Genomic DNA, 144,179 nt, shown 5'->3' on the forward strand with positions numbered 1-144,179 from the left:
ATAAAGAAGTAGTTTTGCTGTTTTACATGTCATCCCTGAAAAAAAAAATTTGCTTCACTTTATTGGATTAATGCTTATTTGTTCTGTCAGATATCATTTATGTTTAAAATAAAATGATTTACGCTTAATTACCTCTTTATTTTAATTATTTTCTCACTCCATTGGGTGGAAGAATGTGAAGAAATTTCCTTATAAATTTAAACTGAGATAATAAACTGATACAGAATGAAATGACTCACTGGATGGATACTCCTGTTTCAGGATTAGGATACCATCCTTGTGGATATCAGCTTCTTATTAATATTCATTGTTTTGTTCTCTGGTTCTTTAATTGGTGACTTCCATAATCAGTAACACATTTTAAAATCTGAATTAAGTGGTTGGATGTTGTAGCATCAATTCCTTTTTCAGCAATGGGTTACTTAACACTGTCAGTTCCTTCATCTTTCCTTTTTAGATCTGACTCATATTTACTGTCACTGATTGTCCTTTTGTTCCCAGTAGCTGCAATCTGTTTTCCTCCAAGTCCATTGACACTGATTCAGTTCTAGTCATTCACTTCTTCAATGTTTATGAAATAATCAAAGCAGTGCCGTGGTTTGGATATTGCAAAGGCTATGGACCCAGACAATATTCCAGAAATAGTACTGAAAATTTGTGCTCCAGAACTTGCGTGCCCCTAGCCAAGCTGTTCCAGTACAGTTGCAACTGGCATCTACCCGGCAATGTGGAAAATTGCCCAGGTATGTCCTGTGCACAAGGAACAGGACAAATTCAACCCGGCCAATTACTGGGCAATGAGTTTACTCTCGATTATCAGTAAAGTGATGGAAGAGGTCATCAACAGTTCTATCAAGTGACACTTACTTAACAATAACCTACTCACTGATGCTCAGTTTGGATTCTGCCAACATCACTCAGCTCCTGACCTCATTGCAGTATTGGTTCAAACATGGACAAAAGAGCTAAATTCCAGAGGTGAGGTGAGACTTGACATCAAGGCAGCATTTGACCAAGTGTGGCATCAAGGAGCCCTCATGAAACTGGAATCAATGGGTATCAGGGGGCAAAACCTCCATTGGTTGGAGTCATACCTCGCACAAAGGAAGATGATTGTGGTGGTTGGAATTCAATCATCTCAGCTCCAGGATATCGCTGCAGGAGTTCCTCAGGGTAGTGTCCTGGACTCACCAATCTTCAGCTGCTTCATCAATGACCTTCCTTCCATCATAAAGTCAGAAATGGGGATGTTCACTGATGATTGCACAATGTTCAATACCATTCACAATTTCTCAAATACTGAAGCAGTCCATGTCCAGTTGCAGCAAAATGTGGACAATATCCAGGCTTGGGCTGACAAATGGCAAATAGTATTTGTGCCACACAAGTGCCAGGCAAAAACCATCTCCAACAAGAAGGATCTAACCATTGCCTCTTGACATCCAATTGCATTATGTCGCTGAATCCCCCATTATCAACATCCATATAAATACTGCAGCTGCCAGAGCAGGTCAAATGCTGGGAACCCTGAAGCAAGTAACTCACCTCGTGACTCCCCACAACCTGTCCACCATCTACAAGGCACAAGCCAGGAATGTAATGGAATGCTCTCCACTTGCCTGGATGAGTGCAGCTCCAACAATACTCAAGAAGCTTGACACCATCCAGGGCAAAGCAACCTGCCTGATTGGATCCCATATCCACTCTCTCCACCACCAGTGAACAGTGACAGCAGTGTGCACCGTCTGCAAGATGCACCACAGGAACTCACCAAGGTTCCTCAGGCAGCACCTTCCAATCCCAGACCACTACCATCTAGAAGGCCAAGAGCAGCAGATACCGAGGAAAACAGCCACCAAGTCATTCGCCATTCTGACTTGGAAATATATCACCATTCCTTCACTATCACTGGGTCAAAATCCTGGAATTCCCGACTTAACAGCACCGTTGGTGTACTTAGACCTCAGGGACTACAGCAGTTCAAGAAGACAGCTCATCAGCACCTTTTGAAAGGCAACTAAGGATGGGCAATAAATGCTGGCCTCGCCTGTGATGCCCACATTCTGTGGTTGAATAAAAATAAACTAACAGAATTAGCATTTATGGTTCACGAAATACTGCAGGATCTTAAATAACTCTACCCTCCTTTTTCATTTCACAACATTTTTTTACCTACTAAGATTTCTAACATTGTTTATTCATGGTGGGTTGCATCAGAAAGAAACAATGTGGTAATGATGTTTTACAGGTCATTCAGGGCGTCTGAGGTGTTGTGACTTTTACATGATTATTGGAGGTGGGACTGTGGATTGCGATGGTAGGGATTATGACTTTCTTTCCACCACATGGCTAACCAGAATCTCTCCCGCTCTTATTGCTTGCCTTTGACGTATGTTGGAAGAATTTGCAGATTGATAATCAACCTGTTTGGCTGTGTTATGAATGTAACTACCTTGGTCTTCAAGTGCTGGGGTGGAACTTGAACCTGGAGCTTCTGGCTCAGAGGCAGAGATCCGACCCACTGTGAAGTAAAGAGTTAACATCAGAAGCACATGCTGCTGATGTAATGATGATGTGACAATACGTGAATGAATAACAGAGATCAGGAGAGAAGAGAATTTCCAACCTTGTGCAGATGTGAATATATATAGCAGCTGTCAATAAAGAGTAATTTTTTAAACAAGCTACAGTCTCAACGTGTTTACTTTGGATGAATAAACAAGCCTGAAAGAACCCCATGTAGACCTCAAGCACCCAACAAAACACAATGGGCACCAAAAGACCTCCCTTAGAAGCAATGTATAAGGTAAAAAAATCTTTCCAACTCCAAAAATAGTTCAAGAGCACACAGATGTCATTGACTTGAGTGCCTGGAGCTCATTACCTTGCTGAATCTTGCAGCAAATCTTATGAGATTTTACTTTGTAGGTTGGAATATAGCTGGTATCTCTGTTTTTTTGTTGTAAAAATTGCATTGGAGTCCTTACTGCTACGCATGAGACTGGTAACTGCCTCAAAAGGGGATCTTGACCAACTGGAAAGGGTGTATTATGAATATAGTACATGGTACAAAGAGGCAAACAGGCTGATAATGTATCTGTCCTGTTCCATTCTAGCTGTGGGGTGGTGGTGGAGCGGGGGGGGGGGGGGGGGGGGCAATTAAAATTTCCCTGGAGTGTCTATTGGTAAATACATAAGTAAAAGCACACAGAGTTCTTCAGCCTCATCCAGTGTAGTATCATCATTAAAAGAAATGAAGAATGGATGCAAGACTTGACATTTAAACATTTGGACTCTTTGATATAGAAGCAGTTTCTTTGAAGATCGTATTTAACAAACTGCAGGATGCCTTTTAATTTTTTCCAGTAGGTTTTCCACCCACAGGCAGCCTGATTGACAGGCTGGAGCCTGTTGAGCAGGGGAGCTGGAGCACGAGGTTAGAGCTGAGCTAAGGGGTCTAATGGTGGATATCAGAAAATGCTGGAAATATTCAGCAGCTCTGCTGTCCATCTGTGGAGAAAGGAACAGAGTTGAGGAGCGGAGCTTTCTGTTCTGGAGATGAAGGGCAGTGGTGGACAGGATTAACAACACATTATCTGGGGGATGGGTTCTCATCCTAATTATACGCTTAGAACCTCATTGAGTACGCATCGGCTAGTCACTCTCCAATTCACATGGCAGGACAGGCAGCGATTTGCCCACCCTGCCATTATCTGAAGGTCCTGGCACCATATTTAAATGCCACCTGAACAGATATGTTCACTCTGTGCAGCCCAGCTGTGTAATGTGCACATTCTGAGAGAGCCCTCTGGAGGAAGAAGCCATGTGCCTCAAGGTTCAGCCACTATTCCCTGGCAGCTTTCCTCAACACCATCCACAAGCGCCATAATGCCTTCTTCCCAAGGCATGGAATGAGGAGATCCAGCAACCTCACCTCGCCAGCCTGGGAGGAGGTTGCCAGGGAGGTCTACGCCATTGGGATGCACTGCAGGAAGAGGATGAATGATCTAATCATCTCTGTAAGAAGTTTAACAACACCAGGTTAAAGTCCAACAGGTTTATTTGGTAGCAAAAGCCACACAAGCTTTCGGAGCTGCAAGCCCCTTCTTCAGGTGAGTGGGAATTCTGTTCACAAACAGAGCATATAAAGACACAGACTCAATTTACATGAATAATGGTTGGAATGCGAATACTTACAACTAATCAAGTCCTTAAGAAACAAAACAATGTGAGTGGAGAGAGCATCAAGACAGGCTAAAAAGATGTGTATTGTCTCCAGACAAGACAGCCAGTGAAACTCTGTGGGGGTTATCTGAAGGGAACCCCTTCATCTGAACCCCCACAGAGTTTCACTGGCTGTCTTGTCTGGAGACAATACACATCTTTTTAGCCTGTCTTGATGCTCTCTCCACTCACATTGTTTTGTTTCTTAAGGACTTGATTAGTTGTAAGTATTCGCATTCCAACCATTATTCATGTAAATTGAGTCTGTGTCTTTATATGCTCTGTTTGTGAACAGAATTCCCACTCACCTGAAGAAGGGGCTTGCAGCTCCGAAAGCTTGTGTGGCTTTTGCTACCAAATAAACCTGTTGGACTTTAACCTGGTGTTGTTAAACTTCTTACTGTGTTTACCCCAGTCCAACGCCGGCATCTCCACATCATGACTAATCATCTCTGCCAGGGTATGTCAATCTTCTGCTTATTCCGGGGACACACTCTCATAGGGGCATCAAGCACTCAAAGGGTTACACTCTTGAGGAATTAGCGGAGGAGACATCAGCACTGAATGGCCTCACCACACTTTAACATTACCACAATCTCATCTACCATCTTACACAAACAGTATCTTCAGCCCCAACTGGAGAGAGCTCAGTACACTCAGAGCTGGAGCAAATTCTCTGTGGCCACTGCAATTATCTCCTTCAGGTGGCAATGACTGCACAATATGCAATTGATGTAGGGTGAGCTCTGGTGTGCTATCTTTCACCTAGCACATAGGTGATATGCAGATTTGGCTGATGACCTTTCCAAGGATGAGGGTTGTGGGTTCTTTGACAATGCCATACACTGACCTTTCTTGTGATGTCACTGCTTGTAAAGGCCTTTTGAATCACTGGCATGGCACTGTTTGAGAGCACATTTCCACTCCATCTGACAAAGGAGCAGCGCTCCGAAAGCTTATAGTATTTGCTACCAAATAAACCCGTTGGACTTTAACCTGGTGTTATGAGACTTCTTACTGTGTTCACCCCAGTCCAACGCGGGCATCTCCACATCATGGTGCTGAGAGGCAGGAGAAAGGTGCTCATGTCCCCTTGCCTGAACTTTGCTTCCTCTGGAACTTTGTAGTTATTAGTGTGTCACGGGCACACCTTCTGCACCATGCTGCTGAGATGGCATCCTCATGTGGAAGCTAACCATCATGACCCTCCTCAGGTTCCTGCCCTTCAGGTCCTACTCATCCGTCTCCCTCTGGCAATTGATCTCTGCTTCAAAGTGCCAGATTGTGAAGGGTGCAAGAGACCACAATAATACAGGCCATCCTCTGTGGAGAATACAGCAGAGCTCCATCTGAACAATCCAAACAATGGAAGCACATCTTCAGGATGCCAATCGGTTGCTCTATGATGGACCTTGTCACAGAGTATGCCGTATGTTATTCCCCATCTGAGACACTTTGAGGACAATGCACAGATGTCATGAGCCATCTCTTCAGCAATTATCCCTTATTACCCAGCAGCCAATCCTGTAAGCTCCATAGCCCTTTGAATATGAAAGTAACCCAGGATGTAGCAGTCATGAGAACCCTGAGGGAACCCGGCACAAACGTGCATGATCTGTTTCTGATTATTGCAGACCAGCTGACCATTGAGGGAGTGGAACCCTTTCCTGTTAATGAAGATCAGGGGTTGCTGCCAAGAAGCTCTGACAGTGGCACCTCTGCAATCAATGGCATCCTGCACTCTTGGGAAGCTGGAAATAATCACGAATCCCATGAATCTAGCAGTCTGGCTATCTTTGTGAACTTTATATAATAGTGAGCCTTACATAAATGGCATCGGTCACTTCACTTCACATTTATGTATTGAGGACTGAGGGATGCTGAGAGGGATGTACTGTGGGTTGGGAGAAATCATGTGGCTATGTGGTGGTGGTATAGCGGGGGAAGGATTCAAATTACGGTGTAAAAAAGTAGAAGCTGTTGGTTGGGCAGAGCAGAAGGTGGTTGGGGAAGTAAATGGGATCCGATCTCAGTGGGGGAGGGTGGTTCCGGTCATAAGGGAGAGTCCAATCACTGGGGCAGATGGGAAAACTGATAACTGTGGTGGGGCAGTTCATTAAAAAGTGTGTTATGCCGGAAAAAAGTATTCTTGCTCCTTCTGACCCTCAATGAAGACTCTTGTTTCAGATTTTTAAGTTCGTAACTTCATGGCTTTCCTTACGTCAGATTGTGGGCGTACTCCAAAGGTGTGCTGTGGAATTCATCTAGAAAATTCCAAGGTAAGGCTTCAAGCAGCAATTGTCCAGAAGCGCTAACTTCCCCTGGACAATTGAGCTTTCTGGGAACCATCAAAAAAGCAATTTAAATCATTTACTTTGGGTGGTTTTGCACAATTAGTTAATTTGAAAGAATTAGAAGTAAAACCCTTTCTAGCTTCATAACTATATTTTAAGCACCCAGACCAAACCCCACACGAGATATCACCCATACTATGAACCCCCCACATCATCCGGCTAATCAGTTCCCAGGGTTTTCCAACTGCACCGCTCCCCCCGCCCAACCCAAACTCACTAGTGCCTCCTGTTTTGTATGGGTGGGTGAGTTAAAATTACTTTCAGGTCAGTGATCTTTCTTTGTCAAGAATAATAGATAATGTTGTGGACAGTCTGAATGGAAAGGAAATAAGGATAAAAATACATTTGGAGGGGATATCCAGATTGAATAAATCAACAAGTTCTATTTGTATTGGTTTCAGCCGTGAGGATTGGACATTGACCGATCACCTTTTGGGAAACCATTGGGGATTTCAGTTAAAATGATGCCACAGATACAGCTGTCTGGTTCAACTTTCAACATATGTAGCTGAAACAGGCACAATGTGTGTCCATGTTATTTCTATCTATTTTTATTATTCACAGGATGTGGCGGCCGTCGCTGTCTGGGCTTGCATTTATTGCCCATTCCCAGTTGTCCTCCATTTCAGAGGAAATTTAAGAGTCAACTACATGTAGGCCAGACTGGGTAAGATGGCAGATTTCCTTCACTGAAGGACATTAGTGAACCAGATGAGTTTTTTATGGGAATAGCTTCATGGTCATTATTAGGCTTTTAATTTCGGGTTTTATTGAGTTCAAAGTTTGCCATCTGCCATGATGGGACCCAAACCCAGATCCCCAGATAGGGTCTCTGGATTGGTAGTTCAGTGACAATACCACTGCACCACCACCTCCCCTGTTCTGCAAAGAACAGGGTTCTGTGTATTAATATGCATAGCTTCCAGTCCAAGTAAATGTGTCGCACTGTGAGCTCGACTGACAATCTTACATTGGTTGTCAGTGTAATTAGCACAATGAGTTTTAAGCAGGTTTTCCAGATACATGGTAAAGGATTCCTTCACATTTGTGAAGGCCATGCAGGACTTGCATAGCAATAGCAATGCTGTGTCCATGTGTTCATTTGACATTACTGGTGTAATAGTGCAGGTCATGAAACTCCAACGTGTTTTAAGAAGTCCACCTGGATCATAGGTTTTGCAATTTGAATTTGGCTAGGGTAATCAAGAGATGTTTCACTTCAGGTATGATTCAAATGATTCACTAGGCAGCTTTTATCAAGCAAAGTTTATTTCAGAATACAATATAACATTAACTTTTACCAATTGCAAACAAGAAAAAAAACATGATATTGTATAAACCTGAACAGCTATATGAAATGTTCCAACCAAACAAACCTCCTTAAAACATACCCTTGCCATGGGCTTAACACAGTAAACAAGGATGCCCACGTGATGCTAGAACTTAGTCCTTTGGTTGGAGAATTGAAACTCTGACTTCCCAGCCTTGTAACTTCTAGCAGACCTCCAGGTAGAGATAATGCCACTGCTAGCCTCTAGCTTTTCTCCAGCGAATGACATCAAGAGACAGAATTCTCACCCCAAGAAGGCAAAAAAACCCGCTTCCAGCTAGCCAGCAGAATTTACAATACCAGGGAGAGAGAAACACAGAAATGCTGCTTTTCAATCTGAGCTCCAAACACTTTCTAAACTAAAACAGCAGCCGGCAGCCCAAAACTGAAAATAGAAGAACTCCTATCACCTGACCTGTCAATCATTCTTCCCCCTAACAATGCGAAAGGTTGTAAAATCCCGAACACTGCATGAAGCCCAGAGCAAAAATAAACAATACCCCTTTAAACCATTTAAGCAGCAATAAAAGGACTGTTAAGCAGGCAGTCAGTACCACAATGAAAAAAAAACTGCTTACCATCTGCAGAGAACATGATTTTTAAAAAAGATTTCTTAAAGGCACACTAGTGTCACACTAGTCTATTCACCAATGTTCCATTTAAGGAAACCATAGCTAATTGTGTTGCAGCACTATAGAACATAGAACATAGAACATTACAGCGCAGAACAGGCCCTTCGGCCCACGATGTTGCACCGACCAGTTAAAAAAAAAAAAAACTGTGACCCTCCAACCTAAACCAATTTCTTTTCGTCCATGAACCTATCTACGGATCTCTTAAACGCCCCCAAACTAGGCGCATTTACTACTGATGCTGGCAGGGCATTCCAATCCCTCACCACCCTCTGGGTAAAGAACCTACCCCTGACATCGGTTCTATAACTACCCCCCCTCAATTTAAAGCCATGCCCCCTCGTGCTGGATTTCTCCATCAGAGGAAAAAGGCTATCACTATCCACCCTATCTAAACCTCTAATCATCTTATATGTTTCAATAAGATCCCCTCTTAGCCGCCGCCTTTCCAGCGAAAACAATCCCAAATCCCTCAGCCTCTCCTCATAGGATCTCCCCTCCATACCAGGCAACATCCTGGTAAACCTCCTCTGCACCCTCTCCAAAGCCTCCACATCCTTCCTGTAATGTGGGGACCAGAACTGCACACAGTACTCCAAGTGCGGCCGCACCAGAGTTGTGTACAGTTGCAACATAACGCTACGACTCCTAAATTCAATCCCCCTACCAATAAACGCCAAGACACCATATGCCTTCTTAACAACCTTATCTACTTGATTCCCAACTTTCAGGGATCTATGCACACATACACCTAGATCCCTCTGCTCCTCCACACTATTCAAAGTCCTCCCGTTAGCCCTATACTCAACACATCTGTTATTCCTACCAAAGTGAATTACCTCACACTTCTCCGCATTAAACTCCATCCGCCACCTCTCGGCCCAACTTTGCAACCTGTCTAAGTCTTCCTGCAAACTACGACACCCTTCCTCACTGTCTACCACACCACCGACTTTGGTGTCATCAGCAAATTTGCTAATCCACCCAACTATACCCTCGTCCAGATCATTAATAAATATTACAAACAGCAGTGGCCCCAAAACAGATCCCTGAGGTACACCACTTGTAACCGCACTCCATGATGAATATTTACTATCAACCACCACCCTCTGTTTCCTATCCGCCAGCCAATTCCTGATCCAATTTCCTAGATCACCCCCAATCCCATACATCTGCATTTTCTGCAGAAGCCTACCATGGTGAACCTTATCAAACGCCTTACTAAAATCCATATATACCACGTCCACTGCCTTGCCCCCATCCACCTCCTTGGTCACTTTCTCAAAAAACTCAATAAGGTTAGTAAGGCACGACCTACCTGCCACAAAACCATGCTGACTATCACCTATCAATTCATTACTCTCCAAATAACTATAAATCCTATCCCTTATAATTTTTTCCAACATCTTGCCGACAACAGAAGTGAGACTCACCGGTCTATAATTCCCGGGGAAGTCTCTGTTCCCCTTCTTAAACAATGGGACAACATTCGCTAACCTCCAATCTTCTGGTACTATACCAGAGGCCAACGACGACCTGAAGATCAGAGCCAGAGGCTCTGCAATCACTTCTCTTGCCTCCCAGAGAATCATGGTGATTTAGACCTGCCACCTTTGTGTGAATCAGTATTCACTCATACAGTTGAGTTCAGTTTTACTGACACCATGCGTGCCCAAATAGATGGTATTGGAGAAATTCATAGTAGGTGAGAGAAATTTCAAATAATTAGGGATTTCAGTCACTAATAGAATACCAGCAATACTAGAATACTAGCACGATGGCACAGTGGTTACCACTGCTGCCTCACAGCGCCAGGGACCCGGGTTCAATTCCTGGCTTGGGTCACTGTCTGTGTGGAGTTTGCATGTTCTCCCTGTGACTGCTTGGGTTTCCCCGGGTGCACCTGTTTCCTCCCACAGTCTGAAAGTTGTGTTGGTTAGGTGCATTGACCCGAACAGGTGCCGGAGTGTAGCGACGAGGGGAATTTCACAGTAACTTCATTGCAGTGTTAATGTAAGCCTTACTTGTGACTCATAAATAAACTTTCAGTTTAAGTGAAATGACCTCAGATCAAAATTACAAGCTTACCAGGGGAACGGTCTAAAGACACATATGAACACAAGAAGAGATTTAACTAAGTATGAGACGTGAACAAGAATTTCTGATTTAAACATGGATTTTTAAAATGTATTTTAGCTGTATGTGAAAGAAATCTGTACACTTTAGCCAAAGAAGGTTACTGCTAAGCCTAATGGGATAATAGGCATATTGAGATGAGCCACATTCTTTAGAACAATGAAACTAAAGAATGTGCAAGTTCTTATCAGTGAAAGTCACTAGCAGTAAGGTTCTCAGAGCCCCTTTATGAATAGGGTTATTCACACAGTCCAGGTAAGGCAGGTCTTTTCAGATGTAAGAATGTACATCTGTCTGGTTCAACCATTGACGTAAGCAAGAGTTGGTGGGAACATTAACTTTGGCCTTTGTAGCGAAGTGTCAGGGGTTGCTAGGCAACAGGGGGAAGAAGCATCCGGATTCTACGGATCAATGAAATCCCATGATGTCAGAGGGTAAAATGCAATTGGCTAAAGTATATGACAATTGTTAGCAGTGATTTATTTGTACTGAAGATGACTGGTTCATAACTAACGGAAGGCAGGAAAAGTAAACTTGAGAAATGTATAACTGATCTGTCCGATGCACTGGAACTTCACAGCGATATTGGAATGCTCAAGGTCTTCTCTTGTAGTGAGGCATTGGACTGCCCAATTCTCATTCTCCCATCAATCATTGGTTAATAAAGATACGTCTTCAACCAGGACATTGGCTTTCGTGAGTCTTTGTATTGGCCGAAGTCTTTGGCAATACCTAGCCTCCAGAGAACTCCGCAGCAGATGGTCAAGATGAGAGGCCACATGACACCAGGTTATAGTCCAAAAGGTTTATTTGAAATCACAGTTTTCAGAGCGCTGCTCCTTCGTCAGTGAAGTGAAGCCACCTGATGAAGGAGCAGCACTCCGAAAGCTTGTGATTTCAAATAAATCTGTTGGACTATAACCTGGTGTCGTGTGACCTCTCATCTTGTCCACCCCAGTCCAACACCGGCAACTCCACAAATAAATAGTGTTACCATGGGAACCCCTCTCAGCCCAGATCTCATAAACATCTTTGCTGGGTTCCATGAGAAACATGTCTTTGATGGAATGACACCTAACCTCCTACCCCTTGCATATTTCTGATATGTGGATATGTTTGTTATATTTAAATCGGTAGCTGCATGTAAGAATTTTGGAATACTGACACCGAGACACACCAACAGAATTGCAGAATCTAGACTACGAACTCGCAACCTTGTAAAATAGCATGAAACCAACCTTTGAATTGTTCAGAGGAAAGATGCATTTTTCTGGTTCTTCTGTGCTGGATTGGAAAACGTACTCTTCAATATATTTTTTTATTCTTTTGTGGGATATTAGCTTTGCTGGCTGGCCAGCCTTTATGCTCATCCCTAGTTGCCCTTGGAGGGCAATTGAGAGTCAACAACATTGCTGTGACTCTGGAGGTTTTTCGGACAATCAACGATGGTTCCATAGTTATCATTAGATTCTTAATTCCGGATATTTTTACTTGAATTAAAATTCCACCATCTGCCATGGCAGGATTTGAACCCGGTCGCCTGAACATCAGCTGAGTTTCTGGATTAATAGTCTAGCGATTATACCATTAGGCCATTGCCTCCCCAAGGCTTACATTTATGAAGAGCTGGTACTTGAGCCGAATGCTGAAGAGCAATATTTGACCATTGAACCAATTGCCATTGGCACCTTCAAGAGAGTGAGAGAAAAGATAGCAAATAAAGGGAGGAAACATTAAAAAAAAGGACTGGGTTTTCCCCTTTAGCTGGTGTTTCTTGCACTTGCTCCACTGAGTTCGCCATAGCCCAGATCAATCTTTCTAGATTGGGGTTCATTAGAGCTAGCTGGCAGGCTCCAGGTGGGGTTCCTACTGTCAAGATTTCACCATTAAGAAGTCTCACAACACCAGGTTAAAGTCCAACAGGTTTATTTGGTAGCAAAATCCACTAGCTTTCTGAGTGCTGCCCTTTCGTCAGGTGAGATGGGGTAGGGACAAATAAACCCAATTCATGCAACAAGCATAGCCAATGAAATCGGGATGCTTCTTGGAGAATTTGCATGAATGTGTCTAAAAGACAAGCAGTATGGTGAAACTTCTTGGAACATGATTATAAGGAGTGGGGAGTGCAGGTTCAATATTCCCTATACTTTCTTCCCAAAAGGAAAGTCAAAAAGAAAATTATGCTGGAGCTGTTGCTTTGTGCCTCCTAGTGTGTGACAAAAGAATAGCACCTGGAAAAGGCGGAGGATCAGATCATCACTGAACTTCTCAATTGCATATTGAGAACTAAAGGATTTGTTTGTAATATATTTATACCTTTGGAGAAACAACTAAAAGTGGTAAGGACTCTATATTGATTTTAATCCTTAATTTGCATAATGGAAAAGCTGTTTGATTGACGCTCCGACATGTATTGGAAAATTATGGAAAATCATGTATTGGAAAATAATAAAAGCTCAGCATGACTACCTAAGTGAAAAAAAAAGCTGTGCTGTGTAATTGATACGTCTCCATTTCCCTTTAGTAACTACCTGAGTTTATTGATGATAGTATTAGAAAGCAGTAATGTATGTTGTTCCAGGAACTGGTTCATAAGTTCCAAATATAAATTCTTCAAGGAAAAAAAAGTTTAAGCAAAATAACCCCACTGCTTTCAACATTTATCACATAAGTAATGCCTTTAGCTTCTTAGAAATTATACATGCTTTATAAATCAAAGTATGAAATTGATTGTAAGATATATACTGCTGAAATTGTACAGTGAATTGTTAATGTGTGGTTTATAAGTTATTAATCAATTTAATGTGTGGTATAGATTCACAATAAGAAGATTCTTCCCCGAACAATATCCAATTATTGAACTAAGTCCTCAATTGTGGACCACCTGGGTCTGATTCTCACCCCCGACCAGCCTGACCCAATCCCCCCACTCAGAGGCTAGAACATAATCCTCCGACCATCATCTGATCCACCACTCACTCCACTGAACCAGACCAGACCCTCTACCCTGGAGGCCCAGCATCACTCCCAATGACCTGACTGAGCCCCAATCCTGAGCTTACCCCTCACCCCAACCTCCGACCACACTCCCGCTGAGATCCAACACCCCCGATGTAGGACCACCCGCAACCTCCCGATGTCTGACCCCTTCACTCCACCGACTCCCAATATCCAACCCTCCCAATATCCGGTCCCCACTCCCCCACCCCCCGGGGTCTGACCCCCCTCGATGTCCAAATCCCTCAACCTGCCAATATCTGACTCTCCCTCATGTCGATGTCCAACTCCTCCACCTGCCTAGGTCCAATCCCCTACAATATCTGACCTCTCCCGAGGTCCAATCCCACCTCTCCCAACGTCCAATTCCCCACCACCCAGATGACCGATCCCTCTTTCCCAGTCCCGTGATGTCCAACTACTCCAAAATCACTCGATGTCAGACCCCCACCCCGACCTGAGGTCTGACCCCCTCAACCCCCAAAACCTATCCACTTACCTTCGGCACTTACCTTCTCCCTGTCAATTTCAATAGGACTTTTAAATTTGCCTGCCTCACAGCAGCCAGTGCACTTCGATGCTGGGCCTTGGAGACAGCTGCCCTTTCTGGAACTCATTTGGCCAGAGTCAGAAGGTCAGATGAGACGGGCACGGAAGAAATTTGGCGAAGGTAAGTGGGCACGGAGTGGTAATCTGCCGCTGATTGCCACTCTGAGGAAGTTATGGCTCATTGTCTCACAATTAATTAGGATACTGGAAATATTATTATTGTTTGCTGGTCTGGGATTACCTGTAATTGGTAAAGTATAATGAACCAGATTGGCAGTCAAGGCATTTGCCAATTTTCTGAGTATCATTTCTCTGGTGACTGTAATTGTTTCAAGTTCCTCCCTTCCTTTTACCTCTTGATTTACAATTATTTCTCAGATGTTATTTATCTTCTATAGTGAAAACAGACACAAAATATCTGTTGAATACATCCACCATTACTTTATTTCCCATTATTCATGCCTGAGAATCACTCTGGGATCCAATACCAACTCGCACACTACAGGAATGGACAGACCGGATGTTGCAGCAATCCACAGGAAGGCAATACTCGTACATTGTCTTGGACAGCTGTGGATATTCGAGTGGCTCACTGAAGACACGTTTATGTTTGATACAGCGTTAAGTGCTCTTGAAAATTAATTTGGACCAAAGAAAAACATGATGGTTGAATGATACACATTCTGCCAGGGGTGTCTGGGAAACAGTGAACCCATGAAACAATATGTGACAGTTGTGTGACATTGGCTTTTTCATGTAAATTTGGCACTCTGACCAACAAACTAATTCACAGCCAATTAATTGAAAAATCTTCAATTCCACGAATTAGAAAACATCTCCTCATGAAAGGTGATGATTTGAACTTTGAAAAAAATCACAACTTTGGCAGTGCAAATTGAATCAACCATGTTTGATTTGAAGAGGTGACACAGAAAGTGACCGCAGACGCAGGGTTCAGATACAGCTGGCCCAATTAGTTCAAGGACACAGAGAAAGAGACCTCAGCAGTCTATTCAACCCTTACCTCATCACAGTCAGGTGCTTTCAAAACTGTCCCCATATTGTGGAAGTAGAAACATAGAAAAACTACAGCACAAAACAGGCCCTTTGGCCCCACAAGTTGTGCCGAACATATCCCAACCTTTTAGGCCTAACTATAACCCTCCATCCTATTAAGTCCCATGTACTCATCCAGGAGTCTCTTAAAAGACCCTATTGAGTTTGCCTCCACCACCACTGACGGCAGCCGATTCCACTCGCCCACCACCCTCTGTGTGAAAAACTTCCCCCGAACATTCCCCCTGTACCTACCCCCCAGCACCTTAAACCTGTGTCCTCTCGTAGCAGCCATTTCCACCCTGGGAAAAAGCCTCTGAGAGTCCACCCGATCTATGCCTCTCAACATCTTATATACCTGTATTAGGTCTTCTCTCATCCTACACCTCTCCAAGGAGAAAAGAACGAGCTCCCTCAGCCTATCCTCATAAGGCATGCCACTCAATCCAGGCAACATCCTTGTAAATCGCCTCTGCACCCTTTCAATCTTTTCCACATCCTTCCTGTAATGAGGCAACCAGAACTGAGCACAGTACTCCAAGTGGGGTCTGACGAAGGTCTTATATAGCTGCATCATTATTCCCAGCCTCCTAAACTCAATCCCTCGATTGATAAAGGCCAGCACACCATATGCCTTCTTAACCACCTCCTCCACTTGCGGGGCCGATTTTAGAGTCCTATGGACACGGACCCCAATTACTAAATGCCATTTATTAAATGAAAGAAAAGACAAATGCACACCAATAGGATCATAACTCTATAAGACACAAAAGCACCAAGGTAATACACATACACACAGTTCTATCTGGAAATTACCCCTTGTTCCAAACTATATTCCCGATACCTGAACTCAGTAAGACTTCCCCATTCCCGAAACAACATCCACCTTAAACAAATCTATAAGTTAAATCTAGCAACCATTCACAAGCCATGTTCAGCTGGAGGGAAAAATGTAACTCATGCTTCAATTGGAACGGCTTTCCAAAGGTGTGCAAGTCAGAGAAGAAGACTTCATTGTTTTGACACATGAAGGAGTCTCTTTCTGACTGTGAAATGTAGCACACATATATCATCATGAGTGGCAAAGCACTGGGTCATTTTAAAGGTTGCTCAATCAAGATTGTGGGTATCTCAGTGTCGATTTTTATTGATCTCAGTTTGAAAGTATCAACTGTGAGTGACAAACTCTACATTCAGTGTTTTTCACAACTTTCTCTTCCGCCTGTGACAGACACTCTTCAAGCTTTTGACGGCTCAATTATTCCCACTGTGAGATAGATCACAGTTCCAGTACACCAGAAAAATATCATCATGGACAGGTTCACTTTCTATGTAGCTAAAGGCAGGATTCTTATGGGTGTTACGCACCACACTGATGTTATCTGTGAGGGTGCCTCAAAGTGAGAAACTGGTTCATGTAGTGAATATTATCGATTTTGAAATGGTGTGAGAAGTCACGTGAAACCACTCGTGAGAATAAGCAGCCCAGTCATAGTGAACCAATTACTAAATGCCATTTATTAAATGAAAGAAAAGACAAATGCACACGAATAGGACCATAACTCTATAAGACACAAAAGCACCAAGGTAATATACATACACACAGTTTTATCTGGAAATTACCCCTTGTTCCAAACTATATTCCCGATACCTGAACTCAGTAGGACTTCCCCATTCCCTAAACAACATCCACCTTAAACAAATCTATAAGTTAAATCTGGCTTATAGTTACCAAATAATACCAGGAGGATGATCCAGTCTGGGAAGCATCTTTACCAGGTTCAGTGAAGATAGTTACAAAGGTTTCTGCATTAACTTAGCTCTAAGACTTTACAAAGGATCTCTGCTGTTAGCTGGATTGCTGTTAGAGGTTACCCTGGCCTTCCAGTAAGATGTTAAACTGGCCTGTCTACTTCTGCAGGAGTTGACAAAATATATCCTTTCTCCAAGGTGGCCTTCACGACACACGACAGCGCAGAGTCGCTGAGCAGAGACTGATAGCCAGGTTCCGCACACATGAGGATGGCCTCAACCGGGATATTGGGTTCATGTCACACTATCTGTAACCCCCACAACTTGCCTGGATGTGCAAAATCTCACTAGCTGTCCTGTCTGGAGACAACACACATCTCTTTAACCTGTGCTTAATGCTCCCTCCTCTCACATTGTCTGTGCCTTTAAGACTTGATTACCTGTAAAGACTCACATTCCAATCATTATTCATGTAAATTGAGTTTGTGTCTTTGTGCCGTGTTTGTGATCAGAACTCCCACCCACCTGACGAAGGAACAGCCTGTTCTGAAAGCTAGTGGCTTTTGCTACCAAATAAACCTGTTGGACTTTAACCTGGTGTTGTTAGACTTCTTACTGTGTTTACCCCAGTCCAACGCTGGCATTTCCACATCACAACGTCCAAGCCATTCATGCGCTTCTGACCCTGTCTAATGTGAAAGAGTTGCCAGCATCCCTCAGCATTGCTACTTTTTTAAAAATCACCGGTGCCTTCCTAAATGGACAGAGATCGTGGAGCCTCTTCAGAAGCAACTGCTTGTAGCTTTAAAATAACTTGTTTGATCTTGCTGCATTTGGACATGGACTGCTTCAGTGTCTGAAGAACTGCGAATGGTGCGAAACATTGTGCAATCATCAATGAACATCCTCACTTCTGACCTTATGGTGGAAAGAAGGTCATTGATGAAGTAGCTGAAGATGATTCAGCAGAAGACACTACCTTGAGGAATTCCTGCAGTGATGTCCTGGAGCTGTGATGATTGACCTCCAACAACCACAACCATCCTCCTTTGTGCCAGATATGAATCAAACTCGTGGAGTTTGCAGACAACTGTATTGCATGCAAAACTTGAGCAGTTATTCTGAAAGTGCTACAGAAATGTGAATTGCATCTTGCTCATGAAGTATGTCTGAGATCATTGTTAAGAGAAACACTGTTCCTGTGAAGCAGTCTGGTGGCCAGCAATGGATTGCTGTATCAAAGAATTCATTACAAACCGTGCAGCTGGTGCACTCAATGAAAAATCTGTTGAACTGTGTTCCACACCTCTACAATCGACCACATGGCCAGTAAAACCATGGCAACAACACCAAGTAATATTTTTAGACAAATCCAAGTCGCTCATACGAATCACCATTTTTTGTTCATGACCTACAGAGCAAATGGTTGGAAATCACTATGGCAAATTCCATAACCACCACTATGATCATTGACATTCTGGAAAAATTGTTTACAAAACGATGTATGTTGGAGAATTTCATGACCTTGAACTATTGTTTATTTCCAGTCAGTTCATGGAGTCCCTGGCAGGCTACAAAATTCATCACCATCTGTCATCGTGACACAACCTGCAATTGAATGTTGGCGTTGAACAATTCAACAGGGTGATAAAGGACAGTCTGAGAGCTCATATGTCAGTGGAAAACATTTGAATGATCCATTCATATTCTACTTTACACTTATCAATCCACCCTGCACTCTCTGACCGGAAAGATACCAGCTTAATGTTTGACTGCATAATATTCATATGCCACTGACCATTCTTCAGCTGTCACCACCATTCAGCAAGAATGTCAGAGCCAAGGCAGAAGAAATCACACAGTGACAAGGGAAAGCATAAGCATTCTTCAACAAGCAAACAATGCAAAGGAACCACAATATGAAGTTGAGGATGAGGTTCACAAAAAATGACCAAATCTCGACCACAAACTTACATTATCCCGATCAGATCCAAAGCAGATCAGGTGATTGCACGGTACCTACACTTGTCTGTTGGATAGCAACAAAAAGTTGAACACGAGAGACTTGCTAGTGAACAGACCAGGATATTTCAAGGACAGTGATTGAGAGGATACATTTCCATTTCTGGCGAGTGACAGTGCTGTTGATCATCTGCCCCATTAAGGTGATAATGCAGAACTACCCCCTGAAGTTTGTAGACCCCAGCATAGTCATCAGAGACCTTTGTATCACAAAGGTTATTTCTGTACTTAGAGAAATCAGACAAGCTGAACTTGACTCAATTGTTCAGGATGGTTTAATTTAAAATAAGGCGGTGGGCATTTTGCACCTGCTGCGCTGAGGGCACAAACTCCTGTGAGAATTGAAAACCAGAATCTCATCAGTGAGATCTTGTTTTCTGATTTTCCCCACCCTCCTCCTGTCCCTAATGTAACAGGAAGGTCGGGAACTTAATTTCTGTAAATTTAAATATGATTCGCGGCCTTCCCCGCTGTATCATCCCTCCACATCAGGAATTCTCGGTTTATAGCTGCTTTCCAAAAACGTGAACCAGTTACAGGTAAGTATAGCCACAGTGGAGAAAGGGATAGGGGCGGAAAGTCCTTTGATACTGCCCTCAAAACCTTGGCACTGCTCTGGCACTGCCCCAACACCCTGGCGCTGCCCCCTGGAATTGACCCCTAGCACTGCCAAGGAGTATCGATCCACTTCAGATCAGCCATGATCTTATTGAATGGCGGGGCAGGCTCGAGGGGCTAGATGGCCTACTCCTGCTCCTATTTCTTATGTTCTTATGTTCTTATCAGGGGCAGTGCCATGGGGATTGCTGGGAGAGCCCCTCAAGTGAGCTCCGTTGGGATGTTCCCCTTATCCCAGGGAATTCCTCTTATCCCTGGGATGGGAATCGCCTTTCCATGGGGGACTAGTGAGGGGGGCTGTTGTATTGTGGGGGTGGGAGGACGCCATGTGCATCATTGGTTCCTGTTTTTTTAAATCAGAGATTGAGGTGCCCTTTTAAAAGGCACCCTGATCTTGGGATTCCTGATGTTGCTGACTTTTTCCAGCCCCATCTCGCCAGTGTGATGGCATGGGCACGCCTCCTTTTTCTTTTTGCACAGAGTGCTGCACAGAGTGCGAGAAAAGCCAGCTGTACAGCCGCCAAGCTGTTTAGTAAGTTTGCAGATGACACCAAGATTGGTGGCATAGTGGACAGTGAAGAAAGTTATCTCCAACTGCAATGGGATCTTGATCAATTGGGCCAGTGGGCTGACGAATGGCAGATGGAGTTTAATTTAGACTGATGCGAGGTGATGCATTTTGGTAGATTGAACCAGGGCAGGACTTACTCAGTTAATGGTAGGGCATTGAGGAGAGTTACAGAACAAAGAGACCTAGGGGTACATGTTCATAGCTCCTTGAAAGTGGAGTCACAGGTGGACAGAGTGGTGAAGAAGGCATTCGGCGTGCTTGGTTTCATTGGTCAGAACATTGAATACAGGAGTTGGAATGTCTTGTTGAAGTTGTACAAGATATGGGTAAGGCCACACTTGGAATACTGTGTACAGTTCTGGTCATTCTATCATAGAAAGGATATTATTAAACTAGAAAGAGTGCAGAAAAGATTTACTAGGATGCTACCGGGACTTAATGGTTTGAGTTATAAGGAGGGGCTGGATAGACTGGGACTTTTTTCTCTGGAGCATGGGAGGCTGAGGGGTGATCTTATAGAGGTCTATAAAATAATGAGGGGCACAGATCAGCTAGATAGTCAATATCTTTTCCCAAAGGTAGGGGAGTCTATAACTAGAGGGCATAGGTTCATGGTGAGAAGGGAGAGATACAAAAGTGTCCAGAGGGGCAATTTTTTCATACAGAGGGTGGTGAGTGTCTGGAACAAGCTGCCAGAGATAGTAGTAGAGGCGGGTACAATTTTGTCGTTTAAAAAGCATTTAGATAGTTGCATGGATAAGATGGGTATAGAGGGATATGGGCCAAATGCGGGCAATTGGGATTAGTTTCGGGGTTTAAAAAAAAGGGCAGCATGGACAAGTTGGGCCGAAGGGCCTGTTTCCATGCTGTAAACCTCTATGATTTTGTGACTCTATGGTGGAAGGATTGAGAACCAGAGGGCACAGATTTAAGGTAATTAGCAAAAGAGGCAATGGCGACATGAGGAAAATCTTTTTCACGCAGCGAGTGGTTGGAATCGGAAACTGAGTGTTGAGATGTCGGTTCAATTGAGGCTTTTAAAAGGGAATTGGATTTTATCTGAAAAGGGAAAACTTACAAGGTCACTGGGAAAAGGCAGGGGTTGCCATTGGGTGAACTGTTCATTCAGAGGGCCAGAACAGCTGGTGTCAAATGGCCACCTTCTGTGCTGCAGCTATTCTATGATTCTATGATACAATGAGGTGACAGGGCAGGTTGAAAAAGTCATTCAAAAACATATGGGATCCTGGACTTTATAAATAGATGCATAGAATACAAAAGCAAGGACATAATGGTGAGCTTTGATGAACTCTGGTTTGGCCTCAGTGGAAGTATTGTGTTCAATTCTAGGTACCGCACTTTCGGAAGGATGTGCAGGTTTCAGAAGGTGCAGAAAAGATATTACGAGAATGGCTCCAGGGATGGGAGACTTCAGTTGTTTGGATTGATTGAAGAAGCTGGAGTTATTTTCCTAAGAGAAGGGTGAGAGGAGATTTGATAAGGGTGTTCAAAATCATGAGGGGTCCAGACAGAATAGAGTGAAAAACCACTGATTTGAGGTCATTGGCAAAGAACTAATGACAACATCAGGAAAATCTTTTTTATACAGAGTAGTTATGGAATTAATTGCCTGGTGGAGACAGATTTGATCATGATTTACAAAAGGAAATTGGAGAAGCACTTGATTAAAAAAAAGCAGAGATACAGTGAAAGGGCGGGGGATTGGGATTGACATTGACTGAGTTACTCCTGCAGAGAGCTGGCATGGATATGATGTCGAGTGGCCTCCTCCTATACTATAAATCTTTTATGATTTTAATTTATATATCAACTAGGCTTTCAGCCTCCAGGAGCAGAGAAATAAAAATTATTACAATATTATGCTGAATGCAGCAAGCCACAATAATCCTTGAGGCTCACCGAGATATTGTGCAGGACTCTTCTTGATGTTTTTTTCGGGAAACTAAAATGACAAAGGAGAATTCCTACAGAAGCTCTATGACACTTCTTGTCATGACACAGACCTCACTGTAGCTATTGTATCCCTCTATGAAAGTTTTACTGGAGTTATCAACCATTTAATAACCCTGATCACAAATCAAAACACTTGGATCTGCAGCATGGATGTTGGTGAGGTAAATTGTTGCATGATGAAAGCATCATGGTTGTTTCCTGAATTTCAGGTACATACAGTAAGAAGTCTCACAACACCAGGTTAAAGTCCAACAGGTTTATTTGGTAGCAAATACCATAAGCTTTCAGAGCACTGCTCCTTCGTCAGATGGAGTGGATATCTGCTCTCAAACAGTGCACAGACACAGAAATCAAGTTACAGAATACTAATTAGAATGCGAATCTCTACAGCCAGCCAGGTCTTAAAGGTACAATGTCCGGCATCTCCACATCATTTCAGGTATATAACAGGTATATAACATGCAGAATAGGTGAGTGGTATTGCAGACTGCATAGACATTACTTTAATTTTTAGAATTTCATTTTCATAAAATTGAAAGGGTTGTCATTTAGGATGTCAGGACCACAAGAAATTGTGGCTGAGTGAGGTCGACCTATAATTTCACCAGTGAACCAAAAACATATCGAACTGTTTAAAGAAGACCTGTTTCAGAAGGACACTGACCAAAGATGGCTACCACCTGTCTGGTATTGTAAGTTGACCACTTCTCTGGAAAATTTGTACATGGATTGCATTGCAGACCTGCTCTGACTAGTTGCATGAATTTCACACCTGAGGGTGGGAGGGGTGTGGCAAGGAGTGAGGGTGCATTGTCGTTGTCCACTTAAAAAAGGGACTGTTGAAAGAAGGGCATTAAAAATGCAAAGTATTGATTTCAATCAACTGTAATTCTGTCAAGACAATGGGAAACTGTTAGCTTGCGAGGATACACCCAACAGACTACAAAATCCCGGTGGAGCATGAAATAACTCCCTTTCATGTTGGTTTCTATTTCATGAAATGTGTCAGAAGTTTCTGAGATGATGGTTGGAATTCTCTAACCTCGCCTGAGGCTGGGATCCTTCGGTCCCACGGCAATGAATGGTAGTTTGGCAAAGTGCCAAATTGTCCATTCTCGCTGGCAGCGGTGGCGGGGCAGAGGATATTGGAGAATTTTGGCTTAAGGACTGCAAAACATGTTAATCAAATTCCTTTCTTGGAATGCACAGGCAGGAGGTTTTTTAGAACTGCCAAGCCAGACACAAAGAAAAGTAATTTTCATGGCTCTTGCTGGATTCTCTGCTGCCGTCTGTCACCAAACCCGCTGCAGGCAGACTGGGAGAATTTTGCCCAATGTATTTCCATCGGAAAGAACCTTGAAAGAACCGGAAAGAAACCCATTGATTTTTGGGAGACAAATCATGGAATTAAAAGGCAGCAAATTGTCTTCAGTAAAGTTCAGTTTTCTGTTTGAATTCTGCTCCAGGATTTTGAAGGGGTTCAGTTAACATTTCAAACGGCTGAAACGTTCAACAATCTATTCCTCAAGGACAAGGAAAAAACGCAATCGTATATTCCTGAAACTTTTATTTGGACTTGAATTTTTCTCCCTTCTAATACCTGTGTGAGTGTGTGTGTGTGTCATAGCATCTTTCATTATTTTTTCTCGGATTTTGTGTCCAATAAATTTGCTCTCTCGTTGATTAAAAAAAAACCAGGTTTGATTATCTCTTCATTAAAAGGTAAATACACTTATTGGAAAAGGCATCGAAGGGGAAAACATTTTTAAAAATCTTTGTTGAGATGAACCGAAGAGGCTGGGTAAATGGTAGCCAGTTTGTTCCTTCTCACCCAGTCAGAACAAGAGCATTATGTAAACTTCTCTTTCTCCCTGTGAGACTCAACCACTTGGTAGAATTGGGTGGTCCTTTGTCATTGCCGTTCTTGGAGAAAATTTGAATCACACAGTCATGATGCAAAAAGCATCAGTAGCTTTCTTCATATATACTGAGGAGTTGCCATGTCCTAATATAATCCTTATGTGACTCAGTATTAAATTTTGCTAGATAATGTTCCTGTGAATTTTTTTGGAAAATTAAACATATATAAATATACACCATTGTTGCAATGTGGCAAAATTCACATAATGGTACTTGGAAGTGTGCAAATGCTAGTAGGTTCACAACAGTAGTGATCTTAATGTGTACAGCTCATGCTGCTCCCTTGGGAGAAATGGGCTGCAGGTCTTCAATCAGTAATTGACATATTTCCCCAATAACCTCCAGCTGGTTAGAGAGGGAGGATACTGACAGTCAGAAAAATCTAAGTAAGATCTTCTGGTTTGGCTGCCCCAAAGTGAGTGGTGATGAATAGATACAGAAGAAACATCTTTGTGAAGCCTCATTCTAAATGCCTCCAATCTAGCTTTTCTGCATCTTCTTCCTCTTCACAGTGTAAGAATAGAGGTATCTCCATTGGGAAATTTACATGCCAGAGCAATGGAATACTTTAAGCAGAGAGAACTGAGTGAAACCAGCATCATGCGTCCTCACTGAGCATCTCAAGTACTAAAGAGGTCGATAGATATACAAAAGAACACCAAGCTCTATAGCACATAGCAGATTGTCTCCTTTCTTCAGTATCTTTCTCAAGGATACCTTATTATAGCACCCATTGCCACTTACAAAGTGGTAATAACTATGCTCTGGAACAGAGATCTGGGGAAAATAGGTTGGCACAGTTCGATGCGTCAACCAACTGCATTTATAAGAGACCCCCAATGGCTCTTAAAGAGAACTGGTGCTTTTTTGACAGGCGATCACATCCTCAATTTTTTTGTAGTGGATTTGTGGCAATAGCCTCCAAGTTTTTTTTTGTTGCAATTATCACTCCAAGGAAAATCAAATCAGTGAGTCTCATCCTCACAACAATCCAAGGTCTTGCTGCAGATTTATGCTACTTTAAATGCAAGAACAGCATAACAAAAATAATGGTTATGTAAAGAGATAGCACCAGGAAGCAAATAGATGTTTTGCAAAAGAGCTGTGATCAATGGGTCATGTAATCCCCAAGGATTTCACATCTGGCACACCTCACATTACTCCGCAACCTTCAAAATGTTCCCAAGGAAAAAGTAAATACAATGAAAATGCAATCCAAACAACTGAAACGAGCTTTAAGTGGCAAACAATGCTGGAAGGCCAAGGCTACAAATTGAATCATCAAGTACAAGCATGTAGCTCTGGAAATGGCAAATTTAATCAAATGGAAACTAATAAATATCTATGTGTGATAAATAATTTCATGTATAAAACATTCAAATTTGTAACTGAATAATATAAACCAATTACAGGATACATATTTAATGTTCATGAAAAAAATCAGCCTTAATCCTAAATTATTCTTTTTCTTATCAATGGGATTTAACATAGAACATAGAAAGCCACAGCACAAACAGGCCCTTCGGCCCACAAGTTGCGCCGATCACATCCCCACCTCTAGGCCTATCTATAGCCCTCAATCCCATTAAATCCCATGTACTCATCCAGAAGTCTCTTAAAAGACCCCAACGAGTTTGCCTCCACCACCACCGACGTCAGCCGATTCCACTCACCCACCACCCTCTGAGTGAAAAACTTACCCCTGACATCTCCTCTGTACCTACCCCCCAGCACCTTAAACCTGTGTCCTCTCGTAGCAACCATTTCAGCCCTTGGAAATAGCCTCTGAGAGTCTACCCTATCCAGACCTCTCAACATCTTGTAAACCTCTATCAGGTCACCTCTCATCCTTCGTCTCTCCAGGGAGAAGAGACCAAGCTCCCTCAACCTATCCTCATAAGGCATGCCCCCCAATCCAGGCAACATCCTTGTAAATCTCCTCTGCACCCTTTCAATGGCTTCAACATCTTTCCTGTAACGAGGTGACCAGAACTGCGCGCAGTACTCCAAGTGGGGTCTAACCAGGGTCCTATAAAGCTGCAGCATTATCTCCCGACTCCTAAACTCAATCCCTCGATTAATGAAGGCCAGTACGCCGTACGCCTTCTTGACCGCATCCTCCACCTGCGAGGCCGATTTAAGAGTCCTATGGACCCGGACCCCAAGGTCCTTCTGATCCTCTACACTGCTAAGAATGGTACCCTTCATATTATACTGCTGCTTCATCCCATTGGATCTGCCAAAATGGATCACTACACACTTATCCGGGTTGAAGTCCATCTGCCACTTCTCCGCCCAGTCTTGCATTCTATCTATGTCTCGCTGCAACTTCTGACATCCCTCCAAACTATCCACAACACCACCTACCTTGGTGTCGTCAGCAAACTTACCAACCCATCCCTCCACTTCCTCATCCAGGTCATTTATGAAAATGACAAACAGCAAGGGTCCCAGAACAGATCCCTGGGGCACTCCACTGGTCACTGACCTCCATGCAGAGAAAGACCCCTCCACAGCCACTCTCTGCCTTCTGCAGGCAAGCCAGTTCTGGATCCACAAGGCAACAGCCCCTTGGATCCCATGCCCTCTCACTTTCTCAAGAAGTCTTGCATGGGGGACCTTATCGAACGCCTTGCTGAAGTCCATATAGACCACATCCACCGCTCTTCCTTCGTCAATGTGTTTGGTCACATTTTCAAAGAACTCAACCAGGCTCGTAAGGCACGACCTGCCCTTGACAAAGCCGTGCTGACTACTTTTGATCATACTAAACTTCTCTAGATGATCATAAATCCTGTCTCTCAGGATCCTCTCCATCAACTTACCAACCACTGAGGTTAGACTCACCGGTCGGTAATTTCCCGGGCTGTCCCTGTTCCCTTTCTTGAATATAGGGACCACATCTGCAATCCTCCAATCCTCCGGAACCTCTCCCGTCTCCATCGACGATGCAAAGATCATCGCCAAAGGCTCCGCAATCTCCTCCCTCGCCTCCCACAGTAACCTGGGGTACACCCCATCCGGTCCCGGCGACTTACCAACCTTGATGCCATTCAATAGTTCCAACACATCCTCTTTCTTTATGTCCACATGCTCGATCCTTTCTGTCCACCGCAAACCAGCAGTACAACCACCCAGATCCCTTTCCACCGTGAATACCGAGGTAAAGTATTCATTAAGCACCTCCGCCATTTCTAACGGTTCCGCACAAACTTTTCCCCCTTCACCTTTTAAGGGTCCTATGCCTTCACATCTCATCCTTTTACTCTTGACATATTTGTAGAAAGCCTTGGGATTCTCCTTAATCTTACCCGCCAAGGTCTTCTCATGACCCCTTCTCGCTCTCCTAATTTCCTTCTTAAGCTCCTTCCTACATCCCGTATACTCCTCTAAATCCTTAACACCTCCTAGCTCTCTGAACCTTCTGTACGCCTCTCTTTTCTTATTCACCAGGTTCATCACAACCTTCGTGCACCACGGTTCCCGTACCCTACCAACACCCCCCTGTCTCATCGGAACGTTGTCATGCAGAGCTCCAGACAAACATTCCTTGAAAATCCTCCACTTTCCTTCGGTACTTTTCCCCAAGAATGCCTCCTTCCAATTTACCCGTCTAATTTCCTCCCTGATGACACTGTATTTCCCTTTACTCCAGAGAAACATTTTCCTAGCCTGCCTGATCCTATCTCTTTCCAATGCTATCGTGAAGGAGATAGAATTATGATCGCTATCCCCAAGATGCTCACCCACCGAGAGATCCTCCACCTGTCCAGGTTCATTAGCCAGCACCAGATCAAGTACAGCCTCTCCTCTAGTAGGCTTATCCACATACTGTGTCAGGAAACTCTCCTGGACACACCTAACAAACTCCTCTCCATCCAAACCCCTAGCCCTAGGGATATTCCAATCTATGTTTGGGAAATTAAAATCTCCCATCACGACAGATTGTCGGATCAACAGAATGTAAATTACAACAATTAGCATTATTTATTGATATGTCTTACTAATAGTTTTATAATTACATTAAGTTTCATATTGATGGAAGGTAAACCCAGTGAATTACAGGGGAAAGTCTATTTTGTAATTAGCCTAATTTGCATTTGTACATTAGTTCTAATTAGATTATTACATTTGGGCAATAATGGATGGCTTCTGGTTTTGTGTTGGGGAATTCGGGACAGGCAGGTCACCTGAAGGGCAATTGTAGATTCAATCCTTTAAACTGCTTGATATCGGTAAGGCAGTGTCCTGTCTATTTCATTGCGATGTTTAACACTCTGTGAACAAAATTACTCGTTGGGTAATATGCTGGAAACAACTGTGATCTTGACTTAAGGTGGAAAGTTTTCTGTGACAGTCAACTGAATGCTTGTAATTTTTTAATGTTATAATTTTCTCTAGGTGTGTATACAACCTAACTTTATTTTTGAATACCATATGTAAAATACATTATTATTTCCAAGTTCCAAAGCATTAATTGTCTGGCAGCCTTAATTGTGATGATCAAATCCTGTAGAATTGATTGATTGGGAAAAGTTTAAGTTACAGATATGCAGTAGTAGTTAACTTTTCACTTTTCTGTCCAATATCGTATTTAGAAATATAACTTTTTATCTGGCAGTATCTTGGTTTCAACACAAAATTTAAGTTTATCTGTAATGATCTTCCAAAACTATCATTGAAGAAGGGAAAGGGTTAATGTTTTTTTTGTACTCAATGTATTTTGTGCCTAAAAGGTTGAACTTTGTACCTGGAATGTATCATAAACATAGCCCTTCCTTATGGCCAGCCTCCCCTTTGTTTATATTGCTCCTGGTAGTAGTATAAGCCATTTGTTCATGTCTTTCATCTTTTACTTTTAGTATAAGCCATTTGTTCATGGTTCCCTCGCTTGTTTGTATCATTCTGATAAAACAGACAGTTAAATATAGATGTTAGGTGGTAAGTCTTTCTTTCTCGTAGGCTTGTGTATGATTTAAACAAAGGAAGCAAATGGTAGAGTGCGAGAATGGCCGTTTGAAGGAGGACTCCCACTGGGACAGCTGCACTCGTACTCAGTCACCTCAAAGGAAAAGCTGCGGGAAGAGCAGGGGACCAGAGGTGGCACCTTGGCTTCGACTACCAGGAGAATTGTGCTTTATGACCCAAGGATACCAGATGGTCTCTAACCATGATCCAGAGACTATCAGAAGCTGTTAAAGGAACTATAATTTATGATCAAGGACTGTTAACTGGACTTTGCTTTATGGCTTTTATTGGGAACCCTGATGTATAAATATCCACGCTTCTTGTGTTCAGAGAGAACTTTGGCTTCCGCTATCAAGGGGTCAAGTTCTCCCATAAGCTTGTGAGAATAAAGCCTGACTGTATTTTGACTCATACCAGCCTCAAGTGGTTTGACTCATACCAGCACAGTGGTTAGCACTGCTGCTTCACAGCTCCAGGGTCCCGGGTTCGATTCCCGGCTCGGGTCACTGTCTGTGTGGAGTTTGCACATTCTCCTCGTGTCTGCGTGGGTTTCCTCCGGGTGCTCCGGTTTCCTCCCACAGTCCAAAGATGTGCGGGTTAGGTTGATTGGCCAGGTTAACAAAATTGCCCCTTAGAGTCCTGGGATGCGTAGGTTAGAGGGATTAGCGGGTAAATATGTGGGGTGGGATTGTGGTCGGTGCAGACTCGATGGGCCGAATGGCCTCCTTCTGCACTGTAGGGTTTCTATGATTCTATGATTAATCAAGAGGTATATTTCCCGACTTCAATCATCAACATATTTCATTTTACCAAGAAAAGGAAAATAATAAATCATTAGGCTTCCAAAAAATGGCTTTTTAAAATGTGGGTATTGGATTAAAGAAAGATTTTTTTTGATATGTGGGATTTTTAGTTCGTTGTGGTAAAATTTTATGTGATACAGATATAAAGTTAGATTTTCAGGACTTGTGAGGGTGGTCAGTGGTAATCATGAACTTCATGTTCCGTTAAAAATTCAATTACACTTTATCGAACAAGGTGTAACTTTTTCCAGAGTTTTTACAACCAGGTCGATTGGCACATATGCCCACTGCTTTAAATATTAATTCCCTTCACCACTGACACACAATGGCAGCAGTGTGTACCATCTACAAGATGTACTGCAACAACTTACCAAGTCTTCTTCAACAGCATCTTCCAAATCTCTAATATCTACTACCTAGAAGAAAAAGGGCAGCAGATGCATAGGAATACCACGACCTGCAGGTTCTGACTTGGAATTATATTGCCATTCGTTCACTGTCGAAATCCTGGAAATTACTTCCAAACAGCATTGTGTAACTACACCACATGACTGCAGCAGTTCAGGAAAGTGGCCCACAACAACCTTCTGAAGAGCAATTAGGGATGAGCACCAAATGCTGGCCTTGCCAGGAAAAACTCATTCTGCATGAATGAATAAAATAAAATGCTGTGAAGGGGCATAGACTCAGAGAAAGCAAATCCTGGATTATTGTGTCACATGGAGGTTTTTATAACTCAGCACGAGCAGATGGATTTTCAATAAGTTAGAATTATGTTCTGTGCATACACAGCGTCCTGAAGTTGCTCATAGTGAAATGAGAATGAGAGTTTAAAACATGGTTATAAACATGGCATTGAACAGAAACGTGAAAAGTTAACTACTGATGCACATCTGTAACTTGAACTTTTCCCAATCAATCAATTCTACAGCATTTGATTGTCACTTCTGTAGCATTCAAGGTTGCCAGATTAGTAATGCTTTGGAACTAAGAATAATGCATTTTACATATGGTATTCCAGAAAAAAAGTGAGGGTGAGAGTTTCTCTCTGGTTATTCAATTTTTGATTTGATTTGATTTGATTTATTATTGTCACATGTATTAGTATACAGTGAAAAGTATTGTTTTTTGGGCGTTATACAGATAAAACATACCGTAGAGAAGGAAAGGGTGCAGAATGTAGTATTACAGTCATAGCTAGGGTGCAGAGAAAGATCAACTTAATACAGGGTAGGTCCATTCAAAGGTCTGATGGCAGCAGGGAAGAAGCTGTTCTTGAGTTGGTTGGTTTGTGACTTCAGACTTTTGTATCTTTTTTCTGACAGAAGAAGGTGGAAGAGAATATGTCTGGGGTGTGTGGGGGTCCTTGATTATACTGGCTGTTTTCCCAAGGCAGCGGGAAGTGTAGACAGAGTTAGTGGATGGAAGGCTGGTTTACGTGGTGAACTGGGCTTCGTGAGGGTGAGAGTTTCTCTCGTTATCGCAGTGAGGATGAGAGTTTCTCTCTTGTTATCACAGTGAGGGTGAGAGTTTCTCTCATGTTCTCACAGTGAGAGTTGCTCTCTCAGGGAGGGTGAGAGTTTCTCTCTGGTTATCACAGTGAGAGTTTCTCTTGTTCTGTCAGGGAGGGTGACAGTTTCTCTCTGGTGATCACAGTGAGAGTTTCTCTTGCTCTCTTAGGGAGGGTGAGAGTTTTTCTCTGGTGATCACAGTGTTTGTCCTGCTCTCTCAGGGAGGGTGAAGTTTCTCTATGGTTATCACAGTGAGAGTGGTTCTCAGGTTATCACAGTGAGGGTTTATGTGTGCTTTTCACAGTGACAGTTGCTCTCTCAGGGAGGGTGAGAGTTTCTTTCTGGTTACCACAGTGAGTTTCTCCTGCTCTCTCAGGGAGGGTGAGAGTTTCTCTCTGGTTATCACAGTGAGTTGCTCTCAGGGACGGTGAGTGTTTCTCTCTGGTTATCACAGTGAGGGTGAGAGTTTCTGGTTATCACGGTGAGAGTTTATCTTGCTCTCTCAGGGAGGGTGAGAGTTTCTGGTTCTCACTGAGCGTTGCTCTCTGGTTCTCACAGTGATTTGATTTGAGTTTGATTTGATTTGATTTATTATTGTCACGTGTATTAGTATACAGTAAAAAGTATTGTTTCTTGTGCGCAATACAGACAAGGCATACCGTTCATAGAGAAGGAAAGGAGAAAATGCAGAATATAGTGTTACAGTCATAGCTAAGGTGTAGAGAAAGATCAACTTAGTGTGAGGTAGTTCCATTCAAAGGTCTGATGGCAGCAGGGAAGAAGCTGTTCTTGAGTCGTTTGGTACGTGACTTCAAACTTTTGGATCTTTTTCCCAACGGAAGAAGGTGGGAGAGAGAATGTCCGGGGTGCATGGTGTCCTTGATTATGCTGGCTGCTTTTCCGAGGCAGCAGGAAGGGTAGACAGAGTCAATGGATGGGAGGCTGGTTTGCGTGATGGACTGGGCTTCATTTACGACTCTTTGTAGTTTCTTGCGGTCTTGGGCAGAGCAAGGTTTAATTTGATTTGATTTGATTTATTATTGTCACATGTGCTAATATACAGTGAAAAGTATTGTTTCTTGCGCGCTATACAGACAAAGCATACCATTCATAGAGAAGGAAACGAGAGAGTGCAGAATGTAATGTTATAATCATAGTGTCACAACCTTTTGTAGTTCCTTGCGGTCTTGGGCAGAGGCTGAGCCATACCAAGCTGTGATACAACCAGAAAGAATGCTTTCTATGGTGCATCTGTAAATGTTGGTGAGAGTCATCGTGGACATGCCAAATTTCCTTCGTCTTCTGAGAAGGTAGAGGCGTTGGTCGGCTTTCTTAATTATAGTGTCAGCATGGGGGGACCAGGACAGGTTGTTGGTGATCTGGATACATAAAAACTTGAAGCTCTCAACCATTTCTAATTCTACACTGAGAGTTGCTCTCTCAGGGAGGGTGAGAGTTTCTGGTTCTCACAGAGAGTGCTCTCTGGTTCTCAGAGGAGTTGCTCTCTCAGGATCTGACCAGTTGCCCTGTGTTCCTCAAACTTGATGCCGGCGTTGGACTTGGGTAAGCACAGTAAGAAGTCTCACAATACCAGGTTAAAGTCCGACAGGTTTATTTGGTAGCACAAGCCACAAGCTTTCGGAGCATTGCTCCTTCATCAGGTGAGTGGGAGTCGTGTTCACAAACAGGGCATATAAAGACACAGACTCAATTTACAAGATAATGGTTGGAATGAGAGTCTTTACAGGTAATCAAGTCTTAAAGGTACAGACAATGTGAGTGGAGAGAGGGTTAAGCATGAGATGTGTATTGTCTCCAGCCAGGACAGTCAGTGAGATTTTGCAAGCCCAGGCAAGTGTGACATGAACCCAAGATCCCGGTTGAAGCCGTCCTCATGCGTGCGGAACTTGGCTATCAGTTTCTGCGCAGCGATTTTACGTTGTCGTGTGTCGTGAAGGCCGCCTTGGAGAATGCTTACCTGAAGATCAGAGGCTGAATGCCCGTTACTGCCAACAGGAAGAGAACACTCCTGCCTGGTGATTATTGAGTGGTGTTCATTCATCCGTTGTCGTTGTGTCTGCATGGTCTCCCCAATGTACCATGCCTCGGGACATCCTTTCCTGCAGCGTATCAGGTAGACAACGTTGGCCGAGTTGCAAGAGTATTACCATGTACCTGGTGGATGGTGTTCTCACGTGAGATGATGGCATCCGTGTCAGTGATCTGGCACATCTTGCAGAGGTTGCTGTGGCAGGGTTGTGTGGTGTCGTGGTCACTGTTCTCCTGAAGGCTGGGTAGTTTGTTGCAGACAATGGTCTGTTTGAGGTTGTGCGGTTGGGTACATCCACCAGGTACACGGTACATACTCTAGCAACTTGGCCAATGTTGCCTACCTGATACGTCACAGGAAAAGATGTCCCGAGGGCATGGTACATTGGGGAGAACATGCAGACGCTACGACAATGGATGAATGAATACTGCTCAACAATCACCAGGCAGGAGTGTTCTCTTCCTGTTGGGGAACACTTCAGCAGTCACGGGCATTCGGCCTCTGATCTTCAGGTAAGCGTTCTCCAAGGCGGCCTTCACGACACACAACGCAGAATCGCTGAGCAGAAACTGATAGCCAAGTTCTGCACACATGAGGACGGCCTCAACCAGGATCTTGGGTTCATGTCACACTATCTGTAACCCCCACGACTTGCCTGTGCTTGCAAAATCTCACTAACTGTCCTGTCTGGAGACAATACACATCTCTTTTTTTTTGTACTTTTCCAATTCAATCAAATCAAATCCAATTCAGAGTCTCAACAAGTTGAGACATTTCCGATCCAGGCTGACAAGACAGGGCAAGTGACCAAATCACCCTGTCCTGGGCCTGATCTACATGAGCCAAGCTGATTGGAGGAGGGAAAGCAATACCTCCTCCAAGACCTGAGCTCATTTGCATCTTAGCCAAAAGGCCGAGATACCGCTTTTAAACATTGCTTCATATGAAACATATGAAGCTTCAATGTAACCTAATAACCTCAACGAAGTGCAGCATCCAATCCATACTACATTTGATCTTAGCCAAAAGGCCGAGAAGAACCTGTGCTTAACGCTCTCTCCACTCACATTGTCTGTATCTTTAAGACTTGATTACCTGTAGAGACTCGCATTCCAACCATTATGTTGTAAATTGAGATTGTATCTTTATATGCCCTGTTTGTGAACAGAACTCCCACTCACCTGATGAAGGAGCAGCGCTCCGAAGGCTTGTGCTACCAAGTAAACCTGTTGGACTCTAACCTGGTGTTGTGAGGCTTCTTACTGTGTTCCTCGGACTGCCTGGAGGGGTCGCGGTGAGGGTGCTGCAGCTTCCGGTTTGCTGGCGGCGGCCGTTGGGACCGGAAGTTGTTGTGTTTGAAGCGGGCGGCGGTAAAAGTGATGGAGAAGCGGGGAGAGTGAGTTCAAAGAGCAGGATTGAGGAGCGGGAGGAGGAGGCGGAGAGAGCGGAGCCGGGCCTGAGATACTCACGGAGTCGCGAACATGGTGTCCCGGGCGGAGCAGCAGCTGCTGATTGTGGTTTCCGTCCTGGAAGGTAATTCCGACCCGGAGCTCGGGGACCCCCATCCTGAGACCGGCCTCACCATCCCTGGGACCACCGTCCCTGGGATTCCCATCTCCGGGACCCCAATTCTGGGGGAGACTCATTCCCGGGAGGCCCATTAGCCCCAGGACCTCTGCCATCCCCGGAAGACCCTCCACAGCCCCCCCCCCCCCCCCCGGCATCCTTACCAGTTACAATTAACAGTTAGGGTTTGAATGTTTCTCATCAAGTGGGCTGTTTGAGCAGGGATTTTAGCTGTGCCCTGAGCGTTGCCTATTGAAACTGCAGGAGGTTATGTTACCTGTTATGTATTTTATTTTTGGGGCTGGGTGTTGAGGCGTTGCAAAGGAAAGTTAAAGCAGAATGAAATGGAGAATATTGACTGCCCCTGTTTTGCAAAGCCTGAAGTGGACTTCTGGGCAGAGTTGCAGAAGGTGTGATTGAAGGAAATTGAATCTTTCAGATAGCTTCGCTGGATTTGTCTTTGAAGCATTGCTGATTATTGCGATGTAAGTTTGAGGTTGCAAAATTGAGTGTTCATGACATGGTCAACTGATAAACTTTAAGGTGACACTTGTGTAGCACAAATCATTTACTTTCATTTGAGACAGCTTTAGGTATTCACTGACATAGTCCCTTGCAGACGATACAAACCATGTTTTAAAAAAAAAATGCTATTACTTAGATTAGCGACTTCATGTATTTGTTTCAACTTTGTGGGAGTTCTTTGCCCACAGACAGAGTTAAGCAATCCCACAACCAAAGGACCAGATTGAAGCTCTACAGTTCTGTTACATCTAGTCGTGAATGGTGGTGAACCTTTAAACAGCTAACTGGAAGTTACGGCTCCACAAACATTTTCACCCTCATTGTCTGGGGAGCCCAGCACCTGAGTGCAAAAGGCAAAACTGAAGCATTTACAACCTTTTTTCAGCCAGAGGTGCCGAGTCGATGATCCATCTCGGTCTCCTCCTGAGCTTCCCAACATCACGTATCAGTCTTCAGCCAATTTGTTTTAATCCTTGTGATATCAAGAAACGGCTGAAGGCACGAGATACTTATTGCAAAGGTTGCAAACATCCTTACACTCAGAATATAGCCTCTCGTCAAGCTGTTCCAGTACAGCTGCAGCACTGACATTTACCTGACAATGTGGAAAATTGCCCAGCTATGTTCCGTACACACAAGCAGGCCCAAATCCAACTGCTTAATTACTGCCCCTTAAATCCAATCAAATCATTGGAAAAGTGATGGAAGCTGGTACTGACAATGCTGGCAAGTAGCACTTTCCCTGCAAAAGTTGCTCGTCACTTCACAATTTGGGATTCACTGGAGCCATTCATCTCCAGACCTCATTGCAGCTTTGGTCCAAACATAGACAAAAGAGCTGAATTCAAGAGATGAAGTGAGAGTGACTGCCCTTGACAGCAAGGCAGCATTTGACTCATTATGGCATCAAGGAACCCAAACATAGCTGATTGTGGATACTGGAATCTGAAACAAAAAAGAAAATGCTGGAAAATCTCAGCAGATCTGACAGCATCTGCGGAGAGAGAATAGAGCCAACGTTTCGAGTCTGTATGACCCTTCGGCAGAGCACGTCTTTTGGACTGTGGGAGGAAACCAGAGCACCTGGAGAAAACTCACACATGGGGAGAACATGCAAACTCCGCACACACAGTGACCCAAGTCGGGAATTGAACCTGGGTCCTTGGTGCTGTGAGGCAGCAGTGCTAACCACTGTGCCACTGTGTTGCCACTTGAAGCAGTGCCTTTCAACCTGTGACCATTAGCAACTGGAAGGACAAGGGCAGCAGATCTGTAGGAACACCACCATCTACATGCTCCGCTCCAAAGTCATCCAGACTTCGAACTCTATCGCTGGTCCTTCATCTTTGGGATCAAAAGAACCTGGAACACTCTCCTGAATCTGGTCTACTGACACGAGATGGACTACAGCAAGAAGGCAGCTAATCTCAACCTTGAGGGAAATTAGGGAATACAAACATACAAATTAGGTCACTCGGGTCTACTGTTCCATTCAGTAAGATCATGGCTGTAACCTGAACTCCACATGCCTGTCTATGCTCAATAACCTTTCACCTATTTGCTTATCAACAATCTTTTTTCGTTCCTTTGCCTTAAAACTATTCAAAGACTCTGTTTCCACTGCCTTTTAAGGAAGAGTTCCAAAGCTGCCTCACTGTCTTGAGAGAAGGGTAATAAATGTTGGCCTAGCTAGCGACGCCCACCTCATGTGAACAAAAATACATAAAGTACCTCTACCCCAGTTTTGATGCCAGATACATGTCCATAACAATGGCAATCTTTCAATACTTTGCAAAAGTAGCTGATCCTCTTTAGTCTAAACAAGCGTGGATAGCACATTACAGTCCAATCTATTTCTGTCATCAAATGTCCACATACACACTGCTGCAATGATCATTGGATAGCAATTAGAAGTGGGAAACTTTGCTGCTTTCCACGTCCTGCTCCTTTTTTGTTTTAAAACAAAAGTTTATCAAATAAAATACTGCATCATCATAGTTACAAGACAGCTTTTATGGTCATGAATATCTGTTATTACAAACATACTAGCCAAACAATGTTTGAAAACACTTTTTTTAAGCTGACATTGTGATCAATTTCCTCCACCACTACTTAAATTGTTGAGATTAGCCAAGCCAAAATGAACCCAGAAATTAGCCTATGGTTAACAAAGAACAATACAGCACAGGAACAGGCCCTTCGGCCCTCCAAGCCCGCGCCACTCCCTGGTCCAAACTAGACCATTCTTTTGTATCCCTCCATTCCCACTCCGTTCATATGGCTGTCTAGATAAGTCTTAGACGTTCCCAGTGTGTCCGCCTCCACCACCTTGCCTGGCAGCGCATTCCAGGCCCCCACCACCCTCTGTGTAAAATATGTCCGTCTGATATCCGTGTTAAACCTCCCCCCCCCCCCTTCACCTTGAACCTATGACCCCTCGTGAACGTCACCACCGACCTGGGGAAAAGCTTCCCACCGTTCACCCTATCCATGCCTTTCATAATTTTATACACCTCTTTAAGTCTCCCCTCATCCTCCGTCTTTCCAGGGAGAACAACCCCAGTTTATCCAATCTCTCCTCATAACTAAGCCCCTCCATACCAGGTAACATCCTGGTAAACCTCCTCTGTACTCTCTCCAAAGCCTCCACGTCCTTCTGGTAGTGTGGCGACCAGAACTGGACGCAGTATTCCAGATGCGGCCGAACCAACGTTCTATACATCTGCAACATCAGATCCCAACTTTTATACTCTATGCCCCGTCCTATAAAGGCAAGCATGCCATATGCCTTCTTCTCCACCTGTGACGTCACTTTCAAGGATCTGTGGACTTGCACACCCAGGTCCCTCTGCGTATCTACACCCTTTATGGTTCTGCCATTTATCATATAGCTCCTCCCTACATTATTTCTACCAAAATGCATCACTTCGCATTTATCAGGATTGAACTCCATCTGCCATTTCTTTGCCCAAATTTCCAGCCTATCTATATCCTTCTGTAGCTTCTGACAATGCTCCTCACTATCTGCAAGTCCTGCCAATTTTGTGTCGTCCGCAAACTTACTGATCACCCCAGTTACACCTTCTTCCAGATCATTTATATAAATCACAAACAGCAGAGGTCCTAATACAGAGCCCTACTAGTTGTCCTGTATTGTGAAGTCCAGTAAAATACTGCAGGATGCACTTTTTCACTGAGTCTTCGCCATACTCCTCTCCCGACTGAGACCATTTTTATTCGCTTAAAACTGGTGACTGCTGAAAAAGGCATTGACAGCTGATGTGCAGAATTACAGATTCCAACATCATTGTGGAATCTAATGATGTGATAATGCAATATTTGTGATGTTACAGTGATCCTGTTAATTTAGTTAGAGTAACTTCCAACGAGTTCCCAGATTTAAAAAAAAACATTTCAACTGTTTTTTAAACAGCCAGAAGAAATGGCTTTAAAGATTCACCATTATAAATATTTTGAGCTTGCATCTATGTCATATAACTTATTAATGCTATGGTAGGGCTGGATATTTGCAATGAATTAGATAGACTTTTTCGTCTGGGAGCTGGGTTTGGGTCACTTATTAGATAAACCTCTTTACTCTGCTGTCAGTCAAAACCTACTGAGAGATGAATTTGGGCAGTGTAATCTAGTTCCTCAGTAAATATGGGAAGGCAGCTTAAAGTTGTTTCTAAATAGCACATAAAGCCTACAATAAATTGGACATGGTGTTTAATCATAGCAATCTTGCCTCTAAAGAGATTCAATCATATTGTTAATTATTCATTGAGTCTTCTGCTCCAAAAGGTTGAACATTGTTGCATCTGGTCTCTTGAGTGAATTGTAAATCTGAGAATCTTTAAACGTTGGTCTTCACTGTCTGCTTTAGGGCGACATTTTCCAAAACGTCATCGGCACAAAATTGTGGTAGAAGCTCGGTTTGATGGAGAGTTGCTGGCCACAGACCCAGTTGACCACAAAAGTCAGCCTGATTTTGTTACAGAACTTGCCTGGGAACTTGACAGAAGATCATTGTATCAGCACAGGTATAATATGAATGAAATTATTTTGGTTATGGATGTTTAGAAAAGCACATAAAAATGGAGGTTATAGAATCCCTACAGTGCTGAAGGAGTCCATTTGGCCCACCAAACCTCCACTGACACCCAGGCCCTATTCCTGTAACCCCACCCTGCTAATCCCCCGACACTAAGGGGCAATTTACCATTGCCAGTCCACCTAACCTGCACATCTTTGGAATGTGGGAGGAAACTGGAGCACCCAGAGGAAACCCACAGACACAGGGAGAAGGTACAAATTCCACACACAGTCACCCGAGGCTGGAATTGAACCCGGGTCCCTGGCGCTGAGAGGCAGCAGTGCTAACCACTGTGCCACCACACCACCCGTGTATCATTATGTATCTACAACTTTTCTCTCTTAGCAACTCGCTGTGATCGCTGAGCTTTTATGAATTTCAGGCACATTTGATAGTTTAGATGGTTTTACCTGCACTGATTAAAAATATAAATGTACTGAATGTACCTTCTTTATTTTAACTTAAACCATGAAGTTCGTCTAATATAACAGTATGTTTTCTTTGTAGGTTACAACGCACGCCCATCAAGCTATATTGTTATGCAATAGATTCTCTGTCATCAGCGAAGGAGTCTGTGGGTTATATAATTTTGGATTTGAGGTCTGTTCAAGAGGCGAAACAGGTGTGTTGGCTTGTGTTCTCTCTACATTTAAGATGTAGAAAAAATGATTCAAAGTGTGCCAAACTTTTTAAATCCTGTTGACTTTGTCATCTGGCATTTTAACATTGGTGTTTTCCTCCAAATGAGTCGTGAGGATAAACTAAATATATTGTATAAGAGGCAGAAGGATATGTTTTGTTTGTTAATAAAAAGTTGAAGTTACAATCTAGAGTTTTTTTCTCAATCAGTGATGCTTGCCTTGAAGTGTTATGACCATGCCTCAGTTCAAGCACCAAATCACAATTTCAGATCTGGAATAGTGTTTGACAATAATTAGGAAGCAAAATATCAGACATTCATTCTAGGGACTGATATAATTGCACAAAAAAGTCATCGAAAATTGATTGGTTACAGAAATTTGGAAAAGAACATAAATTATTATGGATAGTCTAGAGAAGCTGGAGTTGTCATTGAAGCAGAGAAAATTAAGAGGAGATTTAATGAAGGTGTTCAGAATTATATGGAGTGTTGATAGTGTGAACAGGAAGAAATTGTTTCTACTGTGGGTGGTGTGGTAACCCAGTGGGCACAGATTTAAGTAATCAACAAAAGGACCAGAGGGGAAATGAGAAGAATTTATTTTGTGCTGTGTGTTATAATCTAGAATGTACTATCTGAAAGAGTGGTGGATGTATTTTTCAAAAATACACTGATAAATACGTGAAAGGGTTAAATTGCAGAGCTGTGGACAAAGTGCCAGAAAGCGGGACTAATTGGATAGCTCTTTGAATGAGCTGGCACAGAGTTGTATGATTCTGTAAAAGGCAAAAATGGAACAACGAGCAAGTAATTCTATTTTCCCTAAAAGCAATTCAACCTTTTGCTACTCCTTCAGTATCTAAAAAACAGACCAAAAATGGGTAACATTAAATGGTCGTAACTGGAGTTAGCTGAAAATGAAGTAAAGATTTTCCTTTACATGTAATGGACTACAGTTGCTGCTATTTAATAGATTGTGTCTTCACCTTTCATTGTCTACCTTTGGATATGTAGAGATGAAAACAACTATAATAGCAAGCTACTGTTTTGCATTTTGACTTTATTTAAGTTGCTGACTATAATTCTTCAGATAGCTGATCCTTGGTTATTTTTGAAGCATGTATTGTAAATAAATTAGGGCTTTTGTTTTTCTGCAAGTGGCATTGGTATAAATGGTGAGATTTACTTCAGATAAGGAGGTATTCAATGAAAATGTAGAACTTAGTACATTTGCCAGCTGTACTACTTGCGAAATGAGAGATGCTTGCTTTTCTGTTTGCAAATTGTGACTAATTTGAAAATTTTACTTCAGACACCCAAATGGTATCCCTTGCTTAGCAGCAAATACACAAAAAGTAAACCTGAGATCAAGATTGCCATTGTGTTGGAGACTGATATTAAACCGCAGGTGGAAGGTTTTAAAGCCAAAGAGGCACCACCAAGAGATGGAAGAAGTAAGTGTTATTTCTTACTACATAATTTTATTTTACTGAACTTTGCTGTCCTTGTTTCAGTCAACAAACATTGTGCTAAGACTATAAACAGCAAAATCATCCATAAGAGCTCCACAGCTTTCAACACACCTTTGGTCTAATCTAGAACATAATTCTGCACAATAAGTAATTTCATTTTGTAATCCTGTTCGAGTGTGTGATAATCAGTGCATATTTTTAAAGTTGAATTTTTGTGTATATATATTTGTGGAATGGTTTCAGTTTCATTTAGATTTGAGTTGTGAGCCAAGGTCCCTCGATGTCTGGATGAGCTGTGGCTGAAAGATCAGTCTTTTGGGTTTATTAAGTATCTAATTATAGCCCCTGAGTTTCAAGAGGTGGGTTGAGGGGACTACGAGTTGAGGTATTCAAAAGCCAAGTTGAAAAGCCTAGCAACAATGGTCAGTTGAAACAGAGACAGTCAGGAGCTGAGAGGCAGTTCAATCATTGTGTGTCAGAGAGGGGAGACAGGGTTTATCAGCTTTGAGAAAAACTACAAGGCTCGTGGACAATAGTTAACTGAATAGTCAGTTATGGAACTTTACTGTGACCAATATGGTGGTGTTGCTACTGAAACCCAGATTAAACTGTCGTCATTTTTGGGTGTAAGAATTCACTGGAATTAAACCATTTGCGTGTGTGCCAGTCCCAAGCAAGAAGTTTTTGTGTCAAGCTAGTGGTAACTCTTCACTACACATTTAATTTGCACAATAAATTTACCTAAGTTATTGCTGGGTCATGGAATATTCGGAAATTGAATCATCATCTTGTATTTATTTTGAGTTTTTTCCAACCTTTTTGTCTGTTACAATATGGTTCATTTTTCTTGCTTTAACAAATATTTTGTTTGTTTTAAAAGTTTATCAGCAGACTCCTGTGAATTTGTCAGGAAATTTACCCCAGGATTTAAAAAGAAATTAAGCTGTATCACTCTGGGATCTGACTTGCCCTGTCTTCACATCAGCTGGGATCATAAGTGTTAAATCCACATTTGGATTTCTGTTTTGGAGTGTCATTTTGGCATTCCATGTAGTTTTAAATTGATATGGAATATTGGATTGCAATCCCTGGTAGCTGAATGTAGAGGTGATATTTAATACTCGCAACTATTCTGATGCAATCGGTGTTGCCAACTGCTGCTCAAGTTCCAAAATCTGGAGCTCAAGCTCAAATAGTCATATTTCTGTTTCCCTGAGGTATCACTTCTTGATTTTTGTTCTCTGCCAAATACATACTGCCACTCATCCTCAGGATGCAGCTCGGGTCTACACTCTGCTGAGAGTCTTGTCTCCCACTTTATTGTTGCTGCTGCTGCTCCTCCTGTTGCCACTCGCCTTTGAGAAATAAACTTGTCAGTTGCAATAATTTTAGTGTCCTTTTCAGGAAGAAAGGGTAGTAGTTTAAGAATGTAGCTTATCTCCACAAGACTTATTCATTGTTCAAAACCTTGTATCACATTTAATATAAACGTTTGCATGGAGATTGTCTTCACTGTGGTATGCATAAACCAGAAAGGTACTTTCAATTTTGTTCAAATACAAACCAACTCAGCTCCCCATTTATTTTTCTCACTTTCTGCTTTCCTTTCTTTTTAAATCTTCCACATTTATCAAAATATGTTGCTTTTAATCTGCACTGAATATTCAAGTGACAACTTTCTTGCAAGGAACTCACTGCATATCTTTATGAAGCAACTGTTTGCAAGGGAGGTTACCTGCATTCCTTTACATTGGAAACAAGCTATTGGTTGGCCAGGATGCAAGGCTTTTGGGATTCTAGAGGAATATGTTTCTCTGTTTATCACAGTCAAAACAAACACCATTGTCTTAGCAGAGCTGTTTGGTTATTGTTTTGGATTTTTTGCTTGTCTATATTTTCTGGGCAAGAATAAGTGAATGCTTTATTTTATCAGTCAGAAAAAGAGTATTGACGTCAATAGTCTGAAATGATTTATCCACAGCAGCTGTCCATATTAAATGGATTTAGATGCTAATCTTACAAGCCTTATTCAAATTCAATGGCTTTGGTGTTAATCTGGGAATTTTATTTTTCTATATGTAGGCTGTCGGTGTAGCAGTTTGAGTTTAGAGGTTGAAGTTTTAAAATTTATGCGTGCAAAATCATGTGAAATTTATTATTTAATTAAATAGTTATCTGGAGTATTGAAAGAATGAAATTGAAATTCCCACCAATCTATCATTTATGTCACTGAATTTGTGTGCAATGTTGTTTTGAATGGGTAGCAGAGTTTGGAGCTCTCTGTCAACCATCTCAAAAAACACTGCAGTTAGGGCAGGTATAATGTAGTACTCCAAAGATAATTTTTATCATACTTGGAAGACCTCAAGGACATGGCACAAAAGCTGATGTACTATACTTCTCAAATGCATTGATCACCTTAAAAATAACTGATCGCATCAACGTTCTCGACGTGTCTGCGTGGGTTTCCTCCAGTGCTGCGGTTTCCTCCCACAGTCCAAAGATGTGTGGGTTGGACACATTGGCCATGCTAAATTGCCCCTTCATGTCCCGGGATGCTTAGGTTCAAGAGATTAGCAGGGTAAATATGTGGGGTTATGAGGATAGAGTCTAGGTGGGAATGTTGTTGGTGCAGACTCGATGGGCTGAATGGCCTCTTTCTGCACTGTAGGGTTTCAATGATTTCTATGATTTCACTTGGGTTTTAGGGTCCCCTGCCAAGCATGTTTACGGTGGAGTGGCACATAAAATATGACAATTGGCCTGCCCACCACCTTCCTGCCCACCTCCGAGCCAGTGCCCATAAAACAGTAGGCAGGCAGCTGCCAAATTTACAGTCTCCCTTTCAATGTTGCCTTTGTACTCACCTGCTTTATGGCTTCCTTCACTTCACTCCTTTTATTTCACTGCTGGAGCTCTTGACCTATTTCGCTTTTTTGGTCTCATTGGGCCCATAATTGTATCTTTCATACTTTTATTTATGCATAAATTTGAATTTTTGCTGGCAACTAATATAGAGAGAATAAACTAATTCTTGATTTGATTTTGTTGAACTGGACAAAAGTATAAGAAGGATTTGCGTATCAAATTTATTTGTAACCTTATCTTTCATCTTGGTATTGTAGATAAAACATGATTAAATCTGTCTTTTTAGTAAAAAAGCTAAGTTCTGGAAAGTCAGCCATGACGTTAACCTCATCGACATGTTCGTATCGAAAGACCAAAACTCAGTTGCTTGTTTACTTCCACTGATTTTCTCGCCTAAAATAATGAACGCTGCGATTACCCTATTAACTGTGCTTCTGTATATATAAAATTAGTCCTGATTTTTTTTTTTTGCAAATCCTACTTTAGAAAATTTTATTCAAAAAAGTTACACCCTTCATTGCACTTGCATCCCAAAAGACATTTCCATATTCAGTTTGAATTCTACTGTCCCACCTAAGGCTAATGTTTTGATGGTGTTGCTGTTTTAACACTTTTTCTGTTGTTTAGCCACTAAAAATGCTGTAGATAAGAACATAGTTTCTTGTATATTGGATCATTATGTCTCTAAAAATGCTGGGAATGCAAAACTGAATAGTCAGTTTGTGTAGAAAGGACATGTAATGTTGTGGGTGTATTTCCTTCATTTTTAAAAATCTCGTATTTGTTTTCAGACTCAGAATTCAGTTACTTATTTAAAGTATTTTAGATGTGAAATGAATAATATGATAGTATTTGTCGAGGAGCCATTTCAAAACCTATTTTGAATAGATTCAGCATCTTAATACTGTAGATTGAAATGCTTTCTAAACTATTTTCATATTTTATAGTGATAGAAACTTCTTCATATCCTGTTCTGGACCTGAACCCAAAGACTCTGACAGCAATTCTGAATGAGGAAGAAAGCTATTATCAGATAGGGCCGGCAGAATACTGCACTGACTTCTTTATGCTTTCTGTGACCATTGCATTTGCAGCACAGTTAGAACAGGTTGGTGAAAGTACTAGTCCCAAGTTAGAAGTTGCAATGTTAATCATGTAGCCATACTTTTGAAACATGTGCTTCGTCCTGAATGATACAGAATATAAATACATGTCTTCACATTAAAGTCTTCAGAATAAGTTTAATTACATCTTCCATTGCTTCACACTTCAAGTATTTTTTGAAGCAAGACAAATTTGCCATTCTGTTTAAAGACAACCAGAAAGCTGGAGTGCAAACCTGCATGTGACTTGAGCCAGTTTCTTCTGTGTTCCCAGCTCCTTCATTTTATAAAGAGTTGGGTGACAATTCAATAAAATGTATAAATTAAACATTGCCCTAAATTATCAAACTCAAAGGAAGTTCTTGTGAAAGCTCTGTGGAACCATAAATGGGTATTAAAATTGCACTTTTCAATGATTGATATATTTGAAAGGATTGCTGGCTATATCTAATTTTTACAGTTAATATTTTGGTCCTTTAGTTACTAAATGTTTCACCAAAGGCTTATTTGTAATTTTTCTATTAATAATGTGGATATTTGTGCATTAAAAATATCTTAACAGTATGGAGTGTGACTTTGCACTTTTCCCAGTTGATTCCTAGTGCAATTAAGCTTCCGGAAGAGAGACCTGAATTTTTCTTTTACTACACTTTGCTGGGAAATGATGTCACAAATGATCCTTTCAGTGACCTGATGAACCCAAATTTTGCACCTGAACGAGCTTCAGTGAGGATTCGTTGTAGACTTGATATTCTCCGGTTATTCCTATCTTCACAGCCAAGTCTGCAGGTATTATTAGATAAATATTATATATTTCCGTTCACAAGGTGCAGTTACAATTGTTACATTTGCCCAGAATGTGGGAGGAGGGCGGTAAAGAGGTAATGCTTCTCGCACTTGACTAAAACAAAAGAAAGAACAGGATACATGTGTGTCGGTTGAAGTAATGCAAGGGAGCGGCAAGATGGCCACTTCAGAGTACATCTCCCATCCCTAAGCAGACTGATCCATTGTCCCTTCAGATGATCATCTTCACCTGATGAAGGGGCAGCACTCTGAAAGCTCGTGCTACCAAATAAACCTGTTGGACTTTAACCTGGTGTTGTGAGACTTCTTACTGTGCTTACCCCAATTCAACGCCGGCATCTCCACATCATGATCCATTGTCTCTCTGGGGATGTGTCATTGTGGATCAGTCCATTGTCGGGGGGTGTATTATGAATCAACTTCCAAGGGAAAAGGCTAACAGGGTGTATTTGCAGTTAGTCACAAGTAAAAGACAATGTTGAATAAACAAAATGATCTAGAAAGAATAGATAACTTCATAATTGTGATTTCTTGGGGGTCTTGCACAATGTATTTAACTAGTGATACTTTCTATGTTCATTAATCCTTTTTGGGTAAATTAATTTCATGTCCAGAGTTAAAAATATTGTCAAGTAAATTATTTACATTTCCATTGCATTCAGTATGCCTGGTGTCAATCTACTTATCTGAGCCTTCAGCATGTACTAAACAATCCTATCATCTGAAAGCACTGTTTTTCAGATTGGTCTTTTCTAATCCAGCTACAAGAAATTAACATATATCAGTCAAAGTTTACATTTGCACGGAAGTTATATCTATATCCACTCGCAACTGTTGATAAGGTTTACATCATGCATAGCATAAGGGTATAGTTGTCCAATTGCAAGTTATGCATGTCCACCTAATTATAATAACACCAAGCGCATATTTTTACACACTTATGAAGTTATCTTTCTAACTTGTGGTTCATCAACTCCCCTGTCCATTGTCTCTTGTTATAACAGACTCTCAAAGCTGCAGCTGCACATCCTTCAGTGGAGGTCTGCATTAATCAAGACCTGTGGTTTTCTCATAGCCTTCCCTGCGTGACTAAGTCTAGCAGCTTATGTGATTTTTAAACTTGTGTGATTATTAACCCTCTCATCCAGATAGGTATAATCTGAAGTTTTTAAATATGTGATGTCTAGTAATGCCTCTGATTGCACTTAGATTCAAGATTCACATCCATTGACATTGAACTTTGTCTTTTCTTTTGAACTTCAGATTCATTTGTGCTGTGGAGACAGATCACTGGGCACCGCAGAGATTTCATTTGCAGGATTAGTAAAAGGAGACCAAGAAATAAGTCAGCATCCTGTGGGAGTTGAAGGAGCATTTCCTTTGGTGGCACCTAACAAAGCAAAGCAAAAGGTGCCTCCTCTGCCACTGGAGTTGTGCCCTACTGTGGGGGTGTCAGTAACTCTTAGAAAAGAAGGAATACATTCTCAGGTATTTATTGTTTGTTTTGATTTGGTTTAATTTAAAATTTCTTTATTGTGCTTGTTTTCATTCAAATTTTATCTTGCTGTAAACCTATAGTGATCGCAATGATTCTTTCTTGATGAATAATTGTATGGGATCATCTGAGATTTTTTGTAATCTTTTTGAAAAATGGGAGCTCGATGTAGAAAATTGTTACCCATGCACCCATCCAACTTAATAGATCAAAAGTCTTGGAACCATTCTTTCAAGTTTCCTATTATACATTCCTATTTCTGCATTTAGGGGGAAAATTGCCTTTGGAAACTCATCACAATGTAATTCTGCCTTTCTATTCATGGTGTGATAATACTGTGCCTTTAAGAAATGTATTGCGTCATGTTTCTTGTGGAGGATCTGTTTTAGCAGTTCTATTTATCGGTGCCATTTGGTCTGTACACTGCAGTCCCTGTTACTGCAGCAGCATAATTGATCTTAATTGCTACAATGTTTGTTTTAATCTGGACTAATATTGTGGTTATTTTAGTGTTTTCCCCTGGGGTTTTTCAGAGTGGGGTTTGATTAGGTTGATTGACAGATATGGTTATTTGACTGGGTGGAGCTAGGCTTACACAGCAAAATCAAGTCAGTTGCTGCTTGGAAGTTGCAGAGAGAGGGAGCCCTTTCTCTGAAATCCAGAGACTGGGATCTGCCAGAGACTAGGAGTTGAAGATGCTCAGCCAGAGGTTTATGGAGGGAATTCCACTGAGCAAGATCTTTGGCGGGGGTGGGGGGTACTCTACCATCGTAGGTGGATGACAGGAAGGTTTATTTCTCTGACATTTTGCTGTTTTGAGGATATATTCTTCTCTGGAAATTATTGTATGGGAGTCAGAAGGCAAGTGTCTTTCTGTGTCTACCCAGAGGTGTTAAAAGGCTGGAAATCCATGTGAGTCTATCTGTTTTTGATGCTAATTGGTTCTGAGTTGGATTTTTATCAATGGGGATATTGCTTAAATTTGAACCAATGAGATAGAAACCTGTTGAGAATTAGGCTTTGTCATGTTAAAATCTTTTAATGGGTAAAAGTTACACTACTTCTTTTTGTTGTGTGCTAACTGTGTTCTGAAATAAAGTTTGTTTTAACAAAAGCTTCCTAGTGGCTCAGTCAAATCATAACTGGAGCTAAACACCTTGTGCTTGCTATTAGAGTCTAGAGTGACTTCATAATATACTTTGGAGTTTCTGATCTGGTCCTGAACATTGGAGCTACGGAAGTGCCACCACTAGCAGGAATGCATAATTACGGCATGGAAAATTTGCACCTGTAGTTTCCATTTTAAGCGTGTAAATGTGGGGATAAGAGTTTAAAATTAAAATACACCATGCAACATTAATATAGAAACTGCAGTGCACTTGCACATTCTGGTCTGATTATATTATATCTTCGAATCCTGTTTCCTTGAAAGTCTACACTGCTCTTGACTGCCATTGCAGCTCAGTGAGTACCATATAAAAGGGTTAGTCTTAAATTACTTATCACATTTCCTAAATATTTAGTTTTGCTAATATGATGAAATCCAGCTACTTGCCTCGTGTAAGGTTGGTTATCAGTAACTCCCAAAGAGCCCCAGGGCCATTGTGTTGGCTGGGCAATGGCCACACATGTGCTTTTTTTATTTAACCTTCAGACCAGGAACCAGTCCTGTTTAGCTACACAAAAGCAAGGAATGGCAAGCGGTACAAAAAGTAAATCAGGTGCGTCATTTCCAAATGGGTGTCCTAGGGAACAGAACACAGGAGTGGTGCGAGGAGAGAACACGGGTGGGACGGGGAGAGAACACAGGAGTGGGACAAAAACAGGGATCAGAAATAGGTCCGGCTAAGTTAAATGAAAAGAAAAGAACTGCAAAATCAGCTCTGAGTTAAAGAAAGTGCTTCAGTGAGCAGACTTGAAGTCAAGTGGGCTTGAGGGAAGGAAGCCTTAAAGATCGGAGAAGGTACCCAAAGATTGGTGATTCTTGCTGCTAGTCATTGGGGCAATGGTACCCCTTTGAAGCAATGGTGTTCTGCTTGGCACAGCTAAAGATCTGAAATTGAGCTTGGAAGGTGAAGCTTGAATATGCTCTGAGATCATGGGCAAACAAATCTTGGAAGGCAAGATTGAAACCCCGTGAGATGTGTTGTCGTTGAAGCTGTCCAAGTGGGAGCAACGTTTGGAAAGTGGGTGTGATTGCAAATGAGATACACCGGGATGTTGCCTGGGCTGGAGCATTTCGGCTCTGAAGAGAGGTTGATTTGACTGGACTTGTTTTCCTTGGAGCAGAGAAAGCTCAGGGGAGCTGGGGAACCAGCTTGAGGTGTACAATATTATAAGGGACATAGGGTAGGTAGGAAGAACCATTAACCCTTAGCAGAGAGATCAACAACCAGGAGGAATAGATTTAAGTTAAGGAGCAGGAGATTTAGAGGGGGTTTGAGGAAAACCTTTTTCCCCAAATGGTGGGGGGACTCTGGAACTCAGTGCTTGAAAGGATGGCAGAGGCGCAAACCCCTCAGCATTTAAGAAGCATTTTGATTAGGACTTGAAACGCCATAGCATACAAAGCTACGATCAAGTGCTAGAAAATGGGATTAGAATAGATGGGAACATGATGGGCTCTTTTTGTGCTGTGAACCTCGATGATACTGTGACTAATTCCAAGGTGTGATCTGCAAATGTGATTGGAAACCCTCATGGGAAAGACAAAGTTTCAGTGAGATTGTTTGGCTGTCAATGTGGCAAGCATCTGGCTGGGCTGTTGAGATATCCATGAAATCTGTCCTGGTTGCATCTGTCATCTATTGTGTGGTGTGTCTGACCACAGTTCACCCATTATTTCTCGTGCTTACTCTGAATGTTAGAGCATATGATGAGTACTCTCTTTGTACACTTGTATAATAGATTTTTTTTGTTTGTTCCAAACCAGTAGAATCTTGTTGCTTTATTCACTTGGTAAATGTCTTGATTTCCAAACTTGAAACAAAATATTATTGGTCCCTAATCGGATCTCCCTCTGCATCCCGGGGTCTGGTCAATGATCATAACAGTAGAGTGATCCAAAATATAGTTCATTGTAACAAATTGAATGCAGAGTAAATGTTTGATGATGACAACAATTGGAAATGGTTTTAAGGTTTAGAAGTGTTTGCCTTTGATGTGCTAATTGATAATTGCAACTCTTCGGAGATACTATAATCCTAATTGTTAACTAATGAGTTAAATATATACATCCTGAACTTTGAATCCTTATTTTTTATGTCTTTTGAGATTTGTACATTAGGGTTATGAATCTACCTGATTCGGAATTTGACTTTGCTGAGGCTGACAAAACAAATTTTTTTTTCAAGCCATCTAGTCCAGTTAAAACGGAACCTGAACCCAAGTCTCCAGTGATGCAGAGGATTGTTTCTCCTCAAACTGTTAAGCCTTCCCTTCCTGAACAAAGGCCCAGGACTGTTAATACTGAAAGCATGTCTCCTGAACGCAGTGATTCCCCTCCCAGCCGAGATCAGGCAACAGAAAATGAGGTTAATAGTCTGCAGGGAGAAGACAATAAAAAGATCCAAAGTGGTGAGTGAAGCTCGGCATATCTTGTGATTGGTGTATTTGTAATCTAAGATCTCCTTTGTTCCTCTACCCCACCTAGACTTGTACTTTTGAACAAATAAGTGACCTCCCTATTCTTGCGACTAAAATTAAATACTTCACATTTATCTGTGTTGAACTTAGTTTGCTAATTCTGCAAGTTTATTATTGTCTTTCTGTAACTTGTTGTAGTTGTCCTCAGGATTGACTTTCCCTCCTCCAATTTGGCGTCATCTCAAAATGTAGAATTTCTGATTTTGATTCCAAAGTCCAAACTTGTTAATGTTATATCATTAAGTTTGGTAACTTGGTCTGCCCTGGTGTTCCAAATAGTTAGTTACAGCTTTTCAGGAATAGCTAGTGCAACTTAAAGGGCAATTGAATCGATTATCATATTTTTCTTTGAAGTGATGCCTGATTCTGGTGAAGAAATAGGCAAGCAACACTTTAAACAACAAGCTGAATCAGCATTGTATTCCAAGGCACATTCATCTCAACCCGGTAAACCTTCCCAAGGTGAGATTCACCTCAGTTCTCTGATTATTTATTTGAAGTCTTGTTAAGACAGTGGTCTGAATTTGTTGGTAACAATGAATGAGATATTGTCAGTGCTCACCTGGTTATTATTTCTCTGGAGAAATCAAGTAGAAATCAGCGAACTAAATTTAGTCTTTCATGCTGATAGCCTCGCATTTAAAAAACCCTTGAAAACGTTCATGCTTGTTGAATCGGTGTTTTAGTTTAGTGTTTAGTCATAATTACTAATGAATGGCCTCCTTGTCCCTGAAAAACTAATTTATATTTGTGAAGTATCAAATTTATCCATTATAGTTTAAAATAACTTTAAAAAAAGATTTTCTTTAAGTTTGATATTTCAACTTCTGCCGTACACATGTGCATTTTGCTTTCTGTACCTCAGCAAATGTTGTATCTTAAATTAAAGATGAAGAATAATCTGTGCATTTTACTTCCTCCTTTGTCCTGTAAAAATAGTTCAAGGTGATTGGCTGCTTATCCTGCTTCATGAGGTTACTGTTGCTGGACACTTGTAGATCCCCTCAGGCAATATCTGGAAAGGTTAAATCCATGTCACACTGATTGCGAGATCTTTGTGGACCAGGTCAAGGATAAGTGATGTCATCTTACCGCTGACCACAAAATCTGGACTTAAGTCATAATATATTAGTCTTGGGAGAATGCAATTTATTACGTTAGATTTATTCGTATTTCTCATAGGATTGTGACTCATTTGTTTTGTTTTCCTGTCAAATGCTAAGTCTGGCACGTAATTAAAATTAAGTGTTAGAGATTGCACAAACCAGATCAAATTTCTAAGCAATTTAATCTCAACTCTAGTGACACACAGGGGGTACTATGATTTGTTATGGACTGGGAGGTGGGAAAAATCAGTTGGGGCTCTTGCATCTGATTTGCCTCTTTTGGGTGGACGTGTGAACATCGAACTTTGAGTGCGACTGTACCTCAGTTGTGTCTTCAGGAATGGTGAAAGGTTGAAAGTGGTGATAACAGTTTTGTGTCTATGATGAATTACTAATCTCTGTAACTGCCTACAGCTGACAGCGCAGTCTTTCTTTTGAAAAGCAAAGTAAATAATTGCTCTTGCTGACAGCTCCCTTGGTAGAGGCATTGGAACAGAGAGGGACACCTCCCTCTCAGCTGGGAATGGTGCAATCATGCATAATATAGACTAAAAGAAGCAATTCTTAAAAATGTTCAATGGCACCTAAATGTGATATGAGGCTATCTTTTTAATCCTAATTTTCAACCCTTAATGTCCAGTAATTCTTTTTCATTCCTAGTTGTCAAGTTCAGTGTTTTCTTTGATAACTACTGCATCTACATCTGCTTTGTGACTCTCATAAATGTTCTTTTTTTTAGTGTAAATAGATATGACAGCATTGCTGCAAATGTATTTCTTGACACTGAAGAAGAGATAGGCTTCTCTGATTGTAGACAGGTCTGCTCATTGATTACCCCCTTAGCCTAGGGGGAACTCTTTTGAGGGAACAGTGCGATACAGCGTAGTACATTTTCTTAACAGAATTATGTGATTCCTGTTTGCTGTCTTATTTGTTTACCAAATATGTCATGAAATCTCAAATTACTCTCTGAATATTCTTGGTGCATTATAAGAGTAGCTTCGTTAAACTAGGAAGATAAGTCTCTAGATTAAATTTTTCTAAATTGATCAATTTTTTGTCATGGAAATCTAATGGACTCTCTTGTTCATTATTCTCAGGATATTCAAATGTAGTATATGTCAAGCAAAATATTTTAGAAGAACACACGAAATAGAGGCAGGTCTAGATCATGCGGCCCTTCGCGCCTGCTCTGTCATTCAATATGATCACGGCCTATCTTGGGCTTCAATTCTACTTCTCTGGCCACTCCTCCTATACTTTGATTGCCGAGAGACCAAAAATCTCTCTACCCCAGCCTTAACTGTATTCATTGATGGCGCATCTGCAAGCCTCTGGGGCAGAGAATTCCAAAGATTCACAACCTATTGAGTGAAGTGATTTCCCCTCATCTCTGTCCTCAATGCTTGGCCCTTATCCTGAAACTGTGCCCTTGTAGATTGCTCAGCCAGTGGAAACAATCTGTGTCTACCTGACCAAACGCTCTCAGAACCTAGTACGTTTCAGTGAGATCGCCTTGCATTCTTCTGAACTCCAGAGAAAATTGACCCAATTTTCTCAGCCCCTCATTCATAGGACTACCCCCTTATCCAAAGTGAATAATTTCACTCTTCCCTACATTATATTCCGTCTGCCATCTTGTTGCCCGCTAACTTAACCTGCCTGTATCTCTTTGCAACCTCTGTGCCCTTCCCACGATTATTAGAGAAAGATGTAAGTTTGGGGCCGAGCAGGGCGATCTTCAGAGGAAATTTGGCCTGTTAGGCTGGCCAAAGGGAGGGAAGTGGCAGAGGCAGCTGATCAGTAGTTCAGTTTTAGAACCAAGAGGTTCATTGCCTCCTTTGGAGTCAGAGGAAAGAGGTTTCAGAAGATGCTTTACAAAAAAAGAAAAGCGTCTGTGTTCCAGGATGACCCAGGAATAGTGAATTGTTTTGGCAGATGAATCTGAGACCCAACAATGTTTGAAGTGATCCAGATGTGGAGATGCCGGCGTTGGACTGGAGTAAACACAGTAAGAAGTTTAACAACACCAGGTTAAAGTCCAACAGGTTTATTTGGTAGCAAAAGCCACACAAGCTTTCGGAGCTCTTAGCCCCTTCTTCAGGTGAGTGGGAATTCTGTTCACAAACAGAGCTTATAAAGACAGACTCAATTTACATGAATAATGGTTGGAATGCAAATACTTACAACTAATCAAGTCTTTAAGAGACGAAGCAATGTGAGTGGAGAGAGCATCAAGACAGGCTAAAAAGATGTGTATTGTCTCCAGACAAGACAGCCAGTGAAACTCTGCAGGTCCGCGCAACTGTGGGAGTTACAAATAGTGTGACATGAACCCAATATCCCGGTTGAGGCCGTCCTCGTGTGTGCGGAACTTGCTCAACCGGGATATTGGGTTCATATCACACTATTTGTAACTCCCACAGTTGCGTGGACCTGCAGAGTTTCACTGGCTGTCTTGTCTGGAGACAATACACATCTTTTTAGCCTGTCTTGATGCTCTCTCCACTCACATTGTTTCGTCTCTTAAAGACTTGATTAGTTGTAAGTATTTGCATTCCAACCATTATTCATGTAAATTGAGTCTGTGTCTTTATAAGCTCTGTTTGTGAACAGAATTCCCACTCACCTGAAGAAGGGGCTAAGAGCTCCGAAAGCTTGTGTGGCTTTTGCTACCAAATAAACCTGTTGGACTTTAACCTGGTGTTGTTAAACTTCTTATTAAGTGATCCAGCCAGAATTGTTGGTCAATGGCTAACACAGTTGTGAAAAATATCCCTTCAAATCTGTGCCTTTAATTTAAGGAGATGTGGGCTGCAATGAGAGTGTGTGGATGGTTTTATTGCGAACTTGGGTATCAGAGATGGAGGTGAGAGTGTGTTTGAAGAGATCAGTAGTTGGAGAGATGTTGTGATGAGCAGAGTTTCGAGAGTAAAAGAGTAATGGACAATTTGTTGAAAGTTAATTGTAAAGTAATGTTCTGAAAGGAACTTTGAGCTCTCCATATACTGGCTCATGCCAGTACAAAACAATTTTGAATACATTTTTTGTGAAAGCAGCATAACGCCCAAGATGATCGGACTCTTGAGTTTTTTGAAACCAGCACCGCAAGTTAACATGCTGCTTTGACTTTGCACCTTGTATTGTTGCAGCCTAGTTAATGTGCCATTGATTCTACAAAGAACTTCATAAACTTTTAATTTGTGCTTGAGAATGCAGTAAGTTTTATGTTGGCCATGCTGTGCCTGACTCGAGTGTTTTATTTGACTATGATGCTTTGGCAGAAGTTTTTAAGGTAACTAAGGTATTGCATTGCATGTTACAGACAACTTTCACTCTACGAAGTGAAAACATTTATTGCACAGTTATTGCATTTTTTGATTTCCAATAGTGCCAGTTTCTGCAATGGAATTGCAATCTGATCCAGCTCCAGTTTCAAAGTTATCTGATTCTGCATCAGCACCAAAGATTTCCATTCCAGCATCAGCACACCATTTCTCCTTTGCCCTGGACATAAGAAGCATTAGACAATTGGATGTCAGTTTTGCCATAAACTGCATAGTACGGTAAATGTCTTTTTATTCATGTTTGCGACTCAATATCTATATTCTGTAAAGTGCAAAAACACCAATCATGGCAATTAAGGTCATGTTTAACTGTTTATTTGATTGCTGATTTACATCTGTTAACTTTGAATCTTTAACACAAATCACCTTTAATATCCACCTTGCTCATTCCACCGTTGGTATATAGGCTTCCGTACATGGGTCTTAACATAGAGATATGAAATCTGTTTGCCCCTCCACATCCTAAAGAATAGAAGGTGTCCAAAAGGGACTGGGAGTTGGAGAGATGGAAGAATCATGTGAAACAACCATAACGATCCATATCTGGTTTGCAACAACAATCATGGACACTCAACCTTCTGAGGGGGCTGTAGTCAATGAACATTATGGGGTGGGGGGGAGGGGAAATCATCCGCACATTAAAAACGATTGCTTTTTTTTGGTCATTCTCTTTGAGGTATAAAAATATTGAAAGCAGTCAAGCATCATCCAATTGAGTAATCGGTTGTTTTTTACTTTCCTATTGGCATAGGAAGATAATGTGTCACAAGGATGGATGTTTTAGCCAACTGATGGCAGAAGTGTGGGGGCAAACGATGTGTTGAAACCTACAGGAATACCTTTAATCACAGTTTACAACCCTAACGGAACAGTATATTTGAGTTTGGATGTGATTTGTCTGTCAACTAAAGCTTGGAGGAGTGTTGCGCGGCAGAAGTAATTACAAGAAAAAAAATGCATGTTGAAACGAACTGGAATATCATTTTCTGCCTTTTGTTCATGGTGATTTTAATTTCTAATATGGATGGAATATTCTTGCTTTGGAAATTTTGGCAAGTTGCTCCTGTAAGTGGTGTGCATTGAAGATTTTAGATGCAAATTCTTCAGAGCTTCTGACTGATAAACTAGTAATAATGTTGTCTATATGTCATTCTTCTTGAAGTGAGAATCTCTGTTAGATTAATAGCACAGGGAGGTGAATTATCATATATACCAATTAACCATTGGCAGTCATGTGTTTGGTATGCACATGGCCACCAATAATTAATTGTTAAAATGTACACTTAACTGTTTGGTACTAGTTAGTCACTGTTGTAATGTAATTTGGCAATAACTTCAATTAAAAATATTTTTGATGTGCATGGTTAAATGAATTCTTACCAATGCTATCAAGAAAATAGAAAGTGATGGATGAACCTTAATTACGAGTTTGCTTTGTGCAGCAATGTGATAGTGTTGTTAGCTTATTCACCAGCTGTGACAAAGTAAATTATCTGAGATGTGATTGTGGATTACTGAGTGAAAAGGTTAACTTATAAAACTCTCCGTTTCTGCAAGTTAATAGTTTGTTGCAGAGGTTGACCTCTGGATGTAACATAACGTAAGAAAAATACAAAACTTTTTCAAAGTAATAAAAAGTGTAACATTCTGAAGTTGCCATCAAACCAGCAAATATTCATTGCCAACCTGAATTGGAATGTAAAGTGAAACTTTAAAAGAAACCTGCCATGGCAGAGAATGCTTCCTTGTATCTTAGAGTATAACTTGGGGACTGAGGCGAGTAGCACTTGGTCAGCACATAATCTGTTTTAATCTAGCTCAAATTGAAATGGTAAATGGTAAAGAAAGAAAGACTACCTGACGACCGCCTTGACACATTTGAGGAAATTACATGTCAACTGGAACATAAACCAAAACATCTTTTGCTAAATACCTTCTGAAAGTCTAAATATAAGATTCTATACAAAGTGTTCTTAGTTAAGGTCAAAGCTGTGGGGATTTGGGGTAAATCCTGTATATTAAGAAATTGGCGAAAGGGTAGAAAAATAGACTTGCAATGATTTACAATTGATCAACCAAGGGAAAAATATTCTTCCTGGGTCATAGTGAAAGAGGAGGGAGTTGACACTGTGGATGAGCTAAAAAATGACACAGGAGGGATTAGAGAGGGTGGCTGTGTTGAAAGTTGATAAGTCACCATGATGAGATGGTACTGAGGAAAGTGAGGGTAGAAACTGCAGAGGGACTGGCCATAATTTTTCAATCTTCCGCAGATACAGGGAAGGTGTCAGAGGATGAGTGAATTGCAAATGTTACACCCTTGATTAAAATGTGTACGGGTAAGTCCTGGCTTCAAGCCAGTCAGTTTAACTTCGATGGTGGAAAGTTTTTAGAAATGATATTTCAGGGCAAGGTTAACTATTTCTCGTAAATAAAAGCTAACAGTCACTTGAAATGTTGATTAATTAAGGAAAACCAGCAGTGTTTAATTGACTTTGATGTGGCAATAGAGAGAGTAGATGAGGGTAATGCTCTTGATGTGATGTATGTGGACTTCCAAAAGGCATTTAATGAGGTGCCAGAAAACGAACTTGTGGGCAAAGTTAAAACCTGTGGAGTAAAAGGGACAGTGGCTGCATGGATATAAAAATTGGTTAAGTGACAGAAAGCAGAGTATTGGTGAACAGTTATTTCAGTACTGGAGTAAGTTTTATAGTGGAGTTCCCCAGATGTCAGTGTTGGGACCCTTGCTTTTCCTGATGCACATATGACCTAGACCTTGATATAGAGGACACAATTTCAAAATTTGCTCATGATACAAAACTTGAAAGCATCATAAACTGTTAGCTAGGTGGTTTGGAACTTCAAAAGGACATACAAGTTTGTGGAATAGACAGACAAGTGGCACATGAAATTCAATGTAGAGAAAAAGAGCCTGGAGAGTCAAACTAGTTGGGTCACTCTTTCAAAGATCCAGCACAGACTGAAGGGCCAAATTCCCCCCTCCTGTGCTGCGTGATTCCATTGTTTCTGAGAAGCATGATGTGATTAATTTTAGTGGGAAAACATGGAGAGACAATATAAAGTTAAAGATACAACTCTAAAGGGAATGCAAGAGCACCGGATGAATGTGTGTTCGAGTTACTGAAGGTAGCAGGGCAGGTTGAGAGCACGGTTATAATGCATACAGTATCCTAAGTTTTATTATAGGGGCATAGAATAGAAGAGCAAGGAGGCTACGTTAAACATGCATAGAGAGAGTGCAGGAAAAAAACCACGAGAATGCTTCCAGGGGTGGGGAACTTCAGTTACAGGATAGATTGAAGAAATTGGTAATATTTTCCTTTTGGAGAAGAGAAAGTTGAGAGGAGATTTGATCGAGGTATTCAAAGTCATGAAGGGTCTCGACAGAGTTGGTAGGGAGAAGTTGTTCTGACTGGTAGAAGGATTGAGAAGGAGAGAAATTGAAGGTAATTCAATGGAGAGGCGATGGCCTTGTGGTATTATCGCTGGACAATTAATTCAGAAACTGTTCTGGGGACCCGGGTTCGAATCCCGCCATGGCAGATGGTGGAATTTGAATTCAACAAAAAATATCTGGGGATTAAAAATCTACTGATGATCATTAAACCATTGTCGATTGTCGGAAAAACCCATCTGGTTCACTAATGTCGTTCAGCGAAGGAAATCTGCCGTCCTTACCTGGTCTGGCCTACATGTGACTCCAGAGCCACAGCAATGTGGTTGATTCTCAACTGCCCTGCAAGGTCAACGAGGGATGGGCAATAAATGCTGGCCAGCCAGTGACACCCATGTCCCACGAATGAATTAAAAAAAAATTGGCAAAAGAAGCAATGAAAAGCATGGTTTGATTTGATTTATTATTGTCACATGTATTAGTATACAGTGAAAAGTATTGTTTCTTGGGCACTATACAGACACAGCATATCATACATATAGAAGGAAAGGGTGCAGAATGTAGTGTTACAGTCATAGATAGGGTGTGGCAAAAAATCAACTGAATGTGAGGTAGGTCCATTGAAAAGTCTGATGGCAACAGGGAAGATGATCTTGAGTCAGTTGACTTGTCCCCTCAGTCTTTTGTATCTTTTTCCCGACGGAAGAAGGTGGAAGAGAGCATGTCTGGGGTGCTTGGGATCCTTGATTATGCTGGCTGCTTTTCCAAGGCAGGAGGAAGAATAGACAGTGTCAGTGAGTGGGAGGCTGGCTTGAGTGATGGACTGGGCTTCGTTCACGACCCTTTGTAATTTTTTGTGGTCTTGGACAGAGCAGGAGCCATACCAAGCTGTGATACAACTGGAAAGAATGCTTTCTATGGTGCATCTGTAAAAGTTGCTGAGAGTTGTAGCTAACGTGCCAAATTTCCTTCTACTTCAGAGAAAGTAGTGATGTTGGCGGGCTTTCTTAACTATAATGTTGGCATGGAAGGGCCAGGACAGGCTATAGGTAATCTGGACACCTAAAAACGTGAAGCGCTCGACCATTTCTACTTCATCCCCATTGATGCAGACAGAGGCATGTCCTCCACTACGCTTCCTGAAGTCAATGACTATTTCCTTCGTTTTGTTGACATTGGGGGAGAGATTACTGTCATCGCACCAGTTCACTGTCGAGTTGGAGGGGAATTTGGGCACACATCATAGTAGTTTAAGGAGTATAGTAAGGGATTGTGGACACAGCCTTATGGGGCACTGGTGTTGAGGATGATCCTGGAGGAGGTGTTGTTGCCTATCCTTACTGATTGCGGTCTGTGGGTTAGGAAGTTCAGGATCCAGTCGCAGAGAGAGGAGCTGAATCCCCAGCCACGGAGTTTGGAGATGAGTTTCATAGGAATCGTGGTATTGAAGGTTGAGCTGTAGTCAATAAATAGGAGTCTGACAGAGGTGTCTATGTTATCTAGGTGTTCCAGGATTGAGTGCAGGGCCAGAGAGGTGGCATCTGCTGTGGACCTGTTTCGGTGGTAGGCGAACTGTAGTGGACCCGGGCAATCTGGGAGGCCAGAATTGATGCGTGCCATGACTAATCTTTCGAAGCACTTCTTCATGATGGACGTTAGAGCCACTGGACGATAGTCATTAAGGCACGCTGCTTGGCTTTTCGTTGGTACCGGGATGATGGTCGTCTTCGTGAAGTAAATGGGGACCTCAGATTGTTGTAAAGAGAGGTTGAAGATGTCTACCAATACCCCCGCCAGCTGGTCTGCGCAGGATCTTGGTGCTCATCCAGGTACCCCATCCGGGCTGGTAGCTTTTGTGGATTGACCTTCGAGAAGGCTGTTCTGATGTCTGCAATAGTGACCTCAGATACAGGTTCATCTCAGGCTTCCAGGGTGGAAGGCGTGCACTTGCTGACCTCTTGCTCAAAAAGGGCATAGAATGCATTAAGCTCATCAGGGAGGGGTGTGTTTGTGCCGGTGTTTTTACATGCCTTCATCTTGTCTTATGTCTTGTAAACTTGCTATAGTCGAAGGGGGTCTATGTGGCTAGCCTGAGACTGTAGCTTGGTCTGGTACTGTTCTTTGACATATTTGGATCTCCTTAGATCATATCTGGCTTTCTTTGCACAGGCCAGGATCACCTGACTTGAACGCCTCAGACCTGGACTTGGATATCCTTGTTCATCAATGGTTTCCGGTTGGGAAACGTGGATTTGCTTCTTTGGCATGCAGTCTTCTACACATGAAGTGAACCTTTTTCATGCAACGAATGGTTAAGACCTGCTGCATGAGTGGTGGGGGCAGATTCAATTGAGGCAGTCACAAGGGTCTTGGATTATTATCTAAAAAGGAAGAATATGTAGGGTTAATGGGGAAAGGCAGGGAATGGCACAAAATGCATTGCTTATTCGGAGAACCATCACAGACACAACGGGCCAAATAGCCTTCGGTACTGTTACGTAATAATTCTATAAAATGTTCCAGAGTTGAGGAACTTCAGTTTTGTAGATAGATTAGAAAAGCTAGCAATGTTCTCCTCGGAAAAGACAAGGTTGAGTGGATATTTGATAGAGGTTTTGAGACAGAATGGGTTGGAAGAAACTGTTCCCATTGGTAGAAGGATTGAGAGCCAGAGGATGTCAATTGAGGTAGTTGGCAAAATCGGTGTCATGAGGGAAACTTTAGGCAAACAAGTGATTCAGATCTGGAATGCGCTGCTTCAGAGAGTGATAGAGGCAGATTCAGTTGTGCCTTTAAAAAAACAATTGGACGATTACCTGAAGAGAGAAAAGATTGCAGGGCTGTGGGGAAAATATAGTAAATAAGTAATCTTAAATGCACTCTTGTGCTCTTTTTCACTGTTGCTCCACATGTGCTCACCCCTTTCATGTGGCAGCTGTGCTGTAATATGGGTTCTTTTAGATGTCTGGATGAGATCTTGAGATTTGTATGGTTCATCATGAACTGCTTATTGTTAATCCTTAACTATTTATAGATCCCAGATATTCGAGGTTGGCTTCCAGAGGACTCTGAGTCATTTACATGTGACTCTCCATCATACAATGGGTAGCGCTGTTCTCCACTTCCACTTTAACTCTTGCTCTGCTGAACATCTTTGCATTACATTGGCATGCAGGCACATAATAAACATCCCCTTTCTCCACAATTGAAAACTTTCTCCGCCTTCCAATGTTGTATTACTGTATAGCCTTTACTTGCTATCCCGTCTCTGACTTTATGCATTTGGATGGTGTTGAGGCTTGGCACTTCTTCCGTACCTCGGACTTTCAAGTTTGGAAAATAGTAATATCATTCAGTGTTTCTGATACTTAATGCACTTTTTGTGTTCTTTCGAGTTGTGTTTCTCTTTAACAACTCGTCTGCTTTTTTTCAGACACTGGGTTTGTCCAGTTGCATCCAAGGGGAATATGCACTTAGTTCTTTCCTGGAGTGGACTCAACATTTCCTTTTCCGTGGTGCCTGCCAAGTTCTTGCTGATCATTTCACAAATGGAAACTTGATTATCACTTAAGTCACAATTTCAGCCAAACATTTGTTGCTTTATTCTCCAATCTTTTTGCAAGCTTATGAATCTCTTCATTCAGCTAAAGAGGTCGCAGAACATCTGCGACATCCAGTGCTGCTGCTTCAACTAGTGACTTGTACTTCAGAGTTGGATTTACAGTTTCTGATCTTATTTCTGTTTTTCCTCTCTCCGTCTGCAACAGAACTTTTGTCTTTCTTTTTAGTTTCACTCTTGACCAGGTTGTTCTCCAGCAGTTTTGTCTTGTTTAAGTTCTGTAATTCTGTTCCTTGTGGCTTCATGATCTGCTCACAGGTTTGAGAGTTCTGCAGCTTTCTTTTCAATGCCGCCTCATTTTCATACATCTGCTTCTTCAGCTCTTTAATCTGTTTTTTTCTGCCTCCCTTCTGGCATATGGAATATTGCTGAATCTGCTCTGCCAACCAGCTCTTAAGTTCGTTGTTAGTGATGTTAGGTTCATTTTGCATCTCTTTTTATTCTTCTGGAAAATTACACTTTGATCTGAGTGATTCTTGTAATGTTTGAAGGTCTGTCAATAGGTTTTATAGATTTCACAGAAACCCGACAGTGCAGAAGGAGGCCATTCGGCCCATCGAGTCTGCACCGACAACAATCCCACCCAGGCCCTATCCCAAAACCCACACATTTATCCCGCTAATCCCTCTAAGCTACACATCCCGGGACACTAAGGGTCAATTTAGCACATCTTTGGATCTTTACTTTGTGAAGCTCACTTGCTTCCATGTTGAGTTTTCCTTTAATTCACTAGCTCTCCAAGTTTCTTCTGCTGTCTTTTCATTTTGCTGTTTAGGGCAGTCTTCATTCCTGCATGTTGCTGAATGGTTACGCATTCCTTTTGTATTTGATCTTGAAGGACAATCCGTTCTTTCAATTGTCTATTTTCTTGTTGACCCCTTGCCAATTGACTCTGGGTTTCAGTGCATCATGTCATTGCAACTGATTGGTTCCACACAGCTTTTCCTGCAAAAACATTGAATGTCCTTTGTAGCTCCTCATGTTTTTCCACTGTTACATATTGATTTTTCTAGGAGTCTTTCAGGGTCACAACTTGTTTGTGTTGTTTTTCTCTGTGCCTTTTTTTCCTGGCTGTGCATCTGGTTGAGTTTTCCTTACTGCTGCTTTGATTTGCCACCTGTGGAATTGAGGATCGTGATTTATTCCTGATATCGTTTTGTCATCTGTGAAATGTGTTTGTTCAGATCTCAAACAGCATGGTTCATTAAAGACTTCAGTTTATCGTGCATTTTCAGAGGTAGATACTGAGCTTGAATTTTGCGCTTCAAATCTTCCAATTCAGCTCTAATGTGAACATAAGCCTTAAAAACAGCTTTAATTACTTTTTGCATATTTTACTGCTTTTGAATGACTTCAGATAGATTTCCCTCCATGATATTTTTAAGAAATGTATTTGAGCCATGTTTTTGTGCAGGATCTGTTGTTGCAGTCTTATGCACTCTAAGCTACTCTGTCTACTGGAATCCTGTATTGTTGCTGCAACTGCATAATTGCTTCAAATGGCTCGAATGTTTGTTTTAATCAGAACTAATGCTGTTCTGCTGTTTTCCTTTGGGATTTTGCAGAGTAGGGCTTGATTGGGATGCTTGGCAGGTACAATCATGTGACGGGCAAAGCTGGGCTTAGACAGAATTTTAAGCTTAGATGCTGCTTTTGGAGTTGAAAGAGAGCAGTGTCTCTCTTTACCCCTCTCTGAAATTGCAAAGTGGAATTTGCCAGGAGATAAGTTTCTTTTTTGGAGATTCTGCTACATCAGAGTGGATCTTATTCTGTATATTGCTGTGTGAATCTCTGTCCAGAAGTGTTAAAAAGTCAATCATTTTCTAATGGCCTTGCAGAAAATAGCGATCCAGACCTTGAAAGCAGGCTTAAAGAAACAGCCCACAGCCTCTCTGGACACCAAACTCTCAAGATTATTGTTAGACTGCAGAACGACCCCCTCCAAGCGACTCCCGGAATAGCGCCAGCTGAGTTGTTCATGGGCAGACAACTCTGCACCAGATTGAGCCTGATCTTCCCGAATCTCCGGGGGGATAGGGTGGAAAGGCATCAAAAAGCCCAGGTTCGAGCTCACAACACTAACTGTGAGAGACACTTAAAGGCAGGTGATAAAGTATTGTTGAAGAATCATGGAGAATGGCCCCACGGGGTTACAAGGCACGGTTGATGCAACAGGACTGGTTTCATCCAGCATCTGTGGGATGCCATTCTGAGAAAACATCTGGACCATTTGAAAGCCTTAAATTCTCAGACTATTCAGCAACAAACAATAATCAGCATGTTGGGAGCCTTGGAAAGACTTCCGGGACCCACTAGATTCCGCTCTCCGTCTCCAGTTATTGGAACCTCTGATGCAGAAATGGATATGGTGGACGTAGCCCAGTCTACTCCCTAACGACCCGAAGAAGGGAGTGAACCTGTGCCTCCGCGCTCTAAATGAAAGAGACCAGCACCGGTTCACTGCACCCTGCCTACATCACACACAAAGTTTGAGGAACCGGCCCCTGTGCTTAAACGCCTTAAGAAGCGCTCTCGGCGAACGAACCACCGAAGTTTCTTGTACCTAGAGGAGGAAGGGTTTAATGAGGTGCACAATGTGGACCTCTTGGGATACGAGCTCCCCTCTTGTCTTGTGGCATGGACCCTTTTTGCTATTTCATTTCTCCTCCTCCATCCTGCCACACATCTTGATTTTTGTTATCCCTGTTTCTCTGCCTCTGTATTTGCTTAAAACCGGTTACATTTCTAGTGGTTTGTGTTTTGACTGAAGGCCATTGAGCTGAAATATGAACTTGATTTCTGTCTCCACAGATGCTGCCTTACCTGTTGAATTTTTCCAACATTTTCTGTTTTTATACTAAACATGCTTGAGTTCAATTGAGAAGTTTCTAATGCAAGACTGCTTATTTTCTGGTGAAGATAACATAGCATCCTAACTAAGTTGGGCACTTTTCTGCTTTAATTTGCTGATCAGGTACTCCTACCCGTTTTTTGGAACCGCAGCCCCAATCATGACGAATCCTCCAGTGGAAGTGAAGAGAAACATGGAAGTGGTCTTTCCTCAATCATATTGTGCATTTGATTTTGCAGCACTACCTCAACAACTACAAGATACTTTTTTAAGGTACCATTATTCACACTATATTTTAATGTGTTTAATTCTACCTGCATAATGACAACTGTGAATTAGGCTCTCCTAAATAGCCTTGAAATATTTCTTTTGAGTTTCCTGGTGCACCTTTTATACTGGTTTAAACTGCTTTAAAGAAGTTCAGGTTAACAAAGCAGAAAAATTCAACCATTTTGGCTTTGAAAAATATTATTTACAGCAAATAGATTTGTTGGAATCCTGGAATGATACAGTGCAGAAGGAGGCTTTTAATGTGGTGACTTTTTCAAGGAGCTATTCAATTAGCCCAATTCCCCATAGCTATGGAAATATTTCCCCTTTAAATATTTATCCACTCCACTTTGGAATATAATTATTGATCTTTTTTTGGCAGTTTCTTTCAAATCTTGAAAATTAACTGCATAACATTTCTCCACCTTTGGTTATTTTGCCAGTTACCTGAAATCTGTGTCCTCAGTTTGTTGACCCTGATGTCACTGGAAAGAGTTTCTTGTTATTTGCTCCATAAAACCTGTCATGATTTTCAACACCTCAATTAAGTTTCCACTTGACCTTCTATGCTCTAAGTAAAACAACTCCTGTTTTTTCACTCTTTCCACTTTACTAAAGCACCTCATCCTCACGAAGGCCTTGACATTCTTCATAAATTGTGCTGCCCAGAATTGGACACAGTACTCCAGCTGGGCCTAAAAAGTGATATATGAAAGTTCACCATAACTTGCTTACTTGTATTTTCAATACCTTTATTTATAAGACGAAGAATCCCGCCTGTCTTTTTCAGTCTTTTCAATTTGTCCTGTCTTTTTCTGTTCTGAAGAGAATTGATTGAGTAACAATCAGAAAAGAGAATCTTGGAATTTTTTTTTAAACGTGATTGCTGAGGCCACTTCTGCAAACACAGTTCAAGATTGATTAGCTCAGCAAAGATCAAGAAATTAACCTGAATTTTTTTTGCCTATGTGACTTAGTTGTGAGCTTGAGGTTTATTTTTGTTATCTTGAGACAAATTAATTTCAGATTCTAACTTGGTAATGTTAACTTCTCAACTTGGCCTTAAAGGAAGTAAGAAAACAAATGGAATAAAATGTAACAGTAAAATGTTGCATGTTATAGCTGCAATATACTAAGATTTATTTATTTTTAGGTTACCTTTGTTGGTTGAAGTATGGCACAAAGATACAATGACTAAAGACTTGCTTTTGGGAGTAGCAAGATTGAAATTGTCAAATGTTCTGACGGCAGAAAAATCTCGCTTTTTGGGTCCATCAGGTGATCAATGTTGGCGTCAGACCTACAGTGAGAGGATTCCAGTTGTAGCAGCACAAGGGCAAGTATGGTTATTAACATAATTTTCAAAATGAGTAACCCAACTCATTATGCCCCATTCCCAAATCCTGTATGCATGTAATATTGCATCTTAAGTTTTGAGTTAAATGTTATTTGCTTCCTGTGCTTGTCTTTCGTGGATAACCGTAATGTGGGTTTATTTTCAACTGCTAAGATTCTCCAGCCTAATCTTGGCTCTGTTGCGGGATATATACAATAGGTTTTGTGCCTTATCACTAAATGACACAAGACCATTCTCTTGCTCTCCTATTAGCTACCAGAACATGTCTCGCATAAAGTGTATTATTTCATTTTTTTAAATCTTCAACATTTTTTTTCATCTAGATGCATTATTATTTGTCTTCCAGTAAATGCTTTTGAACTTTTGTTGCCTTAGTATAGCATATAATTTGTGCGCTCTCTTGTCTTTTTTAATTTTGTCATATTTCTGGACTATTACTTCTTTGGCTTCCCAGGAGACACAATTTAATGTATCATAATGTTTTAAGAAGTGCACAATACAAATGGTTTATGGACTTTTAACAAATATCATTCATAATCTTGGGTTAAGCTCCAAAATTGGACCGAAATAGTACAATAAAGACAGCGTGTCACGCAGGGAATAGTTAACTCTAAAAAGCATTGCAAATTGGAATTGAACAAATTCTATTATCTTATCCATATGCACTTGCTTAATGAGTGTTTCAGCCTTTTCATTTTGATGATTCCTTATGATGTATCTTCACAAGTCAAAACTCTTCAGAGATCAAGGTATCAGAGTCACATGCCCCATAAGTACTTAATTTAACTCATTTAGATTTCATGTTTAACTATCCTAAGTTGTATTCATGTAGGTCGATAAACTGGATTTACCGGTGCTGATACAAATTGTGTACGGATACAGAACCCATTGATGTTATTTCATTTCACTTGGTATACTCACTTTCTGTATGTCTCGTACTGTCAAATATCAAGGAACTACTACTTGCCAAGTTGTAGTTCTTTGCCATACCAGTGCTGCAGAACTCGAGCCAATTCTGGAAAATCTCAAGAGTATCATGCAAGAATTTCTGTTATTAACCGTGATTTAATGGGCATTCATTGGACCACCAAGCTGGTCCTGCTGCCAAAAGTGCAGTCTCTGAACTCACATTTGGTTCTGATGTTGAGGGTTCGAAAGCCCAAATTTTTTTGTTTCTATTAGCATTGCACAAAGGGGTGGTGTTTCCAAATGATGCAGCTGCAGTTATCTACAAATATCCTCAATGCCGATTGGAGCTTGCTGACTTTTCAGAAAAAGGATCCATGATGTGGAGATTCCGGCGTTGGACTGGGGTGGGCACTCATGAAGGAGCAGCACTCCGAAAGCTCGTGATACCAAATAAACCTGTTGGACTTTAACCTGGCGTTGTGACACTCCTTACTGAAAAAGGATCAGGTGTGATAGCAAAGGAAATGCATAATCATGGCACTAAGTTAGCTTATTTTATACCAGGAGGGAGTAAGGAGAAGACTTGAGCCTTTATAATTCTGACTGAAAAACCAAGAAATTGGCCTCCGTTCCTACTTCCTTAAAGAGCACTGTTGGACACCAGGCCAGGCGTGGATGACCTATGTGGTCAAACAGCCTATATGAAGCATGATTACTTGGCTGATGAGATGGCGGGGAGGGCTGTTATAATCAGTGAAATAGTCTATCCCATTACGAGTCATCTGCTGCATTAAGATAATCATGATGTGGAGATGCCGGTGTTGGACTGGGGTAAACACAGCAAGAGTTTTAACAACACCAGGCTAAAGTCCAACAGGTTTATTTGGTAGCAAATGCCATTAGCTTTCGGAGCGCTGCTCCTTCGTCAGATGGAGTGGATATCTACTCTCAAACAGGGCATACAGAGATACAAAATCAAGTTATAGAATACTGATTAGAATGCGAATCTTTACAGCTACATTTAAAGATACGGACAATATGAGTGGAGGGTGCATTCGGCACAGGTTAAAGAAATGTGTATTGTCTCCAGACGGGACAGCCAGAGAGATTCTGCAAGTCCAGGAGGCAAGCTGTGGGGGTTACCGACAGTGTGACATGAACCCAACATCCCGGTTTAGGCCGTCCTCATGTGCGGAACTTGGCTATCAGTTTCTGCTCAGTGACTCTGCGCTGTCGTGTGTCATGAAGGCCGCCTTGGAGAACACATTATGTGCTCCAGACAATATCTCAAGCATTTATTTCAGATTTCAAGCGTACATAGTATTTTGTTTTTGATTGAGCCTAATTCCATTCTGCTTCTTGTATGTGTCAGCAGTGTTTGAAAACAATAATTCAACCTGATTAATGAATTTGGATAAATTTGCACTTTACTTGATTCTCTGTTTGCTAGGGCTGGGATTGAGAGAATTAAGTGTTTTTGGAGGACAAGTTGGGATGTACTATTTTACACTAGATGAAAATTTGCTTTGCCTTCCATAAAATAATCCCTTTGGATGAGACTTTTACTTCAAGAAGGTCAAAATTTTAACCTGTTCTGGATTTGATCATGTTAACTATTTGTAAACATACAAATTAGGAGGAGGAATAGGCCACTAGGCCCCTTGAATTAGCTTCACCATTTGCTAAGATAATAGCTGATCTGACGGTGGCCTCAATTCTACTTTCCTGGACTTGCGGATAGCGAAGAGCATTGTCGGGCAATACAGCAGGATATAGATAGGCTGGAAAATTGGGCGGAGAGGTGGCAGATGGAGTTTAATCCGGATAAATGCGAAGTGATGCATTTTGGAAGAAATAATGTAGGGAGGAGTTATACAATAAATGGCAGAGTCATCAGGAGTATAGAAACACTGAGGGACCTAGTTGTGCAAGTCCACAAATCCTTGAAGGTGGCAACACAGGTGGAGAAGGTGGTGAAGAAGGCATATGGTATCCTTGCCTTTATAGGACGGGGTATAGAGTATAAAAGCTGGAGTCTGATGATGCAGCTGTATAGAACGCTGGTTAGGCCACATTTGGAGTACTGCGTCCATTTCTGGTCGCCGCACTACCAGAAGGACGTGGAGGCGTTAGAGTGCAGAGAAGGTTTACCAGGATGTTGTCTGGTATGGAGGGTCTTAGCTATGAGGAGAGATTGGGTAAACTGGGGTTGTTCTCCCTGGAAAGACGGAGAATGAGGGGAGATCTAATAGAGGTGTACAAGATTATGAAGGGGATAGATAGGGTGAACGGTGGGAAGCTTTTTCCCAGATCAGAAGTGACGTTCACGAGGGGTCACGGGCTCAAGGTGAGAGGGGCGAAGTATAACTCAGATATTAGAGGGATGTTTTTTACACAGAGGGTGGTGGGGGCCTGGAATGCGCTGCCAAGTAGGGTGGTGGAGGCAAGCACGCTGACATCGTTTAAGACTTACCTGGATAGTCACATGAGCAGCCTGGGAATGGAGGGATACAAACGATTGGTCTAGTTGGACCAAGGAGCGGCACAGGCTTGGAGGACCGAAGGGCCTGTTTCCTGTGCTGTACTGTTCTTTGTTCTTTGTTCCTTTGACTCCCATATCAATCAAGAATCTAACTCCGCCTTAAAAATAATCCTGACCCTAACCCTGTCTCCATTGCTCTCTGGGGAAGAGAATTCCACATACTAAATACCCTCTGAGAAAAACCTTTTCTTCTCACCTCAAACTTAAGTAGAAGACCCCTTACTTTTAAAGTGCGTCATCTAATTCTAGTCTGTCTCATAAAAGGAAACATTGTTTTGGCATCCACTTTGTCAAGTTCCCCGAGGATCTTATCTGTTTCAATAAGATTGCCTCTCATTTTTCTACACTCCAATGGGTACAGGCCCAACCTTTTCTCATAAAGTAGCCTCTTCATCCCAGGAATCAATTGAATGAACCTTCTTTGAACTACTTTTAATGCAATTGTGTCTTTTAAGTAAGGAGACCAAACTGTACATAGTACTACAGATACAATCTCAAACCCTGTACAACCATAGCAAATCTTCCCTATTTTTGTATTCCATTCACCTTGCATTAAATGTTAACATTCCATGTGATTTTCTAATCACTTGCTGCACCTGCATACTAGCATTTTGTGTACCAGGACATCCAGATCCCTCGACTGCAAAGTTCTGCAATCTCTATCCGTTTAAATAATATACTGCATTTGTATTCTTCCCGCCAAACTGGACAAGTTCATGTTTTCCCACATTATATTCCCATGTGTCAATTATTAACCTCGTCACTTTTTTTGAGCCTCTTTGTCAAATCTTTGTCTTCCTCAATTTCGTATTTCTGTGTCAAGAACAAATTTCATAACCGTACATCCCTTCATCCAAGTCATTGATCTAAATTGTAAATAGTTGAGACCCCAACACTAATCCCTTTGGCAAGTCACTAGTTACAGTTTGCCAACCTGGAAATGATCCCACTCTCTGCTTGTCGTTAGACGTCAATTCAATATCCTAGTTGACATTTTACCCCCTCCTCCACATAAACTCTTAGTTTACATAGTAATTTCTGCTGTGACACTTTATCATTTGATTCTGAAATGGGGTTGAAGATGATGATACGCCTTCAATTGTATCTGTTAGTTTGATTAAAAACATTTGAGGAAGGTATGTGTATTTTGAGAATCCAGAATGAACTTGTTACTGTAGCTGATATCAATATATTTTCTTTCTAGTGTGCTGCAGAAGGCATACATACATGATTTCTGAACTTGATCACAAACCTTTTGATACACAAAAGACTTGCAGAATAACTTTTGCTTCCCTGTGCAAGACCAAGATCTTCAGTGAAGTGGAAATGGTCTGGTTAGATGGCAACATGAGAGAGGTTTAAAAAAAAACTGATATTTATCTTTATGCTATGCAATATGGCGTTAGTGTTGTCAATACCTTTGTCCTTTCCAAAGGACACTTACAGGTACAAATTATCTGAACAATGACATTTGCTTCATGTATAATTCAGTAACTAAACATTCATCCGTTGGGATCAAGATGTTTGTGTTGGGAAATCTTTTTACATATGCATCTTGTATGAGGAATAAATAGAAACATGCTTCTCCTTGATTACTATTGAAAGAGAGTGTGAGAAAGAAATCAATAGGGAACTAGTAGTTGAAATCTGAATATTGCTGACAAATAGGAGTTTCATTGTGACAGGAGTGTTAATGCATTCCAATATTTTGACTGGATTAAAGGTTTAATTACAATACAAAGAGGGAGTTGATGCCATGTGTAAACTTTGGGAATAATATACTGAAACTATAATGATAAATTAGACTTTCGCATGTAAGAGGAGTACTTTGTCTCCCATTGACAGGAATCATTTAGTCATTAAGGATCTTTTGCTGCTCAATTTCTTTGCCTGAAGACAAGTCCTTTGCTACTATTTGCCAAACCACGGCAAAGTGCCATGATTTTCTGGTAGAGCTAGGGTAAGGAAGCAGGCCCTGAGTCTACCTCAAACAAAATGGGGGTCGAACCCTGTGCTGTTGGTGTGAATTTGTTTCACAGACTAGCTATCTAGCTGACTGAGCTAACCAGCCTGCCTTATTAATTGTGGCATTTGACACGTGTGTATACTGAATTTATTTTGGTTGCTTATTTTAAAAGTATTCCATTATTTTAACAGGCCAAACAATAAAATTGCTGAACTGTATTACTCCATGACTCTGGAGGATTATAATTTTGTAAAAACTCAACATGTCACTGTGTCCGATTCATCTCAGGTAAGCACGTGATATCCTTGCATAAATTCAAGCCTGGATTTTATTTAATGCTAATTGAGAAATCGATGTTGTGTTATAAGTTTTGGCCTATGTTTCCATAAAATACTGCAGCATGAATGTGATCACCTTTGCATATAAAATGAAAAATGCTTGATTGGAGCTTGAATTAAAATATAACTTGGAGCCTTAACTAAAATTATAAGTTGCAAACTACACAGAACAAATTGGATGTGGTGACTGTATTACCCTTAATTCAAAAATATCCATGAAATTGTGCAGTGTCTGTTCTCAGTGTCTGATCTCTGAACACTGATGTAAATTGCTGTGTACGCAAAGGAGATTTGAAAGGAACTGAAGAGAGAAATATATTAAAGGGATCAACCTCGCTGGCCTAAGAAACACACCAAACAAGTCTGTCTCTCAAATATAGCAACTGAATACATTAAAGAACCCTTTGACATTACTGCAATGTGATCTGCATACATACCAGATTACCTCATGTATTCAAATGTGAGTTGGAATCTAAATCTCAGCATTTGAAAACACATTTTTCTGTAACAGCCAGCTCCATGTGAACTGCTGTGTCGTTTGATAAATTACCAAACGGGACTGATGTATATTTTTTCAACTTGAGAAAGGTAAATTCTCGTGTCTCATATTTTCACTAGAGAAGGAAATAACTAATATTTATATAGTGCTTTATTATATCATGTCTTCCAGCTGTCCCAAATCATGGCCATATTGCTTTTCAAACTGGGAGCGACTGTCACATTGTTTATCAATTTTAACTATTACCATACTTAGTCTGCTGCTGTAAAGCACATCAATAACTTTATTCACAGTAGACTTTTGTATTCCTATATTAAATTTTTTGCAAAACACGCTGAAAAGAGGAGGCAAGGAAACTTTTACGAGATAGGCAGGGTGTATTGGACTCCCACGACCAGAATTAAAAATGAATCCAAGAATTTTAACCCTTATTTTAAGGGGGCTGGATTACAAACGGAAATAAATTATGCCTTAATTGCATAGTACCTTGGTCAGGCTCTGTCTAGCATACTCCATTTTTCAGCGCAACAATTCGATGGATATTTTGACTCTGGAAAGGATGCAGCACAGATTTTGCAGAATGATATCTGGATTTTAGAGAGTTGAATCACGAGGACAGGTTGCATTGGCTTGGCTGGGATACCCTTGATTCAAAGATAACGGGATAGACTGATGAAGGCTTAAAATGTTAAGATTTAATACGCCAGATGGAACAAAATCTTTAGCCACTAAAATAAAAGTAAAATACTGCAGATGCTGAAGATCTGAAATAAAAGCGAAGTGCTGGAAGAACTCCACAGGTCTGGCAGCAACTATGAAGAGAAAAACAGAGTTAACAGTTTGGAACTCAATCGAAGGTCTGAAGAAGAATATATTGGACTCAAAACATTAACTCTGCATTCCGTCCACAGATACTGCCAGACCTGCTAAGTTCTTCTAGCAGTTGATGTTTTAAAATTTTTAGCTGATTGGGTTTCAGCAAATAATGGGCTTATTCCTCAGATAGAACTAGATCATTTTAGGAAGAAAATCAGGAAGCACTTTCTTTTGTAGACAGAGTAGCAAAAATCTGGGACGCTCTTCCCTGACAGTTTGTGACGATTGGAGCTTTCAGATTCTGATCGATAATTTGTTAATTAAGCCTATGAGGAGTATGGAGCTAAGAATAAACGGATTTCAGGTATAGATCACCCTTGCTCTAATTCAGGAGTCGGCAATCATTTTAAGGAGGATTTTTTTTTAATTGCCAAAAAAAAATATTTGGAGCCGCAAAACAGAAATTTGACATGATCTCATGTCTCTCGTACAATGCATACCTTGAATATATAATGAATAAAACATTTAAATTTATGTGTCAATAGAAAAAGGTTGAATGAAAATAGGGACTTCATTCTAACTAGAGTGCAGGAGCAGAAGGACTTGGGTGTGTATGTGCATAAAGCAAAAGGTGGCAGGACAAGTTGAGAAAGCAATAAATCATACAGCATCCTGGGCTTTTATCAAGATGAAGCTAGAATATAAATCCAAGGAAGTTATGGTAAAATTGGTTTGACTTCAGCTAGAATAATGTGTCTAGTTCTGGGCACTCCAGTCAAGCAAGGATTTGAAGCATTAAGAAGAGTGCAGGAAAGATGCACAAGAATAGTTCCAGGGATAAGGCACTTTGGTTCGGTTGCGAAATTGGCAAGGTAGATTGGATTGGCACTGTTCCTCTTGGAGAAGATTGAGAGTTTAATTGAAGTATGCAAAATCATGAGGTGACTGGACAGGGGGAATCTGTTCTCATTAGAACCGTAGAATCCCTACAGTGTGGGAGGAGGCCATTTGGCCCATTGAGTCTCCACCGACTTTCCGAAGGAGCATCTTACCCAGGCCCATCCCACCCTGCCCTATTCCAGTAACCCCATGCATTTACCATGGATAGACCACCGAACCTCAACATTTTTGACACTAAAGGAGCAATTTAGCATGGTCTATCTTCCTAACCTGCATATCTTTGGACTGTGGGAGGAAACGAGAGCACCTGGTGAAAAGCCATGTCGGCAGAGGGAGAATGCGAAAACTCCACACAGTGACCCGAGGCCGGAATCGAACCTGGGTTCCTGGCAGTGAGGCAAGGGTACCGGTGGTTAGCACTGCAGCCTCAGTGGTTCTTGATCTGTTTACTGAAAAGCAAGAATGTTCAGAGCTACTGGGAGAAGGCAGGGGGATGGCACAACGCGAATTGCTCTTTCAGAGAGCAAGCTCTGCTGCGCTAGAACTATTGATGACCTCCTTTGCTGTCACTATGCTATGATATTTTTTACTCTGACTTATTGTTTTTGTTTTTAGTCTTGTAACTAATTTTGTCAGTAAAGTCATCTTTAAAACAAACTTTAAGGATTAATAGGAATTAATTTGTTTTGCTATTCTTGTGATAAAACAGTTTTTAATCGCACATGCAGGATAATTTATCATTTCTATTATGTTAGAAACTATAATGTCTGCATATCTCACCAAGCTTAAGAACAAGATGGACCCTGGCGTATTCCCCTGTGCCAAAAATATAAATTGGTAATAGGGGACTGTACTCACTGTGTCTAGTCTTGTGTCCAAATGAGAAACTATTGGTTGGACATACTTAAAGAGCTGGAAAAAATATTTGAAATGACCTTGGAGATGGTTTTTCTGTTGTTTCTGGGGTTTCCAGGTAATTGGATAATTTATGTCAATAAGAAAAGGTTGTATAATATTCTAACATTTGCAGCACAGAAAAATATTTTGTGCTTTTGGATTAATGATAAAGCACCTTCTGTACAGAATTGGCACAAAATTATTATGGAGTGTATCCCAATGGAATTTCTAACTTGTCTACTTCGATCCAAATCGGACTCATTCCAGAAAGTATGGGGCCCCTATCTCAAACATACACGTTCTGTAATATCAGATTCACTTGACAAGGCTTTCAGTAGAGTGTGCAGCACTGTTCCTAACAGAGTGCATGCGAGGGTGTGTGCCTCTTTTTCATCTTGTAGCATTTGTCTTTTTTTCTCCCCATCCTGTTGCTCATTTTCTTTACTTCTGTCTGGAAGCTCCGAGTTAGATGGCCCAATGGTGTTGGTTTCCTTTTTTGTATAAATATTGAGATGATTTTGCTGTTCTGTACTAGTTTTAAGGGCGTTGTTTGTTTATAAAAGATGAAAAAACTCAAGTAAAAAATATTTTAAAAAGAAGAAACAATAATGGTCGGAACCAATAAAGCCTGTTCTTCAAATCAAAGGGATTATTTATAACCGTGGTGTAGCTGTACCACATGAACAGGTTTCTTTGGAGCATGATGTTTTCAATTAAAATAATCGTTAGAAACCTTGAAGTACAGACAGTTATTAGCGTTTTATCCTCCCAATAAAAACATGGTTCTTATTTTTCTTGAATTTTTTTTCATGTTAAATGGATTCAACTGAAAAAGGTTCGGAGCTGCAAATGAGGTGTCCCGGAGCTGCAGGTTTCAGACCCTTGCTCTAATTGAATGGTTGAACAGGCTCCTACCCCTGCATCTTATGTCCACCAGTACCTGATTAGGGTACAAATGTAAATAAATTCCTAAATGGTAAATATCTGCTTTTACTTTTTAGAATTCAAATATTGGGCACCAACAACAGCCTGAACTTTCAGTTAAGCCAGTTCAGGTTTTAGAGTCAGGTCCTGATCCTGAGCCTCGAGAGACAATGGAATATAAAGCTGCATTAGAGCTGGAAATGTGGAAAGAAGTGCAAGAAGATTTGTTTCAAGATCAGGTGAATTCCACTTTTTTCAGTAATGAAAAACAAATACAGATTTAAAGAGCAAGGTGTTACCAAACTAAGATCTATAGACAAATAGTGATAAAATGGCAAAGCATATTTGGAGCATGAGTATAATCGGAGTCTACCTAATAGTACAGCATTGAAAGCAACTTCAATATACTTCAGCGTGCGTATTTTTAGTTGCAACTTAAATATTATGTAACTTGAGGGGAGTTTAGTATTTTCCCATTTTCTTTTATTTTCTTGCTCTCTCAAAAGGCTCCAAGACAAATCTCCTGTATTATTTGTTTGATTAAATTGTGTCCCATGTAGATGCATTTTTCATTGTGGTTTGTGTGTGAAGGCCAATATATTATTTGTTTCTTGCCATAGTTGAAGCAAAAAGAGCTGGCTCACATGCAGGCCCTTGCCGAGGAGTGGAAGAAGAGAGACAGAGAGAGGGAAGCACTTGTGAAGAAAAAGGTGAGGGGATAGGAGAGAGAAGTTGCATAATGCCAAGTAACCATAAGTGTTTTCAACAACTTAAAGCTGGTTCCTGGGTCACTAATTGCTTTCCCTGCAATAAGCTGTGTGCTCATAATTTAAATCGCATAGTGCATGTTTACTCTCTTGTGCTACAAATAATTCGAGTATAATATATTATGCATGGTGATTTGATTGCTTGCTCAATGGCAGATGACAATTATAAGACTTTGTTGGGGTTGGGGGTTTGAGGAAAACTTTATAATCTTTTTTTGCCCACCTTCCCATTTCTTTCACTCAATAGTTACAAACCATAAAACTGCTCTGCAAATCTCCTGGCTATTCCGGATCAGAACATTTCTATTCCCAGGCTCTTACACTATCTGATTTTAAAATATGTGAACTAAGGCCTATCTGTTTGCATTATACCATGAAGCTATTTGAAAAAGAATAGAGAATTCTGTCAGTCTCCTGAGCAACCTTCCTGCATTGACCAATGTTGCTCCTTCAATAAGCACCACAAAAAACACATTGCCCAATTTATCTCATCCTTTCTATTTTCACTTTTTATCAGGTAGTTCAGGATTGAAAGAAGGGACAATTTGTCCAGGATAAATATGTGGTACAGATGTAAAATATTTTACCGTGCTATTTATAAATTATGATGATCTGGAAGTGAGAATGTAAGTTTAGAGAAGGATATGGAACAGTTCACAGAAATAACTGTCAAAGCAGAATTGTTTCTGTGAAGGTAACAACTTCAGTTAGGTTCTGATTGCATGTACCCGGGGCTGTTTAAAGAAACCAGAGAGGTCATAGCATGTTCTGGCTTCAATTTTCCATCATTTTTTAACATGCCAGTTGCACAATGGAACTGAAAAGTAGTTAATATAGCATCTTTGTTCAAAAAGGGGCCAGAGAACAAGTCTGCCATGTATAGATGTCAGTTTAAGATTAGATTAATTACTCTATAATTCAAGCTAAATTTAGTGAGAGTTTTAAAAATGGAGGGGTTTGTCAAGAACTGCCAGCACAGATTTATTGAAGGCAAGTTGTGCTTAACAGAATTGATTTTTTTTAAAGAAGTGATTATTTGGATAAAGGAAATAAACCTAGTATGTACAGACAACTTTCAACGAGCAGTCTATTAAGTTGCCGAAAAAAGTAGACAAATGGTATATTGGATGGGTTGCCGCATAGATTGAATCTTTCTTGCAAATCTGCCATCATCACCCCTTTAGTTTAAAAAAAACCAATCTTTTGACCCCTCAATCCTTGCAAACTGCCACTCATCTCCAATCTCCTCTTTCTCTAAAGTCTTGAAATATAATATTGTTTCCCAAATCTGTGCTCATCTTTCCCAGAACTCCATATTTTTGGAACCCTCCAATTATGTTTCTTATCAAATTCATAAATCACATCCTGTGTGGCTGTGATAATGGTAAACTATCCCTCCTCATCTTTCTCAGCTATCTGCAGCGTTTGATATTGTAAACCACATCATATTTCTGCAGTGCCTCTCCATTGTCATCCAGCTGGATGGGACTACACACTCCTGGTTCAATTATAGATTTGTAGCCAGAAAATCAACTGTAATGGCTTCTGTTCCTACTCTGGCACCGTTACTTCTGCTATCCCCCAAAATTTATCCTTGGCTCTTTCCTGTTTTTCATCTACATTCTGCCCGGCAGCATCATTGGAAAGCACAGTCAGTTCCCTCATGTATCTGGTGACACCCAGCTCCATCTCAGCACCACTTCTCTTGATCCCTCCACCTTCTCTAAATATCAGACTACTTGTCCATCATCTAATACTGGATGAGGACAAATACGCTCCAGCAAAACTTTGGGAAGATCACCAAAATCATTGCCTTTAATCTCTGCTACTAACTCCATCCCCTGGACACCAACTCCATCCTTCTCCTTCACTGCTGTCTGAAGCTGAACCAGACTGTTTGCAACCTTGGTGTTGTATCCAAACTCAAGATCAACTTCCTGCCACATGACCTTCTAATCATTAAGACCACTTGTCTTCATCTCCCTAGCATTGGCTGACTTCACACCTGGCTCAGCTTATCTATTGTTTAAAACCTCAACCGAGTCTTCACTTTAGGCTTGTCTATTCCAGTACTTGTCTGTTCAGCCCCTCATCCCACCCTCTAAACTGCAACTTATCCAGAACTCTACTGACAATGTCCTACCTTGCACCAAGTCCCATTCGGCCTTGTCCCTGCACTTGCTAACCTTCATTGCTCTTGGTTCTTCAACATAATTTAAAAATTCGTATCAGTTTTCAAATTCCCACCTCTCCCTCACTCTGCTACCTGCTACAGCCCTCAAATATCTGTAACTCTCATTCTCGGATGTATCCTTGATTATTATCACTCTACCATGATGACTGCACCTTCAGCTACCACTGCTCTAAGCTCTTGAATTCTCTCCAGAAATATCTCTGTACCTCTCCTTCTCTTTCCTCCTTTAAGATGCACCTTTAAAAACTTTCTCCATGAGTAAGCTTCTGTTTATCTACCCTAAATTATTATGTGGCACTGTACCAATGATCCTGTGAAGTGTCTTGGAATAAAGAAAGGAAAGATAGGTTATGAAGCTAGGCTAGCTCTAAATATAAAAAATGATAGTAAAAGCTTTTACAAATATATAAAAAGGAATAGAGTGGCAAGAGAGAATGTTGGACCCTTGGAGGATGAGAGGGGGGATTCAACAGTGGGAAATGAGGAAATGGCTGAAACTTTAAATTTTTTTGTGTCGGTCTTCACGGTGGAAGACACAAATAGTTTACCGAATATTAACGATAGAGGGTTGGTAGGAGGAGAGGTACTCAATACAATTAATGTTACCAGGGAGGCAGTGCTTGGTAGACTAACGGGACTGAAGGTGGACAAGTCCCCGGGCCCGGATGGAATGCATCCCAGGGTGCTGAAAGAAATGTCAGAGGTAATAGCAGATGCGTGAGTGGTTATTTATCAAAATTCGTTGGATTCTGGGGTAGTGCCGGCGGATTGGAAAACGGCTAATGTTACGCTGCTGTTTAAAAAAGGAAATGGACAAAAGGTGGGTAACTACAGGCCAGTTAGCTTAACGTCTGTAGTTGGAAAAATGCTGGAATCCATCATTAAAGAAGAAATAGCAGGCCATCTGGATAAGAATGGTTCGATTAAGCAGACGCAGCATAGATTCATGAGGGGAAAGTCGTGCTTGATGAACTTGTTGGCTTTTTATGAAGATGTGACTAGTGCGGTTGATAGAGGGGAACCGGTGGATGCGGTGTTTTTGGATTTCCAAAAGGCGTTTGATAAGGTGCCTCACAAAAGGTTGCTGAAGAAGATTGGGTCACACGGAGTTGGGGGTAGGGTGTTAGCGTGGATTGGGGATTGGCTATCCGACAGGAAGCAGAGAGTCGGAATAAATGGGTGCTTTTCTGGTTGGCGGATGGTAACTAGTGGCGTGCCGCAGGGATCGGTACTGGGGCCTCAACTATTTACCATTTATATTGACTATCTGGAGGAGGGGACTGAGTGTAGGGTAACAAAGTTTGCAGACGACACAAAGATAAGTGGAAAAGTGAATCGTGTGGAGGGCGTAGAAGGTCTGCAGAGAGATTTGGACAGGCTGAGTGAGTGGGCGAGGATCTGGCAGATGGAGTATAACGTTGACAACTGCAAGGTTGTTCACTTTGGAGGAAATAATAGCAAATTGGATTATTATCTAAATGGAAAAAAATTACAACATGCTACTGTGCAAAGGGACCTGGGGGTCCTTGTGCATGAGACGCAAAAACCCAGTCTGCAGGTGCAACAGGTGATCAAGAAGGCAAATGGGATGTTGGCCTATATCGCAAGGGGGATAGAATATAAAAGCAGAGATGTCTTGCTGCATCTGTACAGGGCATTGGTGAGGCCGTAGCTGGAATACTGTGTGCAGTATTGATCCCCTTATTTGCAGAAGGATATATTGGCCTTGGAGGGAGTGCAGAGAAGGTTCACCAGGTTGATACCAGAGATGAGGGGTGTTGATTATGAGGAGAGACTGAGCAGATTGGGTTTGTACTCGTTGGAATTTAGAAGGCTGAGGGGGGATTTTATAGAGACCTATAAGATAATGAAGGAGCTGGATAGGGTAGAGGTGGAGAGATTCTTTCCACTTAGAAAGGAAGCTCGAACTAGAGGGCACAGCCTCAAAATAAAGGGGGGGTCAGTTTAGGACAGAGTTGAGGAGGAACTTCTTCTCTCAGAGGGTGGTGAATCTCTGGAATTCTCTGCCCACTGAAGTGGTGGAGGCCACCTCGTTGAATATGTTTAAATCACAGATAGATGGATTCCTGATGGGTAAGGGAATTAGGGGTTATAGGGATCAGGCGGGTAAGTGGAACTGATCCACTTCAGATCAGCCATGATCTTATTGAATGGCGGGGCAGGCTCGAGGGGCTAGATGGCCTACTCCTGCTCCTATTTGTACGATGATAAAGCTGTTATATAAATTAACATTGATAATAAAACTAGAGGAAGTAATGTATGCTCAAGATGAGTTGGAAGTAGTGTTTCGTGGGAATAGGTGCCGGCTCTACTTATGTTCTTAGTGTATATAATTGATTGGGACTTTCATAATTGAAACATAGGGCAAGATTTTCTGGTCCCACCCACCACGGGAATGTGCAGGGCAGAAACTTCAGAGGTCCATTGATCTCAGGTGGGGAGTTTCTGGTCTCAAGGCGCATGTGGCCGGAAAATCCCGCTCACAGTCTTGACATTTGACAACAGAAAAAAAGATCTGACCAATAGTGAAGAAAAATTGGGAAGTGCTGCACTGTTTCGGGAAATGAAGAAACAGCAACTGCAGTCTACAGTCAGTAAGTGTGAGTACATATTGAGGAATAAGTCAGAATTGGGAGTCCAACCTCATAGAAAAGATACTAAATATGTGCAGAAACGAGGACAAACAAGTTCAAATTCATTAATCCCTAAATGTTTTAAGTGGAAAAGATTTATGAGCTGTTGAAGCCCAGTTATGCACACGAGTGCTAGTTTGCAGCTATTGCTTTAGTATCTCGCATCAATGCGAGACAATTGTTGTACTGCAGTGGACTGATAGTAATGTTGGATTGACCAGGTGCTTCAGAACTAAACCCATTTTCCTCCACACTCAAAATTGAACTGTGCTTCCATGATTCCAATGCAGAAGAAATGCTGGCTGCTATTCATAAGAACCTGACCAAGAGGAAAGGCACAATAATGTCTGTCATTAAAAGAAGATTTGATGCTTTAAATTTAGTGCAGTTTATCAGCGACATACTTAAAATAATATATTTTATTTTAATTCAAATCAGTGGCATCCATTGTTCAGTTCTCTGGAAACATGACAACCTACTAAACAGCTTAAACCTATTTAATATTGGGATTTGGTCAGTTGAAGCAAAGCTGCCTTAGATTTTGTGCCCATTTGATCAGTTATATGACCTGCGCTAGCAGTCATTTTAACGAGTAATCTCGGCTTGTGCTCGTAAATAGAAATGAAAACTGCAAATGTTCGAAGTCTGAAATTAAATCAAAATACTTTGGAAATGCACTTGAGGCTGGGTAACATTTTTAAAGACATGTTTACAATATTTAGGTTCATGCTGGTGTTGATCCAATCATGGCTCATTGTTAATTAAAGGCATTATTGACACTGATGCAGAGCTTCAGGTGTACCGAGAGCTCAGCTTTGGCCAGGAAATTGTAAATCTTTTGACATCTTGGACAGGGAGCACTTAAACATTGATTATTTTTAAATAAGCCTTACCTCTCTTTATACAATGCTTGGACAGTATTGTGGATCTTTTCAAATATTCTTGACAACTGACATTTCTATCCAGCATTACAGAAGGGTTGTATAAATACATAATTATTGTCATTTAAAAGACCTTGTCGAAAAAGGTGGTAAACAGGTTACAAGTCCAGGTGATGAAAAAGCTAAAAATGCCAAGTATTAAGATCATCAAGCGTGTCCCTTTTGTAACAGATCTCAACACAGTCACTCACCTTTGATTTGTTTGGATTATGAATAAGTATATTGCTTTCATAAGAGAAAAAGATAAATGAGACTTCTTTCTCAGGAGGGTATGCAAAAATGGAGAACCATTTGTCCAACTATGTCTTAGAAAATTACATTTGTGTAATTTAGAAATTATCTATCCTGTACTGGAAAGGATCTTCATATTACTTTTTTTGTCATTGATAGGTTCTTGAATATGCTGTGCTTGAGGAACGACTACAAAAAACATTGGCAGATTTGGAAAAAAGAGAACGGCAACTTGCTAATGGCGAAACGGAGGTAATTGTGTTTGAAACTTATTTTTATAATATTGAAGGTACAAAATAATATTACCTTGGTTTTAGTTGACACCTTTCTGGATGCTTAATAAATATTGGATGACCTTTTTACTTTAGATGCAGTGTAACATCACAGCTAAATTTGATGCTTTAAAAAATTAAGTTTTTTTCTTGGCAATTGGGCACTCTGGTCAAGGTAGCTTTTACTGTATATCCCCTGTTCTCCTGTAGGTGGTGGTGATGGACCTTTTTGAATCACTGATGTCCTTGCTGATGTTAGGTAGAGAATTCAAGGATACTGATGCAACAATGGAGAAATAGTGTCTATGTCCATGTCAGGATGGTGCATGACTTGCAGAAGGTCTTTGAGTTATGCATGAATGTATGATTTTGCTCTTCTACGTAGTGGAGGGCATGGGATTGAGAGATGCTGGCCAAGTGAGCTTGGTGAGGTATGGCATCATATATCTCGGCACTCTACACCAACATCCTCCACGACGATGGCATTGCTGCAACGGCCTCAGTGCTCAGCGCCGACAACTGCCGGTTTCCAGATGCAATTTTACAACTCATCCGCTTCATCCTGGACCACAATGTCTTCACCTTCAACAACCAGTTCTTCATCCAGACACGCTGAACAGCCATGGGGACCAAATTCGCATCTCAATATGCCAACATCTTCATGCACAGGCTCAAGCAAGACTTCTTCACCGCACAGGACCTTCAACTGATGCTATACACTAGATACATCGATGACATTTTCTTCCTTTGGACTCATGGTGAACAATCACTGAAACAACTATATGATGACATCAACAAGTTCCATCCCACCATCAGACTCACCATAGACTACTCTCCAGAATCGGTTGCATTCTTGGACACGCGCATCTCCATTAAGGATGGTCACCTCAGCACTTCACTGTACTGCAAGTCCACGGATAACCTCACGATGCTCCACTTCTCCAGCTTCCACCCTAATCACGTTAAAGAAGCCATCCCCTATGGACAAGCCCTCCGTATACACAGGATCTGCTCGGATGAGGAGGATCGCAACAGATACCTCCAGACGCTGAAAGATGCCCTCATAAGAACAGGATTATGGCGTTCGACTCATCGATCGACAGTTCCGACGCACCACAGCGAAAAACCGCACTGACCTCCTCAGAAGACAAACATGGGACACGGTGGACAGAGTACCCTTCGTCGTCCAGTACTTCCCCGGAGCGGAGAAGTTACGGCATCTCCTCCGGAGCCTTCAACATGTCATTGATGATGACGAACATCTCACCAAGGCCATCCCCACACCCCCACTTCTTGCCTTCAAACAACCGCACAACCTCAAACAGACCATTGTCTGCAGCAAACTACCCAGCCTTCAGGAGAACAGTGACCATGACACCACACAACCCTGCCACAGCAACCTCTGCAAGACGTGCCGGATCATCGACACGGATGCCATCATCTCACGTGAGAACACCATCCACCAGGTACATGGTACATACTCTTGCAACTCGGCCAACGTTGTCTACCTGATACGCTGCAGGAAAGGATGTCCCGAGGCATGGTACATTGGGAAGACCATGCAGACGCTGCAACAACGGATGAATGAACACTGCTCGACAATCACCAGGCAAGACTGTTCTCTTCCTGTTGGGGAGCACTTCAGCGGTCACGGGTATTCGGCCTCTGATATTCGGGTAAGCGTTCTCCAAGGCGGCCTTCACGACACACGACGGCGCAGAGTCGCTGAGCAGAAACTGATAGCCAAGTTCCGCACACATGAGGACGGCCTCAACCGGGATTATAGGGTTCATGTCACACTATCTGTAATCCCCACAGCTTGCCTGGACTTGCAGAATTTCACTGGCTGTCCTGTCTGGAGACAATACACATCTCTTTAACCTGTCTTGGTGCTCTCTCCACGCACATTGTTTCTACCTTTAAGACTTGATTAGCTATAAGTATTCGCATTCCAATCATTATTCTGTAAATTGAGTTTGTGTTTTTATATGCCCTGTTAGTGAATAGAATTCCACTCGCCTGAAGAAGGAGCTTAAGGCTCTGAAAGCTTGTGGCTTTTGCTACCAAATAAACCTGTTGGACTTTAACCTGGTGTTGTTAAACTTCTTACTGTGTTTACCCCAGTCCAACGCCGGCATCTCCACATCATTAATATTCCAATACATTATTCTATGTCAGATTTTTTTAAGATAATACTACTCAAATGCAAGGTGGTGTATTTGCATTCCTAACCTCCCATCAGCATACACAAAAACTATTGAGTCACTTGATTAATTTTTTCTTCATTATTCTCGAATAAATCAGGCAAACAAATCACAAACGAACCAGGAATGTTTTGTTCTGTTGAGCCTTTGTGGCTTAATGAGCATTAGTTCTTTACTTTTTCACCATTCAATCTAATTATTTTTCTGTTCCGAGGCCCCATTTAGAGCAATTCTAAAACCATTTCTCCTACATGACATTGTTTTGTTTGGGGAGGGAAAAAGGGAGTACTAACCAATAAATTTACAACATTTACAATCAGCGATTGGAGGTTGAATCCCTTTGTAGTTTGTGGAGCCAAATTACCTAACCAGCTGGGTGATGCATGAACATGTGGGAACTTACCCAGCTTTAGAAACTGCCCACCAGTCAATTATCATCCACCAACCTACTCTCCATCTTCAAAGTGATCGAAAGGATCATTGACTGTGCTGTCAAGCAGCACCAGCTGACCAATAACCACCTCGTTAATGCTCAGTTTGGGTACAGCACCATTCGGCTTCAGTACGGTTTACAGCCTTGGTCCAAACATGGACCAAAGACCTGAATTCCAGAGGTGAGGGTGACTTCAAGTAGCCCTAATAAAACTGAAGTAAGTTGGAATCAGGAGGAAACTTTCCACTGGTCTGAGATGCATCTCGTACAAAGGAAGACAGTTATTGTTGTTGGAGGTCAATCACCTCAGCTGCAGGACATCACTGCAGATCTTCCTCCGGCTGATGTCCTTAGTCCAACCAACTTCAGCTGCTTCATTAATGACCTTCCCTCCGTAATAAAGTCAGAAGTGGGGATGTTCACTGATTATTGCATATGCATTCAGTTCCTTTCACAACTATGCAGATAATGAAGCAGTCTTCACCCACACACAGCAATACCTGGGCAAGGATTCGGCTTGGGATGATGTATGACAAACAACACGTGCATCACATTGCCAGGCAATGACCATCCCCAACAAAATACTAACCAAGTGCCATTAACATTGAAGAGCATTACCATTGTCAGATTCCCCCACTATCAACATGTGAGGGGTCACTATTGATCAGAAACTGAACTGGCCTAGCCACATAAATGCTATGCGAACAAAAGCAGATCAGGATATTCTGTGGCAAATTACTTATCTCCTGAATCCCTAAAATCCTCCCACCATCTACAGAGCATAAGTCCGGACTGTGATGAAATGATGTCCACTTGTTTGAATTATTGCAGATACAACAATGCTCAAGCTTGGCACCATCTGGTACAAAGTGTCCACTTGATCACCCCATCCAACTTCAACCTTTACTTGCTTCACCACCGATGCATCATGGCTGGAGAGTGTACCATTCGCAAGATGCATTGTAGCAACTTGTTTAAGTGTCTTCAACAGCACCTCGCAAACTATGATCTTCTTTCCTTCAAAAGATGAGAACAGCAGGCACATGGAAGCAACAGCACTTTCATGTTCGCCTCCAAATCATGCATCATGCTGACTTGGAAAAGTATTTCCGTTTCTTCATCATCACTGTGATAAAGTCCTGTCACTCACTCCCTGCCTGTGGAAAGTACCTTCATTACAAGGACTGCAGTGGTTCAAGAAGGCACTTACCACCACCGTTTAAAGGATATTTGATATGGACAATAAATATTGCCTTTCAGCAGTGCCCACATCTTGTAAATGAATTAATAAAATAGTTGCTATTTCATAAATGTTTGATTACCTTGTTTGTCATCTTATGATTATCTGAGTTTTCAAAATAATTAAAAAGTTGTCCTGTGTGAAGCTCCAGAGGCTGAGGAAAGAGTTACAAGATGATCATGATCGGAGCTTGCGAGAAATGCAAGAGACCACAAGGCGCTCTACTGAAGATTCTGTCCGCCAGGTGGAATTGGAAAAGTTGAAGTTGAACCAGGTAGAACAAGATAAGTTGCGCTTGCAGCAGCAGGTAAGAAAAATGATTGCTAATCAAATACAAAATTACTTTTGAAGGGGATAGTAATTCTTCGTAATAAATTCATTCATGTTTTATTATGCCTGTCCATCTTGACAATCATCCATATAATTTGAATTTCATCATACTTACAGATATTTTTGGTACCAGGGCAAATATACTTTCTGACATTTTGCACTTTAAAATTGAATTCACCGTTACTTTTGTCTTTGTTTATCCAGTTCTTCCTGAAAGGTTTCAGTTGCGTATCAGCCAGTCCATATCCAGATGTTCCATATCAACTTGGCTTGGAGGTAGCACTCATGCCAGTTAGACGAATCTGGATTCAATTCCCATTCCATGATGTGAGCACGCAACCTGGGCTCCTAGCTCATTGCAGTACTGAGAAAGTACACAATTGGCATGGTTACAGCTTTCAGTTTCTGCCTGAGGCTGTGTGTCTGCCTGCTCAGGTGGAAATCCATATGGTGCAGGTACACCCAAATTGCTGTGAGAAAGGAATTTCCAGGATTTTGACCCAATGACCGTGAAGGGACAGCAACACATTTCCAAGTTAGGATGGTGTGCCAAAATTGGGAGAACTGTCCACAGTGTAGTCAAAACAGCTGCCTGACAGAGTCATGCTCATCAAATGATACCTATAGATAATGTTCCAGACAACACCATGCCATCCTGGGTATATCCTGTTCCACCAACAGAGCAGAAGCACCAGGAGTGAGGCCACTGTGGGATATAGTCAAAAGAAGTTACCCTGAGAGTCCTGAGCATTGACTGTGGACACCACAACGTCTCATGGCATCAAGTCCAACTTGGGCAAGGAATTGCCTGCTGATTACCACCTGCCATCCTGCAGTTGATGACTCAGTACTCCTCCATGTTGACGATTAATTGGAAGAAACACCGACTGGGTGGCAAGGGCTAAGAATATACTCTGGGTGTCGACTTGATAGCATTATTTCTGACTCAGCCGTCTGATTCCTGAAGGATGTAGCTGTTAGACTGGGTCATAGCAGGTGGTGAAGGAACCAACAAGAAGGAAAAGCATACTTGACCTCATCCTCACCAATTCACTTGTTGCTGATGCATTTGTTCAAGACCGTTTTGGCCGGAGTGAACACAGCTCAGTCCTCTATGGAGACAAAGCCCTGTCTTCACATTGAGGGTACCTTCCATCATGTTCTGTGGAACTACCACCTTGCGAAATAAAATAGATTTGAAACCAATCTAGCAACTCAAAACTGGACACCCATCAGGCGCTATGGGCTATCAATAGCAGCACAATTGTATTCCACCACCACCTGTAACGTGATGGCCTGGCACATTCCCCACTCTATCATTGCCATCCAGCCAGGGTATCAACTCTGGTTCAATGAAGAGTGTAGGAGGACAAGAGCAGCAGATGTATGGAAACACCACAATGTGTAAGTTTCCCTCCAAGCTGCACATCTTTTGGACTTGGAACCATATTGTCTGGGCCAGAATCCTGGAATTCCCTCCCTAACGCCATTGCATGTGTTCCTATACCACAGTGGTTCCCAAAGGGTATGGCGCGCCACTCTGGTGCGGCAAGAGAGGATGGCAAGTGTGGCGGGAAGATTCAAGGACAATCAAGGAAACATTTAAACATGGATAGATATTTTTCCAAAGTGAGAGCAAGAGCATCAAGTGATGCTGAGGACGATCTGAGTCCACGTTGCGATCCAGAATCGCCGTTCGAACAGATTGCTGAAGAAGAGTCATTTAATTCTACACCAGTAGCAGGCCCAAGCAAACCTCCAAAAAAGCAAGTTTGTCGACAATATTATGGATAGCTATTTGAGTCTCGGTTTAACATGGACTGGAGACGAAAACGTACCTCGGCCTATGTGTTTGATCTGTGGTGAGAAGTTTTCCAATTCCAATATGGTCCCAAGCAAGATGAAAAGACATCTGTTGTCAAAATATGGAAATCTGGCAAACAAGGATGTTCAATATTTTGAAAGGCTTTTGGAACAGCAGAAATGCCAACGATCATATTTCGAAAAACGAATGACAGTCTCAGATAAGATGCAGATTGTATCTTACCAAGTGGCTGAATTGATTGCTCAACAGACAAAACCACATACAATTGCTGAAAAATTGATTCAGCCTGCCTGCAGCTTGATTGTGAAAACTTTGTTTGGTGATAATGCTGAGCGAGAAGTTATGGAAATTCCTTTGTCTGACAAGACAATTCGCAGAAGAATAGTTGATATGTCAGCTAATATTGAGAAGCGTGTTTCCGAAAGTATGAAGAATTCTAAATTTGCCATTCAAGTTGATGAATTGACCGACATTAGTGGAAAAGCACAGTTGCTTGCCTATATCAGACTCATTCACAATGACGAAATAATCTCTCCGTTTCCATTTTGCAAGGAACTTGAAAAACATACCAGAGGACAAGCTATTTTCCAAACCTTGTCTGAGTAATTGGAAAAAGTTGAGATTTCATGAAATTCGACTGGGTTGGAGACCCCTTTGCGAATTCCAGTTGTTCAGGTCTGACATTGGATGAGGAGGAGGAAATGGCCTGCATTTCGAGTGATCGTACCTTGAAAATGAAACACTGGAGTATGCCACTGGACTCTTTTTGGATATACAGCCAGAAACAGTATCCACGCATCTCTTTAAGAGCATTACCTATTCTTCTACAGTTCTCCATGACATATTGTTGTGAACAGGGATTTTCAGCTCTGACAAATATCAAAGACCAGAAAAGAGAAAGGCTCCTTTGTGTTGATGAGGAGAGAGTTTGTTTGTCTCAAATTAGACCTAATATAAATGAGATTTCCTGACAAAAACAAGCTCAGATCTCTCATTCAGTTTGTATACTTAAGGTTACATATGTAAGAGGCTTGTCTATAAGTATATTTTGGGAATGAATCATGTTTTTATGTAGCTGCATTGTTTTATACTTTCTGCATGTCCCATGATATTATAAAGTAGTTGTGTTCTGTTATGAATCAAGCGCTGCTAGTTGTTTTTTTTTGGTTTTTGAATGTATTTCTTATCAATAATAAATTTGGTGTGGCGCGAGCAAATTTTTATTCCGAAAGTGCGGCCCAGTGAAAAATGTTTGGGAACCACTGCTATACCACATGGACTCAATGTGAGGACGGGGCTTTGTCTCCATGAGGACTGAGCTGTGTTCACCTCGAGGTCAATTAGGGATGGGCAAAAATAGGCCAGCAATGCCCACCCATTGTGGGAAAGATTTTTTAAACAATTAAATAGAATTCTGCTGCATATATTTGGGTAGCATGCCAACCATGATATACTTTAATATGATCTATTGTTTAGGATTATATTCAGATCTATTTCAATTGTGGCTTAATTTGAGAGTTTTCTCAGCAACTTAAGTTTTTTTCTCTGGGCACTGCATTAATTTCAACTTCATTTTTAACTGCTGTCAAGAGTTCAAAAGCAGGTTCTTTTTCTGGAATTGATTAAATTATAAAGTCAAAGGTGTTCAGCATTAAGCCATCAATCAATAAAATCCTCACACTTTTCTTAAATTATTTTTGAACTGTTGTCTGAAGAATAGTTTTTCGTTTTCCCAGAAGAGTAACGTTCTGAAATCTCTGTTCACAGTATATCAGCTAGTCTGTTTGATTAAGTTGCACTTGGATATTGTACAGCATAAATGTTAAAAAATGATGGTAATATTGTGTAAACCGACAAAGTGTTAACTGAATAGATGGATAAATAATGATCAGCTGCAGTAGAGGTAGCCAGTTATGTGTTGCTGCTTTGTATCCTCGCTGGCATTGTCAGCGGGATGTAAACAATGAAATTATTCATCCATTTTTAAACCAAAGCTTGATCAGTTTTCAGATGTCCTGCTGTTAGTCTGCATGTACTTTAGTTGTGTTAAAAGTCCATTTATTTTTGAATGTGAATTTTTTGAGTGTCTGTTTAGTGTCTAAAGGATAAGCTTACTTCCTTTAGTTAAGTTTTTTTCCTTTCATGAATTCTATCTAGCTCCATGAAGCAGAACAGAAATACAAACTACTTGAAAAAGAGTTCCATCAGTACAAGGAGCAACAGAGCAGCAAACCTGAAATTCGACTTCAGTCAGAGATCAATCTTTTAACTCTTGAGAAGGTAGAATGCACTTGGATGTCTACAATGTATTGTCATTTTATTCGCAGGCTGAAGTTGGGAAGTCTGTAAAGCAAGCCAATATTTTGTCTTTTTTAATGGTATTGATTAACTTAAACTTCAAATCCTTTAACTGAACAAAATTGCTCCTGCAAAATACCGTTTTTGGTGAGGCATGGTGGATTGAAAGATAACTAAAGTGGAAGCAAATGATTAGACATTTTGTGCTTTCATTCTTAGTCATTAAATTTTATCTCCTTAGAGTATAATATACAGACAAATTGATGTAAATTTTTAGGAATAAAAAGACAACATTGTTGGGGGTGGGGGGGGGGGTGGTAAATGTAAGGATACTGATTTCACACTATAAGTAGAAGCTATACAATCTGTAGTGACCATTTTCAAATCGTTCATTTTCAATGAGAACATGAAACTCGAGTCATGAAACTTTTTTCTTTGAAATTATTGCAGTATTTTTCAGGTGTAGGTTATTCACAGGTATCAGATTTGCAAAGCCAATTGATGTAGGTATTTTCTTCCAAATAGCTGCAATTTAAGTGATTCTGGTGTGTTAGACTTTTGTTTAAATACATATTTCTCTTGCATAACAAATCAGATACATTTTGACAGTATTTCAGTAAGTTATGGCATTTGCTTTACTAAACATATTTTGCATCTGCCACTTATGAGGTGCCTGTGGAGTATGAGAAGACATTTTACCTGCTCATAATGGAATGAAGTAGCTGATTGTTTACTTGTAAAAAGATGTGAAATTTGAGCTGATTCAAAGATGTGGTGTATTTCACTTAAGAAAAATCCACCTTCATACAAAAAACAAATCATATCCCTTAAAACAAAATTGTGGTGAAGTGTTTAGATACCAGAAAAGTTTCCATTCCACCACATCTGCTATCATTTTAAGGACTTATGGCATAGAAATGTCAATTTCCCAACCTGCCCTGTATCTGTCCTATTTCTTCAGGGGGTGGCACTGCACCAGGGACCCGGGTTCAATTCGGCCTCGGGCCCTTGTCTGTGTGGAATTTGCACGTTCCCTCCATGTCTACATGGGTTTCCTCTCACTGTCCAAAGATGTGTGGATTGGCCATGATAAATTGACCCTTCTGTCAGGGGGATTAGCAGGGTAAATGTGTGGGATAGGGCCTGGGTGGGATTGTGGTCGGTACAGACTCAATGGGCCGAATGGCCTCCTCCTGTACTGTAGGGATTCTGTAATCTCAAATTTCTTTGGGCACGAATCATTGATTCTTTTACCAGAGTTTTTGGCCCCTCTTCTCTACAACCTTTGCTGCTGGCTTTGCTTTCAGCCAATCGCTATAATTGACTCAATCTTTTTGGGATTGTGCTTGTGTGAAATTCTTCTCTAATCCTGTTTGTTGTTTTGTTCCTCAATGTGATCAGTCTTTCTGATAGTGAGAAGGCTGAACATTTTTGCCATCTTCAGAGCGATGCAAAGTCATCCAAAAATTCAGTATCAGTCTGGACACAAGTTATGTTCTGACTAGAAAATGTATGGAGCCCAAGGTTAAATAGGGGATGAGCTGTTTGCTTACTATGCAGACTTGATGCTGAAATAGGCCTGCATCAAAGCCATCCTGTGGAATAATGGTTACCCTGATCAGATCATTTTGCACTGTATATAATGTAACCTCATGAATGGGACCAAGGCCATCACTTGCGACCCCGGAAAGTGCCCAGTCTACCTCAAATTAGACTGGAAGAGTAAAGCATCTCAAAAATGGGAGCAACTGGTGAAGCCACGAACAGGATGCTGCCGTCAAGCCAAAAACAAATTCTGCGTATAACATAAATGAGTAATGTATTATATGAAGTTCGGTGCCAGTGTGATGCTTATTACGTAGTCTGTACATCCCAAAGACTGACGGATGCCAGACAGCTTGTCCCTTCCACTGTTTGCAATGGGCAAAGTACAGACCATACACAACCATGTAAAGACAGTGTTCAACATTTGATGTGATTCCGTGATTGGACAGCATTTGCTGAATGATTCTCAGTGTGCTTTTAAAAAAAAGCGCTGACAGCCAATTCAAGATTCAGTCGGGCTCACAGTCTGGCACATTTGCCTGCACTGGAAGCTAGATACTTCGATATATAGGACCCTGTTCTTTGTTGACATTACATTATTTTAAATAATCAACACTGGTTAATTCCACATGGCAATGCCTTGACCAATCAAGCTGTTCAGTTTAAATTTCAAACAATCCTTAGCAGTTAACTGTCAGTCACCATAACTGGTGCATCCTCCCTGGCATAGCCTCCACCAATCAGACTCCACTTGCCAACCAATTCGCACTCTGTTCTCATACAATATAACTTGTTGTTTTTCCCGTATCTTGGTATTCTTGCGAAATGCCCTGATGAGTGCAAGATGAAAAGCTTTGACATGTGTCTCTTATTCAGCAATATTCGAAATTTAAACTTGATCTAGCTACACCAGCCAATTCACTTGCTAATTAGTTAAGGCTTGATGATCCGCTTAAGGAAATGTTGCCACAATTCACAATGGGCATGTTACTCTAACAAGGGAACAGCAATTCAGTCTTGCTGTAATAAAAATTGAAGACTGAACACCAGGCTCCAGACTGCCTATGAGAAATAGTGAGAGAAACCTGAGTAAATCATCAGTATTTCCCTTTATGCTCTCCTTCAATTACGCGCTGTATAGACTTATTGAAAATGTGTTAACTTCTGTCAGTTCCAAAATTTTGACCAATAAATTCAAATTCCCTAGATTTGGAAGGATATGTTAAGCTTCAAACCATTACATTTTGCTTTTATATTTATTTTTGCTTTGGACGGTGCAATTATTATCAAGCCTTAAAGGAGATTCTTGAATTGTTTTCTATCTGCACGTTTTTAATAACCTTGCATTTTGTAGAAGGAATTGAATTGCTCTTTGAACTAGTCTTTTACTCCTTCCGTATTGTACTGATAATTGTGGTTCTGATGACTTCCACTTAAGTGTCATGTCCCATCTTTGTATCGCGTGGTACATGTAAATACTTTGTGCATTAAGCAATAGATTTGTAAGTTTGATTTTAAGTTATTTGGCCACCTTTAGGCTTCAGTTGCAGTTTTGTTTGAGCCAAATTTAATGTGCAGCAAATGATAGTTGTTCCAAAGATTTCATTTATTTCTCCCCACTTTTAAATCATAAACATCTCTCAAGATGAAAATGGAGAAAAAACTGGTCCTTGGATCATCACCACATTTGCCAATCATTGAGTTGTCCCACCTAACTTACTACTTACTGTGTTTACCCCAGTCCAACGCCGGCATCTCCACATGTCCAGGAATCCCAGCCTTGATAAATTCAAAATTTTAGAATCCCTTTCCACCTTCTGTTGAAGCTCTCATTTTAGCGGATTTCTAACAGTTTGTTTTCCAACTTTATAAGCCCTTGAAATAAATGATGACTTATAGAACATCAACAGTTTCAATGCATCTGAATTTATTATAGTTGCTTCCCTAAAATGTTTATTTCTGAAGTTAACAAAAAGTTAATTACTTCTGAAGTTGGCGCAATACAGAAGTAGGTTAGAAAATAAATTCATCCTATTTATGTCAGAATTCTGATTCCCTCAAAATATTTATGTGGAATATTAAGATCTCCTTCCTGAAGACTGATATAGTTTTTTAGTGTTCTCTCAACATTGGCTTTACAATTTCAACTGTTGACCTTTTTTATTAGGTGGAATTTGAGAGGAAATTGGAATCGGCCACAAAATCCAAGTTGCATTACAAGCAGCAGTGGGGACGAGCCTTGAAAGAATTGGCACGACTAAAACAGGTAATGTCCTCTTTGTTCTTTCAAAGGTGACAGATGCAAGCTGTAGCTTGGGTGATCACTTCAAGGTTCCATATTTCAAAGCAAAAATGGTTCATTTGAATTGGGGAAGTTGCCACCAAAATTGTTCTAATTGCTTTAGTAGCAACATCATTCTTATTGATGCAGTGTTAATCTCTTTCTCGAGCTATTTCTCTGGTACATGCTTGCACCCTCCCTATCGTGCTCGTGCTCTATTGTGGGCTTGGTCTGTCTCCACTCGCACCCTTTGTGCAACTGCTGTGTTCCACACCCCCTCACCCCTGCGCCTGCAAACACTAATAGTTAGGAAACTTGCTTTTCTTTAATGACATTTGCATTGTTTTGCACTGTCAAACAAAATAACCATAATCTGTTTTTCAGCTCCCAATAGATCTGCACCTAATAATTACACTGTAAATGTCTACTGTATATAATTGTGAAGTGCACATTGTATAAGGTTTAATTTTGAATTACTGCTGTAGGAAGTCATTAATAAAGGTGGCCTTAAGGGTTTTGCCTTCACCTGAAGTATGCTGGATGTTTATGGTAGCAGTGAATATTCTGCAGACTGAAATAGTTAAAAATAATTTACTTAAATTTTAGAAAAGTAGTGTTAATTTGTTTTTAATGGAAGTCATGGATTTTAAACTATTTCCCGAGGGAGCAGGAGTGTTTTTTGGGCGAAGACTGTTTTGTGAGATTGTAGTTTGTTTCCCTAGCAAATGTTAAGAACCTGCTCCCAATGCCTCGTGCCAGTGAGGCTAAGAATAGGGAGTTAGTACAATTGAATGCTTGGCTAAAGGACTGGTCCAGGAGGGAGGGCTTCATTTTCCTAGATCAATGGGAAGTTTTCAGGAGAGGATGGCACCTGTACAAGAAGGATGGGTCACAACTAAGTTGGAAGGGCACGAATATCCTGGCTGGGAGTTTTGCTAGTGCAGTTCGGGGGGGTTTAAACTAGTATGGCAGGGGGGTGGGGATCAAAATATTAGGTCTACAAGTGTAGAGGCTGGGGACGAGCTTGGGGCTGGGACAAGGCTGGCAAAGAAGAAGAGCACTCTGGGGGAGGATGACCTCACTGGGCCTGGAGGTCTGGAGTGCTTATACTTCAATGCAAGGAGCGTAGCAGGTAAGACAGACGAACTTGGGGCCTTAATGGTCACGAGAAATTTGGATGTGGTTGCGGTGACAGAGACTTGGTTGAAAGAGGGACAAGACTGGCAGCTGAATATTCCGGGGTACAAGTGTTTTAGGCGAGACAGGAGGGGCCAAAAGAGGTGTGGGAGTAGCAGTATTAGTTGGAGAGCATATTACAGCGGTGCAGAGGGAGGACAATTCAGAGGGGTCGTGTAATGAGTCACTCTTGGTGGAGCTTAGAAACAGGAAGGGCGCAGTCACTATGTTGGGGGTATACTACAGGCCCCCCAACTGCCCAAGGGAAGTGGAAGAATGGATATGTCAGGAGATACTGGATAGGTGCAGGAAAAATAGGGTTGTTATGTGGGAGACTTCAATTTCCCTGGTATAGACTAGAAATCGCTGAGAGCTGGGACTCTGAATGGGGAGGAATTTGTAAAATGTGTACAGGAGGGTTCTTTGGAACAATATGTAGATAGCCCGACTAGAGAGGGGGCTATACTGGACCTAGTACTGGGGAATGAGCCCGGTCAGGTCTTCATAGTTTTGGTAGGGGAACATGTGGCAAATAGTGACCACAATTCTGTTAGCTTTAGGATAGTGATGGAAAAGGATGAGTGGTGTCCCAAGGGTAAGGTGTTGGATTGGGAGAAGGCTAACTTTAGTGGGATTAGGCAGAAATTGGCAGCTGTTGATTGGGAGAGGCTGTTTGAGGGAAAATCCACATCTGGCATGTGGGAGTCTTTTAAGGAACAGTTGTTAGGGCTGCAGGACACGCATGTGCCTGTAAAAAAGAAGGATAGGAAGGGTAGGATTTGAGAACCGTGGATAACCAGGGAAATTGAGGGACTGGTCAAAAAGAAAAGAGAGGCGTATGTTAGGTCCAGGCAGCTAAAAACGGAGGGAGCTCTGGAGGAGTACAAAGAAAGTAGGAAAGAACTCAAACGGGGAATTAGAAGGGCAAAAAGGGGTCACGAAATGTCCTTGGCAGACAGGATTAAGGAGAATCCCAAGGCATTTTATTCATACGTTAGGAACAAAAGGGTTGTCAGGGAAAAAATCGGACACCTCAGGGACAAAAGTGGGGAATTATGCTTGGAGCCCAAAGAAGTAGGGGAGATCCTAAATGAATACTTTGCGTCAGTATTCACAAAGGAGAGGGATGTGTTGACTGGGAGTGTCTCGGAGGGGAGTGTTGAACCGTTGGAGAAAATCTCCATTACAAGGGAGGAAATGTTAGGTTTGTTAGAGAATATAAAGACTGACAAATCCCCAGGGCCTGATGGAATCTATCCAAGGCTGCTCGGAGACGAGAAATGAAATCGCTGGGCCTCTGACGCAAATCTTTGTCTCGTCACTGGATGCAGGTGAGGTCCCAGAGGATTGGAGGATAGCTAATGTGGTCCTGTTATTTAAGAAGGGTAGGAAGGATAACCCGGGTAATTATAGGCCGGTGAGCTTGACGTCTGTGGTGGGGAAGTTGTTGGAGAAGATTCTTTGAGATAGGATGTATGCGCATTTAGAAAGGAATAAACTCATTAACGATAGTCACTATGGTTTTGTGAGAGGGAGGTCATGCCTCACTAACCTGGTGGAGTTTTTTGAAGTGACCAGAATGGTTGATGAGGGAAGGGCCGTGGATGTCGTCTACATGGACTTTAGTAAAGCGTTTGACAAAGTCCCTCATGGTAGGCTGGTGAAAAAGGTTGGACCACATGGGATAAAGGGGGAGGTGGCTAGATGGGTGGAGAACTGGCTTGGTCACAGAAGACAGAGGGTGGTAGTGGAAGGGTCTTTTTCCGGCTGGAGACCTGTGACTAGTGGTGTTCCGCAGGGCTCTGTATTGGGACCTCTGCTGTTTGTGATTTATATAAACGATCTGGAAGAAGGTGTAACTGGGGTGATCAGTAAGTTTGCGGACGACACAAAATTGGCAGGACTTGCAGATAGTGAGGAGTATTGTCAGAAGCTACAGAAGGATATAGATAGGCTGGAAATTTGGGCAAAGAAATGGCAGATGGAGTTCAATCCTGATGAATGTGAAGTGATGCATTTTGGTAGAAATAATGTAGGGAGGAGCTATACGATAAATGGCAGAACCATAAAGGTTGTAGATACGCAGAGGGACCTGGGTGTGCAAGTCCACAGATCCTTGAAGGTGACGTCACAGGTGGAGAAGGTGGTGAAGAAGACATATGGCATGCTTGCCTTTATAGGACGGGGCATAGAGTATAAAAGTTGGGGTCTGATGTTGCAGATGTATAGAATGTTGGTTCGGCCGCATTTGGAATACTGCGTCCAGTTCTGGTCGCCACACTACCAGAAGGACGTGGAGGCTTTGGAGAGAGTACAGAGGAGGTTTACCAGGATGTTGCCTGGTATGGAGGGGCTTAGTTATGAGGAGAGATTGGGTAAACTGGGGTTGTTCTCCCTGGAAAGACGGAGGATGAGGGGAGACTTAATAGAGGTGTATAAAATTATGAAAGGCACAGATAGGGTGAACGGTGGGAAGCTTTTCCCCAGGTCGGTGGTGACGTTCACGAGGGGTCATAGGTTCAAGGTGAAGAGGGGGAGGTTTAACACAGATATCAGAAGGACATATTTTACACAGAGGGTGGTGGGGGCCTGGAATGCGCTGCCAGGCAAGGTGGTGGAGGCGGACACACTGGGAATGTTTAAGACTTATCTAGATAGCCATATGAATGGAGTGGGAATGGAGGGATACAAAAGAATGGTCTAGTTTGGACCAGGGAGCGGCACAGGCTTGGAGGGCCGAAGGGCCTGTTCCTGTGCTGTTTTGGTCTTTGTATAGCTGCCAAAATATTCAAGAACTAATTTGTGGATATTACAACATATTGATGATAACAATTAAGATATTTGAACATTGCAGTACATAATGGATCTTATAAAAACTTTTCCTTTTCAACTGAAGATGTCCTGCTCTAATGGGGTCAGTGGATTTACATTGCGTAGCCGGTTAGCAGGCTCGATGGCCGAATGTCGTCCTTCTGCACTGTAGGAATTCTATGATAAGATGATTACATTGATTCAGCTGAGGTTTAACTTCGTTTTTGGCTGAGTGGGCATCAACTTTGAAGAGGCAAGCCTCTTGCATGTGCAATTAATTTGAACAAAGTTTTAACGGATCGGTGATTGTGTGTCTTCGGGAGAGGTAGGGGCAAAAGTGCTCAGGCATGACAGCATAATTTCAAGGCCATATGTTAATACGGTGGGAAGTGGGACTTCAGTTTACATCTATTGATCTGAAAATCTAACGTAGCACACGCTTGGTCCCCAAATAGCCTTTGTGGTCATTATTTCATCACACCGTCCTGTCAACATTGACCATTGTAAAAAGCTGTGACAGCATTTCCCCTTCAGCTTTGATATTTCACTTGTTACTGTACAGTGGCCACAAGAGGACTCTGCAGAGCATGTTTCTGAAGTGTCTCTCTCAACATTATCACCATCTTGTTCATAAAAAAGAATCAACTGACCACGGTAATACTGCAGACAATACATTAGCATACACTGCATGGGCAGTTGTTTGACATCTTTTGGATAAAGATCCACAAACCCTGCATTTGTCTAATTTTCTTTGAATAAGAGGATTTATTCAGCTGCAGGGATCCCACTTGGCTTGTGCTCAGACTTCTATAAATCATATTTTATTTTTTTTAGAAAAACAATGTCAAAACATGACAAGCCTTTTTGTCTCCCTACAAACCGTTAGGTTCTTACTGAATCATGGTAGGTCCAAAATCTCAGCCAGTGTCTTAGCTCCCAAATCTTTGTGGCATTCTGTCAAAATGTTTCCATAAACTATTGCACGCAGAAGGAAATATCAAAACCCCCTCATAAAATGTTAATGACAATATCCAGCTGCAGCATACTTGAGATTGAATATGGTTATCTTTGAGGTTTCCTTTGTACCAGGTCATCAATGTGAAGGCATACTTATTCTAACTGCGACCTTGAAAAAACAATTTGGACCGCAAGTTACATTTTATGCTGGATAAGCAGTTTATGTTCATTGTGTTAATATTGTTCTTCCTGGAGTGCATTTTTAAAAATGTTTGCTAATGACAATTTCTGAAAAGTAAAAATATTCATTCCTAGTAACTGTAATATCTTGTCTTTTCTTAAGAACACCCACACTCATTAGTGCTTCAGATTTTTCTGCTGTCAACAATTTAATTGATTAATTTCTGAGAAATTTGGCCAAAGATCTGTTGTAAGTTTCACTATAAAGTACTTTAAGGTCCAGTTTTATGTAAAATCATTGTCTTGAAGTCAGCTAGGCTGTCGTATCCTTTTGACAACTTGGATTTTCAGAAAACTACTCTTGAGATTTTTAGGTTCTGCCAAAGGTTTTGGCTGCATGTTAGCAATTAGATGCAGTGGCCAGTGTTTGGCCACTGTTTAGTCTAATGACTGCCTGTTTACTACTACTCTTCAGATTTATGTGCAGGCTTTCCAAGTAAAGATGTTTATTTGCTTGGTAGAAAGACCTCTCAGTAGTGGTACCTGTGAGGAAAAATGTTGTTTTCATCTTGTGACAGTTCTCTACTTTAAATGTTAATATTAAGTTAATGCATTCAATAACTTCAAAGCCTGGTGATGGAACATTTCAATAGCTAGTTTCCACCATGAAGCAGATGTCTTCTAACATCAATTACATACCATTTCCACCACATTTTTGGAGTGAATAAATCTTTATTTTTGACCTTGTCTATTGTTTCAAACATCTTGGCTGTTCCCACTGAGATCATGTGTGGTCTTGAAGGAGTGTGCAATCTGGTGCATATTCAGGGTGATGTTTTTTGGTTGAAATCAGTATTTTTTTTATTGGTCACATTTACTCCTAACCTCTACCTTTGCTAAATGTAGGACGTTATGAAGTTATGCCACACTTGAAGCAGTTGATATTTTGTTGACTTCCAATAATTTTAGCAATATGCGATTCTTCTCAATCGTGGATTACTGTATGTATGATGGCAGTGGCTTGGTCTTGCATCGTTGTTGTCATTGTCGTCGTCGTCGTCATCATCAGCTTGCTGGATGTCTTGAAGGTTTCGATCTGTTACACCATCCAACATTTGTGTAATTGGTAACTACATGACATTGATATTCAGCTGTGCATTGATTTCTTGGCTTCAATGCTACTTGAGTATTGAAGAGCTAGTTGGATTCATATCTGACACAAAGGAAGATGGTTTTGGTGGTTGGAGATCAATCATCCCAGTTCCAGATCATCACTGCAGGACTTCCTCAGGGTAGTGCCCTGGGCCCAACCAACTTCAGCTGCTTCATCAATAACTGTCCTTCCATCATAAATTTGCAAGTGGGGATGTTCACGGATGGATTGCACAATGTTTAGTACCTTGTGTGACACCTGAAATATTGACAGAGTCCATGTTCAATTGCAGTATGATGTGAAAAATATCTAGGCTTGGGCTGACAAATGGCAAGTAACATCTGTGTCACGCAAGTGCCTGATAATGACCCCCTCCAAGAAGAGAGAATCTAACCAGCATCCTTGATATTCAATGACATTACCATCGTTGAATCTCCCACCACCAACGCCCTAGGGATTATCATTGACCACTGGACTAGTCATATAAAGAATGTGGCATAAAGAGCAAATCCGAGGCTGGGAATTCTTGTGGCAAGTAACTCATCAACTCACTCCCCAAAGCCTGTCCACCATCTATGAGAGACAAGTCAGGAGTGTGCTGGGATGCTCTTCACATGCCTGGATGAGTGCAGCTCCAACAACACTCAAGAAGCTTGACACCATCCAGGACAAAGCACCCCACTTGATTGTTCCCCTTCCACAAAGATTCACTCTCTCCACCATTGATGCACAGTGGCGGCAGTGTGTATCATCTACAAGCTGCACCATAGGAACTAACCCAGGCTTGTTCAGCTGTACTTTCCAAACACTCAACTGCTCCCATTTAGAAAGACAAGGACAGCAGATATGAGAATATCACCACTTGGAAGTTTCACTCACCATCCCGACTTGGAAATGTATCCCTGTTCCTTCACAGTCACTGGGTCAAAATCCTGGAACTCCTTCCCTAAGCTGCATGGTTTTGGGGAATTTTACCAGGACAAATTGAGTCAACTTGTTATAGATCAGTTTTATTGCAGCAATTGAGGAATGCCAACCTTGCCTTTGTCTATTTAAATGTAGGTATCTTGTTGATGTTGATTCTTGTTGCCAGTATCTACACTGGTAACATTTTGTAGCTCTGGGCCAGCTTGTCTTGAGTTATAGATTTGTTCACCAGCATGTCCTTGTCAAGAGATATGCTGTTGGCATTTTGGGCTTTCTTTCTTGGCCAATTTCATCCATCTCTATCAACACCCTATTTAACTTCTCCTCTTCTTGAAGGCACTCGAAGTGTTTATTTTGCAATCCCCATTCTTTGCAAAACAATGCTTGCGTCACACCTTCTTCAAATGGATGATGGTTTTTAGCTTCTTGGTAACGATGCACGATTTTCCCTTTCATGATTCAGTACACATGATTTTGCATGGATCATTGTATAGGTATCAAAGCAGGTTTGACCCAGATTTATTTTTTAAAAGTTTTAGTTAATCTCAAGGCTGCCATTTAATTGGTTGATTCTAAATCATTTATGAAACATTTAAACATCAATGTTCTGAAATGATAAATTTACATGAAAATTTTGGGGCCCATGGTGGATCCTCCCTATAGTGAGTTCCATGCAACTGTGGATTACTTTATAACAGAATCCCTCTGTATTTCCACACTGCTGTTCAAATTTGCTATTGATAGCCATCCTGATTATGTTATTTACAAGTTATTCTGAATGCTGACAGAAACTGAACTGATCGTCAGCCTTTCAGGTTTCTTGGTTGAGTCCTTAAATGACTCCCTGCAAAAGTAGTGATGGCAATTGTAATACATGACATAAGGACATTGGAAACAAGAAAGCCTTCCAATAAAGGAATAGATTTGTCTGCTCTTAGTCTTGAAATTATCTTAGGATTTTGACTGAGCATCTTTTCAATGTGAAAAATAATGAAGTATTGAAATGTAGGCACACTAATGAAGTATTGAAATATTGTCACAGTAAAGAACTGTAAGTGATTCAGGTGTCAATATTGAGTGAATGAATCTGGGTAAAGGATAAGAAATTATGCATATGCAGGTGGATGATGTGAACTGGAAAAGGAACAAGGTACGAATATCCTTGTAGTAATAGTTTATTAACTTTTCCTCCTGTTCAGAATTATTCAGAATTTCCCCAATTCCCTACCCTTACTGTCCGTAATCTGTATTTTTGCGAAAAACATCTATATGTTTCTTAACCCATACTTGAGTGGTCAATTTTAATAATAGCAGCAAGCCATTGTGGGTGTAAATACAGAGGATTATTTATTCACCACGAAAGTCCAATGCAACATCACTCACTTGACACGTGCACATGTGCCCACACACTTGAGCAGAAATACAAATAAAGCAAGTAGTGCACCTTTACAAGTCATAAACAAAGCAATATTTTGTAATTCATGTGTTTGGCACACCATAGGAAGAAAAAACATGCATTTGCATGCCCTGGTGAAGAAGGCATTTTCACTCCTGAAGGGTAGCCTAGGTGGATTCAGTAGCTGGACTCGTATATCATGATTACTATAGGATTCCCTCAGAGAGATTTTCAGCAGTTTACTAAACAAATACTTGTATTAGAACCATTATAATTATGGAATAACTTTGGAACTGACTCACTTGCGTCTGAAGTGCAAATAGACTTCTATTTCAGATCGTAATAAATATAATTTGCTTCAGGAATATTGTTGGCCAGATTTTGCTGAACGACGTTAGGTTTTCTCTGGGTTTTTACAATGAAAGTTTCTATCATCTGACTAACCAAATTGCAACATCCTCCACAGGGCCTAAGGGATCTGGATGTACAAGACAAACCAATTCTTCATCCACTTAACTGGTTATCTTGAATTGCTTATGACTAATAGAATCTGAATCATAAAATACAAGTTAGAATAATAAATTGAATGTTAAATCCAATGCAGGAACTCCAGTCTATTTCAATGGTGAGTCAGTAATAAGTGCCAAGTTCTGCTTATCCATAAAAACTAGTTGAATAAATTTAGACACCAGTTGATTATTCAGGAGTTGTTCATGCATAACAGAAGCTGTGAAGTAATTAATTGATTGGAAATTTATTTTTTTAATGCATTCTTTTTTAGCGCGAGCAAGAAAATGCAATGGCACGGCTGAAGAAGCAACAACAAGAACTGGAACATATGAGACTGCGATACCTGGCAGCTGAGGAGAAAGAAGTAGTTAAAACAGAACGACAAGAATTGGAGAAAATTAGGAATGAACTGAACAGGTATCCGAAAGTGGAGAAATACTTAGCAGGATTTAATTAGAATTTTGTTATATTTTTAACTAAAGATAAACACATCATGCACCCGCATTGGATGCTTTATAAGGAAAGAGAACTATATTCATGAACCTGCACTGAGGACAAGTTTTGGGCTGAATTGTTCAGAAAATGAAACGATAGTATATTCATGCATCTAGTTCATAATCAGTGTCCTATATATGTGCATATTTTTTGTTGCCTGAAGCTTTGTTGGTGGCTTAAAGTTAAACAGTCACAGAACAGAATAAGAGGGGGAATGTACAGATTAAAATCTAAGCAACTGTGGAACTGCCAAAGAGAGACCAGTAAAAAAAAAAATGCCAATTCTCATTCATCAATGAGGAGATCCTAGCCTTTTCTTAAATACAAAGCTGGAATATACAAAATAAGGGCATCAGCATAATACCATTAAAATTTACATATTTCTCAAAATAATGATTAAATTTGTGCATATAATTGCTTTGTACCTGTTAATATCTTATACTAATTTGCATGAAAGCCTTAACCGCTTCAAAAAGCTCATTTTGAACTAGACATTTATTCAGAGCAGGGTTAGCTGAAGGTAAAGCTTGTGCAGTGCATACGGTTTCCCTGGATATGTCTGTGACACTTAGAGGCCAAATGATGCATTATTTCTCCTTAAATCTTGAACCATATTTACATTGCTTTTTAGACAGTGTGTTTGGGAGTTAATTGCCTGTCTATATTGATTACGTGACTGCTGTAGTTTTATTTGTCTGAATTATAAATACTTTGTAAACTACAGGAAACATTCCAGCTCCGGGCTTGACATTGATGTATTTCTAAACCCCTTTAAAAGAACAGCTCAGGGGTATAATCTAGTCAATAGTGACCTGAATTTTCATGTAGAAATTGCACATATAAGTAGCCAGTTTAAACATTGGCTGTTATCATGCACAGTGTTGAGCAAGACGTGCAAAAACATTTGTCAATGTAGATTTCAAACCACTCCTATATCAATTGAACGAAGAAGATACGCTTTTCACATCAATTTGTTGGCAAATAAGGCAAAGGAGAATCCAAAGAGCTTCTGCAAATGCATAAAGGTCGAAAGAGTAGGGAGAGAGTAGGGCCTCTTAAGGATCAACAAGGTCATCTATGTGCGGATCCACAAGAGAGGAGTGAGATACTAAATGAATATTTCTCATCAGTATTTATTGTTGAGAAAAGCATGGATGTTAGGGAATTTGGGGAAATAAATAGTGATGTCTTGAGTGTACATATTACAGAGAAGGAGGTGCTGGAAGTCTTAAAGTGCATCAAGGTAGATAAATCCCCGAGACCTGATCAAGTGTATCCCAGGACATTGTGGGAGGCTAGGGAGGAAATTGTGGGTCCCCTAGCTGAGATATTTGAATCATCGACAGCCATAAGTGGGATGCCTGAAGATTGAAGGGTGGCAAATGTTGTGCCTTTGTTTATAAAGGGCTGCAGGGAAAAGCCTGGGAACTTCAGGCCGGTGAGCCTCACATCTGTGGTGGGTAAGTTGTTGGAAGGTATTTTGAGAGACAGGATCTACAGGCATTTAGAGACGCAAGGACTGATTAGGGACAGTCAGCATGGCTTTGTGAGTGGAAAATCATGTCTCACAAATTTGATTGAGTTTTTTGAAGGGGTAATCAAGAAGGTAGATGAGGGCAGTGCAGTTGATGTTGTCTACATAGACTTTAGCAAGGCCTTTGACAAGGTGTACCGCATGGTAGGTTGTTGCATAAGGTTAAATCTCACGGGATCCAGGGTAAGGTAGCTAAATGGATACAAAATTGGCTTCTCGCCAGAAGCCAGAGGCCGGGGGAGGGGGGGGGGGTTGTAGAGGATTGTATTTCAAACTGGAGACCTGTGATCAGCGGTGTGCCTTATGGATTGGTGCTGGGTCCACTGTTGTTTGTCATTTATATTAATGATTTGGATGAGAATATAGGAGGTATGGTTAGTAAGTTTGCAGATGACACCAAGATTGGTGGCATAGTGGACAGTGAGGAAGGTTATCTCCAATTGCAACGGGATCTTGATCAATTGGGCCAGTGGGCTGATGAAGGGCAGATGGAGTTTAATTTAGATAAATGTGAGGTGATGCATTTTGGTAGATTGAACCAGGGCAAGACTTATTCAGTTAATGGTCGGTTCTTGGGGAGAGTTACAGAACAAAGAGATCTAGGGATGCAGGTTCATAGCTCCTTTAAAAGTGGAGTCACAGGTGGACAGAGTGGTGAAGAAGACATTCTTGGTTGTATTGGTCAGAACATTGAATAGAGGAGTTGGGATGTCTTGAAGTTGTACAAGACATTGGTAAGGCTGTACTTGGAATACTATGTACAGTTCTGGTCACCATATTATAGAAAGGATATTATTAAACTAGAAAGAGTGCAGAAGATATTTACTAGGATGCTACTGGGACTTGATGGTTTGAGTTATAAGGAGAGGCTGGATAGACAGAGACCTTTTTCTCTGGAGTGTAGAAGGTTGAGGGGTGATTTTATCGAAGTCTATAAAATAATGAGGGGAATAGATCAGCCCAGATAGTCAATATCCTTTCCCAAAGGTAGGGCAGTCTAAAACTAGAGGGCGTAGGTTTAAGGTGAGAGGAGAGAGATACAAATGGCTCCAGAGGGGCAATTTTTTCCACACAGGGTGGTGAATGTCTGGCACAAGCTGCCAGAGGTAGTAGTAGAGGCAGGGACAATTTTGTCTTTTAAAAAGCATTTAGACAGTTACATGGGTAAGATGGCTATAAAGAGATCTGGGCCAAATGTGGGCAATTGGGACGAGCTTAGGGGTGGCATGGACAAGTTGGGCTGAAGGGCCTGTTTCCATGCTGTAAACCTCTATAACTCTATATTGCTGTGAAGGTGCAACCTACAAGCCCTAAAAATATGACTCATAGGTGATGGCTGCTTCCCACCTCGTTATTTGGGTTTGCAGCTAATATTTCTTAGTGCTGCAGCAATTGTCAAGAACTGAATGAAAAACAGGAATAGTTCCATATTGCATCACTGCATGACGTTGTATGATAGTATTTTAACTTCATGTTGCATCATTGCACCCATCATTCTATTTCACATTCCTGACTATTTCATATTTTAAGGAAGTTCTTAAGTTTTGTTTGCTTCAGAGGAAATACTAGTTGGAGCCAAGTCTGGTTCGTTTTTGTCATGTATTTTCAAAGTTCTCTGTTTATCTTTTACAGGTTAAAGCTGCAAGAAGATAAAAAGGAATCTTCGGATCAGCGGGCTCCTGCCAGTGGGAGGGAAGGTGGAGATCACACTCAACATCCAGATGAGGCCTTGGACAATTATCTTGCTCGGCTCATAGAGGAGAGGGATACTTTGCTAAGGACAGGAGTATACACTCATGAGGATCGGATTATCAGTGAGCTTGACAGACAAATACGTGAAACTATGACAAAGCGAGGTGGTCAGAGATGAGAATGACACTTCAGCAAAATAGTAAAAAACGGGGCAACCACCATTCCTAATCTACCATTTTTTTTACTAATAATCCTTCATTGATAGAAAGTTAGTGTATATGTTGTGAATATTTCATTTAAACTTTTGATACTGATTTGAATTCACACTTCAACTTTTGTATAACTTTTCAGGTGTTTTTGAAAAATCTTGTCTTAGAATGAATTAGAAATTTTGTTTTATTTATGCAGTAACTTTGACAGATGTGTGTTTTTTAAATGAGTCTATAAGTAGCTATTTTTGGAGAGTAAATTTCATTCAAATTCATTAAGCACAAATTTTATGCATTGTTTTCTTTGAAGACATCACTAGGCTGATAAGCTTACAAAATAATCTAGGAAAATCGGCTGCCGAGAACAGATAAGATAAAAGTGCCTCACTGTAAAAAGTAACTAAACTGGAAAAAAACAATCATTTTTGAAATAATGTCATAGATGACCAACAGCAGATTCCTCCCCTATATACAGCAATAAATTCACAACCAGGGATTCAAGTATTGCAACTCTCAGGAGCAAATAATTTTATTCTATCATCAATCAGGGCGGCAGTGGTTAACACTGCTGCCTCACAGTGCCAGGGACCTGGGTTCAATCCTCGGCTCGGGTGACTGTCTGTGTGGAGTTTGTACGTTCTCCCTGTATCTGCATGGGTTTCCATGGGTGGGATTGTTGTCGGTGCAGGCTCAATGGGCCGAATGGCCTCTTTCTGCACTTTAGGGATTCTATGAATTGAGTTATAAGCACAAGGAATACTGAACTGATTTGAAGGCAACAAAAATTCAATCTCCGAATAGCCTTTTTTTAATCATTTGACAGAAACTTGGAACACTCGCTGCCTTATCAGCTATATCAAACAGTCCTTTATGCCATGTACATTGTATGGTTCATGTACTCATCTATTTTAGGTTTTAGTTTATTTTGCATCTTTGTGACTTGAAGCACAGAATCCTTTAAAATAAAATGTACTTCCAATGTGAAAGGAAATACTTGACTATTTAAATACCCTTATGTCATATGTGAAAATAATTTACATGTTGCAGTTAAACTAACTAGAAAATTGTTAAATTAATACTTTTGGAACGAGTATTGACCACAAAAGATAGCAAATCAATGTCAAATCAAAAATCCAGCTGTCAAAGGCATTGCTTCATGCTCACTATACTTAGCATTTCACAGAGGAGAATGCACCATCAGGAGTATTATTTTAGCTATTTCACTGTGAAGGTCTTAATAGAATGCTTTTGATCATTTAGTTCTTTAAGTTGGCCAGTATGATTTTATAATGATTTGCCTAACTGATTAAAAAATGAACATGATGGTGGAAAATCACCATTTGAAAAGGACTTATCAAAATTTATGCCACATTTAAAGTTTTTTTTAAACTGGAGTTTTAGTGACTAGATGAGGAAGTTCTTTTATATTAAATTCCTGCTAGCAATTTCAGTGTTGGAAAATATAAATTGCATGTATTGACAAACATTTACAGCAACACCAACTACTCACTGTAAACCTTTCCCCTGATCCCCCGCAGCAGTTAGAAGATCTTGAGGCATATTTTTTGAAAAATATCTGAAGTGTGAACTGCACTGTTCTACAGGCCAAATGTTAGACAATGTTGTAAAATTTATGTGCACAGAAGTATTCAGGTCATGATTTCAATTCCCCTCAATCTTGAGCCTATGCATTATAAACGACGGTCAAGTGATAATTTGTTCTCTCATTTTTCTCTCATTCCCTGTTGTCCATTTTAGAAGTTTAGGAGAATGAGAAGTGATTCTGAGAAGTTCTTTCCTCCAGTTGGGAAACCTAGAATACAGGGGCACAATTTTATAATAAGGGACCGATCATTTAGGACTGAGATGAGAAAGTCCTTCACTGGAGGTTTGTGAATCTTGGAAGTTTCTACCCTCGATGGCTGTGGATACTCTTTCGTTGAATATATTTAAGGCTGCGATACAGATTTTGGAGTCCCATGGAATCAAGGGATATACGGGATGGGCAGAAAGTGGAATTGAAGCCAAAGGTCAACCATGATCTTATTGAAGGAGTGGCTCAGGGACCATATGATCGTCTTATATTATTTCTTATGTTCCTGCGTTAACCAAAAGAAAGTTGCATGTTATCAATTTGTTGATTCGTCAGAATATATATTCCAATTAAGATTGCATATGTCCAAGAAAAGTTGTTAATGGCAAGAGTTCTGGCAAGGTTCCAGTGAATTGGAAAACTGCAAATTTAATGACCCCCTGTTCAAAAAAAATAGGGAAACTTAAAGCAGGCAAATATAGATCAGTTTGCCAAACATTTGTCCTGTGGAAAATGCTAGAATCCATTATTATGGAAGTATTGGCAGGACGTTCAGAAAATCATAATAAAATCAAGCAGAGACGACATGGTTTGTGAAAGAGGAATTGTGTTGGACAGATTTATTAGCGTTCTTTTCGGATGTAGCAAGCAGAGGGGTTAAAGGAGAACCGTACATGTGTATTTGAATTTCCAAATTGCATTTGATAGGACACTGCATTAATGTTACTGCACAAGAGCTCATGGTGTTGCAGGTAATATACTAGACCGATTAGAGGATTGGCTAATTAACAGAAAACAAAATGTTGGACCAAAGGGGTCAGTTTTAGGCTGGCAAACAGTGACTAGTGAAGTGCCACAGGGATCAGTGCTGTAACTTCAATTATTTACAAAATGTACAAATGACTTGCATGAAGAGACCAAGCATAATATAAGGAACACAGGAATTAGGAGAAGTGGACAATTCAACCCTTCAATCAGATCATGGCTGATTCCTTACTGGTCTCGAATCCATCTCCCTACTTCTTCCCCATATCCCTTTAACCTGTTTTTTTATTAGAAATATATCCATCTTCTTGAAACTATTTAATAATTCAGACTCCACTGTGCTATGGGGCAACGAGTTCCACAAATTTACTACCACCCTCTGTGAGAAGTCGTTTCTCATCTCAGTTTTAAATCTACTGCCTCTCAACCTATACCTGTGACCTCTTGTTCTAGATTGTCACACAAGGGGAAACATTTGGTCTACGTTTACTTTATCAATCCCTTTGACTATTTTATATATTTCAATCAGATCCCCTCCTATTCTTAACTTCGGCGAGTTTAATTGTTTAATCTCACCTCATGCGTCAACCCTTTCATCCCCAGAATCAATCTGGTGAACCTCCTGAACTGCCTCCAATGCCACCACATCCTTCCTCAAATAAGGAGACCAAAACTGGACGCACTACTCCAGATGTGGTCTTGCCTACACCCTATACAATTGCAACAATACTTTACACTCCAGTCCTTTTGCAATAAAAGCTAACATTCCATTTGCCTTTTTATTTTCATGCTGTATCTGCATACCAACTTTCTGCGATTCATGAACATAGACACCCAGGTCCCTCTGCCCAGACTCATTTTGAATCAGCTTTCCATTTGCTAATGATACAAGTATAGCTGCAAAAGTGATTTGTTCGAAGGATGGAGTCTGGAAAAGGATATAGATAGGTTAAGTGAATAAGGCAAACATTTGACAGATGGAGTATAATGTGGCAAATGAGAGGTAAGAAGAATAGAAAAGCAAAATATTTAAATAGAGATTACAGAGGCTGCTGTACAGAGGGATCTGTGTATCCTTGCGCATCAAATACAAAATGTTAACAGTAATTAGGAAGACAAAAAGAATCCTGGCTTTTATTGCAAGGGGGAGTAGCATATAACAGTAGAAAGGTCTTGCCACAACTGTACAGGGTGTTGGTGAGACTGCAACTAGAGTGCTGCCAACAATTGTGATGTCCTTATTTAAGGTAGAAAATACTTGCATTGGTTGAAGTTCAGAGAAGGTTCATTAGGTTGATTCCAGTGATGAAAGGGTTGCCTTATGAGGAAAGGTTGGGACGATTCATGTTTCGAAAATTGAGACAAGAACTTATTGAAATATATGAATCTGTGGGGATTGACACTATGGATGTGGATGTTCACTGCAAGAGGTATCATAAAATAGGGGGCAGAGTCTCAGAATAAGTGTTCACTCATTTAAGATGGAGATTAGGAGGAGTTCCTTTCAAAGGGTATGAATTTTCAGACTTCTCAACCCCAGACAGTTGTGGAGGCTGTGTCATTTAATGTATTTAAGGCTGAATTGGAAAGAATCTTGGACTGGGGGGGGGGGGGGGGGGGGGTCAAAAGTTCTGGAGAACAGATGGGAAATTGGACTTGAGGCCATGATCTTATTGCATGGCAGAGCAAGCTCCAAGGAGTTCAATTATGTCCTTACCTTAATCTTAGAACAGCAATAGTGAATGGCTGACAGACAGGAAGTAGTGCACGGGAGGTTTAAAATTATACCTGTGTGCCCTTCCCCTTTCCATACATGAAAGCATTTGTGATACAAAATGTTAACTAAGATTTCTTGCATTGAAAAGGAAAGTGCACATTGATAGAATATGTAAGTAATCAGTATACTTCACAAGAAAGGAAGCTATTTGAGAAATTTCCTCGGAACAAATGATGGATTTGAAATTCTGTAACCAAACAACAGAGGGAGCTGCTTCTTCAAAAAAAATAGATTGCACCTTTCAAGATTTCCATCTTATTCATGGTTTTGTGTGTACCACTGTCCTTGAAACTTGACACTATTTAACATTATGGATCAAAACTTCAATTACAAATCTTCAGTGCAAGTTTTGTGTTTTCTTTGAATAGATCTTTTTTATAAATGAGTGGTTTAAATAAAATTTTATTTTGCAAAACATCAATTAAACTATCAAATATACTCCGATTTTGTGGTATCTTTGCAATAATTGATTCATAATCTTTTAATCCTTAACCGCAAATTCAGGGCATACCAGTTGATAGTATCTACACTGGAGTGAATCTGTTGGCAAGTCATGGATGAATAAAGTCAACCAACTGTTGCAGTGTATTTGAAAACCACATCCTGGAATAATATTTTTCAGACGACAGTATGATCCTTGATTGATCCCTAGCATCGAAAGATTGAGTTTTTGAAAAAAGCCTAAGGCAGCTGGAGTTTTGTGCCTTGAAATGAGGGTGCTGAAAGGAAACCTTTATTGATGCGCAAGCAATCCTCTACTTCTCAACTTTCGAGGAATGATAAACAGCACTTACAACATTTATAAATTCAACTTTACAACATCAGTTTCGACTTTACGACGCCACGCCAATACCTTCATGCATGCACATTCAGGTCCTGCACTATCCATCTGTATGACTTGACAGGTCGAACTGTCTTTATTTGGTTGAAAAAAGTGTTTTACTTGGTCATTTTTTTGACACCTGTCGTTATTTTAATGCATTTATACACTTTGTATTTAATACATGGTCAGACTCCCAGAAGTTCAAGATTAAACAAGCAACTGACAGTGATTGATGGCTTCATTATATCTGTAGTCATGATGTGGATGAGCCTCGAAAGCTTGTGTGGCTTTTGCTACCAAATAAACCTGTTGGACTTTAACCTGGTGTTGTTAAACTTCTTACTTCATTATATCTGCCATACTGAGGAACTTGTGCTAAGGTGTACGGGCATCAACAGTAGCCTCAGTGATATGATAGGGCAAGAGTTGGGAGCATTTAATGTCACGAGGCACCCTATGAGTTATTTCCGGCCTTGGTTTTTAAGTTTACTTTTTAGTGGCCAAATTCCCCTCCAACTCAATTTTCAAGTTTGACTGTAGTGGGTCGGATCGCAAGCAATGACGAGACAGCACAGGAAGGAGATAGAGAATCTGATGAACTGGTGCGATGACAATCTCTCAATGTCAACAAAATGAAGGAAATTGTCATCGACTTCAGGCAGCGTAGTGGAGAACATACCCCTGTCTACATCAATGGGCATAAAGTAGAAATGGTCGAAAGCTTCAAGTTTTTAGGTGTTCAGATCGCCAACAACATGTCCTGGTCCCCCCCATGCCGACACTATAGTTAAGAAAGCCCACAAATGCCTCCTTTTTCAGAAGACTAAGGAAATTTGGCATGTCAGCTATGACTCTCACCAACTTTTATAGATGCACCATAGAAAGCATTCTTTCTGGTTGTATCACAGCTTGGTATGGCTCCTGCTCTTCCCAAGACTGCAAGAAACTACAAGAGGTTGTGAATGTAGTCCAATCCATCATGCAAATCAGCCTCCTATCCATTGACTCCGCACTTCCTGCTGCCTCAGAAAATCAGCCAGCATAATTAAGGATTCCGCGCACCCCGGACATTCTCTCTTCCACCTTTTTCCGTCGGGAGAAAGATACAAAAGTCTGAGGTCACGTACTAACCGACTCGAGAACAGCTTCCCTGCTGCCATCAGACTTTTGAATGGACCTACCTCGCACTAAGTTGATCTTTCTCTACACCCAACTATGACTGTAACACTACATTCTGCACTCTCTCCTTCTCTATGAATGGAATGCTTTGTATAGCATTCAAGAAACAATACTTTTCACTACATGTAACGTATCAAATCAAGAAACAAGTAAGCTTACATTAACACTGCAATAAAGTTAGTGTGAAAATCCCTTGGTCGCCACATTCTGGTGCCTATTCGGAGGGAGAATGTTTTTGTTTAACATAGCCAATGCACCTATCCAGCACGTCTTTCGAACTGTGGGAGGAAACCAGAGCACCCGAAGGAAACCTATGCAGACACAGGGAGAACATGCAGACTCCGCACAGGTGATGACCCAAGCCGGGAATCAAACCCGGGTCCCTGGCACAGTGAGGCAGCAGTATGAATCACTGTGCCACCGTGTCGCCCATTGGTTCATGTACCAATTGCCCATTTTTCCTATGGGAAAACCAATTTCAACTGATTATGTTTGACTTACAAGTTGTGTCACAAGTCCAAGGATTGCATGTACAAGACATTAAACTGCATATGTGGTGAACCTGAACTGTTTCTCCAAAGGTATGACTGAGTGCTAGAATTTAAAGCAACAATTAAAATTGGTAAAAGGAACATTTAGGTTACGTATCAAGAGGAACTTTGCACAAAGAGCAATCAACACTTGGGATTGTGGTAAAGACACAAGATTTACTTCATTCAAGGAGAGGTAGTAAGTGATGTTTTGGGGTAAAGTGGGTGGAGATGTGTTTTTTCCCTGCATTACATGTGTCAGATGCAGTTGAATGGCCTTTATCAATATATACCTTATGATTCTGATTACTATTTGTTATATATTTAAGTTGTTGCATGATTGCTTTAAGAGCTGGCCACATGATTTGATGGTAATATCATTGGGGTGTTTAATAGGCTCCTGGCTTGGTCTCATTTTCTACTTTGTACTGTCAACATCTACAAAAAACCTCTTGTTGCTATTTTGAATCTACATGTGCAAAGGCACCTTTTTTCTTTTTTGTTCAAAACCCCATCATAGTTAGGACATTACAAAAAGAAAGTTGGTGACGAGTCTGGATTTTGTTTCATCAAGAACATTGCGAGAAGATCCTAAGTAAAACAAATTGTGGGTCCTTGCACTTTGAATATTAGAAGGTTGGGGGAAATCAACAAGAGGGATTAAAGATTGAAGTGTCAATGAAGGAAGACCAAGTATGAAAAAGAAAGTGAAAAAAATTGCTTTTCCTACTGAAAAATTGGTTATACTCCTCTAAGTTGCAGGGTCCGTTCACGTGTTGCAGTGTGTAGTGGCAGAGCAGGAGATTACCACCGAGCGGAAGTTCTGTGTGGTTTAAAAAGAAGGGCTTTTTCCGATCAGAGAAGGGTGAGATTCAAGGCAGAATCTGGCATATTTGAAAAGAAGGGACGCTCTCATGTACAGCTGGGGCTGTTTGAAAAAAGAAATAAATCAAGTCAACGGTTTCCAGGGTAAAAAAGGGTGTAGTTGGAAGGCAGTAAAAAAGATGTACTGAGAAGTCTCATGTTGCTAGTGCGTGCAAGACGATCAATTAGATGTCTTGGGTTCTTTCAATGAAGAACGTGACTCATGGAGCTCCTATGTAGAGTGTTTTCAGTACTTTATACAAGCAAAATACAATTACAAGCAAATTGCTCATTACAGATCTCAGTACAATAGGAAGTAGAATCTTCAATTTTCTCGGGAGCTTGGTTCATCCAGCAAAGCTAGGAACAAAAATTTACGATGACTTGATAAAGATCCTTGAAAAGCATTTCTCTCCAAAACCATTGATCATCGTGGAACAGTTCAGGTTTCATCAAAGGGATCAAGTGGAAGGCGAAAGCGTTGCTCAGTTTGTGGCAATGTGAAAAAGGCTGGCACAAAATTGAGAGTTTGCTGAGTCATTATAAGATACTCTTTGAGACCATCTAGTTGGTGGTCTCCAAAATGAGGTTATCCAAAAAGATTGCTTCATCAATGCTTGTAAGTCTTGGTTTTGAAGACATCATTAGAAATCACAGTGTTGATGGAACTGGCCGTTAAAGGGGCTTCACAATTTGGTGCCAGAATCAAGATCTACAAGTTGGGAACTGCCCATAAGAAGCCAACAGCAGCAAGCACATCACAGGTGTGCCAAAACTGGCCATTCAGTGAGTGAATACTGGAGCAACAATAGTCAGTGCAAGAATTGTGGCAAAATGGGTCACATTGCAAAAGCATGTTAGGCTAGACCAGCTTCCCTTGAGAAGAATATTCAGAAGAATCTGGGCACCTTTAAGAAAAAGAACAAATTGCATTCTACAAAAAGAATTTGCAACATGGAAGAAAATAATTATGACTGTGAAGAAGAGAATATCCAGAAATATGATATCCATTGAACATCTTATCATAGAGGATGAATCACATAGACTCTGGGTGATTCCAAAATTAAGTGAACCTATGAGCTTGATACTGGTGCTGCTGTACCTTTAATTTCTGAGACTACGTACCAACAAGAGCTGAAGCATCTTGAAAACCAACTGATGTGATTTTGAGGGCACACACAAGAGATGATTCCGTTAAAAGACTATATATCATGGTCAACATAGAGTTGAACGAACAGATAGAGGAGTTGCCTCTGTGTGGTCCATGGTACTTTTTCAGCTCTATCTGGGAGATCGTGGATGTCAGAGATACTTTGCAGAAGTCTGAAGTATTGGTTCGTTTTAATCCACAGCTATGTTACAGGCACAATTTTCCCAAAAATACATTTCACAAATGCAACTTTACAACACCATGAATGTTAGTTGTTTAAGGGCAAGAAGATAGCAGAGAATGCAGCATGTCTACCTTCCAGCAAGATGATTGCCACTGTGTTGTATGAAGTTCTGTTGATGCCAAGGTTTTATCTTTTAAATCTGTTTGATGGTACTGACTTTGAGCCCGATTTTACCATTTTCATTCTAAGTGCTGAATCTGGGCACAATTCAGATCCGACTTGGAAACTTGCTTTCAGGCGCCCCCATACACACTTAGTCTGAAAAAACATTGCGAGTCTGAATTGCGCTGTAGGCGGGCTTATCGTGCCCAAAATGCTGCAGCTCTGATCGGAGCTTTGAACTGCGTGCGCAGTGGGGAAAAAAAAAGTTCAAAAACGCGCCCTTGTCACATTGCTCCCGGGCCGCAAAAAGCGAATAATGCGGCTCGGGAGAAAAAAGCTGGAGCGCTGGTCCCCACAGACATCTCCACCCCCACAACATAACTGTCCCCCTCATCCACTGCCTCCCCCCCCCCCCCCCCCCCCCCAACCGATCGCCCGCAAAATGGCAGTGGACCCCCCCCCGCCCCCTCAGCAGAGAGCGATCTAGTTTCCCTCCTCCCCACCAAAGAATGATCGGGCCTCCCTCCCGCCCCCCCAACCAGAGAATGATCTGGTCTCCCTCCCCTCCCCCCTCCTCACCAGAGAATGGTCTAACCCTCCTTTCCCCTCTTCCCCCCCCCCCCCCCCCCGCCCCTGCCAGAGAATGATCTGGCCTGCCCCCCACCCCTTCCCCCTCATCACCAGACAATGATCTGGCCCGCCTCTCTCCATCCCCCCCACCACCGATCTGAGTCAGGGAGCCGTTGGAAGTTCTGAACTTACCTCTTCAGAAGCTGGGGTCCGAAACAGATCTTTGAGCATGTCTGTTTCGCGCCAAATCTGGACGCGCGAACGCAATGGTAAAGGGGGAAATGCTAGTAAAGTTGTGCGGGCAGACCATTAATTCGATTTGAATGCATGTAAATGCATTTAAATCACTGTTGTGCCCATTTTGGGCGCGGTTCGGATCGCGGCCATTTTCAGGCCTTGATTACGTGGGAATCTGCACGGACGCAGGCGCAGATCACCTCACGCCCGACTTTACCAAGTTTTTGCGCCTGAAAATGGGCGCGATGCAATGGTAAAATCGGGCCCTTTATCACAGATATAGAATTCACTTTTCTTGTTAGGTTTTTAAAATATACTGCTCCCAGCATTGACAATGCTGTAATTTTTTGATTTATAGTCTAATTTTTTAATGTCATTTTTTATGAAATGTTCATGAAATAGTAATTTTTAACATACACTTGTCGATGTATTTGCAGTTTCTGATTCCATAAAGCTTTGCTGTGGCTTATGTGCTATTCAGCAAATAGCCTTGCACTTGGCCTTGCTGCTGTATCATTGGGGAGCCGTAAAAAGTAGCAAGATTTCGGGAAAGAGGAGCCATGGAATGCAGCAAGACCTGGGACAGTGAGGAGCTTTCCAGTTTGTGGATTCAGAACCCAAGTTTGGAAATGACCGAGATATGACCTCACAGGGAAGCAGGAAGGTGATTATTTCATATTTTTCTTATCTAAGTTAACTACGTTCAAAAGGGGTAAGTAAAATTCATTGAAATAATAAGAATATAAGCACAAACAAGACTAGACACATTAGTTAAAAGTTTAATTTAGCAAATAATAATGTAATAAAGATGGCTGAGCAGGCGATGTGTTGCAGCTGCAACACAATGATGCTTTTGCACTCCAGTGGGGACCATGCCAAATGTATCTGAAGTTGGTGTCTGCTGCTTGAGGAGCTTTGTCTTGGAGTCTGTGGGTGGCACAGTGGTTAGCATTACTGCCTCAAAGCACCAGATTACTGGGTTCAATTCCGGCCTTGGGTGGGTGAATGTGTTGGTTTCCGCTGGGTGCTTCACTTTCCTCCCACAGTCCAAAGGTTTGCAGGTTAGGTGGATTGGCCATGGTTAAACTGCGCCTTAGTGTTCCAAGATGTATAGGTTAGATGGATTAGTCATGGTAAATGTGTGGGTTTACAGGGATGGGGCAGGGCAGAGGGCCGAGGTGAGATACTCTGGTCCTCTTGAAGACCAGAGTGGTAGACTGTGTATGGAACCAAAAGAGATGGGGGAAATACTAAATGGTTTTTTTGCATCTGTATTTACTGAGGAAACAGGCATGGAGTCTATGGAAATAGGGCAAACAGGTAGGGAGGTCATGGCACCTTTACAGATTAAAGGGGAGGAGGTGCTTGCTGTCTTGAGGCAAATCAGAGTGGATAAATCCCCAGGACCGGACAGGGTATTCCCACAGACCTTGAGGGGAAGCTAGTGATGAACTTGCAGGTGCCCTGGCAGACATATTTAAAATGTCAGTATTCACGGGAGAGGTGCCGGATGATTGGAGGGTGGCTCATGTTGTTCCGTTGCTTAAAAAAAGTTCCAAAAGAAATCCGGGAAATTATAGACCAGTAGGTTTGACGTCGGTGGTGGGCAAGTTATTGGAAGGTGTGATAAGGGATAGGATCTACAAATATTTGGATAGACAGGGACTTATTAGGGAGAGTCAACATGGCTTTGTGCGTGGTAGGTCATGTTTGACCAATCTATTACAGTTTTTCGAGGAGGTTACCAGGAAAGTGGATGAAGGGAAGGCAGTGGATGTTGTCTACATGGACTTCAGTGAGGCCTTTGATAAGGTCCCTCATGGGAGGTTAATTAGGAAGGTTCAGTCGCTAGGTATACATGGGGAGGTAGTAAATTGGATTAGACACTGGCTCAATGGAAGAAGCCAGAGAGTGGTTGTGGAGGATTGCTTCTCTGAGTGGAGGCCTGTGACTATTGGTGTGCCACAGGGATCAGTGCTGGGTCCATTGTTGTTTGTCATCTATATCAATGATCTGGATGATGATGTGGTAAATTGGATCAGCAAATTTGCTGATGATACAAAGATTGGAGGTGCAGTGGACAGTGAGGAAGGTTTTCAAAGCTTGTAGAGGGATTTGGACCAACTAGAAAAATGGGCTGAAAAATGGCAAATGGAATTTAACGCAGACAAGTGTGAGATATTGCACTTTGGAAGGACAAACCAAAGAAGAACGTACAGGGTAAATGGTAGGACTCTGAAGAGTGCAGTTGAACAGAGGGATCTGGGAATACAGGTACAGAATTCCCTAAAAATGACGTCACAGGTGGATAGGGTCGTAAAGAGTGCCTTTGGTACATTGGCCTTTATAAATTGGAGTATCGAGTATAAAAGTTGGAGTGTTATGGTAAGGTTATATAAGACATTGGTGAGGCCGAATTTAGAGTATTGTGTCCAGTTTTGGTCACCTAGTTACAGGAAGGATGTAAATAAGGTTGAAAGAGTGCAGAGAAGGTTCACAAGGATGTTGCCGGGACTTGAGAAGCTGAGTTACAGAGAGAGATTGAATAGGTTGGGACTTTATTCCCTGGAGCGTAGAAGAATGAGGGGAGATTTGATAGAGGTGTATAAGATTTTGATGGGTATAGATAGAGTGAATGCAAGCAGGCTTTTTCCATTGAGACTAGGGGAGAAAAAAAACCAGAGGGCATGGGTTAAGGGTGAAAGGAGAAAAGTTTAAAGGGAATATTAGGGGGGGGCTTCTTCACGCAGAGCGCGGTGGGAGTGTGGAATGAGCTGCCGGATAAAGTGGTAAATGCGGGGTCACTTTTAACATTTAAGAAAAACTTGGATGGGTTCATGGATGAGAGGGGTGTGGAGGGATATGGTCCAAGTGCAGGTCAGTGGGACTAGGCAAAAAATGGTTCGGCACAGACAAGAAGGGCCAAAAGGCCTGTTTCTGAGCTGTAATTTTCTATGGTGCAGACCCTGTGGGCTGAATGGTCTCTTCTGCACTGTTTGGATTCTGTGAGTCATCAAGCTGGAGATTGAGCTGCAGGCAATGCAACATATCAGGAAGGTGGAAAGTTAGAAATCATAGAAACCCTACAGTGCAGAAGGAGGCCATTCGGCCCATCAAGTCTGCACCGACCACAATCCCACCCAGGCCCTACCCCCACATATTTACCCGCTAATCCCTCTAACCTACGCTCTAAGGGGCAATTTTTAACCTGGCCAATCAACCTAACTCGCACATCTTTGGACTGTGGGAGGAAACCGGAGCACCCGGAGAAAACCCACGCAGACACAAGGAGAATGTGCAAACTCCACACAGACAGTGACCCGAGCCGGGAATCGAACCTGGGACCCTGGAGCTGTGAAGCAGCAGTGCTAACCACTGTGCTACCGTAATCAGAGTTATTTGGATTCTTTGTTCCAAGAAGTAATTATACCCCTCAGGATCGGATCTTCTGATTTGGGCTATGGTCAAAGACAAGAGGGTGTGACTGAGAGTGAGGCAGATATCAGGATCGAGAAGAATTTCTGCCATTGCAGTTATCCAATGGGTTTGAGGTTATTGTATCTTGTATGGATGAAAGTGGGTGCTGCAGGAAAGATGTATGAACTGACTATTGCGCTATGGTACGGGAAGCCATTCCAGCAGGGGAGTTACTAGGAATGTAGTGATAGGGGGGCCAGTATAGGCGGGGGTAGACATGGTTATCTGCAGTCAAGAGCAAAAGTCTTGAAGGCTGTGTTGTCTGCCTGGTGCCAAGGTTCTGGATGTGTGCTTTAGGTTGGAGGGAAACTTGCACTGGCAAGGAAAGAATCCAATTTCATCATTCACGTAGGTACCAATGACAAAGGTAGTACTAGGAAAGAGTATCTGCTTAGCTAATATGAACAGCTGGGGCCAAATTAATAAAGCAGAACCTCAAAGGTAATAAATAGGGGCGGCACGGTAGCACAGTGGTTAGCACTGCTGCTTCACAGCTCCAGGGTCCCGGGTTCGATTCCCGGCTCGGGTCACTGTCTGTGTGGAGTTTGCACATTCTCCTCGTGTCTGCGTGGGTTTTCTCCGGGTGCTCCGGTTTCCTCCCACAGTCCAAAGATGTGCGGGTTAGGTTGATTGGCCAGGTTAAAAATTGCCCCTTAGAGTCCTGAGATGCGTAGGTTAGAGGGATTAGCGGGTAAATATGTGGGGGTAGGGCCTGGGTGGGACTGTGGTCGGTGCAGACTCGATGGGCCGAATGGCCTCCTTCTGCACTGTAGGGATTCTATGATTCTAATCCCTACCTGAGTGAAGAGCAAATTGAAGTATGGTATTTGAGATTAGGGAGATAAATACGTAGCTCAGAGATTGGTGTGGGAGAAATAGGTTTAGATTCATGGGGCACTGACACCCGTGTAGGCTAAGTGGGAGCTGTACCATTGGGATCATCTTTACCTGAACTCTGCGGGGACCAATGTTCTGGCAAGTTGTGTATCTAGGGCTGTGGAGGGGTTTTAAAACTAAATAGTGGAGATGAGGGACAATATGATACATTAGAGAGGGGCAAAGCAAGAATGCCAAGTAGCAATAAGAAAAAATATAATCAGAGTGCAGCAGGAAGCATACACATTTAAGAGTATGCCAGCAGATATGGTTAGATGTTGGGAAAATAATTAGAAGACAGAATTGAATGCGCTCATCTGAATGCACATAGCATTTGTGACAAGGTAGATGAATTGATCACACAAATGGAAGTAAATGGGTATGATCTAATTGCCATTACGGAAATGTGGCTGCAGGGGTGACCGAGGCTGAAAGGCAAAAAAGAACAGCAAGTGTGGTAGCGCTGTTAATAAAAGATAGTGAGAGAGGATCCTGAATTGGAAGATCAAGGTGTGGAATTAGTTTGGGTGGAGCTAAGGAACAGCAACGGGCGGCAAACATTTGTCAGAGTTGTTTATAGGCCACCAAGCAGTACTGCGAATGTATGGCATGAAATTAATCGGGAAATTTGAGGTGCATTTGATGGATAATGGAGTAATCATGGGGACATCAATCTACATAAAGATTGGGTATACCTAATTAGCACGAATGCTGTGGAGGATGAATTTCTGCAATGTATGCGAGATGGTTTTCTAGAACAGCATGTTGATTAACCAACTCGACAATGGACTATTTTATAAGAAGGAAGGGACTTATGAAGTTGCCAAAAAAATGACGCCTGAGGATTGGGAGCATTTTAGAATTCCACAAAAGAGGCCTAAGGAATTGATAAATAAAGAAAGTGAAATGTGAAAGTAAGCTAGTAACAAAGGTTTTTTTTAAAATACTGTTTAAAAACTTCTGCATGTATGTAAAAGGAAAAGATTAAAAAAGACAAATGTGGGCCCATTACGGGCAGAGACAGGAGAATTTATTACAGGAAATGACAGAACCTAAACAAATACTTTGTTTCTGTCTTCACAGAGGAAGATTTAAAAAAATAACAGGAATCCTCGAGAACTGGTGAGACTGAGGAATTGAAAGAAAGTCGTATTCATAAAAACGTAGTACTAAAAAAATTAATAGGACTGAAAACTGATAAATCCCCTGGCCCTGGTAATCTACATTGCAGAGTGTTGAAAGATGTGCCTGTAGAGATAATAGATGCATTGCTGGTCATCTTCCAAAATTCCATAAATTCTAGAATGGTTCCTGCAGATAGGAAGGTAGCAAGTATAAACCCACTCTTTAACAAAAGAGGGAGCGAGGAAATGGGGAACCATCGACCAGTTAACTTTTCATCAGTAGATGGAAAAATACTAGGATCTATTATAAAGGATGTGATAACTGGATACTCAAAGTAATGGTAGGATTCGGCAAAGTCAGTACGGAATTATGAAAGTGAAATCACGTTTGACAAACTAGTTGGGAAATGTTTTGAGACATAACTAGTAGAATTGATGAGGGCAAAATAGTGGGTGCGGTGTACAGTGAAGTCCCATGACTTACTCTTTCACAAATTTGCTGACCTGTGTAAACATCTTTGTATACCAGTTTACCCATTGCGGCTTCAAACGTTCACTTACCCACAGAACAGTTTTAAAAATTAAAAAAGAGAAGCCATTTTTAGAAAATGCTGAAATAAAGAAAAGGTATTCCTCGTCCTGTCTCCAATCTCTGTGTGCGACAAATTTTAGATTGTTCTTGTTTTATCGTTTCATTATATTCCTCCAGTAAACTTCTCTTCAAATTTATTAAAAACATAATATTTATTGCCTTTGACCTTTTATATATGTAAAATTTTAGGATGGCTGAGACCTATCTAATTCGCTTCGATTGTAAAGGACATTTGTTGTTCGCAGTTTCGCCATTTGTGAGGTTTTGCAGGAATGTAACCCTGTGAATGGCAAGATTTATTGTATTTGGATTTTCAAAAGGCTTTCGATAAGGTCCAACGTGGGAGGTTATTAAGTAACTTTAGAGCACATGGAATTGGGGGTAATATACTCGCATGGATTGAGAACTGGTTTATGGACTGAAAACCAAGAGTAGGAACAAATGGGTCATTTTCAGGTTGGCAGGCTGTAACTAGTGGGGTACCACAAGGATCAGAACTTGGGCCCACCTATTCACAATATATGTCAATGATTTGGGTGTGGGGACGAAATATAACCATTCCAGATTTTCTAATAACCCCAAACTAGGTGGGAATATGAGTAGTGAGTAGTTTTTTTAGTTTACTTATTAGTCACAAGTGGTCTTACATTAACACTGCAATGAAGCTACTGTGAAAATCCCATAGTCGCCACACTCCAGCGCCTGTTCGGGTACACTGAGGGAGGATTTGGCATGGCCAATTCACCCAATCTGCACATCTTTGGACTGTGGGAGGAAACCCACGCAGACATGGGGAGAACGTGCAAACTCCACACCGTCAGTGACCCAAGCCAGAAATCGAACCTGGGTTCCTGGCGCTGTGAGGCAGCAGTGCTAACCACTGTGCCACAGTGCCGAGGGTGCAAAAAGGCTTCAAAGGGATTTGGGTTGGAAGAGTGAGCAAAAATATGGCAGATGGAATTTCATGCATGAAAAAATGTGAAGTTATCCACTTTGGTAGGAGAAATTAATGCAAAGCATTTCTTAAATGGTGAGAGATTGAAAAGTGTTGATGTCCAAAGGGCATTATGGTGTTATTGTCCATAAGTAATGAAAGCTAACATGCAAGTACAGTAAGCAAGTAGGAGGACAAGTGGTATGTTGGCATTTATTGCAAGAGAATTTAAGTACACGAGTAAAGAAGTCTTGCTGAAATTGTATAAAGCCTTGATGAAACTGCACCTCGAGTATTGTGTACAGTTTTGGTCTCCTTACCTGAGGAAAGATATTCTCATCTTCGAAGGAATGCAACAAAAGTTTATCAGACTGACCCCTGGGATGGTGGGATTGTCCTGTGAGGAGACTTGGTATCTATTCTCTTGAGTTTATAAGACTGAGTGGAGATCTCATTGAAGCATATAAAATTCTTACAGGGCTCAACAGGGTAGGTGCAGGAAGAATGATCTACTTGGCTCGATGTTCGGGGTCTAGAACCAGAGGATGCAGTCTCAGAATAAGAGGTTTGGTTTGATTTGATTTGATTTATTATTGTCACATGTATTAACATAGTGAAAAGTATTGTTTCTTGCGCTATACAGACAATACATACCGTTCATAGAGAAGGAAACGAGAGAGTGCAGAATGTAGTGTTACAGTCATAGCTAGGGTGAGATAGCTAAGATCAACTTAATGCAAGATAAGTCCATTCGAAAGTCTGACAGCTGTTCTTGAGTCGGTTGGTACGTGACCTCAGACTTTTGTATCTTTTTCCCGAAGGAAGAAGGTGGAAGAGAGAATATCCGGGGTGCATGGGTCCTTAATTACGCTGGCTGCTTTGCCAAGGCAGTGGGAATTGTAGACAGAATCAATGGATGGGAGGCTGGTTTGCGTGATGGATTGGGCTACATTCATGACCTTTTGTAGTTCCTTGCAGTCTTGGGAAGAGCAGGAGCCATACCAAGCTGTGATACAACCAGAAAGAATGCTTGCTATGGTGCGTCTATAAAAGTTGGTGAGAGTCATAACTGACATGCCAAATTTCCTTAGTCTTCTGAGAAAATAGAGGCATTGGTAGGTCATTTAGGACTGAAATGAGGCGCAATTCTAGAAAATAGCATTGAAGTAGATGATCAACCATGATCTATTTGAAAGGTGGAGCAGGTTTGGGTCAAATTTCCCATGTTCTAACCATAAAAAGATTAATAAAGATTGGTAATAAACAAAAGAGTGAACTTGCATTTATATGACACTTGTAGTTTCTTCGGATGTCCAAAAGGCTTCACATTCAATTAAGTTTAATCACTTGTTTGTGGGCTGCATTACATAAGATTGGTGCTGGAAAATGTAATTCAATTAACTGGCAAAAGAATGGGGTGTTGGCTACATTAGATGTTCCTCCCTTGAATGTTTACACACTTGGGCACAATAGTTTTAGTTATCAGGAATTCTTGAAACAGCAGTATGGTTCTGAAAGCTAATTAAGTATTTTCCCCATGTTTTGACAAATAAGCTGTAGTCAAATAATATAGTGAGATAAACAAGTAAACTCCCTACAGATTCACATAAATGAATGTGACAGCAGTCTTTGCGTACAGAAGTTTCGCTTGTGTTCATCTTATCTATGATATTTTACATGTGTCGACGATGTGCTGCCAGTGAGATAAACCATGCAATTTCTTTTTTCTTCCCCCCACTCGGCCAACCCCTCTGCAGTAAGGAGGTCTCATTGATAGCTGTTCTTGTTTTGATGATTTTCTGAAGCTCCACAACAGAGGGTAAAATGGCTAAAGATTAATATCTGTTAGTTAACTTCATCTAAAGGTTTTTGTTTGCCTCATTTTGCAAATTAATCTGACATTTAGCTTTTGACAATTCCTTGCATCTATTAGGTTCCTCAGTTGAGCCGTATGCCCCTTTGTTGGCATACTAAAGTTATATTCCAGTTTCTTCTGTCCTTTGATGCCAGTAACTAAATTTAAAAGTAGATAGGCTGAGTTTCCAGGAAAGACCCGAGGTGCTGTGTCAGGGACCAGAAGTGGGAGGAGGTGCGATAAAATCTCTCATTCTGTCACAGCCGACCAATTAGTTGCTGGGAGGCAAAAAAGCTGTCCACTTGGGCTGGAAGCAATACTATATTTAGAGGGTTGCCAGCACACTGTGAAATCAATCCATCCACAAGGACAGCACACGTTGGAACCTTGAAGGACAAGGCAACGTACAGAATAGCTGAAGGATGATTTGGGTGCACCAAGTCTTACTGAGGCCCAAGAAGCCAGATGGGAGGAAGAGACCATCCCAGCAAACCAAGAAATTTTGAATAGTATTCAGAGAGAAGATCCATAGCTGTGGGGTTGTCATTTAAACCTGGTTTCAGTGCTACACAAAGGCCAATGACTTTAGGCCATCTGCCAAGATGAGTGCAGCATGGATTATTTACTCTACAGCCTCAAATGAGACTAGGTCTGTGAGATTGGTGCAATCTGATTAGTTTTACCTCCTACTCTCTGATTTCTGGTTTGTTTTTAACCTGCTCAACCTTTCCTCATAAGAGAACCAATTAATCCCAGGAATCAACTGAATGAACTTTCTGTGACTGCCTCAATGCAAGCCCATCCCTCTTTAAGCAGACAAAAACTTTACATAATACTCTAGATGTGGTTTCCCCAATGCCCTGAAAGTCTTCCATGCTTTTATACTGAAGCTCCCTTGCAATAAAGGCCAACATTCCATTTGCCTTCCCAATTAATTGCTGTACCTGCATGCTAACTTTTTGTCATTTATGCACAAGGACACCCAGATCCCTCTGTACCAGATCATTCTGTAGTCTTTCTCCATTTAAATATTCTGCTTTTCTATTTTTCAAATTGGATAACTTCGCACTTTCCTACATTATACTCCATTTGGTAAATTCCATGACTTTTAAAAAGAGTGGATCTGTTAATACCAGGGGGTTTAGCCTCCAAGTTTGATGAGTTTATCAATTAACTTCCCCCTTTCTATCTTAAATATCATCATATCATTTTCATTTCTTATATTGTCATGTCCACTACATTAGTCTCTCTACTGAACACAAAGGGAAAGCATTTGATATTTCTGCTATTTTGCTTTCACTACCTAATGAGTATATCATGTCCATCTCTTGCTGACCTGATCTTTATCCTGATTTTTCTTTTCTCTTATTGTGTAGCTGTGAAATATTTTACAATGTAAAAAGAAATCTAGATTTAGATTTTAAGCTTCTCTGTTTCTCATTCCCTTTTGTCTTTCTGTCCTTAGCTTTGCACAGTGAGGGTACCTTTCCCGTCATTTTCAATTTTGTCGCCTTTATTTGTCCATGTGGGATACATTGCATGCTTTTTTTTGTGATATATTTCTCCTGGACTCTACTTAGCACTTTGGTTAAATCTCTCCTTAACCATAAAACAAAGCTGAAATACTATGAAATACTCTAACGCTGGCAGCATCTGTGGAGAGAGAAACAGAGTTAACATTTTGAGTCAATTATGACTTTTTTTCTGACTTTGTCTCATGCCAATTTCATATCCACACAACTATTACTGCTTTAATCCCTTGGACTTTAATTTTGCACAAATGTCTATTTTATAGTACGTTAGCAAATGCCTTTTGCAATTCCATCTACACAACAACAACTTCTCAACACTTGACAACTTTAAGAACTCAAATCAAGTTGATTGACAAAGCACAACTGCTGATATGTATTATAAAGGTATTATAAAGGACATAAATTGGAACAGTTTATTTTAAGGCAATGTTTAGAATATCATGTGCAATTTTGGGAACTCTGCCTTCAAAGAGAAGTCAGATGAGCCATGTAATGTTGAATTAGTGTTGCAAGCTATAAGGATGAGTTAACCAAATACAATTTATTTTTCCATTAAGATTAATGTCAATGTTTAAGAAATTGAAAAGCATGGTTGCAGTAGCCATCATTTATTTTTAGGAACAGAGTAGATAATTCAGTCTCTTGAGTCCATTCCCCAATTAAATTAAATCTCTTTCTCTTTCCATTAAACTGCATTGACTTGGAGGTAACCTCTTGTGACATGGCTTGGAAAGAATGGGTGTTTGCTTTGGTAAGTAACCAAAGGAAAATATGCACAAATATCTTGTAGCTGTTTTTATTCAGTTATTCACCATTCTCCAGTGATTTCAATAAATTTGAAGAGAGTTTATTTATTGGAAGGATGGCTAGACAAGTTTTTCTTGTTCCTTACTCGCGTATGCTCTTAGACAAGTGTACTGGGATACTGACCGTATCTGTGCAATTGAGCCATCGTATTAATTAAACAATGCATGTCAATAATTCGATAAAACCTCAAAAAGAAAATTTAAGTAATGAATAAAATCTTGAGAAAAAGTGCAGTAAATGCAGAGTGCATAAAGTTCCAAACAAAACATGAAATAAGTTGATAATAAAGGATATATATGTTAAGCTAACACAGCTATAGTTCAACTGAAAATGAGCAAAATAATTAAAACTAAAAGGAATGGTATAATTATCTATAAAAAAGTCACAAAGATCAATAAAATGGAAGGAAAAAACATTAAGCTGCTAATTATTTCAGGATATTGCAAGCTATTAGTTGATTTTCATATTGCTGAATATCAATAGAACCAGAATTTCATAGGTATGGGTTGAGCCTATGCTGTGGTTGGAAGAATGTTTGCAATATATTGGCACAGTTAGTGGTGAATTCTGCTACTCACTTTGCTTAAAGTGCAGTTCCAGGTACTTTCTGGATATCTACAATTGTCATTTGTCTCCTGACCAACCAGTCATGATCCAGGGTGGATTACTATTGGCAATATTTAGTGATAGGAAATTGGACCCAAGTCAGACTAAATCATGCAAACCTGAGTTGGACAGTCTTTTAAGGTGCTGTCAGAATCACCCTGACTCAGTGATGAAACCCTGAGAAATGGAGCAGTTGGGCAGTTTTTCTTAGAATTGGCTCCAGATTTCCATATCAGTCAATATCATTATGGGTATCGTCATGCAAAACTCAGTATAACAGCTGAGCACATAGAATAATTACAACATAGAAGGAGGTCAGTTGACCATCACATCCATCAGACCAACTCAGCTAGTCCCACTCCCCTACCTGTGTCCTGTAGCTCTGAAATGATTTTTTTCTTCAAATAATTATCCAATTCCCTTTTGAAAGCCACTACTGAATCTGCCTCCACCACACCCTTGTGCAGTGCATTCCGGATTCTGCTGTATAAAATGTTTTCCAGCATGTTTTATGGTTCTTTTGCCAAACACCTTTAACTGTTGAACTCTGTGCTAAGTGTTTCCACGAATGGGAACAGCTTTCTATCTGCTCTTTTTACACCCTCATGAATTTGAACATTTAAGGAAGGCATAATCTAGTGCTGCACAAGTGAATGCTCTCCCATTCAGTTGGAATGTTTAAAAAGAGACTCGGCCATATTTTTATCTTCGAGGCAGGAGTTGAGGGCATCTCCTGATGTTATGATCCGGTCTCATGACCAGCAGTGCATGTCCATGTTATTTTCATGGTGGGGTGTTAGGGACAAGCTGGAATCAGGCTCCTGCAACCAGTAGCAGGTCTGAGGTGGGTGAATGCCGAGGTGATGTTAGTAGCAGGGAAATCATTGGAGAGGATTCTTAGGGACAGAATTTACTCACATTTGGAAAGATATGGATTTATTAGTGATGGGCAGCATGGTCTTGTGCAGGGAAAGCTGTGTCTCACAAACTTAATTGAGTTCTTTTTGAGGAAGTGACAAAGATGATTGAGTGTGGAATGGTGGATGTTGTCTGCATGGACTTTAGTAAGGCCTTTGACAATGTTCCTCATGGCAGGCTGATACAGAAGGTGAAGTCACATCGGATCCATGGTGAGCTGGTAAGATGGATACAGAACTGGCTTGGTGATAGAAGACAGAGTAGCGGTGGGGTGTTTTTCTGACTGGAGATCTGTGATCAGTGGTGTTCTGCAGGGATCAGTGCTGGGACCTCTCTTGGATCAGTGCTGGGACCCCTCTTGTTTGTAATATATATAAATGATTTGGAGGAGAAAGTAGATGGTCTGATTAGTAAGTTTGAAGATGACACACAGATTGGGGGAGCTGCAGATACTGAGGAGGATTGCCAGAGGATACAGCAGGATATGGATAGGCTGGAGACCTGGGCAGAGAAATGGCAGATGGAATTTAATCCATAAAAATGCGAGGTGATGCATTTTGGAAGGTCTAATGCAGTAAATGACAGAACCCTTAAGAAGTATTAACATACAGGTCCACAGTTCCTCAAAAGTGGCAATTCAAGTGGATAAGGTGGTTAAGAAGGTGCATGGCATGCTTGCCTTCATCTGTCGGGGCATAGAATATAAAAATTGGCAAGTCATGTTGCAGCTGTATAGAACTTTAGTTCGGCCACATTTGGAATATTGCGTACAGTTCTGGTTGCCACACTATCAGAAGGATATGGAGGCTTTGGAGAGGGTACAGAAGAGGTTTACCAGGATGTTGCCTGGTTTGGATGGTATTACCTATGGGGAGTGATTGGACAAGCTTGGTTTGTTTTCACTTGAACGTCAAAGACTGAGTGGTGTCCTGATAGAAGTTTGCAGAATTATGAGAGGCATGGATAGTCGGAGTCTTTTTCCCAGGGTAGAAATCTCAATTACTAAGGGACATAGATTTAAGGTAGAAGGGGGAAGTTTAAAGGAGGTGTTAGAGACAAGTTTTTTTACACAGAAGGTGGTAAGTGCTTGGAGTGCGCCACCAGAGGAGGTGATAGAAGCAGATATAATAGCAACGTTTAACAGGCATCTTGACAGATGTGAATAATCAGGGAATAGAGGGATATGGACCACATAGAGGTAATAGGTCTTTAGTTTAGAAGGACATTGTGTTGACTCAGGCTTGGTGAGCCGAAGGGCCTGTACCTGTGCTGTACTGTTCTTTGTGACCAGATTAAAAGCCCTGCTTCTGTTTGCTGGGACATCACCCCAGTTCTGGAGATGAATGTGAGGTCCCTAACCATCAACCTCTTCTCCCTTTCATCCTCAATACCCCTCCTGTGTCCATTTTATACAGACCTCATGAGTGAGAAGTCTTTGACAAGCTCATAAATGTGTCAAAATAAACAAATAGAATCTGAAAACTTACTTTAAAAAACATAATCCTCTTCAATCTCATGGATCAATCAACACAGTCTCCTTGATAGCTGTGTCATTAATCCCTGCTGAACTAAATTCATTAGTGGCTTTGGAACTCAGCCAAACATCCACTGAGATTCCATTGAACAACTGTGTCAACAAAACCTCCACAGCTGAATATATTTGAAGTCCTTTGAAGCCAAGAAAAATCTGTCAAAATGTTGAAACTACCATGAATGCATAGGGGACAACTGACAATGTACCCTAATCCATGTAAAGACTTTTCCATTTCACAATACCGATCCATTTAATGGTCCCAAAGCACTTTCATCAATCAATCTTTTAAAATCATTCATCACTGATCATACAACATTTAATTATGACACATAAAGTTGGTGACACATTTCAAATTTGCCTATCATACCATTCCATACTCCAAGGCAATTGGGATTAGCTTAGGGGTTTAAAAAAAGGGCGGCATGGACAAGTTGGGCCGAAGGGCCTGTTTCCATGCTGTAAACCTCTATGACTCTATATCAGGATTCTGCCATGTTTTATGGCAGCTCGTGTGAACCACGTCACGTTCAAAAGCTAGCCTAACTCTCTGAAAATTTAGTGGCTGAAGTGCTTGCTCTTGCACTTGAGCTAACAATGTTAGGACGGCTTGGGGAGAGTTACCCATGACCCCACACTACTCAAAACTGTTGCTGATGGAATGATGCTGGAATCCCGGAATCTGGTTCCCCTGCCATTTCTAAAGCCCTCGCTCTCCACTTCAGCCCTGACTTGTGTTGGCCCTACATTGGGAGAGGGAAGACCTGCCCTCTGTCTTCCCCCCCCCCCGGGTGAATGTAAAAGAGCCCAGTGCACATTCTAAAGCAGAACAAGGGTTACCCAAGTATTTAGTTCAATGTTTATTCATCAACAAACATCAGCAAAAAGTAATTATGTTGCCATTTTGCTTTGAGGCACCTAGGGTGCAATGTGGCTGCGTTGCAAAACTGATTATTTTAAGAGGGTTAATTGGTTGTGAAGTACTTTGAAACCTCCTGAGATTATGGAAGGCGCTATATAAATTTCTTTCTCATAGCCTTAAATCTGGGTACAAGCAAATCGCAATATAATTTACAGTTTAAAGTAATGACAAAAGGAGACAATTTGATTTTAATCCAAGACAGTACCATTATTCTCCATGAACCAAACCGTCTACCCTTAAAAATGGAGTAAATGCAGATCATTCTACTTTATGCCAGCAATACTCCAACACACACACACTCTCTCTCCCTCTCTGTTTCACCCTGGGGAATTAACTGTACAGCAGCAATATTTTCTGCTCTGTTCTTACTTCCGTATTCACTAGTTGATTTCCTGTGGTATTGCATGATACAATTGGAAAAGTAAAAATAGTTGGAGCAATTCTCCCAAAAAGGTTCCTCGTGCTGAATTTGCGGGGAAACTGGTGTAAATCACGATTGTTTTTTCAGTGGGAGTTCAGACTAGAATCTCCCACACTCTGTGCAATGCAGGGGTCACAATCGTGAATATCATTAAAAGCTTGGTGAAGGTGGGGGGGGCCTATTCATTCCAGAGTCTGACCGTTCCGGGCCTCTACACATGCGCAGTGGTCCCGATCTGTCAGCCTGCAGTTTGCTGGCCAGCTCGATCACTGGCCAGCCCGCGACCTCTGCAATGCTGCCCCCCCTTCCCCCAACGACCTGATTGTGGCCCCCACAAGCATTCCCGCGCCAGCCCTGAACCAGCAACCCCACCCCCCGTTCAAACCCCACCCCCCCGGCAGACCACCACCTCCCAGCCCGCCCTGATCGCTGGCCTCCCTCTAGTCTTGACCGATCCCCATGCAGGGTGGCAGCGGGTCCCCTCGGCCCTGCCCCCCTTGGCACTGCCCATGCCCAGTGACAGTGCCAAGGTGTCCCAGGGGGCATAAGCTGGCACTGCCAGGGTACCCATGCCCAGGGGACACGACATCTCCACCGCCCAAGCCCCTGAGGGCCCCTGATTGCCCCCCCCTTCACTCCAGGAAGGTCTCCCGCTAGTTCCTTGAAAGTGGGGAGCTACTCGAAACCCTGCCGGAGTGAAATTGTACTGACGGTGTGAGAGATGGTACCGGGCCTGGAGAATTCAGTCCTGGGCCCGATAATCACATTCAAATAACATTAAAATAATTTATCTGCAGTTCCCACCGGCTTCCTGTGTGATCCCAACTGCGCTGGATATCCGTTGCTGGGAGATGAGTGCACGCCGGGAACGCATGCGCGAATCCTGCAAACTGGCGCACATGCGATTCTCCCGCCTGACCTGCCAAAAAACTAGCGGGTCGGGATGGGGGAATCTCTATTCTCTCTCCACAGATGCCGTCAGATCTGCTGAGTTTCTCCAGCAGTTTCTGTTTTTGCTTCAGGTTCCAGCATCTGCAGTATTTTGCCTCTATCAGAAAAAGTTAATGATTATTATAATCTTTATTTTTAAAATCTCTACCACTAATTGACGCCAATTAAAATCTCTAAAACTGAAGAGATGGGGCTGCACACTTACAAAATTACATTTTTAGAGCCAAAACGGCTGCTTGGCACTGATTGATTGTGTTTGACTATGCCTTTTAAAATCCATTTACACCCGAATGCAACAGCCTAACATTTGCTGTATGTTGGGCAAACACTGGTTAGGTATAGCCACCTTTTGCCCAGATGTTGATTTCACTGCTGGGCCTATTGGTCTGTTATAGTGCAACCTATGGAAGAGGAGGCTAAATTGGGGAGCAATTTCTAGATTTCTGGGTTTAACTACACATGCAGATGCATTGCTGTTTGATTTACTCCTTAATAATGTAAATGTTGTTTGTTAGCTTCGGTGTTATTCTCAACACAAAATCCAGGTCTCCTTTATTCCTTTCCCCTCATCATCTATCCAGAGTCAAAATCAAATGCTGCCAATCAGTAAATGATAATGGCTCCAGAAATATTTTCAATAATACAGGTATGATTTGTCTGTAGTGCAAATATCTGCTGGAAATAACGTGTAATATTAACAAAGATTTTTTTTTGGCAAAAATGAAATTAATACAATTTAAAGAAGGGGTTATTCAAAGTTCATTATTTACATTATTGAAACATTTTCATTGCTTATTGACCTTAAAGCACAGGCTTACCCTGCTCAAAAATGGAAATTCTAGCTTCCTTCTTCTCAAAGATTGTTTTCCAATTTCTTTCACTATTATTACCAATCCGTTGCCTCTTAGTTTCCCTTCACCTGTTTCTCTTTGGTACAAAAGGATTTTTCACTTTTTTAAAACCTCCTTCTGGCTGACCTTTGTCTTTTTAAAATATTATTGCAGTTTTACCGAAAATATTTTAGGTATTTCTAATTTTCGAGACATTTCCTTCCCTTTTTCTCATCGATTTAATGTGTTCATTTGGCTGTAGAGTCTGTTGGCACAGCTCATTCTTGTTACTCTGTGATTTACACAAGAAGATGTGCTGTTGGGCCGAGAAACATGAGCACTACAATACTGTAGTTAAATGCATCCCAACACTGATAGTGGATAGTTTGTCTCGGCCAGATGTCCTCAGTGATTCTACTTTATTTTCTGTCTTTTAAATAACGTATTTTATGCCATTTTTATGTTCTTTTTAAAATTTATTTATTAGTGTCACAAGTAGGCTTACATTAACACTGCAATGAAGTTACTGTGAAAATCCCCTAGTCGCCACTCCAGCGCCTGTTCAGGTACACTGAGGGAGAATTTAGCATGGCCAGCGCACCTAATCAGCACATCTTTCGGACTGTGGGAGGAAACCCATGCAGACACGGGGAAAATGTGAGGACTCTGCACAGACGATCATCCAAACTGGGAATCGAACCTGGGTCCCTGGCGCTGTGAGGCAGCAGTGCTAACCACTGTGTCGCCTGTTGTACATGCATTTATGTAAATTCAAATAAAATGCACAAAACCTTTTATTGTTAACTTTAAAATTAAATATTGAGGTGTGTTTGCTCTACATAGAGTCTGTAATTTTTTGGCATGATTGTGTTACGTGAATAGTTTAGTTTTTGTACCCTGACCTGATTAAGTATCCTCCATATCTGTAATATTTGCTATTTTAAATAAAAACTGCATTTGGATATTTAGACTAAACAGAGTTGAGATATTAAAAACACAGATCACCACAGGGAATTACAGTCTTTCAGTCCTGAGCCTTTCTTTCACCTAGGATTTAGGCATATGGATAGAAAATTTCATTTTATAAGTTTATTTATCATGTTTTGCCCAATTAAATGGTTTCATGGTACAATAACTGTGTTTGGAATGAAGAATTGCTTTTGGATTTATATTAAATAGCTTTAATTTCCCTGAGTTGCCATATCTGAACTGTTTTCTTTAGAAATATTTTTACAGATGTTTGCTTACCAGATATGAAGGCTCTGCAAGCAGAAATGGCTCTGAACCTTGGCATTCAGGGTAAAAATAAAATGAAGGGACTGTTTATTATTCTGAAGACTGTTTTACAAGGATGGAATTTATTGGGTTGGTGATATTTTATTGGCAAATATATTGCGTGTGGCAAATCTGCTTTTCTGCTAGTTTAACCGTTTTTAATTTTCACATTGAAAGATCATTTTGCCTCTTGGTGAATTCAAAGGAATTTTGGAGGTGCAAACTGACTTAATAGGTTCAATTTTGACTCCGTATAAGTGAATAGGTTTTGTTTGCATTAAAGTCTTGCCCAATGTCTTTCAAATCAAACCGAACAAAACTTTTTCCATTGTTTTAGTCACACAATGACATACTGTTCACGTGGTAACTCATTTAGAGTGTAAATGAGAAAGACATTTCTATTGATTGGAATGGCTATTTAAGATAGCCAAATCATATGGCTGTTTATAAGCATCCATGCCAATTGAATCTAGCTGGTGCTTACTGTTTTGCTGTGTTGCCTTGTATACTCCTAAATAAATTCACAGCCAATATAAATAGAGTGCTGACAAAATTGAGTTTTATCATTGGAATAAAATGGTTTCAAAGCCCTGTAAGTAATTATGCATCAGAATTTGTTGCCAAAGTGATAGTAAGTTAATACTATTTACCCCTATGTATGAGTAAATGGTACAGCAACCTCAGGCCAAGGGCAGATACGTGGTTAAATGTAAATGTTCAAGTTGCTGTCTGAGTTGTATAGCTTTGCTTAATGAAAATAGTACCTTGCCCTTAGCCTCTCCATTTCTTTTAGTAAAGTGATGTATTTGCACGTTAATTTTCTATTAAACTTGCCACAAAATGTCAATTCTTATAATTATAAGTCTAAAAAATGTTTCGAAAATATGTTAGGCATTAACGTAACGACTCAGGAAGCCCGACTGGAAAGGAACATAGAGTGGGATTTTACGGCCTTGCTCGACCCAAGATCAGAATATCCTGCCCAAGATTAATGGACATTTCTGTTGTCCGCCCCTTGCCCGCTCTGATTCAGTGGCGGACGGGGTAGTAGAATTCCGGCAATAGTTTATTACAGAATACAAAGTAAAACCACTACCATGGTGTACATACACACTCGTCCCTGCCAGGGACTACAGTTCAGCAGGCTCAGTCCTGGGCCTGCCTTATAAAAAGCTCAAGTAATAAGTTTCAGCTGGGCAGGCTACTGCTTGTTACCAGGGGAACTCATTCTCAATGAAACCCACAGAGAGATCAATCAGTGATTTTCCCATGGACCTCATGGGTGTTATCACAATTAGTAACCAACAAACCTCTTCTGGCATTGAAGATTAACTATCATAAGTGTGTAGTCTCATTCCTTCAGGAATCTAATTTTTTTAGAGGTTTCAAAAATGTTATTTTAAACTTGAGTATTTCTTATTTTTCAATCTGTTTCTTTGTTCTCTCTCTTTTCACTCAATCTTTCTTTTTGTTCCTTTCTGTATTTGCTATGTGATTGAATTCACCCCCTTTCATTAACTTTCATCCTCCATCCTTCCAGCGTATACTCCCCAATCCTTAAATCTTACTGGTCAGAGAGATAGTTAAATCAGGCCCCACAGATGCCCTGTGTTACGAGGATATTTTATTTCGAAGAAAATATACAACTTCTAAATCTTTCTTTTCTGGCTGGATTTTTTTTTTAAAACAATAAGCTGTGATCCTATGAAGACAATGGAGGACTGCCAACTTGTCACAATATTCAACTTGTCTTCCATCCAGGTGGGAAGTCAAGGGAACAGACACCCAGAACTCCTGAGGAGCATGATAGGCCCCCATCTCCTACTGGCATGTGATGGGTCAAGGGCAAGTACTGTCCAGAGCTGCACAGGTACAGGCAGTAACAAACCTTCCCATCCCCACAACAAAATGGGAAATAATAAGATTTCTCGGGGTGTGTGGTTTCTACCACAAATTTGTTCTCAACTTCAGCCCCACGAACAGACCTATTACAGGAAAAAGGAAAGGTGGTGTGGACAGAAAGATGTCAAACAGTGTTTAAAAAGCTGAAAACCATTCTGCCAAATGAACTGATGTTGGCAGCTCCTGACTTTACAAAACATGTAAAATAACCATCGATGCTAATGACCTTGGGGTGGGGGTTGTCCTACTCTAGGAGAATGAATCAGGTATAAAGAGTCCAAAGGGGTATTATTCCAAGAAATTGAACTTATTTACCAGAAACATTATTCCACTATGGAAAAAGAAATGTTAGAATTATTACTAGTTCTCAAACACTTTGCGATATATGTCAGAAATGTCTACATAGAGACCACAGTTTATATAGACCACAATCCCTTAACATTTCTGGAAAAATTCACAACCAAAAATGCAAGATTATTTCTTTGGAGTTTGTTCCTCCAAATTTATTAGTCGAAAAATTACCCACATCGTGAGGAAAAATAATATAATCACTGATGCTGTGGCCAGAGTTTAAAACCCACATAGGACCAAAAATTCAAACCTCAACAGAACACAATCAACATAGTGAAAAGGAAGATATGAGGATGGAGATGAATGTATGTGGATCAGTTTTGGTTATTTTTGTTATTATTTGTGCTTTTTCCCAGTCTTACAATGAAATGAGAATGAATCTTTTTTTCACCCAGCATGGTGTTGCGAGGAAGTGCTTTTTCAAAAAGAATGATACAATTTCTAATGCTTTTTATGGCTGGATTAAAAAGAAACACAGTGTAATCCTATTAAGACAATGGAAGACTGCCAGCCAGTCCCAGTGACAAATTAAATTGCACCCAAGTGGAATGAAAAAAGGAACAGATACACAAATCTTCCCCCGGGAGCATAAAAGATGTGCACTTAAAATATCATAACATTCAAGGGACAAGTGCTGGAAAATGGGATTAGCGCAACTTTAGTGGTGGTTATTGTCAATGCAGACTTGATGGGCCGAAGGGCCTTTTCAGCATTGTAGGACTCTATGATACTAAAGGACAGTTAACTACATTCCTTTGTTTACCATCTTCGAATGTGTGTGCGTGGGTGTGCACGCATGTGCCCAGGGAATATGTGTGATGTATGAATCGTGGTTGCAATTTACTTAATTCTTTTTAAATTTGGGAAGTAGTGTCAATAGACTAATCTTGTTTTTTGTTTAAACTCAGAAAACCTGGATTTAATTCTTTAGGATCTTAAAACATTCATTATGGGACTTGTGCCGTATTGGCAAAGCACATCCTCTCTCAATTCACAAAAAGAACACTGTTGCAGTCAGACTTGGAGTGGTATAACAGTGGAGTCATTTTTATTCTTCCTGACCTGGTTGTAACACCTGTCTCCATCACTGTGCCACTATAAACTCATACTTTCAGCCATGCTTTGGCTACATTGTTTTTCATTTTCCTCTTTTTAAATGTTTCTGTGTAGTGCAACATTACTAATGTTAGATAACCAAAACATTTGTCCCCAGTCCAAATTCACGGGTGCTCCTTAGTCAGCTGACCAGAAGTGTACAAGATATGACTGCTTCTTATTTAACAATTCTTCTAGTAAAATTTCTAGAGTTCATACTTTTTTTTAGCTCAACTTTATGGTGGCCAAAAAGTCGTCAGAAATTCAAATCACAAAACCACAAGTAATTGCAGTCAACTGCCAAGGTTTTAGGCTTGTCCAGCAATAAAAACTTTTCAGTTTGATGGCTAATTTGTTAGGTTGTGCTCATGGCAATTGGTACCATGTTTATTAACTCCTCCTGAATCACTTAGGAACAGCAAACAAACAAGTTGACCTGTTGGAATTCTCACTCTTTTAATAGTACGGCATTGACCCAAAACCTCTTCCTTTTGGGAAGCAAAATGGAAACTATGGGCAGGATTTTCCCATCCCGACCACCACAGGAACCATAGTGGGTGGGACATGGACCATGCAAAGGTCCGTTGACCTTGGATGGGATTTTCCAGTCTTGGGGTGAGCGCAGCTGGAAAATCCTGCTCTCTCTATGTGAGGGAGTTGAATACCATTGACAAGAATCTTAATATATGTTCATTAGAATTACAAATACACTTTGAATTCCACAGCATTAACAAAAAAATTATTCTACCAACGTTGTTAAAGGTAAAGTGATTTTTTATTTTGTGGTGACAATCAAGGGAACTGCCTACATTCTCTATTGGGGAGCACAGTCCATGAAAATATGCACATGCACTATCTGACCTTTCTACTCGGGCCTCCAGCAGGAGGAGGGAGATGCACCTCAATCACTAGCCCGCTTTCCAGACCGGGGAATCCCAACCAACTTCTCCCAGCCTGTCTATCAAGATCCCTATCGTCTTTCCCCAGCACCGCTAGGCCTTCCTGTGGGATCCATCATTAAACTGGTGGGACTGCTTGGCCACTTCGTCCAGTGACACTGCTGGAACTACAGAGCTGCTGGCCAATCAGCTCAGCCAGCAACTCAGGTCAGACTTCTTACCGAGTGTGAGGTCGAAATCCTACTGCCAGCCACCTCTTCCAAGTCGTTAATATATATTGTAAATACTTGAGGACTCAGCACTAATCTCTGACACTCCACAAGTTACAGTTTGCTAATGGGAAAATGACCCATTTATCCTGACTCTGTTTCCTGTTAGTTAGCCAATTCTCCATCCGTACTAATGTATTATTCCCAACACCATGATTTTGTGTAGTAACCTTTTATGTGGTAGCTTGTTGAATGTATTTTGAAAATTCAAATGCTCCATATTGGCTAGTTTCCCTTTATCTACTCTGCTTGTTACATCCTCAAAGAATTCTAATGAATTTGTCAAACATGATTTCCTTTTCATAGAACCATGTTGACTCTAGTTGCTTGTATTTTGATTTCCCAAATATTGTACTACTATTTCCATAATGATAGATTCCAACATTTTCCAAAGACAGATGTTAGGCTACCTGGTCTTTAGTTTCTTGCTTTCTGTTTCCTCCCTTTCTTGAATAAGGGTGTTACATTTGCCACTTTTCAATCATTCCCCCTTAGCCAGAGATGTTTGAAAGTTTATAGCAAGCCTTTTCTCTATCTCCATGCCCCTTCTTTCACAATCTGAGATGCAAGCCTCCTGGGCAGTTGGCTAGATGACTTATCTATTCTAAGTGTAGCCAGCTGTTCCAGTACATGCTCTCTATTAATTTTCATCCATTATCTCTGCCATGTCCCCTTCACTGCCTTGCCATGTACCTCTAAGCTTATATCACCCTCTTTGCCTCTCTTGGATCTAGCCCATGTCTTACTCCCCACTTACTATTTACATGTCAGGAGAAGACTTTTGACTTCCCTTTTACATTGACTGCCATTTTTTCTAATATTCTTTCTTGGCCAGTCTTATTTTCCTCTTCACTTCCTTGTCTAATTATTATAATTGGCCTGATCATCACTTGAAGAATTCACTTGACATGTGTCACACACCCTCCTTTGCTTCATTATATCCTTTTTCTCCCTTCTCATCCAAGGAGCCCTGGCTTTGGTTCCCCCTACCTTTCTCACTTGTTAGAACATTCTGAAATAACTCCCCTTTAAAGATTGCCCATTGTTAGGAGCTATGTTATGTGTCATGATTGCAATGATATCACTGTTCAGAACTTCAGTGAATTTCTTAGCTAAGAAAAACAATTGCAAAATCAAGAATTAAAACTTGCATCTGATGGCATTCAATATGGAAACAGAAGCTCTTATCTGACATATTGAACATTTATACTCATACTATAACATTCCTTAACCATTCCTTGTGTAGCATTCAATAAACTG

At 41.1% G+C, this 144,179-nt stretch overlaps 1 protein-coding gene across 3 annotated transcripts; it reads left to right on the top strand.

Annotated features, from left to right (window-relative positions):
* Nucleotides 1-34,804: 34,804 nt before the first annotated feature.
* cep120 (centrosomal protein 120) lies at nucleotides 34,805-110,709 on the top strand. 3 transcript variants are annotated; one of them, XM_078214586.1, is made up of 21 exons: nucleotides 34,805-35,000; nucleotides 39,445-39,601; nucleotides 40,162-40,276; nucleotides 41,607-41,748; nucleotides 45,582-45,742; nucleotides 46,329-46,526; nucleotides 47,808-48,032; nucleotides 51,393-51,615; nucleotides 52,039-52,146; nucleotides 56,182-56,356; nucleotides 66,149-66,298; nucleotides 67,449-67,631; nucleotides 73,261-73,357; nucleotides 77,521-77,682; nucleotides 78,064-78,153; nucleotides 84,390-84,482; nucleotides 88,525-88,686; nucleotides 92,692-92,814; nucleotides 96,545-96,643; nucleotides 106,040-106,185; nucleotides 109,430-110,709. In XM_078214586.1, exons 1-21 carry the CDS (start codon nucleotides 34,949-34,951, stop codon nucleotides 109,665-109,667), a joined length of 3,099 nt encoding a protein of 1,032 aa, XP_078070712.1. In that variant the 5' UTR covers nucleotides 34,805-34,948; the 3' UTR covers nucleotides 109,668-110,709. The 3 variants fall into 3 exon arrangements, with proteins under 3 accessions (XP_078070712.1, XP_078070714.1, XP_078070715.1); XM_078214588.1 differs by lacking the exon at nucleotides 52,039-52,146 and having other exon boundaries at nucleotides 34,819-35,000; XM_078214589.1 differs by lacking the exon at nucleotides 52,039-52,146 and having other exon boundaries at nucleotides 34,830-35,000; nucleotides 56,188-56,356.
* The last annotated feature ends 33,470 nt before the right edge of the window (nucleotides 110,710-144,179 follow it).

This window comes from Mustelus asterias, chromosome 6 (assembly GCF_964213995.1).
Source record: "Mustelus asterias chromosome 6, sMusAst1.hap1.1, whole genome shotgun sequence".
In the NCBI taxonomy this organism is placed as follows: Eukaryota; Metazoa; Chordata; class Chondrichthyes; order Carcharhiniformes; family Triakidae; genus Mustelus; species Mustelus asterias.

What these genes read in the sequence shown, in the direction of transcription:
- cep120 (XM_078214586.1), top strand. Translation starts at nt 34,949, where the DNA reads ATGGTGTCCCGGGCGGAGCAGCAGCTGCTGATTGTGGTTTCCGTCCTG. An exon ending in AAGAAGGAATACATTCTCAG is followed by an intron (nt 48,033 to 51,392) that starts GTATTTATTGTT and finishes TTTTTTTTCAAG; the next exon opens with CCATCTAGTCCAGTTAAAAC. An exon ending in ATTAGGAATGAACTGAACAG is followed by an intron (nt 106,186 to 109,429) that starts GTATCCGAAAGT and finishes TATCTTTTACAG; the next exon opens with GTTAAAGCTGCAAGAAGATA.